This window comes from Henckelia pumila, chromosome 2 (assembly GCF_033568475.1).
Source record: "Henckelia pumila isolate YLH828 chromosome 2, ASM3356847v2, whole genome shotgun sequence".
NCBI lineage: Eukaryota > Viridiplantae > Streptophyta > Magnoliopsida > Lamiales > Gesneriaceae > Henckelia > Henckelia pumila.
The window spans coordinates 108,480,942-108,610,270 of record NC_133121.1 but is presented as its reverse complement, the minus strand read 5'-3'; the positions used below and the strand labels follow the sequence as shown (position 1 = coordinate 108,610,270).

The following is a 129,329-nucleotide window of genomic DNA, read 5'->3' as shown; positions in this document are numbered from 1 at the left end:
AAGATTTGTGACCTTGTTGAAAATCCCTATAAATTAAAGAAACAAAAATGATGAATTGGTCTTTTTTTTTCCTATTTTTATTTCATGATTTCATATTGCAGTTACCCTCGTTAATTTTTATGGTAATTAAACATGGTATGTGTCGACATTTTTTACTTTTTATTATTTATGATATTTTTTTATTTGAATATAAATTAAAGTAATTATTAAAAAGACAATACAAACAATCAACGCGTGCACTTGTGTAATAATATATAATTTTAATATAACAACGAAGCCTCATCTTCTATCAATAAATGTTATGCATGTGCAAATGGAAAGAGACATGAAACATGCACAAAGATCGTTTTCACTGCGTTTAAATGACTCACCCAGATATTTATAATAAAATTTATTTGGCTGTTTGAACCACAATTAATTGAATAGCTAGCTTCATAAATATGTAAATTGGGTCCAGCCAACTTCTCAATTGTTGATGAGTTGGTTTCTTGTTCTATAATCCAATTAATCACATTATTTTCGTTATTTCTTCTTCTTTTTTTTCATGCCACGACATGGCGCATATAATAAACTCCTACACCAACTTATTCGTATTATTGTCATCGTTAGCTCATCAAGTTGCGCTATATATATGAAACCCGTCTCATCTTTCATAAACATTTTAAATATTCAATTTTCCTTACTTCTGTATAATTTTATAATTACGTAGTTGGGAAAATAAATGTTGGCGTACGTATTTTTTGAGCTAAAATTGGATGAACTAATTACTTTGAACTTTATAATTGGAGTTGAATATTGAGCGATATATGGTCGTTTCTAATTAATACACATCATGTTCATAGATCATTTTTAAAATAAAAATATGATAAGTTGCTACATCATAATCAAAAAGTACCCCGGAGTTGACATTTATATATAATTTAAAAACATTATAATAATTTATATATCTTTAAAAAAAAAACAGATAACATTCATTAAAAAAAAATATTTAATAGAATTATAAGATAGGCAAAGATTAAACTCAGCCGCAGCTAGGCCTAGGGGGGCTGGGAAAACGATGTTCATGCATGATCCATAATAATGAACAGTGAATATATATGGTGAGAAGTGAGTACCATTATTAAGACCTAACAATCAACCTACCTTCTTCATTCACAATCCATTATATAGATCTACCATCGGAACCCATAATTCCACCAATATTCAACTTCGGCTCGATTCGGTTCGGCTCGCTCCGCCACCTCCCGCCAGCCGATCATCGGACGGCGGCGAATTATATTCCGCTACTTTCTTTTTTTTTTTTAATTTCTAAGGGAAAAATAATGTGTTCCGATTTTTTCGTGGAGATGGATCGGGGGAGGAAAATTTCCAAGGAAAGGAGAGTGGTGACTTACGAGGAGTGCCGGAAGAATCACGCGGCGAGGATAGGCAAGTACGCCGTGGACGGCTGCTGCGAGTTCATGCCGACGGGAGGAGAAGGGAGCGGCTCCGCGGCTTTCCGGTGCGCCGCCTGCGGCTGTCACCGGAATTTTCACAAGAAGGTGGTGCACGATGTGGGGATATACTATGATTCTTGGTCCAAATCCTCCACTCCCGAATAATGGTATTCATATATGTTATTGCTGTGTCATGCGATTGTATCATGTGACCTGATTATATTTTTTGCCTTGTGATTTTTTTTTTTATGGGTGGATTTGATTGGAAATTATAAATCTAGAATTTTCATTGTATTTTACCCTTTTGTGTTATTTTATTTTTTTTCCCGAGTTATCAAAAGTTCCATTGTTGGATCGATTATATTGATCTCCATATATATATGTATGTATTTGTTTTCTAATTACTTGCGTCGTAATATCCTCGAGTATAACTGTATAATACATTACAATCATCGTGAAAGTTGTTTACAACATATTACTAAGCTACATCCAATTCGAATGTTTGTTTGTTGAAATATATATATATATATATATATATATATATATATATATATAAACTTGAACCATCAAAACAATTAACAAGCTTTATAGTTTTGATTTTACGAAATAGTTGTAAAAACTATTTGTTTTTAAATTATAAGCATGGAAATTAATTTGTGTTTGTGAATTGAAACAGTACACAATCGATGCTCATTTGAATGTTATTTGATTCAAACTTAAATGTTATTGAATTTAAACAAAAATTGAGGGAGCGAGATGAACAAGGCAAATGAAATGGTGAAAAAAATTAAACTAAATTGCATTTTTTGTTAGGGAAAAAACCTTGGTACGCATATTGTGACAGATATTTATGGGTATAAACCATATAATAAAGTATTAAAGAAGAAGAAGGAGATCTAGAATGTGAATAAGTTGAAGAACTAAGACCAATCCATTTTCTTCTTGATTCTATTGCTAGCTCCATTATTATTTTGGTTCATTAAATATTAGGTTTAATCCCGCTGTTATATAGATAAAACTTTGATCAACTAATTAATCTACTTCCGTTATTAATAATATTTTTCAAGATATATAACTCACATGATAGCGTGTAATAAGATCGTCAATGTGCTTTTAAGGCATATTTCCCAGTAAAGGACACAAAATTAACTCGAATCAAATCATAGTATATCAAACAATAATACAATTAAAAAAACCGTTTATGACTTATTATATTTCGGAAAAATAATATTTTTTTGGTCATATAAGTTGTAACGTGCAATTTTTTTTTTTTAGTGTTTGTTATTGATTAATTTACAATGTTATATATTATATATATCTCCATTAACTTGTATTTTTTTTCAATTTTAATTTAGTCCAATTTTATCATGGTACCGATGTGACAATGTTATATATTATATATATCTCCATTAACTTGTATTTTTTTTCAATTTTAATTTAGTCCAATTTTATCATGGTACCGATGTGACATCGGATATATATATATATATAGGTGGGCACTTGAAAAAAACTCTATATAATATATATATATATATATAGATTTTTTATGGTGCCTAACATTATATGCCCACTTCATGCCCACTATGTACAAGTCAACTCTTCTATTGTACCACTCAACTCATCTATTGTATATGGTGGGGATGAAGTGGGCATATAGTGTTGGGCACCATAAAAAAACTCTATATATATATATATATATATATATATATATCGGCAATGTTCGTTGTTACCGTCAACAATTTCTTGTGACATGTCGTCGATGTCCGACACCATGTCAACACTAGCTACTATTAAAAGGCACTAAAATCAAAAAACTTGCGACTTATAAGTGAACTCGGACTATAAATTGACAAATAACATGACCAAAATTCGAAAAGTCACAATTTTTAGACCAAAAGGTAATTTGCACTTATATTTTGGATTCATATTTTACATACTCAAATTTAAAGTATATGTTTAAAAATCCAGTCATTTTTTGACGCAGTTTGATACATACTTGATATTGCAGTATAGTATTATTTCACAATTAAATAAAAATTACATTCTAATATTTTCACAACATTTTTTCCCAAAAAAACTCCAGATTTCCGCCTCCAAGACTCTAATTAAACATATATAAAACCAATTATTACAATATGTACGAAATTATATTTTTATGTGTCTCTCACACATACACCTTCGACATTATATTATATATATCAAGGCACCGTTTGGTTCGAGAATATGATAAATAATACTTGGATAAGTAATATAATGTAATATAAAATAAATAGAAAATGATAGTTAATTTAGTATTTGATTCGATTGATAGATTATAGTTTTTTTGATTTTATTAATTGAATTTTATATTAAAAATATAAATTACCATTTTGTCCTTTTAAGAATAAATAAAATATGAATAATATTATTTATAAGGGTAATATAATAATTTAAATTTAATGATTTGATTGATGGAAGATAAATGATTAATGATTTAATTAATGTAAAATAAATAATTAATAGATGGATAAATAATATGACGAAAAAGAACGCGGAATTAGATTGGATAAGTTGTACAAGTATTAACCAAATAGTACCCAAAGGTACAAATTCGTTTCCTTTGCAACCTGTATATTTCAACGAGATAAAACTATTTTTTCCCCCCATTGGACTGACTTTTCATCGAGTGGTCCTCATCAGCCCACAATTATAATTTGAATTTTCCTACATTTACATTAATACTTTACCAGATATTTTGTACTTCGCGACGCTTGAAATAAAGCGCCATGTTTCTTTGTTTATTTAAACTGGTTTCTTGACAACCGAGAATCTAGGATAAACAAAGGTTTGGATTTTGGAAGCACTTCACTTGTAATATTGGGACCAAATATTAAATCAATATTAAAATTAACTACTGTTGTGAAAAAGTAAAAATTTACGGTAAAAAGTAAAAACTCAAAAACTCAAAATTCTACACTTTATAAAATTTTTCTCTCTTCACAATTGTGTTTTTCTACACAAATGGAGAGACCTATTTATAGATCTCAATTGGAGATTAGTCAAAAATTAATACATCATTAATTACATCATCACACACTAATTTTCAATATTTTGCAACTCAATTTTCAACTTTCAACCTTCAACATTCAACAATAAATAATAATATATATTTATATATATTTTCAACACTCCCCCTTGTGATGATGATCATGATAGAATGACTATCTCCATTACGTGTTGTATACTGCCTCGTTAAAAACCTTACTAGGAAAAACCCATTGGGACAAAAACCATAGTAAGGAAAAAAGAGTGCAGCCACGTAAACTCCCCCTGATGTCAACATGAATGATTCTTCACATATTTCGTAGATTGCGCATCCCAATATTATAAATGTGTTTTCTGAATATCGCCGTGGGAAGTGCCTTTGTGAAGAGATCGGATGAGTTCTCACTTGATTGAATGTAACAGATATCAATATCTTTATTCTTCTCCAGCTCTTGAGTGTATGCAAAGAATTTAGGAGGAATATGTTTAGTTCTGTCACTTTTGATGTATCCTTCTTTCATTTGGGCAACACATGCGGCATTATCTTCATACAGTGTGATTGGATTCTTGTCCACTGATAATCCGCAAGAAGTTTGGATATGCCGAATCATTGATTTAAGCCAGACACATTCACGGCTTGCTTCATGTAGTGCAATAATCTCGGCATGATTTGATGAAGTTGTAACAAGTGTTTGTTTCTGTGATCGCCAAGAGATTGCAGTGCCTCCACGAGTAAATACATATCCGGTTTGGGAACGTGCCTTATGTGGATCAGATAAGTATCCAGCATCAGCATAACCAATTATTCTCTGATTTGTATCTTTTGGATACAAAAGTCCCAAATCCGTCGTTCCTCGTAAATAACGGAATATATGTTTAATTCCGTTCCAGTGCCTCTTCGTTGGACATGAACTGAATCTTGCCAATAAATTTACTGCAAAAGATATGTCTGGTCTAGTGCAATTTGCAAGATACATAAGGGCACCAATGGCACTTAGATATGGTACTTCAGGACCAAGAACAACTTCATCATCTTCACATGGACGAAATGGATCCTTTTCTATATTCAATGATCTGACAACCATTGGAGTACTTAAAGGATTTGATTGATCCATATTGAAACGTTTAAGGACCTTCTCTGTATAATTAGACTGGTGAACAAAAATTCCATATTCTTTTTGTTCAATTTGTAAACCAAGACAATACTTGATTTTTCCAAGGTCTTTCATTTCAAATTCTTCCTTCAAGTACATCATAACTTCTTGAATTTCTTTATTCGTTCCAATGATGTTTAAATCATCAACATATACAGCAATAATTACACATCCGGATGTTGTTTTCTTGATGAAAACACAAGGGCATATTGGATCATTTACATATCCCTTTTTCATCAAGTGCTCACTTAGCCGATTATACCACATTCGGCCAGATTGCTTTAACCCATATAATGATCTTTGCAATTTTACAGAATAAAATTCTCTGGGTTTTGAACTTTGTGCTTCAGGCATCTTAAATCCTTCAGGGATTTTCATGTATATATCACTATCAAGTGATCCGTATAAGTAAGCTGTAACAACATCCATAAGACACATTTCCAAATTTTCAGACACTGCCAAACTAATCAAATATCGAAACGTAATTGCATCCATAACAGGAGAATATGTTTCTTCATAATCAATTCCAGGTCTTTGAGAAAAACCTTGTGCAACAAGTCGAGCTTTATATCTCACTATTTCATTTTTCTCATTTCTCTTTCGAATAAAAACCCATTTGTACCCAACAGGTTTAACACCTTTAGGTGTAAGGACTATAGGTCCAAAAACACTACGTTTATTTAGCGAATTTAATTCAACCTGGATGGCATCTTTCCATTTTGACCAATCCTTTCGAGTTTTGCATTCACCAAAAGATTTTGGTTCATTATCTTCATTTACGATGTCACATGCCACATTGTACGAAAATATCTCATCAATATCTTGTACATTCTTTCGGTTCCATATTTTTCCAGTATTAATATAATTGATAGAGATTTCATGATTCTCGTCAGTTTGTGGTTCTGACAAAATATTTTCATCATCGTGTGTTTCTTCTGGAACACCATTTTCTATTTTCTGATCATCATTTTTCTCTATGTATTTTCTTTTCCGAGGATTTTTATCCTTTGAACCGATTGGCCTTCCACGCTTCAGGCGTTTTATGACATCATGAATGTCTTCATTTTGTTTCTTTGGAATTTCAACTCGAGCAGGGGCATTTACAGCAGGTATATATGATTTTGTTACCCCTTTTGTGTCTGCAAATGCATCTGGCATTTGATTTGCTATTCTTTGCAAATGCACAATTTGCTGTACATCTTTATCACATTGTTTAGTTCTAGGATCCAAATGTAATAATGATGGTACATACCATGTGATTTCTTTTTCGATGTGTTTCTTTTCTCCCCCTAACATTGGGAAGTTATTTTCATCAAAATGACAATCAGCAAACCGTGCTGTAAACACATCGCCTGTCTGAGCCTCAAGATATCTAATGATTGATGGACTATCATAGCCGATATAAATACCATTCTTTCTTTGAGGTCCCATTTTTGTTCTTTGAGGTGGTGCAATAGGCACATACACCATACATCCAAAAATTCTCAAATGAGAAATATCTGGTTCTTTGCCAAATACAAGCTGCAATGGGGAGTGTTTATGATATGCACTTGGCCTGATGCGAATCAATGCAGCAGCATGTAAAATTGCATGTCCCCATATAGAAATAGGGAGTTTCGTTCTCATAATCATTGGTCTAGCAATCAACTGCAGACGTTTAATCAATGATTCAGCTAATCCATTTTGTGTATGAACATGAGCTACAGGATGTTCAACAGTAATTCCCATCGACATACAATAGTCGTTAAAAGTCTGGGAAGTAAATTCTCCAGCATTATCAAGTCTTATTTTCTTGATCGTATATTCGGGAAATTGATTCCGCAATTTTATTATTTGAGCCATCAATTTTGCAAATGCCACATTCCGAGTGGACAATAAACATACATGTGACCATCTGCTAGAGGCATCGATCAATACCATAAAGTATCGAAATGGTCCACATGGTGGATGAATTGGCCCACAAATATCACCTTGAATACGTTCAAGAAATATGGGTGATTCCTTTTGGATTTTAGCTGGTGATGGTCTTATAATAAGTTTCCCCAGAGAACATGCTTTACACTGAAACTTATTATTCTGAAAGATCTTCTGGTCTTTCAGTGGATGACCACTTGTATTTTCTATAATCCTTCGCATCATTATTGAACCAGGATGTCCCAATCGATCATGCCAATTTGTTAGTATTGAAGAATTTCCAATAACCATATTTGATTCGATTGGACTTATATGTGTATAATGCAATCCAGTAGGGAGCATTGATAATTTCTCAACTACATATTTCTTTCCTGATTTATATGTAGTAAGACACATATATTTCTCATTTCCTTCGGTTATTGTTTCCGTATCATAACCATGAGAATATATATCATTAAAACTCAACAAATTTCTTTGTGATCGTGGTGAATATAAAGCACTATTTATCAAAAATTTTGTACCATTAGGTAACAAAAATTGTGCTTTGCCACATCCTTCAATCAAGTCTACAGGACCTGATATTGTATTCACCATTGTTTTTGTTGGTTTTAATTCCAAGAAATATTTTTCATTTCTGAGGATAGTGTGCGTTGTACCACTATCTGGTATGCAAACTTCCAGTGCATTATTTCCATCTTTGATCATAGCATTTTCCATAATGATCTTCAAAAACAATATGCAATAAAATGAATTAAGAAAGATACATGCAAATTATAATATGTTACAATTTAATTTCAGAATAAAACAATACATGCAAAATATAATATGTTTTACAATATAAAAATTACATTGTTACATTCTTTTCCCACCAGTACATTTAATCAATATCTTCGAAATCATTCAAAAAGTAGGCAGCATCTAAATTCATTGAACCACTTGCATGGTCAATGTTTTCAGTAAAATTGGTCTCTTTTTCTTTCCCCTTTATTGAATCTTTATAGAGCTTACACAGATGCTCAGGGGCTCGACAAGTTCTTGACCAATGTCCTGGAGTGCCACATCTATAACAAACACTCTCAGTTCTTTTTGGATGATTTTCATTTTCACCCGTATTATCATGCTGCCTCTTTTGTGGGTGGTTCGTGACGTTCCTTTGAGATGAGTTATTGAAATAACTATCTCTTTTATTTTCAAATCCACGGCCTCGACCACGACCGCGATCATTTCTACGCCCACGTCCACGCCCACGTCCTCGTCCACGACCTCGACCAAAATCTTGTCTATATCTTTGATTTTGGTTTTCATTTTTACTTACGACATTTGCTTCAGGAAATGCCGTTGAACCAGTAGGTCTGGACTGATGATTTCTCATGAGCAATTCATTATTCTTTTCCGCCACGAGTAAACATGCGATGAGTTCTGAGTATCTTGAAAATCCACGCACTCTATATTGCTGTTGTAGAGTTATATTTGATGCGTGGAATGTGGAAAATGTCTTTTCAAGCATTTCCATCTCAGTAATATTATGCCCACAAAATTTCAGCTGTGAGACAATTCGATACATCGCAGAATTATAATCACTCACCTTTTTAAAATCTTGGAATCTTAAAGTATTCCATTCATCTCGTGCGGTCGGAAGTATAACTTCCCGTATATGCTCAAAACGTTCTTTTAACCCTTTCCACAAAATCATTGGGTCTTTTTCGGTCAAATATTCACATTTCAACCCCTCATCAAGATGTCTGCGTAAAAATATCATCGCTTTTGCTTTATCTTGTGAGGATGATATGTTATTTTCTTTGATAGTTTCGTTAAGACCCAATGACTCGAGATGCATTTCTACATCGAGGGTCCATGGCATATAATTCTTTCCGGTTATATCAAGTGCAATGAATTCGAGTTTTGCCAAGTTCGACATGGTGGTACTAGAAAATAACAATGCATTTTATTAGTTAATTTCCATAAATATGACAATACAAAATAATGGAAGAACGTAAATTACAAGTGCGTATACAAATAGAGAAAAAATATGTGTTGGAAAATCGCTGGTGAGTAAAAGACTCGTGAGCATGATGATCATAGTCGTTATGAAAAATATCCTTATAAATGTCATCATCTCCATCTTCGAAAAAACCGAGGATAAAATATTTTGAGAGAAAGAATGAATTTGGTGTGATTGAAAATGAGTTTGAGTGAACATATTTATAGGGCAAAAACTAGCCGTTTTGTTACCGTTTGTGACCGTTGGGGGTAAAGAAAAAATTGAGTATGTGTTGAATAAAAATTCGTGATAATCATGTAATGCATATAATGATAATCATAATTAAATAATTATGTATATCATATTACATTATTATAAGGTCAGTGTCGTAGACAGCCTTTTATATAATGTTGTGAAATTATGCCAATATAGTTAGTATAAAGTCAGGTATAGTATATCATATCACATTATTATAAGATCGGTGTCGTAGACAGCTTTTTATATAATGTTGTGAAATTATACCAATATAGTTAGTATAAAGTCAGGTATAGTATATCATATCACATTATTATAAGATCGGTGTCGTAGACAGCTTTTTATATAATGTTGTGAAATTATACCAATATAGTTAGTATAAAGTCAGGTATAGTATATCATATCACATTATTATAAGATCGGTGTCGTAGACAGCCTTTTATATAATAACATGAGATTATACAAATATGGTTAGTATATAAATACACAATAATATATATCATATCACGTTATTATAAGGTCAGTGTCATAGACAACCTTTTATATAATAACATGAAATTATATATTAATATAGTTAATATATATACATAATAAATATATATCACGTTATTGTTTAAAAACCTTAGAGGCTTTTATACTTGTCGTATCCTTTACCGGGAGTGTGGGATGTCGTCTTAACATCCTCCCAGGATTTATAACAAGTTTTGAAAAAAACTTATTTTTTTCATAACATGATATTATATATTAATATATACACAATAAAAATATATAAACAGTAAAATAAAAATTCTTACTTGTTGAATATTTTTGACTTCTTCTTGTATTTTGGAGCGTCGGAAAATATAGAGAACCTTCGAGCGATCGTGCTGATAACGTGTTGTGAAAAAGTAAAAATTTACGGTAAAAAGTAAAAACTCAAAAACTCAAAATTCTACACTTTATAAAATTTTTCTCTCTTCACAATTGTGTTTTTCTACACAAATGGAGAGACCTATTTATAGATCTCAATTGGAGATTAGTCAAAAATTAATACATCATTAATTACATCATCACACACTAATTTTCAATATTTTACAACTCAATTTTCAACTTTCAACCTTCAACATTCAACAATAAATAATAATATATATTTATATATATTTTCAACAACTACAAATTAAATCAAACCATCTCAATTTTAATTTGTCATATAAAATATTATAACATTGAAACGTATTAGTATTTGCGATATTTTTTCATATAGTTGATAATTGAAAATCTATTTAACATCAATATCCCAAGTTAGAGACGAGACATGGAGATTCAATCATAATGAACCCCCCAAGGTATAATTTATAAATAACTCGAGGCCTTAATTAATATCAATTCGACCCTAATTAATAATTATTAATGTAATTAAGTAAAGCAAACTCGCCGTACATCTGAAGGGTTTGGGGTTTGAATTAATTAATGGATATGCACTCCACCTGCTGTACGTTCATTAGATAATTCCACGTTGCCACAACTTGGCCTTCACCGTTCCAATAATCTCACCATTTAAGTCTATTAAAAGCTCATTTAATTTACGTATGCTGTCACATTATCTCGAAGCTTTCATTCAGATCATTCAATTTCTATGTGCAGTGCGATTGAATAGTCTGCCTATATATATGCAACTCTTGTAGTACTGTACGTATATAAGTTTTTTGGACCTAATAGAGACGGAGACAGGTTTTTTTAGGGTTCTGTAATTTTGACGCTGGGTTGTAAACTTATCATAATTTTTGTTATTATAATTAGATATATTTGATCGATTCATAGTGTTCACTGTAATTGGTTTGTCGATGTGTACCTCAACATAATTTGTGAGGCATGAGCTTGCTAGTAATCTTCGTGTCTTTCTACGAGTTCTTCTCTCTTTTTTCTCCACTCGTGTTTTATTTTAAAGTCCATGTGTTTTTTCTCTCTGATGATGATTTTGTAAAACCAGGGTCCGGGCTATTAGGGTAGTGAAATGGGCCTGACGTGGTGACCGGGCTAATAGAGATAATATATGAGTTGTCCTTCCTTAATCAAGATGATCTGCACACCAAGGAAGGGAATAAAAAGCACGTTAGTGGGGCGTCGGAGGGGTTTCTGGCGGGGCCACTTCGATGCTTAAGTTAGACTTAGAAATAGAGTGGATTTTTTAGAGAAATGAGTATAGTGCTTTGGAAGTTTAGATGAACATACCTCTACAAATATCTGTGACCAGGTATTTATAAGCCTTGGAGTGAGAGTATCACTCTGCAATTCCAGGGTAGTGGCCACGATCTGGATCGTGGGTGCGGTAGTTGCCCACGTTCGCCTGTCACATACGATGAACCCAGAAAGCTCGGGTTTATGATAATCGTGGGGATCATGCCCCTAAAACACGGGCCTTATCTAAGTCCTGCAGACTTGGTTCCCCGGGCTCCTGAGGCTCCTGGCCTGCCTTAATACGGCTCTGCCACTCCGGGGCATTCGTGGCCCTGCCCCCTGGCTTACCGGGGCATCACTACTCATCCCAAAAATAGTCGGGCTAGAGTCTTACTCGCTGTCCTGACTTACAGTCCCGCCACCCTTAATACAACCCTGTAATCCCTGACTCTTTATGTTCCTGCCCCCCAGGGCATAACTACTCATCTCAAAAATAGTCGGGCTAGAGTCTTACTCGCTGTCCTGACTTACAGCCCTGCCCCTGGCTATTCAAGGCCTTGCTACCACGGCCTTCCTGGGGTATCCCCCATTAATGTCCAAAAGTTATAGGGCTGACGTTAACCCTAGAATTTGAAAAGACGGGCAGGTGTCAGAGGACGTTACCTGTCCTTTCGACTGCCCGCGTCATCATTACGCTGCCCGGTTCAACTTCCCAAGGTCACCCTTACCCTTCGATCATCTTTTCATCTACGGCCAGAATTAAAGCTCTTCGCCTATAAATACTAAACCCCTTTCTTCACTTTTTCTTTACTTTCCCTGTTCACGTATTCCTTCCCTGCTTCTAAGATTCTCCGGCTCCGGCGACTCCGCGTAGCAAGCTTGCTTTCTTTTGTAAGTTTTCTGTCTATCTTACCTTAAATTTTCCTTGTCCCTTGAACATGTCAAATTCCAAATCTTCAACCTCCGGTGCCCACGTTTGTGGCTCCTCTAATATATCCGAGGCCTTACGCCACGATTCTCCCCCTCCTGTTACCTCCCATGTCCAATCCACAGTAGCCCCCTCCTCATCTCGTCCGAAGAAGGCTAAAATCGGACCTTCTAAGGACAAGGGTAAGGCTAAAATCTCCGACTCTGGGCCTCTCCTTCCTTTGCCCAAACCAAACCCCGAAGGTCCCTGGTACTCCCACTTTACCAGTACCCTACGCCCGGAATCCATAGAGAAACTTAGGCTTATGGGTAACATTCCTCCTGCGTACTCTATTATCATTCCGGGGCCTCTAGGCCGGGCTGACCGACCGCCCGAGGGGTTCTATACCTTCTTCAGGGAACAGCTCAAGAATGGGCTTTGTTTCCCTATTCATCCCTTTTATTACAAAATTACTTCTTTTTACAAGGTTTCCTTGAACCAATTTCATTCCAATGCCTTCAGAATGATGGCTGCCACTTACGTTCTTTTCAAAGCGAACAACTTAGCCATCACCCCTCTCATCTTTCACTACTATTATGCCTGTCGTTTCATTGAGATGGCTTTCTCTTTGAATGCCCGGCAGAATGCCCGATTTCTAGATGATACCCCTTCCTCTTGGAAGGTATGGAAAGAAAGATTCTTTTATATTCAACTCCCTGGTGCCCGAACTAGACCTACCCAATTATTGACAGCCCTTCCTCTTCAGCCCGAGCTCCCTAGAAATTATAAGTTGGAGGAACCCTGTTGGAGACGTGTTCAGATCAATTAAAAATTGATACCCGATGCAGCGGAAGTTTAAGAATTTTTATTTTTTGATATGGAACGATTCTATATCATGGGTATCAAAACTTTACGATTAAATTATGTGTAAGTAAAACAAATAATCACAATTAAATATTTTACCTTAAAATCTCGAAGCGAGATTATGGACACCAACAGAACTTAATCTGCTCTTCTTGTAAATCCCGGGAACCGATGGCGTCACGATCAATCACCAGAATTAGGTCCACGAACGAAAAAGAAACCCTCTGATTGACTGCACTAGAAATCAATCAGAAGTTTTACGTAGAGAATAAACAGATTTGATCTGTTAATTCGGATTGCAATTTTTCACAAAAATCACAGTCCGAATTTTCTCAAAAGGGACAGAGGAATTTTTGAAAAACCTCTTGAATAATATAGACTGATTTTCGAAAATTGCTAGACTGAAAAGCTTGTCTAATTTTTGAACACAGTACATATATTTATAGATAATTTCTAGACTAGATTAAGTTATAATTGTATTAGGACTCTTACTCCTTAAAGCCCACAATCCATAACTTAAGCCCAACAAGCCAAGCCTATTATTATAGAAATTAATATAAAATTCATCGTGACTCTTATTGATAAACTGATTTTACCAATGTACACAGAAACCATTTCTGCATCTTTTAAAGTCAAGATAATTTTTCTGAATCCGAATTCAGTGATTTTCAAAAATGCTCATCCCTATGTCATTTTAGAAAATTTCACTCCCTTTTAGTTAAGAAGTCCAACTTCTCTTTCATTAAATTTAACTCTTTAAATTTAACTATCTCAACGGGGTTTAGTAATCCATTACTTGTGTGACCCTCAATGGTTCAGGGATACAGCTAGCCGTGGGCTCACAACTCCTTGTGACTCGGAACAACAATTTCCGACTTGCCCAAAGAATCATGGTAAGAGCGTCTAGCAACATCGTCCCATGATTCCCTAGGTATCACTGATAGTGCCTGCAAGAACCAGTAGATTTTGGTTAGCGTACAGTACGGTTCCTTCATCCATATATCCCGATCGAATCAACAACCATTGGTACATCGAGAGTCGTTCGAGATTCGATAACTATGCAATGCATCTTGAAGATCAAATAGTGACATCGCATGTGCTACTAGGAAACCATTTCTTAAAGCACATCATGTACTCTGGCCAGAGATTTGTCACACTAATATCTCCTCAGATCGCATAGGATATTCACACTCGCAAGTATGTGGTGAATCCTTGACAACAAAGCATCGACTCCTATATGTGTCGTAACTGTACCCAATCCCGACACCTGATGACCCCAATAGAGTCGGTAAATGAGTCAAAGTACAGTACTAGCATATAGAGTCTCAATGATGTTTCAAGTAGTAAGGACTAATGGTGTACAACCAAAACCGCGGACTTATCCACTCAAATAATAATAACCACTTGGAAAGTCCGAATAGGATAGTTCGATCATTCATCATATGAATATCCATTTGCATGTTTTGAACATCTACATGTTCATTACCAATGAAACGTGGTACTTGGCATCACAAATGCTAGTCTCAATCTCGAGCGATCCTTATCCTTATTAGTGGATGACTCAATTGACTAGGAACTGTTTAGAATATACAGTGACTATAAGATGTGTTTCATAATAGTGATCTCTCTTTATTCACTATCTCATCTTACTTACACTATAGTATATTCAAGGTCTTTATCAAAACAACAATAGTATATCACAATATAACAATATGAAGAAAGATAAAGAAAATGTCATTAATGAATATAAATTATATTAAACAAAGATTGTTTATACATAGAGTCATAAAAGCCCTTTAGCCACAAGTTGGCTAACCGGGCACCCACTCTTTCAATCTCCCACTTGCCCTAAAGCCAACTAGTCATACTATGTAATCCCATTGCTTCGCAATGTTTGTCAAACAATGGTTCTGGCAAGGGCTTAGTAAGTGGATCAGCGATATTGTCTGTAGAGGCCACTCTTTCGACAGTGATGTCTCCTCTTTCCACGGTCTCCTGGATGATGTGGTATTTCCTCAGTACGTGTTTGGACTTCTAATGAGACCTTGGTTCCTTTGCCTGAGCAACGGCACCCGTGTTGTCACAGTACACCGGGACTAGACCAACAGCTTCAGGAATTACACCCAACTCTTGGATGAATTTCCTTATCCAAACCGCCTCTTTAGCCGCAGCTGATGCTGCAATGTATTCTGCCTCAGTGGTGGAATCCGCTGTGGTGTCCTGCTTGGAACTTTTCCAAGAGACAGCACCGCCATTGAGCACGAATACAAATCCAGAGGTTGACTTCGAGTCATCCACGTCACATTGGAAGCTAGAGTCAGTATAGCCTTCCAACTTCAATTCTCTCCCTCCATAAATCATGAATAAATTCTTAGTCCTTCGCAAGTACTTAAGAATATCCTTCACGGCTTTCCAATGCATTTGACCGGAATTGGCTTGATATCTGCTCGTGACGCTCAGAGCATAGGCCACATCCGTCCTGGTAGATATCATCCCATACATGATACTTAACCTATGGCTGACGCATATGGTATGTGTGTCATCTTCTCTATCTCTTCATCAGTCTTGGGACACATAGACTTGGATAGAGAAACTCCATGACATATAGGTAGATGTCCTCTCTTGGACCCATCCATTGAAAATCTTTTCAATATGGTGTCGATGTAGGTTGATTGAGTGAGTCCTATCATTATTTTAGATCTATCTCTATAGATCTGTATTCCTAGAATATAGGATGCCTCACATAAGTCCTTCATCGAGAATCTATCTGATAACCATATCTTTGTGTATCCCTCAGGCTGCATCATATAGATCTCTTTCTTAATGTTTCCATTAAGAAATGCAGTCTTTACATCCATTTACCATATCTCATAGTCATACCAAGCTGCTATGGCAATAAGGATTCTTATGGACTTGAACATTGCGACTGGTGAAAAGGTTTCATCATAGTCAACTCCTTGTCTTTGAGTATAACCTTTTGCCACCAATCGTGCCTTGTAGGTCAATACCTTACCGTCAGGCCCAATTTTTCTCTTGTAGATCCATTTACACCCAGTTGGAACAATTCCATCGGGAGGATCTACTAAAGACCAAACTTGGTTTGTATGCATCGAGTCTATTTCTGACTGCATAGCTTCAAGCCATAAATTAGAATCCGCATCAGAAATTGCTTCCTTGAAGTTTCTTGGATCACATCCAATGTCGGGTTCACTTTGATCCCCTTCAAGAAGAAGACCATATCGAATAGGAGGTCTAGAAGTCCTCTCGGATCTCCTAGATATAGGCGTGTCCGTTGAAGGTTCTTGAGGTGTGTGGTCGTTATTTTGTATCTCGGGTTCTTCTCGAATTTCTTCGAGTTCCATCATCTTGCCTTTCTTATCTAATAAGAACTTCTTCTCCATGAAGGTGGCATTCCTCGAAACAAACACTTTTGTCTCATAAGGATGATAGAAATAATATCCTATTGAATTCTTCGGATATCCTACAAAATAATATAAGGTGGATCGACTATCCAACTTATCTCCCACTGTCTACTTCACGTAAGCAGAACATCCCCAAATCCTTAAGTACGAATACTTAGGAGCTTTGCCATTCCATAACTCGTATGGAGTTTTATCTACTGCTTTAGTGTGGACATTGTTCAACAACAATACCGCTGTTTCAAGCGCATAGCCCCAAAACGAAGGTGGGAGCTCAGTGAAGCTCATATAGATCGAACCATGTTCAACAAAGTTCGATTGCGACGCTCCGAGACACCATTCAGCTGAGGTGTCATAGGAGGAGTCCACTGAGAGAGAATCCCATTCTCTTTTAGATAGTTCAAAAACTCGGTACTTAAGTATTCTCCACCTCGATCCGATCGAAGTGCTTTAATACTTCTACCTTGTTTGTTTTCTACTTCAGCCTTGAATTCTTTGAACCTTTCAAATGATTCAGACTTATATTTCATTAAATATAAATACACATACCTCGAATAATCATCATTAAAGGTAATGAAGTAGGTGTGACCAAATTTAGTACCGATACTAAATGGTCCGCAAACATCTGTATGGATCAAATCCAACAGATTTTGACTACGCTCAGGCTTCCCTTTGAAAGGAGATTTAGTCATTTTTCCTTTTAGGCAGGACTCACAAGTAGGTAGAGAGTTAATATCAGACATATCAAACATGCCCTCTCCCACTAGCTTGTTCATCCTCCTTGAGAAAATATGACCTAGCCTAGCATGCCAAAGGTTTGCCGGGTTTTGACTATCATTTTTCTTTTTATTTGTTGTTACCGGTTTATCAACATAATTCATTGGAACGTCTTTTAATTTTAAGTTATATAGATCGTTTTCAAGTTGTCCATTTCCAATCAAACATTCATTCTTGTAAATATTGCAAATCCCATTCACAAAATTACAAGAAAAACCATCACTATCAAGCATAGAAATAGAAATAATGTTTTAATGAAATCTTGGCACAAATAAAAACATCTCTCTCAAAATATAGCTTAAAATTGTTTTGCAAAATTAAACAAATGTTTCTCATAGCTTTGGATTTAACTCTGGAACCAATCCCGAGCCTTAACTGGGTCTCACCCATCCTAAGCTTATTACTTCTTGTCATCATGTGCAACTCATTGCAAATGTGAGATCTACATCTGGTATCCAATACCCAAGAAGTAGTATTAAGTAAAATATTTATTTCAATGTAAAACATATCCTTTGCAGTTACGTTTCCAATGACCGGGTTTCTTGCAGTAATGACAAACTTGTTTAGACTTGTCCATCTTTGCATGTAACATTTGGCCTTGAGATCATGGTCCTACCATTTCTCTAGTTCGGCCAAACTTTCCGAAGTTACATCAGCCGGGGCTGTTTTCGGATGAGCCTTTTCTAACACTTAGAAAATCTTTTCCGAGCTCAGGACAATCTTAATTTATGGAACCATTTCGTATAGTTTGCGCCAGAAAGTTTGTTTTGTTCGAGAATTAAAACATGTGGATTACGAAGATTCATCATAATGATATACTGAGATGAAACAGACAATAATCGATGATTGTTTAATTAATTTACTAAGACATAAAATATGGCGAAATTTAATTTTATGAATTTCACTCCCACTATTTTAACGATTTCACTACCCTCTAGTGAAAACGGGAATCTCCTTTCCTTAATGGGAACATGGAGTCCAATTGACAAATCATAGTCCCGAATAATATCAGCCAACCATAATTTTCAAAAGGTAGAGCCCAATTACTTCCAAAGTAACCCTCATGTTTTTACCTCATGTCCAATAAGGGCCCAATAATATGACGCCGTTTATTGTGACATGTCAAGATAACCCATCAATATTAAGTTGTGATGGACGGTCGCCATGTGGATCCCCCAATAATATGAGCCAATCCCATGGGAGTTCCACCCAACTTACAACATGTGTCGATCCAATGTACAGCTTTCCGACGAACGGGCCCCCCCCAATAATATGAGCCGAACCATATCCGCAGGTAGCATCTCATACATTGATCGTGATGGAAGGTAGGAACATTTAAACAATATTTAAATTCCCTTTTATAAATCTTGATATCAATTTTAAATCATATTTAAAATGAGAGATTTAATTTTTGAAAATTTGTCTCATCATGCAATTTATGTATGTTTGCGGGATTCATACAATTTAGTCTAAACATGCATACATCAATAATATCATATATTATTTAAGGATGATCGATCCCATTATCTAATCGACCCATGGTTGCCAATCACGAGTCTAAGTCCAATCCTAGGTGATATGCAAGTATGCAATGCAATCCTATTATATTGAGCTTTCAATTTACATTTCTTCGGTCTTCATTGTCTGCTGGGCCCACCATTTCTTCAAATATTTGTCTCCCACTAAGTCTAATAATTTACAATAAATTTCGATGACAAATATGGGATACATTTTAGGGGTGGGAACGGGCCATAAACCAGACCCACTTTTATTATATATGACAATCATATTGGGCTATAAACCAAGCCCATTAATAAAATCCAACAACAATAAGACAAATGTAAATTACCTAACATACACCTAAAACATTGGTCATGGCAATCGATCATTCTTTATCCAATAATTAATTAAATAATTAAATAATTGGATAAACATGCAAAGGCATCATATTTTAAAAGATAAAATCATATTTTACCTTATCCATCCATAAGATCATATCTTATCATCACTTGTACCAAAATAATTAATTTTATAAAATTTAATTTAACGGATAAAATTTATAAATTTTCCAAAAATTCAAATTTATCCAAAAATTAATTTTAAAATTTTCGGACTCGAACAATTCGATCCGATGCCTCGTGAACCAATCAAAAACAATTTTCGATCGGATCAAAAACTATAAAATTCAATTTTAAAATTCAATTTTAAAATTCAATTTTAAAATTTCAAAAAACCGAGGCTTAAAAATTTTGTACAATCGATTAATTTAATCGTTTGATCTGAGCAACCTGGCTCTGATACCATTGTTGGAAAACGTGTTCAGATCAATTAAGAATTGATACCCGGTGCAGCGGAAGTTTAAAAATTTTTATTTTTCGATATGGAACGATTCCATATCATGGGTATCAAAACTTTACGATTAAATTATGTGTAAGTAAAACAAATAATCACAATTAAATATTTTACCTTAAAATCTCGAAGTGAGATTATGGACACCAACAGAACTTAATCTGCTCTTCTTGTAAATCCCAGGAACCGATGGCGTCACGATCAATCACCGAAATTAGGTCCACGAACGAAAAACAGAAACCCTCTGATTGACTGCACTAGAAATCAATCAGAAGTTTTACGTAGAGAATAAACAGATTTGATCTGTTAATTCGGATTGCAATTTTTCACAAAAATCACAGTCCGAATTTTCTCAAAAGGGACAGAGAAATTTTCGAAAAACCTCTTGAATAATATAGACTGATTTTCGAAAATTGCTAGACTGAAAAGCTTGTCTAATTTTTTAACACAGTACATATATTTATAGATAATTTCTAGACTAGATTAAATTATAATTGTATTAGGACTCTAACTCCTTAAAGCCCACAATCCATAACTTAAGCCCAACAAGCCAAGCCTGTTATTATAAAAATTAATATAAAATTCATCGTGACTCTTATTGATAAACTGATTTTACCAATGTACACAGAAACCATTTCTGTATCTTTTAAAGTCAAGATAATTTTTCTGAATCCGAATTCAGTGATTTTCAAAAATGCCCATCCCTATGTCATTTTAGGAAATTCCACTCCCTTTTAGTTAAGAAGTCCAACTTCTCTTTCATTAAATTTAACTCTTTAAATTTAACTATCTCAACGGGGTTTAGTAATCCATTACTTGTGTGACCCTCAATAGTTTAGGGATACAGCTAGCCGTGGGCTCACAACTCCTTGTGACTCGGAACAACAATTTCTGACTTGCCCAACAAATCATGGTAAGAGCGTCTAGCAACATCGCCCCATGATTCCCTAGGTATCACTGATAGTGCCTGCAAGAACCAGTAGATTTTAGTTAGCGTACAGTACGGTCCCTTCATCCATATATCCCGATCGAATCAACAACCATTGGTACATCGAGAGTCGTTCGAGATTCGATAACTATGCAATGCATCTTGAAGATCAAATAGTGACATCGCATGTGCTACTAGGAAACCATTTCTTAAAGCACATCATGTACTCTGGCCAGAGATTTGTCACACTAATATCTCCTCAGATCGCATAGGATATCCACACTCGCAAGTATGTGGTGAATCTTTGACAACAAAGCATCGACTCCTATATGTGTCGTAACTATACCCAATCCCGACACCTGATGACCCCAATAGAGTCGGTAAACGAGTCAAAGTACAGTACTATCATATAGAGTCTCAATGATGTTTCAAGTAGTAAGGACTAATGGTGTACAACCAAAACCACGGACTTATCCACTCAAATAATAATAACCATTTGGAAAGTCCGAATAGGGTAGTTCGATCATTCATCATATGAATATCCATTTGCATGCTTTGAACATCTCCATGTTCATTACCAATGAAACATGGTACTTGACATCACAAATGTTAGTCTCAATCTCGAGCGATCCTTATCCTTATTAGCGGACGACTCAATTGACTAGGAACTGTATAGAATATACAGTGACTATAAGATGTGTTTCATAATAGTGATCTCTCTTTATTCACTATCTCATCTTACTTACACTATAGTATATTCAAGGTCTTTATCAAAACAGCAATAGTATATCACAATATAAAAATATGAAAAAAGATAAAGAAAATGCCATTAATGAATATAAATTATATTAAACAAAGATTGTTTATACATAGAGTCATAAAAGACCTTTAGCCACAAGTTGGCTAACCGGGCACCCACTCTTTCAAACCCTACCTCCGATCCCAAGAGCTAGTGGAAAACCAGAAGTTTCCTTTATCCCCTCTCCTGGAGGAAAAAAGTTTGAATGACTACGGGCTGGGTGCCCGGGTAACGGATCTGGTTTACCGGATTATTGATGAATATGATGACTCGGCCCCAGTCTCTGGTATGCTTTACTGTTACCATGTATTTGCTTCTCTTACATGTTGTTTCTAATGTACCGATTTCTATCATTTTTGCGCAGCATCCCCAGCCCCGCCTAAGAAGAAAAAATCTCGACTGATGAAGCAGGCCTTTGCTCAAAAACGGGCAGCCAAGAAGGCAGCTGTCCGGGAAAAAGAAGAAGCCAGGGCTGCATAGGCAGCTAGAAAGACCCGAGTCCTTCAACTAGCGGAGGAACGCAGGGCACAACAAGCCCTAGGTCAGGAGGCTGCCACTGCCGTTGTCACCCCTGAGGTCTCCGCTCCTTCACCTTCTGTTGTTCCCTTGCCAGTTCCATCTGTGGAGGCAGGGGTGAAAAATGATCAGGCTCCTTCTGCTGCCGGTCCCTCCTCTCCTTTGACGCGGAAGGGGAAGGCCATAGAGGAGCCATAAATGGTCAACTTAGTGACCCAGAAGAGGTGGCTCCTTCCTCTCCCTCTTTCCCCCCCTTGGCCCCCTTCTACCAGGCTTCCCAGGGATCTAGTCCCTTTGGTGCGAGGGAAAATATATTCCAAGCCGGGGCCTCTGGCCGGGGAGTACGGATGCTGAAGGACCTCTTGACTTCTGCGGAGCAGCTCCACCTCTACAACCAAAACCCGAACTTGAAGTATTTCGAGGGCACCAACCGGGTTATATCCGTAAGTTTACTTCTCCTAGCCTCAAACGTGTTCTGTTTTCTATTTCTAATACCTCTGCTTTCAGGGACTGCAAATGCTGGTGGACAGCTATGAAGACGCAACCAGATTTGGTCGGATTGAGACTGATCGGGCACACGTAGAGGCTGAGAAGTCTCGGGCTGCCGCGGAGTTGATCAAAAAATTGGAACAGGACTTGATGATGGCACAACAAAGTCATGATCAAGCGGCGTCTAGCCTCCGTTCAGCCCTGGAGGCAGTCGAGCAAGGTCTTCACTCTGCTCAGCTAGACCGTGACCGCTCTGAAGCTGATCTAGGGCAGGCTCGAGATGCTCTAACCACCACTACGACTGAGTTGAGGGCGGCTGAGAACCGAGCTGCAGAGGCTGAAGCTGAAGCAGCCAGTGCGAGGGATAAAGCGGAGAAAGCAGTGTCAGCTCTGGAAGATGGGTGCCGGGGCTTATATAATGCCAAGGGCTTATATATGCCTTGGGCTTAAGATGGGTGCCGGGGCCTGGAATCTCCCGGGCTTATATAATGTCAAGGGCTTATATATTCCTTGGGCTTAGGATGGGTGCCGGGGCCTGAAACCTCCCGGGCTTATATAATGCCAAGGGCTTATATATGCCTTGGGCTTATGATGGGTGCCGGGGCCTGGTACCTCCCGGGCTTATATAATACCAAGGGCTTATATATGTCTTGGGCTTAAGATGGGTGCCGGGGCCTGGTACCTCCCGGGCTTATATAATGGAAATCCTTCTTTCATGATAAAACTCCTTCATTAATAAAACATTGAATACACAACATTACACAAAATACTTCTTCAAATGTAAAGCATTCCATGGTCGCTTGAGGGGGCGTCCCTGGCCGTCTTGTAGGTACCAAGTATTAGCACCGACTTTTCTGATAAGCTTATATGGTCCCTCCCATCGGGCATCTAGCTTCCCTACTTCCCCTGTTGGATTAACTCTTTTCAACATAAATTCTCCTTCCTGGAATTCCCGAGGCCTGACCTTCTGATTATAGGCTCTCATCACCCGAGCTCTGTAGGCCTCCATTCTACGAGCCGCCTTCTCCCTTCGCTCTTCAATGAGATCCAATTCTTGTGCCCGGGATCCTTCGTCTGTGTCCTCATATGCTTTAATCCGAGCTGAAGGCTGTCCGATCTCTACTGGTAAAATAGCCTCCGAACCATATACAAGGCTAAAAAGTGATTCTTGTGTTGCAGTATGTGGAGTGATGCGATAGGCCCATAACACACTCGGGATCTCTTCAACCCAGTCTTTCCCCATTCCATGCAATCGCGCCTGTAAAGATCGAACAATAGTACGATTGGTTACCTCTGTTTGGCCGTTACTTTGAGGATATACGACCGAGGTGAAAACCTGCTTAATGCCCATCTCGGCACACCAGTCTGCCAATTTTTGCCCCTGAAATTGCCTGTCATTATCCGAGACCAGCTTTCTCGGTAGCCCAAATCGACATACTATGCTTTTCCATAAAAACTTCATCACCTCGGCCTCTGTTATTTTCGCCAAAGGCTCTGCCTCCACCCACTTGGAAAAATAATCAACAGCTACCAACAAGAACTTCTTCTGTGCCCGGGCTAGTGGAAAAGGTCCCACTATGTCCAGACCCCATTGATCAAAGGGGCAGGATGCCCATATCGGATTCAAGTTGCTTGCCGGGCTATGCTGTATATTGCCGAACCTCTGGCATCCTTCACAAGACCGGGAAATCTTGGATGCGTCTGCCTGCAAAGTGGGCCACCAGTATCCTAACAGCAACACCCTTCGGACCAGACTCATAGACCCTCCATGGTTTCCACAACATCCCTCGTGCACTTTCTGCAATACATATTCGGTTTCCCCTTCCCCCAAACATTTGAGCAAAGGGCCCTGGTAGGAACGCCTATACAGGCTTCCTCCCAAGATAGAAACCTGGCTGCCTGTCTTCGTATGATCCGGGCTCGTCCTTTGTCCTCCGGGAGATTCCCCTGAGTTAGGTACTTGACAATCGGAGCCTTCCATGTGTTTTCTTGGAGGACCGGCTCCCAGGCTTCTATGGCAGCCACCGTTTCCCTTTGCATAAGGGATTCTCTACTATCACCTTCCCCAGCGGCCGCTCTTTTAGCCAAGGCATCTGCTTCCATATTTTCTTCCTGGGGTATCTGCTCTATACTCCAAGTGTTGAAACTGGCCCCGAGCTCTTCAATCATCTTACAATATTTTATCAATTTCTCCTCTCGGGTACAGAAGGTTTTGTTTACTTGCTGAACAACCAACTGAGAGTCAGAATAAATTATGATATGACTTACCCCGAATTCCCGAGCTCGTTGCATCCCAGCTATCACAGCCTCGTATTCAGCTTCGTTGTTGGAGGCCTGGAATTCTAGCTTCACGGCTATCTCAATCTTCTCTTGGGCAGGTGAGATCAGGATGATCCCCACACCACTACCTCCAACACCACTTGCTCCATCTACAAAAACCCTCCATACTTCCTCTTGGCCAAAAGTGGCCACCTCTGTCAAAAAATCAGATAAAGCCTGGGCTTTGATGGCCTTACGCGGCTGGTACTCAATATCATACTCTCCCAATTCCACCGACCATTTCACGAGCCTCCCCGAGGCATCTGGGTGAGTCATAATGCGCCCCAGGAGGCTATTAGTAAGAACAGTTACCGGGTGAGACAAGAAATAAGGTCTCAATTTCCGGGTCGTTATTACTAGAGCCAAGACCATCTTCTCAATCTCCGTATATCTAACTTCCGCCCCCTTCAAAGCATGGCTGACGTAGTACACAGGCCTCTGATCTCCCTTTTCCTCTTTTATCAAGACAGTGCTGACCGCCTTTTCTGTATGGACAGATATATCCACAATCGTTCCCCTAGTTCCGGCTTAACCAAGATAGGCAAGCTAGCCAGATGCTCCTTCAACTCCTGAAAGGCCTGCTCGCATTGCTCAGTCCAGCCAAACCTCTGGGCTTTACGCAACACTTGGAAAAAATGATAGCTGCGATGAGCTGATCGAGCTATAAACCGAGCCAGGGCTGTAATCCGGCCGGTTAATCGTTGTACCTCCTTAATAGATGTTGGTGAAGGCATTTCCCGCAACAGCTTCACTTTTTCAGGGTTGACTTCTATCCCACGTTCAGTTACCATGAACCCCAGAAACTTGCCACTTTTCACCTCAAACATACACTTGGTCGGGTTCAATTTGATCCCATACCGCCGAACTATCGCAAAGGTTTCCTTCAAGTTGGGTAAGAAACTATCCCGGGTCCTGTACTTCACCAATATATCATCCACATATACCTCCACATTTCGACCCATCTGTTCCCGGAACACTCTGTCCATCATCCGCTGATACGTAGCTCCTGCATTTTTCAAACCAAATGGCATCACTACGTAGCAGAAAGTACCTCCCGAGGTGACAAAGTTGACTTTGTCTTGATCTTACAGGGCTAAAGGAATTTGATGATAGCCCTGATATGCATCCATGAATCTCAGCAACTCACACCCGAATGTGGAGTCCACCAACTGGTCAATTTGGGGTAAAGGATAGCAATCCTTGGGACAGGCTTTATTTAAATCCCGGAAATCCACACACATTCTCCACTTTCCAGTAGCCTTTGGTACTAGCACTACATTGGACAACCAAGTAGGAAATTGTATTTCCTTGATGTGCCCGGCCCGCAATAGCTCTTGAACCTGCTCCGCTATTACTTTATCCTTCTCGGCCCCAAAATGCCTCTTCTTTTGTAAGACAGGTCGGGAACCCGGGCTGATGTTTAGTTTGTGTTCTGCTACCTGAGATGAAACTCCCACCAAATCATCCTGAGCCCAGGCGAACACATCCTTATTCTGAATGAGGCAGCCTCTCAATGCTTCAATCAACCATGCATCTAAATCCCGGGCTATTTTAACAGACTTCCCTGTTTGCCCGAGCTCTATCTCTACCTCTTCATACTCGCTTTTAGATTCCTCCACAGAACAGACTTCTCTTCCCCCCAGGGCTTCTTCCTTTCCATTATGTCTTGCCCTCTTGTAATCTATCTTCACTGTCTCGGCATAGCATTTTCGAGAGGAAGGCTGATCTCCTCGGACTTCTCCGACCTTATCTCCCACTGGGAATTTGATCTTTTGATGGTAAGCTGAGGCTACGGCTTTGAAAGAGTTCATAATCGGCCTACCCAAGATGACATTATAGGAAGAAGGTGCTTCCACTAATGTGAATCTTGTCATGACCGTCCTCTTCTCATCTCCTGATACCAAGGTGATGGGCAGCAACATTTCCCCTTGGGGTTGGACGGTGTGCCCGGCAAAATCATACAAGGCGGTTTTTACCGGGCTCAACTCATAACCCTGAAAATCCATCTGCTAGAATGCTTTTTGAAAAAGGACATTTACTGAGCTTCCCGAGTCAACGAACACCCTTCGAACATCATAATTGACGATCTGAGCTTGTATAAGCAAGGCGTCATTATGTGGTAAGTTTACTCCCTCCAGGTCTTGGGGTCCAAATGTGATGATTGGCCCCGCATCCTGCCTTCCTTCCTCCACCCCTAAACTTTCCATTTGACTCCAGGCCTTCCTAGCCCGGTTGGAATCTCCGTCCGTAGATCCTTCCGATATCATGTTAATGATACCTTTGGTTGGCCCGTCTCCAGATGTTTTGTCTTTTTTTGCATGATCCATTTCTTATTTCCCTTTTTCCCGAGAGCTGGTGGCATTCCGGGGAGGAATCGATGTCTGTGACCCCCGAAGCCAAGGCACGCTTCGGGGCTTTTTTGGGACCGGCCTACCATCTCTAACATAAGGCAGTTGGTGTCTTTGCTGCAGAGTTCGGCACTCACTGGTGTCATGAGTGCACTCTTGATGAAGTGCACAGTACTTCCAGAGCTTCTCCTCAGAAACAGGGGCCTGCGTGTCCACCCTTTCTTCACACATATGAACAGCCTTATCTCGGGTCCCTCGGTGCGGAGCATACCGGGACAATCGCCCCATGTGATCATGGTTCTCTCTACTTCTTCCTTGTTCCCGGCCTCCCTCCCGCCGGGCCACCTCCTTTTTCTGCCTCTGAGCTTCCTCCATGTTAATGTATTTTTCAGCCCGAGCCAGCAAATCTTCGAAGGTCCGGGGTGCTTTTTTCACTAGTGATTTGAAAAATTTCCCTTCCCGAAGACCTTGAGTGAAAGCCGTGATCTTGGTCTCCTGGGCACAAGTCGAGACCTTCAAAGCAATTTTGTTAAACCTTTTGATATAGGTTAGTAGAGACTCCTCTCCTGAATGCTTTGCTTCAAAGAGGCTATAGGCAGTTTTCCTATACCTCTTGCTACTGCCGAAGTGCTGCAAAAACACTTGCTTGAATTCTGCAAAGGATTGAACACTCTGGGGCTCCAACTTCTCAAACCATCTTTGGGCAGAATCCACCAAAGTGGTTAGGAAGACTTTGCATTTGATCTTATCTCCATAGAAATGTAACATGGCTACATTTTCAAACCGAGCCAGGTGCTCCTCTGGGTCTGTGCTCCCATCGTACTCCCGGATTTTTGCCGACTTGTAATTCAGTGGCAAGGGTTCCTCTATCACCTCCTGTGAAAAAGGGCAACCCGGAATTTTGATAGGGCAAGCCATTTTGTAACCCCCCCCCCTCCTCCAACTTCTGTACCTTCCTCCTGAGTTCATGAAACTCATCCGCCATGGATGGGTGTATTGAGTGCATCCAAGAGCTTTCTTCTTCTTCTCCTTCTCGAACCTGGGCAGTAGGGTTTGATTACCCTGATTCCCTTCTTCCTCCACTGTTATGTCCTTTGATTGTGGCTGCTTTGCAGCTATCAACGACTTCCGTATCACATCTTGAACATATGATTCGAACTGCTCCACGGGAATGGTAATATTCCATCCTGGCTGGTGGTCTCCAGGTGATGTTTGATCATGAGAAGCCATATCTACGTCTATAGAACAAGCTTTCTCATAAACGGCACCAATGATGATGGTTTTGTAAAACCAGGGCCCGGACTATCAGGGTAGTGAAGTGGGCCTGACGTGGTGACCGGGCTAATGGAGGTAATATATGAGTTGTCCTTCCTTAATCAATATGATCTGCACACCAAGGAAGGGAATAAAAAGCACGTTAGTGGAGCGCCAGAGGGGTTTCCGGCGGGGCCACTCCGATGCTTAAGTTAGACTTAAAAATAGAGTGGGCTTTTTAGAGAAATGAGTATAGTGCTTTGGAAGTTTAGATGAACATACCTCTACAAATATCTGTGACCATGTATTTATAGGCCTTGGAGTGAGAGTATCACTCCGCAATTCCAGGATAGTGGCCACGATCTGAATCGTGGGTGCGGTAGTTGCCCACGTTCGCCTGTCACGTACGATGAACCCGGAAAGCTCGGGTTTATGATAATCGTGGGGATCATGCCCCTAAAACACGGGCCTTATCTAAGTCCTGCATACCTGGTTCCCCGGGCTCTTGAGGCTCCTCGCCTGCCTTAATACGGCCCTGCCACTCCGGGGCATTCGTGGCCCTGCCCCCCTGGCTTACCGGGACATCACTCTCTTATACAATTTTTTCTAAAAAGATTTATTTATTTATTCAAATAATTAAATTTTGTGAGCACGTGAAAACTACTTGCGATAATACTAACATATGTGTGTGTAGAGTCTATAGCATACACACAACGGAACTAGAAATTTTATTTAGGGAAACACAAATGCACAATTCATATAAAATCACAAAATTATGGATTATATCATCTTATTAACAAACAAAAACGTTAAATCATCATCATCAATTTATAATAATTCATGGTAGAATCATTTGATAATTTTAAGCTTTTTTTTCAATATTTACCCCTGGTATGAGTGTGTAACTTGTAATTGACATTTATATAAGCTATGTCATTTTATTAAATAAATATTAAATGTATTATAATAATTTGATATTTAAAAAAATAACAATTGAAAAGGCCTTGCTAGGGATGTAAATGAGACGAACAGTTCGGGTCTCGACTCGTTAAAAGCTCGTTCGAGCTCGTTTAATGAGGCTCGTTAAGGCAAACGAACCAAGCTCGAGCTTTACAATATTCGGCTCGTTAGCTCTTGAACATGCTCGTTAACAAGCTCGTAAGTCATCTCTTAGACGAAAAAATAATAGTATTGATATTTAATTTATAAATTTACACTTTACTTATGAAAAATATTGAAAAATCTATAAAAATTAATTTATTAGAAAATTACAAATTTTAATAATAATATTATAATTTTTCAAATATATAATTTAAATTTTAATTAATTTAATGAATATTTAAATTTATAGTTTAAATATATTAAGCCCGTTTAGGCTCGATAAAAGCTTGAATAAGCTCCTGAGCCATGAATATATTCGTTAAATAAGCTCAGGCTCGGCTCGTTTATAAATGAACCGAGCTTAAACATTCAAAAGCTCGGGCTCGGCTCAGCTCGAGTCGGCTCGTTTACATCCCCTAGTCCTTGCTCCAGAGTCCCGACCCTTCCACTCCTACACGGGCTACATATATATATACATATATATTGGATATATTATTTTGGTTCTCTTGGAGACAAATAACTTTGTCAATGTTGTCATAACTCATATATCATGACCTAACACAATGATTTTGCTTTTCTGTACTAACCGTATACTGTATACATTTAAATTTTTATTCAAATTTAATTTCGCACTTTTTCGCAAATTTCATGATTTTTCCTTTTAAATATTCAAATTTAATTACACATTCAGTGTATTTAGTTTTTTAAAAAAATAATCATATAATCTAAAAATTTATATTTTTTTACTTTATATTTATTCATTTGTACACCAAGAGTACCTTTATATTTATATATATAAATACACGTTTTCTTTTTCTTTTTAAAACAAACCAGTTGAAAATACACATAACACATGCATACAGAGCAAGTGTATTTGTTAAAATAAATAACACATCGAACATGCGGTATTTGAAATTTAATAATTATGAGTGAAGATAAACTGAATAAAAACTTTATAGAAGACACAATACATCCAATTATCGTTATTATTTTATTTTATTTGTGATGCTTTGGTATCGTGAACTTAAAGTTTACGTTTAGTTGTTTTGATATAATTGTGTGGATAAATAACATACTAAATTATTAAAATATTTCAATACGACGTGTAATAAAATAAAATAGATAATTATAGACTAAATTTGGGATAACTTAATAAGTTATTATTTTATCTTTTTTAATGATAATGAAAATAGATAAAAGAAAGGTATCATCGATACTATTGTATTAATTTTGTTTCGATTATTAGATTGATGTGACAAATAATCAATTATTTAATTGATGTATGATGATGATAAACAATTTAGGATTCAAAAAATCTTAAATACTAACGTACTTAACATAGATTAGGATTAAGCCTTCGTGTCATATATAATATTTTGTTTGAATTTCACGGCTCACATGTTTTACCATTTCAGTTTGTTGACCTTTTTGGTAGAAAATAGGTTCATTTAATTGAAATTGTACATAAATGTTTTACTAGTAAACTTTTGATTTCGTATATCAAAACAAGAAATACAGGCGCGCGAATCATTAATTGAAGCTAGTAGAAAGATGCACACGCAAATGTGTGTGCAAAAACAATGATCAAATCAAATAATTTTTATGAAAGAAAATGGCGTGAAAAAGAGAGATAATTTGTTTGTTCAATTTTGATTTTTGAATTTTAAATTTTAAGTTAAACGTGATTACGTTAAAGGATGTGTATTATTATGACCATTTTTGCCTAGAGATAATATGAAGTGGAGTGTGATTTTTTAAGGTATACTGGTCATTTGATTTTGGTGTAAGCAAGTCGGACAAAATCGGTTTTTATGTGGGACTGAAGTTTTATAAGATAATAAATATTATAGTAAAATGTACAAATTTAAAGTACCAACCTAACCAAATTAGGTGTGTAACTATAATTCTCCGGTACAAACCATTAAAATTAAGTATGAGTCGATACAGAATTACGGATATATGTAATTGAAATTATGGTACAAATACGCATTTCATGTACCGAATGACTCAACACATTGATAATTTTTGGGGTACAAAATCTAGTGACAATTTTTTATATTGAAAAAATATATATTTTTGTGGTAATATATAGAATTACAAACGTGGGTATATATACAACATTCAGATCAAATCACAAATTTACCAATTAATAGTATCAATGGACTCACATTGGGTATATGATCAACTATGGTTTCCGAACCTTTGAGCTTAGGGAGTTAAAATCAAAGACCGGAGAGTTTAAACTATATTTTTATGATATGGAGATTGAATTTTATTTTTGTTCATAGACAGAGAATGAAGCGTACAATTAATTCAGCAATCAATACATAATTAAAATATTGTTTGTAAACTTTGAAAATAAACGATTATGAAATTTTTCTTAACTAAAAGAATTCAATCCATGCACCAAAATACAAACACATATATGATGTGTTGTCGACTGTATAAGATCAAATAAAAAATGAGATAAACGATAGATTCAAAGCATTGTTTTGAACTTAAATAATGTTTTAATATGTTGTATATCGATTTGTATTGCGCAGAGGTGACATACTGTCACGCCCCGAGTTCTATGGCATGAACATTGGCAGTGTTCTTGTAATATACAATTTAACTAAATTTTCAAAGAACACTAAGCCTGAAAATAAACGAGATTTATTTTCCAAAACAAAACAGAATGTCTGACAATTTCTTAACAAATGATTTCAGCAACTAATTTATTTCAAACCATTTAAAAGAACGATTATTTAGAAATTTAAATAAAATGTTTCAAACTAAACAACAAGAAGAAAAACAGCAACTATGCACTCCAAGTCATTCACCAACCCCAAAATTCAGCAGACTCTTGATCCTTAATTGTATCCTCGTCTGAAAGAGATATACATATGAGTGATACTGCTTAAAACATTCACAATAATTACGAGTTCAAAATTTCACACATATTATCTGGCTTAACTCCCCAGATTGGATCATAATGTCTGGCTTAACTCCTCAGACTGGATCATGAGTATCTGGCTTAACTCCCCAGATTGGATCATAAATATCTGGCTTAACTCCCCAGATTGGATCATAATTTCTGGCTTAACTTCCCAGACTGGATCATAAGTTTATAACATCAAAATTAAGATCATAAAGATATCAATAGAATACTTGACTACTTACGATTTTCTACTTGGTGACGAAGTTTACTTGACTGCAAGAGGGCTCGGCCGGAATCCTCCCAAGTGAGACTTCACGATCATACTAATAAAGAGATAGAACGATAGAGAAAAGTTTTTCAGCTAATTATTTTTCTTACGTTCTCGTTAATCACAATGCTGGAAGAAAATAGTTTTAAATACCTAATAAGGTATTGGACCGGGGTGACATTTGGGCCTGAGGATGTGGGCCTCACATCCCTCTCTCCTTAAAAGAAGTTTCGTCCTCGAAACTTGGCTTCGTGAAATCCTGAAAGAGATATGGGTAATGTTGATGCATCTTCTCTTCTAGCTCCCACGTGGCTTCTCGAGCAGTATGGTTCGACCATTGAACTTTGACGTACGGAATTATTCTTGTTCTTAGTACTTGATCCTTGGTGTCCACAATTCGAATTGGGACTTCTTCGTAAACTAGATTTTCCTTTAGGTGCCCTTCGCTTACTAAGGTTTCCGCCTCCAGTATATGATGTGGATCCGGCACATAATTTCTTAATTGTGATACGTGGAAAACATTATGAACCCTTGAGAGATTGGAAGGTAAAGACAATCGATATGCAAGTGTACCGACCTTGTTTAGTATTTCAAAAGGGCCCACGTATCTCGGACTCAACTTTTCGGTCTTGTCAAATCTTGAGACTCCTCTCATTGGTGAAACCTTTAGGTATGATTTTTCGCCAACTTGAAAATCCATGGGTCGTCTCTTCATGTCAGCCCAACTCTTTTGTCGATCCTGGGCTATTTTAAGACGTTCTTTGATAATTGTAACTTTTTCTATGGTGGCTTGGATCAATTCAGGCCCAGTCATCGCTTTTTCTCCAACCTCATCCCAGTAAAGAGGTGACCGACACCTTCGTCCATACAAAGCCTTATAAGGTGCCATGCAAATGCTACTGTGATAGCTATTATTATAGGCGAATTCAATAAGGGGTAGGTTCCGGCTCCAGTTAACATTGAAATCTAGTGCACACGCTCTCAACATATCTTTCAATGTCTGAATGGTCCTTTCAGTCTGTCCGTCCGTCTGAGGATGGTAGGAAGTGCTCAGCTCTTCCAAAATTTTGCTGCGAACCTTGGATCTCTATCAGATAAGATGCTAACTGGGACGCCATGAAATCTAACAATATTGTCTAGGTAAATTGATGCTAGCTTTTCAAGATTGTAATTCATGCGTACGGGTAGGAAGTGGGCAGATTTTGTCAATCTATCCACCACTACCCATATGGCATCATGCCCCTAATTGACCTTAGGTAATCCTACCACAAAATCCATGAATATATGTTCCCATTTCCATTGTGGGATTGTTAGAGGTTGTAGGAGTCCTCCTGGTCTCTGATGTTCTGCTTTGACCTGCTGACATACCAAACATCGTGCAACAAATTCTGCGACATCTTTCTTCATACCATTCCACCAAAAGTTTTGCTTCAAGTCCTTGTACATCTTAGTACTTCCAGGGTGTACTGAAAATTTGGACTTGTGTGCAATTGACATTACTTCTCGTCGAAGGCCCTCTTTATCTGGTACACATAACCTTCCTTTCATCCATACTATCCCATCATCATCTACACAAAAGTCAGGACTCTTCCCGATCTTTACCTGTTCCTTCAATTTGATCAGATTTGGGTCAGTGCTTTGACTTACTTTGATGGTTTCTCTTAAACAGGGTGTCACCATTATGGATGTGAGGATTAATTTTTCTGCGTTCTTTCTACTCAAAGCATCTGCTACTTTGTTGACCTTCCTCGGATGATAGTTGATTGTTAGATCATAATCTTTTAGCAGTTCCATCCATCTTCTTTGTCTCATGTTGAGCTCTTTCTGGGTGAACAAATACTTTAAGCTCTGATGGTCTGTGAAAACGTCGCACTTTGCTCCATAAAGGTAGTGTCTCCAAATTTTAAGGGCAAAGACCACTTCTGCCAATTCTAGATCATGAGTAGTGTAATTTTGCTCATAAGTCTTCAGTTGTCTTGATGTGTACGCTATTACTCTCCCATCTTGCATGAGTACACACCCGAGTCCCTGTTTGGACGCATCGTTGTATACAGTGAAACCTTTATTTCTTGAGGGTAAAACCAAAACTGAGGCTGATGCCAGCCGTTGCTTCAATGACTCAATGTCCGTTCACATGCTTCATTTCATTCGAATTTGGAATTCTTCTGTGTAAGTTTAGTAAGAGGTACAGCAATAGAAGAAAATCCTTCAACGAATTTTCGATAGTAACCTGCCAATCCCAAGAAGTTTCGGATTTCGGTTACTGTCGTCGGCCTTGGCCACTCCAGCATAGCCTCAAATTTCTTTGGGTCTACAGTCACGCCGCCTTCAGAAACAATGTGGCCCAAGAAAGCGACACTCTTCAACCAAAATTCACATTTTTTAAATTTAGCATAGCGTTCTTTCTCTCTCAGGGATTGGAGTATGGTCTGAAGGTGTATTTCATGTTCTTGTGTGCTAGGAGAGTATACTAGTATATCATCAATGAATATGACCACGAATTTATCCAAGAAAGGTCTGAACACCCGATTCATGAGGTCCATAAAGGTTGTCGGGGCATTTGTCAACCCAAATGACATCACTAAGAATTCGTAATGACCGTACCTAGTTCGAAATGCTGTTTTTGAAACATCTTCTGCCTTTACTTTTAATTGATGGTAGCCCGACCTTAGATCTAGTTTGGAGAATACCTTGGCTCCCTTCAGTTGGTCAAACAAGTCATCTATTCTGGGCAATGGATACTTGTTCTTACTCGTGATTTTGTTCAATTCTCGGTAATCGATGCATAACCTCAGACTACCATCCTTTTTCTTCACAAATAAGACGGGAGCCCCCCATGGTGAAGAACTAGGTCGGATCTGTTTCTTGTCAAGCAATTCCTGGAGTTGTTCCTTGAGTTCTTTCATTTCTACTGGGGCCATGCGATAGGGTGCCTTGGATATATGAGCGGCGTCAGGAACGAGATTTATCTCAAATTTGATTTCTCGATCGGGCATTGAGCCTGGCAACTCCTCAGGGAAAACATCAGGAAATTCTCGCACTATCGGAATGTCATCAAGTTTTACCTCCTTATCCTCTTTAACTTCAGTGATGAAGGCTAGGAAAGTTTCATTCCCTTCCCTCATCATCTTCCATGCCCTTGAAGCAGAGAGAATAACTTTCTCTTTGGATTTCTGTTTACGTATGTTTCCTTGATACATGACTTCGGTATGATTTGACAGCTTCATTGTCACATTCTTACCCCTACAGTCTACCATGGCGTGGTTCTTTGCTAGCCAATCCATCCCCAATATGGCATCAAATCCCGTCATATTGAGCTGAATCAGATTGGCGCTGAGTTTGCATCATTTTAGGTCAATCTCACACTCTCGATAGAGAGTGTAGGACACCAAAGTTTTTCCTCCCGGGGTTGAAACTTTGTAAGGTTCAGACAATAACTCACTTTTCAATCTTAGATTCTTAGCAAAATGCTTTGATATGAATGAATGGGTAGCACCACAATCAAATAATACATAGCAGGTAAGTGTTTAATAAGAATGGTACCTGCCACCACATCATTTGAAATGTCAGCCTCCTCTTCTGTCATCGCAAATACTTGGGCATTGGTGCCAGCCTTATTCTCCTTATTGCCAAAAGAGGTTGGAGTGTTATCCTTTACTTCTGGGTTGGGGCACTGGTTCATGCGATGTCCAAACTATCCACACCGAAAACATGCCCCCACCGGGTATCGGCACTCTCCATCATGTTTCTTCTTGCACTTTGGGCAATCTTTGGCTTCTAACTTGTACTGAAGTGGTGCTTGCCCACGATACTGGCTACTTGAAGTTGGCTTCTTGAAATTTTGATTTTGATTGAAGTTATACAAAGGTCGTTTGAGCTTATTCTCTTCATCTCTCCTTTTTTTGCCTGCCTCCGCACGGATAGCTGCTCCTATTAAGTCTTCAAAATTGTTTGGCTCAAAGACGGCTAGTGCAGACTGAATACGGTTAGACAGACCTTTGGTGAAACGGTGTATTTTTAGCGTCTCATCAGCCATAACAGTAGGTAAATATGTTCCCAATGAGTGAAATTTGGACACATAATCCACCACCGTCATTTCAGGCGTCTGCTTCAAGTTCTTGAACTCTAATAGCCTTTGCATTTCACTGAGTTGGGAAGTAGTGTTTCAGGAAAGCTCCCCGAAACCTTGGCCAGGTTATGGGTCCCATCTGTGCCATCGGAGGCGAGACTCCTTCCCACCATTTGGCAGATTCACCAGTAAGGAAAGGAGTGGATACTTCAACGCTAATATCATGGGGAACTTCCATTAGTCGTAAATTGGTCTCCATTTCCTTCATCCACTTCTGTGCGGTTTCGGGATCGGAACCTCCTTCGAAATTTGGGACTCGTGCCTTTTTAAGTGCTTCATAATGATACTTAGTCCCTTGAGGTGGTGGAGGTGGCGGCTGATTTGATCCAGGTGCGTTTCTCAAGCCGTGTAAGGTCGTTGATACTACTGTTGCTATTGCCATGAGATCCTCACGACTAAGTCTCCCAGGGTGATGATTGCGCTGGTCCTCGCCTTCCTCCTCACTATCGCGAGGATTGGCATAGCAAGGGTTGCAGTTGTTACGGGGTGGTCTGCCCGCCATGTCCTGCCAGGAGTACAATTAGCTAAGATTGATTATAAAAATTCAGGAGTAGGTTTAGTTATTAACATGTAATAAAGCCATACAAATGAGAATTAGATCATGAAATAACGAATAAAAGTTTTACTAAGAAGCAAGATAACAATACTGAAAACCATTGTTTTGACATCACCAATCCTAAAATATAAAAAAAAAAAATTCAACCACCACTCCTAATAAAATACTAAAACTCCAAATAGATAATATTAGTAATTGTACGGTTGCCACTAGTTCTCATCACTTTTATTTCCTGGGTCCTCAGTTGGTGCCTCTTCTTGGTCCTCTTCAGCTGGAGACTCGTAATCTGGGTCTTCTTCTGGTTCCTCTTCTTCCTCCAAATCAATTGGTTGTTGTGGTAACTCTTGCTCGTCTAGTCGGTGTTGCAGGGCGGCTATCTGGCGCGTGAGTACTGCAATGGTATTACGGTGATCTGTTAAAATCCTATCGGCGTCTCTTCAATAGCGATCATACTCGCCTTGCATCAAGGCGGTCTGCCTTCTCTCCTCGTCGCACCTGACAACTAACTCCTGATGGGTAGCTCAAACTTCTCGGCTAGGTAGTGTGCAAAGCGCCCCACGTCTCGTCGATGATGGTCGATTTCGTCCATGTTTACGTCGGGCTTGCTCCAGGTTTTCTTGAAAAGTACGATTCTCCCTCATCCAAATTCGTAGAGCTTGCTCGAGGGCGAGGATATGGGACTGGGAACGAGTAGTTGGCATTTCCTATTTTAACAAGATACATCAGAGGACGAAATTAAAGTTAGTAAGGTGCATGGAGTTTGAACTAAAAGCCCGACCAGGATGTTTGTAAAATTTTATTTATTTACGTGAATTTTTTTATTAATATATATAAATAATTAATTAAATAGTTTTAAATAATTAAATACTTAATTTAATTATTGGTTTATTCCATTCACTTCAAAGTATTTCTTGAATAATACAAAATTGATTAATTAACATGATTAGTTACTTACGAAAGAAAGATAAGAAAAGGAAAAGAAAAGAAAGACAGACGAAAAAAATCCTTCTGTTCAAGCTCATAATTTATTTATTATTATTATTATTATTATTATTATTATTATTATTATTAACATTAATATTATTATTATATATTATTTTTTAAAAAACTAAATCAGTAAAGATAAATTCGATTAATTCATTATCCATTCAATGGTTAATCGATATAGATTTTATTTTATTTAATCTGCAAAGATTTGGTTAGTTTGAACAGCACATCCCTATCCTGATCTTCTAAACTTCCATATCTAAACAACCACTACGCAATCTTATCCCCAAAATCACGAAAATAATATTAATTGATTATGCATTAAGTTACCATTACGTTTGTTATAACAAAAAAAATAATAATAATGAAACTCTACAAAATCAAATCTTAACAGCTCACAACTTATCCAAGATTCTTTTTCCCATCAAGATCGTGAACTTATGCTTTGATACCACTAAAATGTCATACCCCGAGTTGTATGGCATGAACATTGGCAGTGTTCTTGTGATATACAATTTAACTAAATTTTCAAAGAACACTAAGCCTAAAAATAAACGATATTTATTTCCAAAAACAAAACAGAATGTCTGACAATTTCTTAACAAATGATTTTAGCAACTAACTTATTTCAAACCATTTAAAAGAACGATTATTTAAAAATTTAAATAAAATGTTTCAAACTAAACAAGAAGAAGAAAAACAGCAACTATGCACTCCAAGTCATTCACCAACCCCAAAATTCAGCAGACTCTTGATCCTCAATTGTATCCTCATCTGAAAGAAATATACATATGAGTGATACTGCTTAAAACATTCACAATAATTACGAGTTCAAAATTTCACACATATTGTCTGGCTGAACTCCCCAGATTAGATCATAATGTCTGGCTTAACTCCCTAGACTGGATCATGAGTATCTGGCTTAACTTTCCAGATTGGATCATAAATATTTGGCTTAACTACCCAGATTGGATCATAATGTCTGGCTTAACTCTCCAGACTGGATCATAAGTTTATAACATCAAAATTAAGATCATAAAGATATCAATAGAATACTCGACTACTTACGATTTTCTACTTGGTGACGAAGTTTACTTGACTGCAAGAGGGCTCGGCCGGAATCCTCCCAAGTGAGACTTCACGATCGTACTAATAAAGAGATAGAACGATAGAGAAAAGTTTTTCAGCTAAATTTTTCTTACGTTCTCTTTAATCACAATGCTGAAAGAAAATAGTTTTAAATACCTAATAAGGTATTGGACCGTGGTGACATTTGGGCCTGAGGACGTGGGCCTCACACATATTGTACTGTATCTAGAGCTGGCATACCGTACTGAAATACCGAATTTTGGCATATCGTACCGAAATTTTTTCGATATACAGACATTTTTTTGGTATCTATACGATATCAATATAGATTTTTTTCGTACCAAAGTTTTGGAATTTTATTATCGGTATAACTTTTTTCATACCAATATTTGTAGTAAGGTATACCAAAAAACCACCCCTAACTATATCATACCGAAAAACGTACTGTACCAAAAATTACGGTATAAGAAAATTTATATCGATACCATACTGAAATTTTCGGTACATATAATTAGTATCTATACTGAAATTTTATGGAATATCCAGATTTCGATACGGTATCGTTAATTATATATCATTTTATACTGGAAAATTCTTATATTTATTAAAATTTACAAATTTATTGTTTAAAAAGATTATATATTTTTTAAAAGATTAAAATCTATTTTGATACACGAACTATTAGTAAAATTTCAAATAAGTACATGAATTACTGAAAATGATTTAATTGGTACATAATCAACTTATAAAGTCAATTTTACTCTTTACCTACATTATTTTAAATTCTAATATTTTTGTTAAATTAAAATAGATACACATTTTATCTTTTAAAATTATTTTATTAAAAAATTATAATCATAAATTTATATTTATTTAAATTTTATATTATAAACAAAGGATCGTACTTATTGTACGAAATATTGTAAATTTTAATTAATACAAACATGCACATACACACTTATATAACAATTGATAAATTATATATTCAAAAATAATATATATTAAAAATATATAATAAAAGATATTTTTTGTTTATTTATGTTTTAACATTATTATTTATATTAACCAAAATAAAAATGATATATATATATATATATATATATATATGTAGTGACCCTGCATGGAATTACCTGCTAACTAACAACTAATAGCATGCATTAAACTTAATACAGCAAAATACTTAACAGAGTAAAACGTGCGAAAACATAACCATAAATTACATATCAGCTTAGTATAAAGTGTCAAGCTTATTCATCAGTAGTGATACAACCATATCGAAATACTTAAAAGTAAACATTATACAGCTATATCAAATCCTGCTGTATAATTAACTTCTCAAGGCCTGCTCCCTAATCCTGCCTTGAACCACCAGCTCCGTCCATCCTGCGACCTGCCCCATGGAATAGGGTGTCCAAGTTAACAACTAGAACGTGAGCGCTAACGCCCAGTACATAAACATGAGTACACGTATAAATATGATGCATGCAACATGATGACTGGTAAAGGGTCATCTGAAAAGTCATGCTCAGTACCGGCGCCACATGAGTGCTGCCACCGCACGGATCAACCTCTGGGTGCAACCACACTCGTCAAGTACACCAGAGTAGTCAGACATAAATGTTCCCGCCGTCGCGGTACTCTCAGTGACAGACTATCGAGTATAGAGCTGAGCGACTTTATAATTAGGTATATCAAGGTATAGGCCCAACGTGTATATGCACATGACATATGAATATAGAAATCGGTAAATCATATATCATGCCATATAATAATGCCAAATAAATGCAACATATAAACATGTATACTCGCTGGCAATCTCAGTCAATGTGTACGTACTTCTAGGCTAGTTCAAGTATAGTAAGATCCTAGGTTCCAAGCCTATATTCAAAAGTTCACCGTATCACTACATAAATTCTATAAGTCTTAACTAAGCTAATAAGTACTCCCAAAACTTAAATAGATTTCCGGACCATACCTTCGTCCGTAGATAGCCCTTTGGAGTCGCTAGTCCCGGATGACTATAACCACAACTTGGTTATTCCAAAACTCTTATTATAACCGATAGGGCCCTCAAGTGTATATCTCACACTATATAACTGAAGAAGGAACCTCGGGAATTCGTATTTCAAAATGAAATTGAATGAGCCCTATTTATAGGAAAAGTTTCGGACGAGTTCGGGCCCTCCGAACCTGAGTTCGGATCGTCCGATCCAACTCACTGTCTGCATGCGAGACACGTCGAGTTCGGATCGTCCGATCTCTACTTCGGGTCATCCGAAGTGCTCTAAGTCCGACACTTGTCAAAATTCATTACTGAGTAATCCTGCCTACTTGGCAAAAACAAGTTCGGGCCGTCCGAACTTGAGTTCGGATCGTCCGAACCAGCCTTAACTCCGAAGTCAACAAGCTCACCTTCGGAGCCCCCGGTGGTCAAGTTCGGGCCGTCCGAAGTCCTCTTCGGATTGTCCGAACTGGTTTAGACAATGAAATTTCATTTCTTGCTTCTGAAGTCCGATTAAATCCCAAAATTGGTTAATTACTAATTCTTAATCATGTTTAACATATTATTATCTTAAAATGAGTTCTGGGTTACTACATTCTCCTCACCTTTAGATATTTCGTCCGCAAAATAACATCTAAAGACAAATCAAGATAACAATATGAAATATCAAACCACGTTTTATTACAACAACTGTAATTACAACTACATGGTAATCAAAAATACAAAGCAAAAAACTCAGGATATTCTGCTTGCATACGACTCTCAGTTTCCCAAGTTGCTTCTTCAACGCCTCGGCGCTGCCACTGTACCATCACAAGTGGTATAGTCTTGTTTCGAATAACCTTTTCCTTTCTGTCTAAGATACGGATTGGTCGTTCAACAAAAGACAGATCTGGCTCTAGCTGAATATCAGTAGACTGAATCACATGAGATTCTTCAGCTATATACTGTCGAAGTAACGACACATGAAAAATATTATGTATACTGGAAAGATTTGGCGGTAACGCCAAACGATATGCAACATCTCCGATCTTTTCAATTATCTGGAAAAAAAATGAAACGAGGAGACAACTTGCCTTTCACGTCGAATCTCATCACCTTCCTGAAAGGTGATACTCGTAGAAACACATATTCACAGGCTCAAACTGAAGTGTCCTGCGACGAATATTAGCATAACTGGCTTGTCTATCTTGAGAAACTTTGATCCTATGCTTGATCAAATATACCTTGTCTACAATCTGCTGCACCAATTCAGCACTCTCGACTTGTCGTTCCCCGACTTCATCCCAGAATAACGGAGTACGACACCGTCGATCGTACAATGCTTCGAAAGGTGCCATATCAATACTACAATGATAACTGTTATTTTAGGCAAATTCGATCAAAGGTAACTGTTCCTGCCAAGATAAGCCAAAGTCCATGACAGAAGAACGTAGCATATCCTCCAATGTACGAATCGTCCGCTCTGACTGTCCGTCAATCTCCAGATGATATGCAGTGCTCAAACTCAGAGTGGTACCCAACGCCTCCTGAAAACTACCCCAAAAACGTGAGGTAAATCGTGGGTCTCTATCACTGACTATGCTCACTGGAATCCCATGCAATCGCACTATCTCCTAGATGTATAAACGTGTCATGCGATCATAAGAATACTCCCGGTTATAAGGAATAAAGTGTGTTGATTTTGTCAAATGGTCAACAACGACCCAGACAACATCACATTGATGTGAATTCATAGGTAAGTGGGTAACAAAATCCATAGTTACGTGCTCCCACTTCCATTCGGGAATCTCAAGATTCTGCAATAATCCACCTGGTCGCCGGTGTTCAGCCTTGACCTGTTGACAAACCAAACATCTTGAAACAAATTGATACACACTCCGCTTCATCCCTTTCCACCAGAATCTAGTTCGCAAGTCTTTATACATTTTCATGCTTCCAGGATGAACTGATAATCGACTCCTGTGAGCTTGAGATAGAATATCGTTCCTGAGTTCCGCAACATTAGGTACAACCACTCGATTAGATAAGCACAATAAACCATCTGCCTGAAAATGAAATCCAGATGTATTAACTCCATTGGCTAAACGTGCCAAACGCTGAGTCGTAACATCAGATATCTGAGCATCTCTGATCCGAAAATACAATGCTGGCTCAGACAAAATAGTATACAATCGAATCCCATTTCTCCCTTTCTTATGCTTGAGCGTAAAACTCAATGAACAACACTCTTGAATCATATGAGATACTTCACTAGTCTGAAGTGCAGAAAGTCTCACCTGTCGACTCAAGGCATCAGCAGTAAGATTAACAGAACCCGGATGATATTTGATTTCACAATCATAATCCTTCAGAAGATCCATCCAGCGTCTCTGTCGCATATTCAACTCCGCCTGAGTGAATAAATACTTCAAACTCTTGTGATCCGTGAATATCTCAAATTTCTCGCCATAAAGATAATGCCTCCAGATCTTGAGTGCAAATACAATAGCGACTAAATCGAGATCATATACTGGATAATTACTCTCATGCATCTTCAACATGTCGAAAAGCATAGGCAATAACATGTCCATGATGTGTCAGAACACATCCTAACCCCTGACCAGAGGCATCAGTATAGACAACATAACCTCCTGATCCAGAAGTTAGAGCTAGCACAGGTGCAGTAGTAAGACGTCCACGCAGCTCGTGAAATGACTCCTCACAATCCGAGGACCATATGAAGGCAACATCTTTCCGTGTAAGCTGTGTCAAAGGTCTGGCCAACTGTGCAAAATTCTCGATGAACCGACGGTAATAACCCGTTAGACCCAAGAAACTTCGAATCTCAGCAACTGTCGTCGGACGAGACCAGTTCAGCACTGCCTCTATCTTACTAGGATCAACAGATATCCCTTCATTAGAAATCACATGACCGAGAACACTACTCGATCAAGCCAGAATTCACACTTGCTCAATTTCGCATACAGCTTCTTATCTCGTAGCGTCTGTAAAACAATCCTCAAATGCTGTGCATGCTCATCCTTGTCATGAGAATAGACAAGAATATCAACAATGAAGACGATGACAAATCTATCCAGATATTCTCGAAATACCTGATTCATCAGATTCATAAAGACTGCCGGTGCATTCATCAAACCAAATGGCATAACCAGAAATTTATAATGCCTGTATCTGGTCCTAAAAGCAGTCGTAGAAATATCTGAGTCTCGTACCCGCATCTGGTGGTATCCAGATCTCATATCTATCTTGGAGTAAACAAAAGTACCCTGTAGTTGATCGAATAGATCATCAATACGCGGCAAAGGATACTTATTCTTGATGTTGACACGATTCAACTGCTTGTAATCAATACACAATCGCATCGATCCATCTTTCTTCTTGACGAACAAAACAGGTGCTCCCCACGGAAAAACACTCGGACGAATATATCCCTTATCAAAAAGATCCTGTAACTGCTGTTTCAATTCCCTCATCTCTGATGGTGCCAGACGATAAGGTGCTCGGGATATAGGCGTCGTTCCTGGTACTAGATCAATACCAAATTCAACCTCTCGAACCGGAGGAAAACCAGGAATCTCATCAGGGAATACATCAGGAAACTCACTGACTACCGGTAGCTGATCAATACCTGTACTACTCATGGACATATCAACTGCATAGATAAGGTAGCCCTCCCCACCTGACTCCAAGACATGACATGCCTTCAGAGCCAAAACAAGTGGCATCGGAGGTCGCGCACCCTCACCATAAAAATACCAGCTATCACCCTTAGCATGATGAAACTGTACCAAACGTTGATAACAATCCACAGTAGCGTGATACAAAGTCAGTATATCTATTCCCAAAATACAATCAAAATCTGCCATCGCTAATATCATCCAATTAGCCGATAACGTATTACCCTCAAACTCTAGAAGGCAACCCATCACTAGACGCTTAGTTATTATCTCCTGCTCCAGCGGAGTAGATACAACTAAATTTATATCTAATGATACATAAGGTAATCTATGTCTCTTAACAAACCGACTAGAAATAAAGGAATGCGATACTCCAGTATCAATTAAGACAAGTGCAGGAATACCACATAACAAAAAGGTACATGCCAACATGTGATCGCTTCCCTCAGTAGCCTGTTCTTGAGACAAAGCAAATACCTGTCCTTGAGACTGGGGACGGTAACCAGAAGAACTTTGTGGTGCTGGCTGCTGTCGTGGAAAAGTAGAAGCCTGAGATCCAACCTGTGATCCCGATCCACTAGTAGAACCCATGCGCTGAGGACAATCTGTCCACAGATGTCCCTGCTGACCGCAAATATAACAAGCACCAGTAGCTCTCCGACATGAAGCTGCAGGATGCTTCCCTCCACAGTGACTACAAAACTCCTCCTTCTTCTTCTTCTTTACAAAATGGAACATACCTCTTGAACCACGAGATCCAGATGAAGTAGTAGGAGTAGAAAAAGACGTAGGTCCAGTTTGCACAACAGATTGAGCTCTAGGCTCAAATGATCCACTAAGCTGTGCTGGCATCAACAACTGTGCACGCCTATTGCTGGTATCCACAAGACGGCAACAGTTCACCAAAGTCTCATAAGATACTGGGTCATCACAGACAACAACCTGTGAGTAGATATTTTGGTTCAGGCCTTGTAGAAAGAGATCATACTTCGATGCATCACTCTCATTAATATGAGAACTGAAAGGTAGCAGATCAAGAAATCGTTGCTGATATTGATCAATAGTCATTGATCCTTGCCTCAGAGTAAGCAACTCCATCGATCGTGCTTGGCGAACAGCTGGAGAAAAATACAGTTTCTGGAACTGCTGACAAAAATCTCCCCAAGTCACCTGTCCTCTCTCAGTACGTGCCTGAGCAGCTTTGGCATCCCACCAAAAACGTGCTCGATCCTCTAGAACAAATTCTAGAACTTCCAATTTCTGATCCTCAGTACAATCGAAAGCACGAAAAGTACTCTCGAGTTTAGACATCCAACTTCTTGCTTGTTTAAGATTCTCGCCTCCCACCAAAGGTTTTGGTCCTACTTGCATGAATTTATTGATAGAGTAGCGACGCCTACCCTCATGATGACGATGTTGATCATCATGATGGCGGTGATGATGATGATGATGACCACCTCCCTGGCCAACACTACCGTGACTCTCGTCAGCCATATCCTGAAAAGAATTGCACATTAAAATCCCAAATGCGCAAGAATTACTCAAGACTAAACTAAATCCCAAGTACTAATTCCAAAATCTAAGCATGCTCTGATACCAAAAATGTAATGACCCTGCATGGAATCACCTACTAACTGGCAACTAATAGCATGCATTAAACTTAATACAGCAAAATACTTAACAGAGTAAAACGTGCGAAAACATAACCATAAATTACATATCAGCTTAGTATAAAGTGTCAAGCTTATTCATCAGTAGTGATACAACAATATCGAAATACTTAAAACTAAATATTATACAGCTATATCGAATCCTGCCCTCAAGGCCTGCTCCCTAATCCTGCCTTGAACCACCAGCTCCGTCCATCCTGCGACCTGCCCCATGGAATAGGGTGTCCAAGATAACAACTAGGATGTGAGCGCTAACGCCTAGTACATAAACATGAGTACAAGTATAAATATGATGCATGCAACATGATGACTAGTAAAGGGTTATCTGAAAAGTTATGCTCAGTACCGGCGCCACATGAGTGCTGCCACCGCACGGATCAACCTCTGGGTGCAACCACACTCGTCAAGTACACCAGAGTAGTCAGACATAAATGTCCCCGCCGTCGCGGTACTCTCAGTGACAGACTATCGAGTATAGAGCTGAGCGGCTCTATAATCAGGTATATCAAGGTATAGGCTCAACGTGTATATGCACATGACATATGAATATAGAAAGCGGTAAATCATATATCATGCCATATAATAATGCCAAATAAATGCAACATATAAACATGTATACTCGCTGGCAATCTCAGTCAATGTATACGTACCTCTAAGCTAGTTCAAGTATAGTAGGATCCTAGGTTCCAAGCCTATATTCAAAAGTTCACCGTATCACTACATAAATTCTATAAGTCTTAACTAAGCTAATAAGTACTCCCAAAACTTAAATAGATTCTCAAACCATACCTTCGTCCGTAGATAGCCTTTTGGAGTCGCTAGTCCCGGATGACTATAATCACAGCTTGGTTATTCCAGAACTCTTATTATAATCGATAGGGCCCTCAAGTGTATATCTCACACTATATAACTGAAGAAGGAACCTCGGAAATTTGTATTTCAAAATGAAATCGAATGAGCCCTATTTATAGGAAAAGTTTCGGACGAGTTCGGGCCCTCCAAACCTGAGTTCGGATCGTCCGATCCAACTCACTGTCTGCGTGCGAGACACGTCGAGTTTGGATCGTCCGATCTCTACTTCGGCTCGTCCAAAGTGCTCTAAGTCCGACACTTGTCAAAATTCATTGCTGAGTAATCCTGCCTACTTGGCACAAACAAGTCCGGCCGTCCGAACTTGAGTTCGGATCGTCCGAACCAGCCTTAACTCCGAAGTCAACAAGCTCACCTTCGGAGCCCCCGGTGGTCAAGTTCGGGCCGTCCGAAGTCCTCTTCGGATCGTCCGAACTGGCTCACACAATGAAATTTCATTTCTTGCTTCTGAAGTCCGATTAAATCTCGGAATTGATTAATTACTAACCCTTAATCATGTTTAACATATTATTATCTTAAAATAAGTTTTGAGTTACTACAATATATGTGTGTGTGTGTGTGTGTTTTCTCATTTATGATCTATAAATTTTATGTTGAATACTTTTTCGTAGACATGATATATAATCTTCTTTTTACAGTATAGTAATTAGTAAATATGAATATATATTTAAAATTATAATTAATATAATAATTTAAAAGACAAAAATATGTATATAGTTCAATTAATCAATTTAATAACAATATTCAACTTAAAAGCAATTTAAATAAAGAGCAAAATTGACTTTTGAGTTTAATCATATATCAATTAAATCATTTTCAATAGTTCATGTATCAATTTGACATTTTATCAATAGTTCATGTACCAAAATAATTTTTACTATTTTTAAAAATTTATATTTAGTTTCGATATATCAATATGTCGGTATGTACCTAAATTTTTAAATTTCATATCGTCACCGTATCGAAAAGTTCGGTATCATTATCATACCGAAATTTTTGGTATACCAAAAATTCGATATTTGTTCGATACGATAACCTCGATATACTGAAAATTCGGTATCCCTAATTGTGCATAAAAAAAACACTTTGCACACAATGAATATAAGCGTCGAGTAAAAGAAAGGAACACAATGAGATGAACAATAACGATACATAATCTATTTCCCTTTTAAATATGTGAATAAATCTTGAACTTTGTAATTGTGAAATTACGACTACACCCTCATATTATAAAACAACAATTAGTAGCAGTGTTTCAAATTGATCACTATTCCTAACAAATTGAAACAAGACGGTGGGAAATTATTCAAATGAATTGATCAACAGCCACACCCCCAAGAGTCAAGCGGTTAGCCCTCATTAAACTCAATGTCTCCGTCATAATGCACAGATTCCATTACATCCATTAATGTGCAACGTGCCAAACTTCCATCTACAAAGATTTATTTATGCAACACTTGATTTTATTTGCAGTGAACTACGTACCTTGATTCGGAACTACAAATGAGACAAGGAGAGGAAACAAATTATTAAGACCAAGCCAGTCGGACCCGAATATCGAGATTCATGTATGTAAGCCAGGTGACCCACCAGGAAACTAATGATACAAAGTCGTATGTGCAATCTATTTGTATACTTGGCATGCATTTGCTAACAATGGTGTGGTTGGTTCTTGGCTTGCGAAGTACATATCGAGACACAACTTTTATTGCGACTCATTATGATGGATCGTAAAACTCTTCCAGATACTAGCAAGAATAGTAGGCCGTATTGGGGTTTTGTGGAGATGGTCACCACTAAAATTAATTGAAGACCTTAAGTCTGCTCTGCAAAGAGATTGATCATTAATAAATTATTGCACTCAACAATCAAATGAAACACAGTAAATTACGTGTACGATCCTACAATTCACTCATCACAAATTCGTCATAAGTTGAACACCTTCCATTTCCTCATCGAAAAGGTAAGCATCCAATATTATACAGAAAGCACGCATTTACACTTTTTATTCTTCCGGGTTCATATTATAATTTATATTTACACGTATTGTTGCTTCAACGTATTTAATATTTGCACTCAAATATGTCAATTTTTATTATTGTCGTGCTTTTGATATGCAGTAATGCTCTACAATTTCTCTATTAATAGGTTATTATTTGAAGGTAGTAGTTCTAAGAATTTGGATATCACGTGCTCAAATTATACATCCCAAGATATATTTTTACAAGATATTATGAATCTCACGTATCGCAATATAATTAATTACCCTGTTTATTTGGTTTACATTGTCAATTGAATTACTATTAAAAGCATTTGCAAAAAGTGCCTCGGAAGGAAAAACACGACTGAATGATGCATCTGAGTCAAGGAAGAAAAGAAAAGAACGAGATTTCAAATCAAGCAGGTTTTTTAAATTTTTATATTATTATAAATCAATATGATGCCCAATTCTCTTGATACTCAAGGCTCATATCCATTTTGATCCGTGGATTACCAGTTCATTTTAAACTTCTTGTTCTTCTCATATGCTCAAATATATGCAAAGCATATAACTCATTTTCCTTCATTTATTTTTATCTATAAAAGGTTATTATTCGAAAATGGTATTTCTACACTTGTCGTGAGATTTTGCTATTGCATCGTGAGATTTTATAACAAATGCCTCACAAAATGCCCACACAATAATAAATAATCTGAATTTAAGTTCTAACAAAAAAAAATTAACTATTTAGCGAGCTTTTCGGTTTCTGAAGTGATCTTGTTTCAAACTGGGCTATTTTGATTGCCGATATATCTACATGCGGATTTAATTTTGATCTTTCTGCTATTAAAATTTTATGCCTTCCAATTCTTTGTCGGTTCATTACTTCTATTAACATTACAATTGGATATAAGAATAATTGTTATTTTATTTTATGTTGAACTTTTCATGCTAGCGTTACATTTATTGTATGAATTTAATTTGAAATATTTTTTTCCAAACAATTATTTTTTACACTAACTTCTGTTAATAAATGATTGACTATTGTAATTAGTAATTACGTTTTTTCCAAAACGAGGCACCTATGATTGGAGATTATCTTAATTTTTTTGTTACTATTCTTTTAATTTTTTTGGTATTCCATAATGTTTTTTGCTCTTTGTCCAATTCCCCGACATCCCCGTTGTCCAACAATTTTCACATTTTGATTTTCATTTCCGATCTCATTGTGCATCTGTGTTGGTATTTATGTACGTGTGTATTGTTTATTAGTATAAATGTAAGGTATCGTTTGATAGATATGATGAGATAAATAATAAATGATAAGTAACATAATACAATAAAAATAAATAAGAAATGATAATGAATATAATATTTAATTTTATTGATGTATTATAGTTTATTTAATTTGATTGATTAAATTTTATATTAAAATGATAAATTAATATTTTAATATAGTAATTTAAATTCAATTATTTGATTTATGTAAGATACATAATTAATGATTTGATTGATATAAAATAAGTAATTACTAGATGAATAAATAATACGATGAAAAAGACGTGTAATTGAATAAGATGAATAATATATAGATTAATATTGCATACTACCAAACGGAGCCTTAGTATTTTATTCATCAGGGGTACAAGATGTCAACAAAACATGGCACAAAAGTCTGGATCAAAATTAATCTTAATTATGTATTATATAATGATTTTCCCTATGTTTTTCAACCAATGAAAATTGAGCTTGAAATGTCACAGTCAATGTTTTCATAACCGGACTGGTGATTAAACCGGTCTACCTTAAAAAAATGGTCCAACCGGTTCAATCGTTTTAACCGGACGGTCGGATTGGAAAACCGTTTATATAATATAATATAATTAATAATATCTTTTAAATTTTATAAATCTAAAAGATGCATATAAATAAACAAAAATATATTTATCATATTTTAAAAAATAAATAACTATATAAATATGTTCAAAATATTAATTATAGTTATATATACTATATTTTTATAAATAAATAAATTAATTAAAAAATATAATAATAGAAAAATAATATTTTTAACGAAGTACAAATTTCAAATAATCATGTGTATATATAATAAAATATTAAATTAAGATTTTAAAATTAAAAAAAACAATTTTTAAAAAAAATTAAAAAAAATTCGAAAACCGGTTCAACCGGTTTTTTGGCCGGTTCTTGGGACCGGTTCTTGGCCGGTTCGACCGGTTTTGACCGGTTGTTGATCGGTTCTGAGCGGTTGAACCGTTAAAACGGTTTTTAGGGGTATTCCGGATCGGACCAGTGACCGGTTCCCGGTCGAACCGGCCGGTTCGATCCGGTTTTTAAAACACTGGTCACAGTTATATATGCCATGGGAAATTTCTCAAAATATTGCAACATGTAAGCCTTTTTGCGATAATATTATTTGCTGGAAATTATTTCACAATTATATATATAAATATTCAATACAAAAATTCCATTTATAAAATCTTATGATAAATTCAATAAAAATCTCATGATACAATAGCAAAATCTCACGATATAATTATTTTAATTAAATATCGATATACGATATATATTTGTTGTACATTTAGCATTATCAATACACACATATATAGGCGTTGTTTTGGATTTTTGAAGCTCAATTCTTATCACATATATCTTGCTGCAAATTACTTTTTATGCCAATAAATTATTCCGTTTTGGTGAGTTAGAATTATCATTCAGACGATCAATCAAATTTCTTATTTAACACCTAAATATTCAACAAAAAATTTAAAAAATGATATAATTTTACGATTTATTAAAAATAAATAAGAAAAAAACTGGGCGAAGTACTCAGTATGTTGAAAAAATATAACTAAGTAGTGGTGGTGATAATGAAGTGGCGGCGACGATGACTCTGGTAGGAATAATAGTGATAGCTATGTTGTCAAGGGACAATCAAAAGCTTTTTTGATATGTTGTCAACTATCGTGTCTACCTTTGTGAGCATCGTTGAGGTGGATATGGTGGATGAGTAGCATATCAAAATTGTTTATGCATAATTAGATGTATTTTACCGAGTATATATTCCTTTGTTTAATTTTTTGTTTTATATTTGAAAATTTTCACATGAGATAAAAGTTATGGTACAAAACTCTCTTTACTGGATTATACAAGAAGAAGAGGGATAAAAAAAGTTAAGAGTTGTTAACAATAAGTTAATAGGGAACAAAAAATTAAATATATTACTTGAATGATTATTTTTCAATGAGCATGAGGTAATATGACATGAATCGATATTGAAAAATCAAAAATTCTTCCTCCGATGTGAACAAATCTTTATAAATATAAAATTTCATAAATCTATAAAAATCTATCCCGTGATTATATTCATATTTACAAAAATTTTCACCATTAATTTGGTTTATAGGAAACTATAGTTTGTCAAACACGAGATGTAATAAAGAAAGAAATAGGGTATGTTTTATTTCTTGTGTGATATCGAACTAAATATCACGCTTTTTAATAATATGAATTAGATAGTTATGTCAATGAATGTTCAAAATTCACAACACATTTTTTTAACATATAAAGAGAATACATCACTATTTAAAAGCAATTATAAGTAAAGTAGAGAGTAGAAAGAATAATGTGATATAAACACATTAATTATTAATTCAGTTACTGAAAAGAAGATTCAACACATTAATACCTAAAAAAAATAAAAACTTGGAGATCATTATGGTGATTAACACATCATAGACATTGAGCTTGAAGGTAATAAAAATATAGATATGTCAGCAACATGACCAAGAAAAAACGGACAAATAAACAATAATAAAGATCAAGAATTATAAGTCATGAATATTTTTTTAAAAAAATAATGAATTTATGGATATTGTTAGCCATATTTTTCTTACTATTATTCCGTTTCAAAATATTTCACATAAACATCATTTTGTATTCAATTAAATAGTTAATATGACACAGGCAAAGTGCTTCCATGTGCGAAGCACGTGTTCCTTATTAGTGATAAAAAAAATGCAATACAAAATATACGTTGATAGTAAGAGATTCATAAAAAGTTGTATGCTGTAAAAATAATATATTACTATTTCAAAATAAGATGAATATATAAAAGATGTAATTTTTGCTCAAATTACAATTTTTCAAAATATTTAACTTTATGTACTATAACTCAAATACATAGATGACTCTATACAACGAGAGATGCCAACAAATCGACGCAAATACGAAGAGGTTTTTATGGCTCAAATTTGGCTTATATTAGTGACGTTTTGAGCTTGAATTATATTCGAACATCGAAAAATTTAATATTATTATCTCAAATTCGATATACATTAAAGCTTGAATTCAAATCGATTTGAAATAATCGAATATGTTCATGAGTTACTTGAACATAATGATTACATATACTATATAATTATATTTTACTAATAAGTTTGCGAGCTGCTTCCAAACTATCGAAAAAAACAATCTGAATTCGAATTCAGTTCGAATTTTTTTTGTATTTATCTATACAACAATTCTAAATATAAATCAAATATTTATCAAGCTTACCAAAAAGTTTGTAATTGGGATGGTTTATTTACGATAAATTAGATGATGTCTATACAAATATTGCGTCAAAAAACATTTAAAGACAGAGATTTTTCGATACAAGCTATGCACTTTACAAAATAGTTTGAAAATCGAACAAATTAAATTAAGGGAAAACTGTAAATTTCATCCTTTATGTTTGTCACTTTGCGATTTCGATCATCTATATTTTTATATTTTAGTTTTAGTCCTACATATTTTGATTTTTGACAATTTCAGTCTTTTTTATTCGAAAAAGCTTATTGACGCAGTGACACAATACACGTCAGCTCCATATTAACATTACATTTGTACCACATCAGAAAAAGAACTAAAATTGCCAAAAAAATAAAGATAACGGACTAAAATTGACATCTGAAAATATATAAGATCAAAATCGCAAAGTGACAAATATATCAAACTAAAAAAAACAATTTTTCCTTAAATTAAATTAAAGTACACAAGGAAAATGTAAAGAAACGTTTTGTTTTCCAATTACGAGTGAAAAATTTCTCATTGCATTTCTTAGTTTGAAAAGTTCCCCGCTACCGAGCTGCACCCCTCTCGCGCCGTCAACTCCTCCGCTATCACATCTCAACTTCATCTCCACCGACTCGATATTTTAGAGTGAACTGTACGTTCTTTATTTAACTAATCATTTCCTGCAATTTTATGCGTCTAATTTTACACGGTCACTCAATTTTCCTTTTAGGCCATGTCATTGCTAGGGTTTTGTACAATCACTGTATTTTTAGTTGCTTTGGATGAATGATCGTGTTTTATCAGCTGTTTGAAAGTCGGCGAAGTTTTTGTTTTTTGTTTTTAATCTCGTTCACTGTTACTTTTAGGTAATTTATCTTGGCAATAGTAGGCTTCAGCCAGGGAAACTCTGGTAACGCGGAATGACTGAATCTTCGAGGTGAAACATGAAAAGAAGCACCGTGCATAATTACATATGTTTGTTTGTTTTTTTTTACCGTTTCTGAAGTAGTGTGTTTCATAATTTAGAAATTAATCAAGTGTTCTAATCTAAAAAGCAAGATAAATAATAATTTTTTAAAGTGAATTTCAGGGAAGACAAGAGTGACATGCTTCGGATACTAGTAGCCACTGATTGCCATCTTGGTTATATGGAGAAGGATGAAATCCGGAGGCATGATTCCTTTCAGGCATTTGAGGAAATTTGCTCAATTGCCGAGCAAAAAGAGGTTTATCACCTTTTCCTATACAGCTAGTACTGAAGCATATTAATCAAACTTTATAGGAGGCATTCCCTTGTGCCCAGATGGTTCTGCAACTATGCTTGATACTTATGTTGATATTATTTGTCAGTTCTTCAAATGTTCTTTTTCGAAATCTATCATGCAAGAGTTTTCAATCCTGAAAGCCATTATTAGCTTTTCCTTTTTTGGTTTTGTTTTCCATCCTTTTTCTTCTTCTCGTTCTCTACAAACTTTTATATTTACATATGCATGAATTGAGATTTCTTATTTATTTTTTTAAGGTAGATTTCATACTTCTTGGCGGCGATCTTTTTCATGAGAATAAGCCTTCACGGTCTACCTTAGTGAAAGCCATCGAAATCCTCCGTCGTCGCTGTCTCAATGATCGTCCAGTTCAGTTTCAAGTCGTCAGTGACCAGACAGTGAATTTCGCAAATTCGTAATCTTCTACATGTTTTATTCAATTTTCCACTAGCCAAAGTTTTGAATTTTCTTTTTTCCACTTTTTTTGACCAAGATTGATGCCATTCATTTTAAGATTCAAGACTTCAGTGGACCATTATTTGCATCTCTTTGTCTATAAAGCTCAATCTATATTGAGCAACCTTGCAAAAATCAAAATTGATAGAAATACTTGTAGACACGGGTCACACCAGTTTTGAAAGTATCTGTGAATTAAGAATCTTGTAGACTTTGTTCATACTATTATATATCAGACATGTTACTTTCATTGTTCTAGGTGATGTCATCACTCAATTTGTAATTTTGCTCTGTTCTCTATACGCAGCTTTGGCCACGTAAACTATGAAGATCCTCATTTTAATGTTGGATTGCCTGTGTTCAGCATTCATGGAAATCATGATGATCCTGCTGGAGTGGTATGGATTCTATGGTAAATCCAGTGCATGTTTCTATCTTGAAAATCATGTTTTATGGATGTGTAGTATAGCAAATTTCTTGATTAAGTTCTTTTGGTCCTGAATCTTTACCTCTCAGTCAGAACAAATATTCTAACTGGGACAGAAAAGTTTCAGTTGAATTAATGATATTCTTGGACCTTTTCACACGTCAACAAGGAAATATTATCCGATATTGTTTCTTTTCCTTAAGACAGTTCTATCAGATGCTATCCACATCTATCATTCTCTGAATTTCTTTCTTTACTTTATTGTGACCATATTGATTATTGATGTGCTGTAATTTTTGCATCTGAACTCGGATGACAATATTGGTGAAATTTTTCTGATCCACATGAGTTTATTTTCCTTCTCTCTCTTTTGTACACCTGTTATGCGGCAATATGGAAAAATTATGCTATATCTCAGACAATTTTTTCTGGGCATCCTTGTCTGCTATTGTCTCCAGGACAATCTTTCTGCTGTTGATATTCTTTCGGCATGTAATCTTGTGAACTATTTTGGAAAAATGGTTCTCGAAGGTTCTGGTGTTGGGCAGATCACTCTTTGTCCTATTCTTATGAGAAAGGTATGTGCCACAGTACCCTGTGTGAAAAATGGTTCGGTTGCATTTGCATCTATTAAATTTCTGTCCCATGGCATCTATGTCATGAATTTTAGGGTTCAACATCTGTAGCTCTTTATGGCCTAGGGAATATCAGAGATGAACGACTTAATCGAATGTTTCAGGTATCTTTCCTTTGATTCTATGTACTTTCAGTTAATGTCTCAACTGGAAACTAGGTTCTGTAATTATGATTCTTTTATTTGCATTAGACACCTCATGCTGTGCAATGGATGAGACCTGAAGCTCAAGAAGGTTGTCAGGTTTCGGACTGGTTCAACATGCTAGTACTTCATCAAAATAGGTACTTGTGGATATTTATGTTTTAGTGGAATTGTACTATCATGGAATAGAATTGAATTGACTCAAATATGTAATTGGGCTATAACAACTTTAGTTTAATATTTCAATAGTTTGTTTAAGTAATAACTTTTGTTTTTGCTTCTCAGAGTGAAAGCAAATCCTAAAAATGCTATAAACGAGCACTTTCTGCCTCGATTTTTGGACTTTATTGTATGGGGACATGAGCATGAATGCCTCGTTGATCCTCAGGTTCTGAACTCCGAAGGCATTTTCATTGGTTTTACCTGTTGGTTTGAGAATTTGATTGAATGTTTGTTTCGATGACAGGAAGTCCCGGGCATGGGTTTCCATATTACTCAACCTGGTTCATCTGTAGCAACTTCGCTCATTGATGGTGAATCAAAGCCAAAGCATGTCCTGCTTCTAGAGGTTAAGGTAGTTATTGAGCCGAATTTTTTCTTCTCATTAAACATTTTTGCATGTGCTTACTTTTATATTCCCCACTTTTGTTTTTTCGTTTGTTTGTCTGTTTTGTTTGTTTTGTTTATTTTTTGTTTATTTTTTCTGTCTTTGTTTTTGTTTATTTTTTCAGTTTTCAATGTTTTGTAAATTTGATTTCTTTACCAGGGGAATCAATATCGACCAACCAAGATACCTCTCAACTCAGTGAGGCCTTTTGAATATACAGAGGTAGAGACATTTCTATGTGTTCTGTACTTCTGTTCCACAAGTGGATGAATTTCCATTGAAGTACTCAATTATTATCATACAGGTAGTATTAAAGGATGAACCTGATATTGATGCGAATGATCAGAATTCTATCCTAGAATATTTGGATAACGTGGTAAGGACTTCACATTTGTCCATGTTCTTTTTGTCCTATCAGATAAACAAAGTCAGATAAGTTACGTCTCTTCTGCATTCATGGCATTGTTTGTTTGTCGATACCATACTACCTTTTTCTTTTTGTTCTTTTGAGATTGTTCTGTTTCTGCAGGTCAGAAATCTGATCGATAAATCTAGTCAAAAGGCTAACAACAAAGCGGAGCTCAAGCTTCCCTTAGTTAGAGTAAAGGTGAATATTATATTCTCTTTGGATTGTTTTGCCTTCTCCACCAGGTCCATCCTTCCCTAATCATTGGTCTGGACATTTTTATTTTTACAAACATTTCTACTGATTGTGTAGGTAGACTACTCTGGGTTCATGACGATAAACCCACAAAGATTTGGGCAAAAATATGTGGGGAAGGTTTGCATAACATTTAGCCACCCCACCCCACCCCCAAAATGTTCCATGGATGATGAATTGTGTGGCTTTTCTATGACATATAGGTTGCAAATCCTCAAGATATCCTTATATTTTCCAAAGCATCAAGAAGAGGTCGAGCTGAAGGTAATGATATGTCTCATTAAACTCTTGGCTGTTGACATTTTTATTCAACTACAAGGCTGTTTTCGAGTTTGCTCTTGGAAACCGAATGAAAATCATAGTCGAATTTTCTCAAAGCTCTTTGCTCCACCCCACCAAACCTGAATTGAGCATGATAAGATTGCAAACATTCATTGCTTTGACTATTGCCCTGCGAGAAGTGTCACTACACGTATTAAGCATGTTTATCAATATGTTATACTCAAATATTTCTATCAAATTCAATTATTAAGGTGAAAAGTAGATTCCGATTGTTCATCCTCTCCCACAACACAAAAAACCACCAATGATAACCCCTTCCAACTATTCCTTCGATTCAGTCAATGCTGCTTGTGTATACCAAAAATCGGCTGTTGAAGCTAACACATAATTCTCGATTGATGTTCCGTCAAAGACAAGACTGGGTTTGGTGATTTATGACATGATTGATTGGTTGGAAGGGCTTTGGTGAGGAAGGGAGAGAAGAGAAATTAAACGAATAAAGAGATTCTGAAAAAAATTTCAGTGAATAGACAAGAGCTCTGATATCATGTAGAGTGTTCAAAATCTGATACTTCATTTAATTGTGTTTGAAAAATTTAAACACATCAATGATCAGTTATATGGACATTTGTCATCTCAAAAGAGTAGGAAAATATCCTACCAGGAATATAAACCAAACATACAACTCAACCTGGTTTCCCAGTTTAAATTATATTTTGACAAGAACACTGGAAAAAATTTATTTATTTTTCTTTTGATTTATACCCACCTTTTTCTTGTTAACTATTTTGATACTACGTAATGCTGTTGCCTAGATAAAATTGATGTTTCTGAACGGCTTCGACCAGAAGAGCTGAATCAACAAAACATTGAAGCCTTAGTTGCCGAGAGTAATCTGGTAACAGATTGAATCTTATCCTTTTTTTTTTTTACTTTCGAACCAAATCCTCACTTGGATCCAGAGCATTGAAACCAAAATTGATCCAATGGTTAGTGTCAAAAGTTTTTATACTTGAAAAAGGGTGTTTTAAAATTAAGAATATGGCTCGGCTCCACTACCACTTATGTGGTTGATTTTCATTTGTTGCCATTTAATACAATGACAGTAAAGATAGTATTCTTGTCGTTTATGTTATGTGCTTTTTTGTGGCCTTTTATTTGGACCCACTTTCACCATATAAATTTTCAGAAAATGGAGATACTCCCTGTCAGTGACTTGGACGTTGCGTTGCACAATTTTGTCAACAAAGATGACAAAATGGCCTTCTATTCCTGTTTGCAATATAACCTCGAAGAAACTCGCGTAAGCGCTGTATCTTTTTTCTCGATTGGATTGTGATATTCCTGCTCGTTGTGTAGTAGTACGATTATTATCATTTCATCGATTTTGGTTTGGTTAGTAGTTTTAACCGCAACAATTAACTGATGATGTAAAATTTTGCCTTTGTCAGAATAGAATCGCCCAGGATTCGGATATTCAAAAGTTTGAAGAGGAAGACATAATTGTCAAAGTTGGAGAATGTTTAGAGGCGAGAATTTGATTTACTTATCCCCTTACATTTTTGTTGTCAGCACTTGTTTCCAGCAATTCTTATCACTATGTCCTTGATTTGTCTCCCTTTGTGAAAATGTGTACAAGCACGTGTGTAATATAATCAAAGCCCACATGATAGAGCATTAGGCTGGTAAACTCTTGTTTCGAGTATTATAGAGGTTCTTCTATTCATCTACACTCTACTCCTCTCCTTCCTTTGTGATATTACAAATATTATGACACTTTCGAATTTTATAACAATTATGCTCTAGTTGAATTGGGTCCTTCTCATTTGGACATAATTATTTGCAGGAACGTGTGAAAGAAAGAGCCACAAAAACAACAGGTCCACAACAGTTCACACTTAGCGGCCAGTCGTCTCAGGTATGCTTATATCCTCTGGCCTAGTGCGATAGAAGATTCTTATAAAATATAGGCTTGCTATCTATTTATTTTGTTACTTGGTTGATTCCATCAGAACATTACAAACACAAAGAGTAATGTAGGAACTGAAGCTTCCTTCAGCGATGATGAGGACGCCACTCTATTTGCTGGCACAAAGTCTACCAGGAAAGGAAAGAAAGATCCCTCACAAACTTTTAGGACCTCTCGCGACTCATCAGAAACTGGTAAAACTACTGCCAGAGGAAGGGGAAGAGGTAGAGGCAGGGCTTCCAGTACAATAAAGCAAACAACATTAGATGCAGCCCTTAGTTTACGTCCTTCACGAAGGTTAGTTTTGTGCTCTAGAGGCTGCCTTTTGATTTGTTCTGTTTTAATCATGCAAATGCTTTTAACTTCTCATTTTTATGAGGAATTTCTACATGATTTTTATTTCCCTAGATCTGCATCAGTTGCTGCATCAGCTTCAGTTCAGAGTTTGGCTGATGATGAGGAAATCGTGGACTCAGATTCAAATGACGAAACTGAGAAATTCGACGTAAAAGATATTGACGGTAGTTCGGTATGGACGAACTTTGAGTTATTTCTCTAACTCTCAGTTTTTTTGCTTTATTTTGTTTTATTCGGTGTCATGATTTGTATATATGAAGGATGATGCTCTACCTCTCCAAGGCAAAGGAAGAAAAAGAGCTGCTTCAAGAGGAAGGGGTAGAGGATCTACCTCGGCCTCTAAGAGGGGAAGGAAATCAGATAACTCTTCTCCTTCTCTTCAAAGATTGCTTACCAGTAAAGAAGAAGACGACGACGACGACGACGACATAGTGAAGAAACTTAGCACACCTCAACCTCGGGTAATTGATACACTACTCTGAATGGAACAGTCTTTTTCCTCGATTTCTTCACTCATGTTTCGTTGCTATGATTTTACAAGTTGAAAATGTTTCTTTCCTCTGGTTTGACAAGGTGAAAAAATAGTTCCAAGTATGTCATGCACAATATTGTTATATGTATTTCTTATAGATCTCACTAGCACAATGAATCTCTGGGTCTTAATTTACTTATTTTTGGTCGACAAATACCAGACACCCAAGGAGCAGCGTACCTCTCCTCAACAAGCTCAAACAAAAAAGTGTAGTGTAGTCAACTTTGATTGTCAATGACCGAATGTCGTGCTTGAATTGATGAATTTTATTATGGAGATATTTGATTTAGGGAAAGATTTGGTTGATATTGAGTGAATTTAAGTTTTGTTCATCCAAGCAAGATAGGAAATTTGAAATCTATCATTTCAACTGCACCCCGAAATGGAATCCCACGAGTACTTTCTTGGAGTTTAACCCCATTGTGGCTGGGTGTGTACTTGAAATTTTTTCATCGTGTATCATTTAAGTCTCCGGAGTTCATATTATTACTACTTGTACAATAGTAATAATAATAATAATAATTTTTTGTAGGTGACAAGAAACTATGGCGCTTTAAGAAGGTAAGCAGTAAGCTATCTTCCCTCAGATGTGAATATGGACGCAACGACATGAATCCTTGCGAGTCACATAATCATCATTACAATGAGCGGGTGTAACTTTATTGCAACAATGACTATTTAGTGTTATTACTTTGGGAAAAAAAGTTTGGAGGTTTATTGCTACTCTTTTTTGTATTATGATCAAAGCATAACTCGCACTTGTTGATTCTGTTTCGCGATTACTTGCATACTTTTATTTATATACGTAAAATGTGAGGATTGAGACCGTTTTTGCGTGCGTTTGAGAGTGTGTGAAAAAAATTATATTTTTGTAGAAATGATTAAATTTATAAGTTATAAAAAAAGTGAAAATAAATCAAAAGTTAGTAGTGTTTGGAAACAAAAATGAAAAGTTAAAATTGAAGTTGTGTAGTATTTGATAAATAAATGATTAGTTATTTTAACATCTATTATTTTTATTAGAATCATTTTTGTAAAATCATAATCATCTTTTAGATTTTAATTAAGTTAAACATAAGTTGACACATATTTCAGGTTTAAGAAACACATAATAATGTTTTTTAAAGTCAAAAGTCTAACAATCAGTTTTTAATGATTGCATACATTTCTTATTGCTACTTCTCGTGGAGGAATTGGCTTTCGTGTTTTAGATTTAAAAGTAAAGTTGAAGGATCCCATATTAAATAAAATTTTTATTTTTCATATCCAAAAATTTATGAGATAAAAAACTTAAGTTTCATTTGGACCAATAGTTATAAAATGTTTGTATAAAAGTGGTTTTTACAATTTTTTTATAAAATGTTTACATAATTATTTTAATAAAAAATATGTTTAGACAGCTATCTTATAAATTTTTTTTTACCGATAAAAAATACTATATTTTGTTTCGCATTGTCTTCGTTTATATAAACCATAAAAAAACAACTGTCAACATTTTAATGGATTCATGTATTGCCGACACATGTAAGATCGAAGAAAACCTAATACACAGGTGATACCCCAATTGTCTAAAATCATTCTTTTTTAGAAATAAAAGAAATATTACTTTCGAGTTTATATACTCTAATTTACCCTTAAAGTTACAAAGAACTTGCCATTGAAAATGTTTATAGGGTATACATGGAGAAAGTTTGAAATTCAAAAGTCCATTTCGCCAAATTTTCGTATAAAAAAAATTCTATCTATCAAAATATAAAAAAAATTCCCCTAACTACCCTCTAGCAATCTGCTAAAAGATAACAAGTTTCGACTGAAATATTTTAACTATTTTAAAAATCATCAATCAATTTCAAAATAAAGATATTGCGAAAGCATTTTCATAGAAAATTAATAAACCTAATGAAATATTAGTAAAATCTGCGTCATAAATTTGTCCAAATAATAATTTAATACCAGCGATCGACGCACACACATTACGTGTGTAATATAATTCATGGATAAGTATATTACATAATTTTATATCTTTTCCGAATCGAAAGCTCAACAAAATAAGACTATTCCTTGCCTCCAGAAATAGAATACATAAAAATTCGAAAGTCTAAACCAGATCAGATATTAACAACCAACAAAAACCAGAGAGATTGAGAGGAAGATTTTCGAGACCTTACCTTGTGTCAAAATTTTGGAATGGAGAATGAAGTACATTTGGAGAAGTATGCGAGGATAAAAACGTGAAGCAGTTTATGACAACGTGGAATGAGAAGTGAGAGGTTAAAAAATTAATTAAAAGATTAATTAAAAATTAATTAAAAACTGATTAAACATGAAGCTGTTTTAATGAGTCATTCAAAAAGTGATAAATCAAAAGATTATTATATAGAAAGGGCAAAAAAAGAAAAAAAAGTTGGTGTCCTCAAAAACAATTTTTATAAGTCCCTCAACTATTATAAAATAGTAGAGAGAGTAGATATAAAAAGAATATTGAATTTAGTAATCTAAATTGTCATGTTTTTTTTTAGTCCTCTAACTTGTCAAAATTAGGTTTAATTCTTTAATTTTGTGCTTTGTTTGTTTTTAGTCCTATTTTACCGAAGTGTTGTCGTGGCGTCGAACACACCATCAATTTTTTTTTTTAAATGTCACATTAGAATTTTCTAGTGCTACATCAAAAAAAATTCAATGTTGCATTAACACTCTTGTGAAATAGGATTAAAAATCAAAATAACGCAAAGTTACATGTCTAAGACGTAACTTTGACGCGAATTCCCATATCATTAAAAAAAACAGAAAAACAAAACATAACAATTAGGGTCCGTTTGAAGTTGTAGATAAGATAAATAATATAGAGATAAATAATATATTATAATAAAAAAATAAATAAGAAATGATAGTTAATATAAGATTTAATTTGATTGATAGATTATAATTTGTTTGATTTGATTGATTAAGTGTTATATGAAAATAGTAAATTATTACTTTAACCTTTTAATAATTAATAAAAATATGAATAATATTATTTATAAAAAGCAATGTAGTAATTTAAATTCAATGATTTGGTGATTGATGTAAGATAAATAATTTATGATTTGATTAATGTGAAATAAATAATTGAAAAATGGATAAATAATATAAAAAAAAACATGAAATATATAACATAATTTATTGGTAGATTAGGAATCTATCACTTCAAACACACAAAAAACGGGCCAAATAGGATCCAAATTGAACCCGCAGATATTAACCGGCACTGCAGGCCTCTTGTTCAGGTCTCTTGAATCGCGGCGGTCGCTGGAGGCTAACGGTGGAATAGCTCAATATTAGGTATACCTCGTCGGCTTCAATCAGTAAAGTTTAAATTTTTTAGTAGAATCATGAGGTTGGAGGTTGATGCAGCGTTTAAATTGCTGTTTTTCATTGTATTTCAATAAGGAATTAGGGGATTTTTTATTTGGGGGAAAAAGAGGTTTTTAGGGTTGAATTGAGTATGAACAAGTTTTATTCAGATTTTAGAAAATGTAAACATGTGTAAATTGTAAAGTCCCAAATAGCAGCCAGTCGTCCAACCCTAGAATTTCATGAAAGAAGTTTCGTATTTCGTGTGTAATTTCCCTGAACGAAAAGTGGTTCTCAAGTACGTCTGTGTGCGAACATGGATATTTAACCATGTAGTACTTCAAATTCATTCCTTAAACATAATTTTTGATTCTTTTGTTAATGGTTCTGGCATAGGAAATCATGCCGAAGGTTAAGACGAACAGGGTGAAGTACCCAGAGGGTTGGGAGTTGATCGAACCTACTCTACGCGAACTGCAGGCGAAAATGAGAGAAGGTTTTGGCTCTTTTTATACCAATCTTGCTCGAGTTTTCCCCTTCCCCTTACAAGATTCTTTCTTTCCAAATTTTGTGTGTTTTGCATGTCGCGGGTCGTTTTTTCCCTGGAAGCAATGCTTTTGTGCATACTCATAATGCTTTTATTTCCTTTCCGTGTCATCTTTTCTTCTTCAGCTGAGAATGATCCACATGATGGTAAAAGAAAATGTGAAGGCTTGTGGCCTATATTTAAAATTGCCCATCAGAAGAGTCGATACATATTTGATCTTTATATCAGGAGGAAAGAAATTTCCAAGGAATTGTACGAGTTCTGCTTGGATCAGGGATATGCTGATCGTAATCTGATTGCAAAATGGAAAAAGGTTAGCTGATCAAGTCTGAATTTTTGTAGTCTTCATTTCATCAAGTTTATACATGTCTTGGCCTCGCCATGTGCTCAAACGACTCTGTAGATATATTTTTGCACACCGAATTGTATAATGATCCCAAACACCACATTTGTAGGCATGGAACCTGCTCTCATCTAGATTGACACAGTTGAATAATCAGTTTAAATTCTTGACATAAAGGCGCAACTCTTATGCTTTTGTTAATAGCCCTTGAATGAACTATATCTGCTTTGCAAATACTGCATCACTCATTATTGTTGTGTGAATTGCAGCCTGGCTATGAAAGGCTTTGCTGTTTGAAGTGTATCCAACCCCGTGATCACAACTTTCAAACGACGTGTGTCTGCCGAGTCCCAAAGCATTTACGAGAGGAGAAGGTTATAGAATGCGTGCATTGCGGCTGTAGGGGTTGTGCAAGTGGAGATTAAAGCTTTGCACGTGGACGCAATGTGTAAAATCAAGCATTCATACGTGTAATGCTGGTGAGCTAAATGTAAGAGAGTTGGGACAGTTTCACTCTGGTATTTATGTTGTGTACTCTGTCATGCGAGCATGATAATTAAAAACTTTTAAGTTTCAAGACCTAAATTGACTTGCCTACATTGCTATTGCACTTTGATCAACGCGGCATTCACTTCGAGAGAGCCACGGCAGTTCCACCAACTTCCTTGTTGGAAAAATCGCTATCAACAAAAACAGTATAGTAAAAATTATGTCATTGTTTTCAAAAAAAAAAGTGGCTTCGGTTTAATCAGGTAACAACCGGGAGACTGGTATACATTTTAATCTTCATTTTCGTAATTGATAAGAAAAGTTATCAGGCACTCGGTTTTGCTGTTGTATATGGAGAAATCATCGTCAAAGACGCAGCAGAAAACCAATGCAAACCATGCAACACTACCTCCAGCTTGCCAGTGTATCTACTAGTCAATTTTTTTGGGGGAAGCCCATGGCCTCGCTAACTAATTCTTGTTGAATTCATGTTAAATATGTAATAAATCCTTGGCGTATTTCGGAACATCGATTGTCGGAGGATCGTTATGTCTACTTGCTTCTACTTCAACTACCATCCTTTCGATTGTCCCAAAAATTACAACGTACGAGATACTTTGAACTATGACGGAAATAAATAAAAATCTTAAAAACTCTTTATTTTTCTTGTTCCTTATCTTATGAAATCAAATGACTGTAAAATCTAAAGAATAAACATTGCGCGCGGGTTTAAATGAGTATAAAATTAATCACTTTTTGAATCCTCTGAACTTGAGTCATCACCCTCCGCATGGGCAGAACCGTTTGCCGTGGCTCCTTTCAAATCTTTACCTTTAATATCTTCGTCATCTTCACTGTATTCACTCTCATAATCGTCATCGTATTCATCGTCCCCTTCATCTTCTTCCTCTTCAACTCCATCCTCTAAAGATGGCAACTCATCTCCAGCAGCAATGCCCCTTGTCCCTGCCCGGCTTCTTTTCAAAATCTTCAACCTGATATTACACTTGGCATCACAACCAATCCATGAGTCACACAAACAGTAGGATGTAAGATTGTAATTTCCCTCGGGAGGGGCTTGGAACTTGCCCATTACGAGCCTTGAACCAGATTTCACTCTGTCAATTGCTTCTTTCACAGCTGTTTTTATTTCTCGTGTGTTAGCGCCAGAGCCCTCCTTTAACTCCTGTATTGCTTTTGATGCAGCTATTATTGCTGTTGCCTCGTCCATAAAATTAACCTTCTGTGACATCCACACATCATTCATGGAATCTGCAAGAAGTAACCAGAAGCTCTCTTCTTTCTCGTATGGGAAATGGGGAGCATGTGGAAGGGCGCCAATCAAGCCATTTCCACGATGGAGAGTAATCCATGCTTGCATTGTTACAATATCACCCTCTTGTATCCCTTCTTCACCTTCTGTCTCGCATGTTAAGTCGACTGAAATGGAAGGCATCATATCGAGAACCATTTCTACATCTTGAGATTCCTCAGCAGAAAAGTCAGCAGTCTGAGCCAACAGCTCTGCACGTTCTTGTTGTTTCATGTCACGGAAATCTTGGAATGTGCGTACTTTCTGTTAAGAACAAACGACTGTAAATCGTTAAAAACTCAAAGATGGTCCAAAGGTAAGTAAAGCTTAACAGAAAATCAATACACAGAATAACCAAGCCTGGGACATCAACTAGACCAAAGTGATAGGTGGCAAAATTACCAAATTTTCTTCAGAATAATGAAGCTAATCAGTAGCATTGTGTGAGTATACAGCAGTCGACATGCAAAGTAAACTGAATTATATACAACTAAATAGAAAGAGAATCGGATCAATCTACCGAAAACAATACTTGAGACCCAGTCCTATTTATCAAATATCTCTATATTGAGCTGAACAGCAGCTTGGACACAGGAGACACATTTCTCCTGTACACACACACAGATACTAATATGTGTGTGTGTGTGTGTGTGTATTGGATGGATGAATGGATGGAGGAGGGACCTTTCTGGCAATCTTTTTGACGACACCCTCACTGAAGTGAGGTAGCTGGAGAAACGGACCATATCCTTCGCTTGACGCCCCGGAGGATTTTCTGGCACTGAGGGGTACAGCCTGAATCAAGAATGGCAAATTCAATTTATCGGGCACAACAGTGCAATTCATCTTTCTAAAAATATTCAGCACAAGATACTGGCTGAATATGAGTGGACAAGTTATTAGATCATATGACTCGTAGCTTAATTTGAAACTGAAATGTTGGGACTTTGAAGAATACCTGAATTATACTCTGGGACAGTTCGACCACTCCAATTGCAGGTCTAAGCCATCCATGCCCCTGTTGTGTGCGTGGTATAATTGCCATCTGCACAAAATTGTAAACATCTTACGATTTAGTCATCTACAAAATGTGCAAGTTGGACAAACCTTGGCCAAATGAAATCAGAGGTGAGAATGAAATAACATTGAGGACCACAGTGCAGAGAATTGCAAGTGTAGTTAAAATAGGGAAATTAACTAGATTAGCCTTTAAAAGAAACGTCACTCTACTTGAATAAAATGATTATTGACATTATTCAATGTGGGTAAAAAACAAAATAGAACTTACTAATAATACATAAAGATGCGACTTCATTGGGAAATGAGTAAAACAGATCTCAGGTCTAACTGACTAACAATACCTTCATTAGTTCTTCCAGAAGACGAGGTGCAAGGGAAAGCATTTTTTTAAGATCATGATGCAAAGATGGAGATAATGCTGCTGTTTCGCGAGTCAAATGAGCTTGCATCAACAGTTCAGACTGCAACCAAAAAACTGATAAATTTAAGAATAAAAACTCTGGCAACGAGCTGAAACTAGTCAGCAGTTAGCAAGCCACCTTAACTAAAGCAGGGTGTTGCTTCCAAAATTTAGCTTGTTCCTGCCGTATATTTCTAAGGTCCAGATTCAACTCACTCCGGACCAACAAAAATAGTTTCTGAAGTGATTCATCATCGGTTCGACGAACTGGTATTTCCATGTATTCAGCAGCATGTATGAAAGCATCGATGACCTTGCTGTTAGATAAAAGAATAACAATTAGTGAAAGGTACAGAGATTATATTATATGGGAAAAAAACAGTGCTTATACATTGTCCAGTACAAAAAGTAGCGAGGAAAAGTGCTTACACATTGTACGGTACAAAAATCTAGGTGACAAGGTACTATTATGATTATAATTATAAAAGGAAAAAAGAAAAGAACGGAAATTTAAGACCACAATAAATTGTAAGAACTATACCTAAAGAGTGTGCACGTGACATTCTTACACATCCAAACAATATGATAAAGTACCAGAATAAAAACACGCTTGGGCTGAAATACAAATAGACATCCAAAATGTCATTGTTCCAAACTTTTGTATAGTTTATGGTCTTAACTTGCACAAGATTTCAAGATTCTGTACAATACCAAGTCTAATACAAAGTTATATGTACCTCGGAGCTAATGAAGGCTTCATGAGATGGAAATATGCATACATTGTGTGATGCATAACATAATTCCCAGTGTACTTTGATGATCTGGACAGGTATATAACAGTAACTGCCAAGGGTAAAATAATGCAAACTCCCACAATTCCAAGCAATAAAATTCCACCAGATGCTCCATCAATGTTCAGGAGAAACTGAGGAAGAGCAATCCCCATTTGAAGCCCCTACATGGAAGAGAATAACGATACTTATACATCCACTTTCTCAAATGCACTATTACCTGTCAGAAAAGTAAGGAAGCAAACAGACACTATCTGCATCCCTGTTAAGGACATGTCTACCTGCCGACCATCAGGATGGCCATATTTCTCAAAGTTTTCCCGTGATACTGGATCTGTTAGAGCCTGATAAGCCTTTGAGATGAAGTCTATGAAATATTTGTGAGCCTCTACATAAAAGAAATTTACAGATCAATAAGTTCCACGAACACTTGTGGATTTCAATCTTGATTTCAAAGGAAAAATTTGTAACTGTCAACCTGGGTCTGGATTTTTATCAGGGTGGTATAAAATGGATAGCCTCCTATATGCTTTTTTTATTTCTGCATCTGAAGCTCCGGATTCCAATCCAAGTATACTGAATGGCTCAAAAATTTGAACCTGAGAAAAAATCATACCATTCAGATAACTTAAACAATTAAAATTATTGGATAAACCAAAATGTTAATTGTTGAGTGTTTCGCTTGCTTCAATAGCTAACACTCTAATCAGGTCATATATTATAGCACTTCTGTATATATTCTGTCTCCAAATGGCAACAATAACATATAATATTTCCCAAGTGATAGATGTATCAAACAGAAGCAGAGATCATGAATCATGTCAACAAGCTAATTGGATAAATGAAATTAATATGATCACACAATAATTGCACAGAGATATGAACATAAGGAAGCCAAAAACATATAACATTCAGAGTATATAGCACACTAGCTAACAGCCAAATATGAAAGACTCAGAATCGGCAAAGTACCTCGGTGTTGATCTGATTGATGTAGAATACCAAGATTGCCATCAGGATCCATAGCAACACTATAGTCAAGTTACTATAAGTTGAGAAGTTAGAAATCTGAAAAAGCAACCAAAAACAGAGATACATTACAACTGTCTAAAAGTTACAAAATAAAAGAGCAAAGCCACATCAAGTCATGATTCTCACGTAATGTTAAGAAATAACTCACACGTCTAAGCAAGGATTTCCGATACTTTCCGGAGCGGAAGCAAACTGAACAGCGGCAAGTAATATCTTTGGCCTTCTTTGTGAATGTGTGATACAAGTTAAATACGGTGTAGGGAACAAGAGGCAGAGCTATCATAGTCAATACAAAAATGGGAAATAGTGCACTGTTCTCCTCCTTTGCAGCCATGAGAAACTTCTGGCTTCTCTTAGCTGGATTATAAGTGTTGGGGGATGAAGGAGATCGCCAGTTAATCTTTCTATTTAACTGCAACAAGACAAAAGATTAGAAAAATAACAACCAGAACAACCCACGCACACACATGATCAATTTTGTTTCTTCACCTCTCTTCCCTCATATCCATCATTTCCACGATGCAGCAGGCTCAAAATTCAGTAACTCGTAAAGACTTGACGAAAAATCGCGAAAATTTAAGCTTGAACCTCAATTTCCAATTTAGATGTGCAACAAAAAAGCTAAAACTAACAATAAATCGAACAGATGACGATCATATATTAGACACTTCATAAGATAAATCTAAGTGAAACCTTGCCAGAATTCGCTGTCTTCTTCACGGAAAATTACCGAGCCGAGCTCCGTGATCGGAAGGAGAACTGCGGGAAAGCTTAATTCCACATTCCTCTGTACAATACTGTGCCCTAGATTTTGCTTAGCTTCGAAGACGATGAATCTGAGACAACGGACTACGGACTAGATAGCAGATCGCTCGCCGATTGGCAGTGCTGGAACTTTAATAACTGGACTCAAAACAAGAATTGGCCCGTTATCGAAAACGAAGCTCGTATGATGGGCTTTGTTACTGCGGCACTTCTATGTTGGGAAAAGGGCCTGCGGCTGTTTTGTAATATAATGAAAAATTGGGTGAATTTTATGGGAAAGGGCTTGCAACTGGGTGACTTGACTTCAACACATGCGACCCAATGCTAACTCGGCTGTACTCAAGGGCTTTCAAACTTCGGATAAAACAAAAAAACATAAATTTAAACCAAAAAAATCAAACATCGAAATGAACCGAATTGAAAATCAAAATTTGAAATTTATTTGGTTCAGTTTCGGATTATATATCTCAAAACCGAACCGACTGATAATTTTATTTATATAATTTTTTATATTATATATTTTATGAGATGATATCTAGTGAATAAAAAATTGTTTTTAATAATTTTTAGTTGATTTTTGTTTATTTAAGTCATTTAGACTTTGAATTTTAAAGGTTTTTAAAAAGAAATTATTTAAAAGATAACATATTATATTTTAAAATATATTAACCGAACTGATCTAGTAGAAAATCAAACCGAAAAAATTTGGTTTGGGTATTGGATTATATATTTTTAAAATTTAAAACGAAAAAAATCGAAATAAAAACAAAAAACGAACCAAATCGTCCGATGAACACTCTGCCTGCACATAGGTTGGCCAGATTTGCTTCTTGTGTATCTCAATCCTTTGAATGGATCAACTTTATATTTCTTTCTTGGTTACAAAAAGTTGTAATTTCCGATCTTTAATGAATTGTACTTTCATGTTAAAAAAAAACAAATTTTCTTTTCTTTTTATTTTGTGAAAGGAAAAATGGAAAATGATATAGTTTATTTTGTCACCATAGACAATTAGAGACTAGAGATTAGAATATTTTGTTACCATAATTAGTTTTGTACGATTTTTTTTTTTTTTTTGCACGGAGTTTTGTACGATTTTAATCAAGTGAATTATTGTTATTATTTGAAATGAAACTTCAAGTGAATTAAATCTGAAAGTGAAATAAATTACACTATGCTATAGGCTATTTTATTACCATAAATAATTAGAAGATTAGAATATTTTGTTACCATAAGTGGAATATACGCAACGGTACAACTCGAGAGAGAAAAGGAAGGTGGAAGAAGAATCGGAAGCCACAAATATAAAAAGCTAATCTTTTATCATTTTCAACCGAGGGAGACCCACAAAGTCTCGAGAAATTCAAGATTCTTTCCAATTTTTTTCCCCCTTCCCGAATTGACGATGCGGGGAATTACAGTAGACCCCACTGAATCCGAGCCTCCATGCATTGACACGACTCCCATATTAACACGTAACGTCTTCTCCTTGGACTTATCTACTGACTGATTACCCTTTTCACGGATTTCTTGGCACCTAAACCTCAGCGCTTATTACTTTTTTGACAGTGGGTTTTTCCGTATTTCTTGATTTTTTTTTTTTTGTTTTGAAGAAAAGGGGAAATTAAGGTGAATTCTGGGGGAGATGGTGTTCACGCTGTATGGAGTGTGGTTGCCTACTGCGCTATCAGTGCCGAAGGTCGGCGGTAATGGATCGATGCTGTGTGCCATTCGGAGAAATGCCCATGTCAATTTTGTCTTTAAAAGCCACTCTCATTCATGTAACTTCACGTCTTTAGTTCTTTTTTTTTTTTGGCCTTATCTGATTGAGTTTCTCGTCGTGTTTTACGTCTGAGTATGGGCGATCGATGGTGAATGGGTTGTATGGCGATAAATCTGTAGAAAAACGAAGGTGGTGTTGTTTTGGACGCGATTCTTGGTCTTTTTCTTGATTTGGGTGACGAAGATTTTCTTTTTTTATACACGAATTGTGGGTTATGGCGAAAATTGTCGGTTGAGTAGATGGCAGCTCCGTTATATAAATCGTTAACAACATATGTTTTTTTTCCCTCAATTTTGTGCCACTGCATTATCGCCGCAGAGATCCAATGTATTTCCACACAGGTTTATTCGAGTAAACTAGATCACATGTTTTAGAATTCCCTCCTCACGTTAAATATTATTGTCTTAGATAATACAAATACCTAGTCAAGTAAATTCTACAGGATGAGACTAACTTGATGATTGGTCGCAGGGAAAATTTTTGCTGGAAAGTCTTCTGATTCCTTATTCCAATCCTCTGCAGCTACTGCATCAGATAAGGTCCTCGTTCCAGGCATTGAGAATGAAGAAACCTTATTGCCAACAGATGAATCAGAGATTGCTGAGATAGCTTCAGATGATTCTCAGGCATGTCAACTCGTCCTTACTTCTGCAAACCACAGACCCTTCCCCTCCATCCAGCTGCCAAATTTCAAAAGAGAGACATAGTGAAAAAGTTTAAAGTTTATTAAAAAGCAATAAAACACAATATAGTGGCAAAGTAGAAAGAGTTGCTGGAAGTTCTCTTTTTTTGCGGTTAATATTTGGCAACTTTAGCGGCAAAACCGTATTTTTACTGATGTACCCTGGAAATAAACATTTAGGTCACAAAAGCTTATTCTTGGTCATAGGGGGATTATAATGATTGATTAATAAATACTTCTGAGTATAAATGAGTAACTATTGTTTTCTGCAATGTAAATTCTCTTAAAATTGTTGCTGCTGCATCTTCTAGAAGAACTTGTAATCTTTTTATCTGCTTGGATTATATTAGGTTATTTTATGTGTATCCCTGCCATCATATTTAGATCTCGTCCTTTCATATTCAAAACCTAAGCTTGAATTCTTTTTTCTTAAAGTTTCTCATATGCTGTCGATTCACCTCTTTAGTCCTTGATCTTGACTATGTGTGAGAAGCCTAATACATCAAGCAGATGTATTATTCAGTACCCTTGATTTCCCTTTCCTTGTGCTCTTTTTCGTAGATGTCCGGTGATGTAGAAAGTTCAGAAATGGGACATGGTACCAAGTTTGATGCTCGAGATAATTTTATTTTTGAGAAAAATGGTAGTGAAGCTATTGCTGTGGAAGTTTCTGCATCTGATGTGGAAATGACCTCAAGTGCATCATATGAATCAGTAAGTGGTGGAGATTTAGAAAGTTCAGAACTGGATGGATTGAATGTTGATCCTTCAGACCGTGCTTTTGATCAAAACCATGGTGAAGCCATCATAGGGAATGATTCTACGCCTGTGGCGCTTCTTGATGGAGACGCTCCTCAGGTAGAAGTTGAAAAACTCTCAGCTGTATTATATGAAACGATAGGTGATGAATCCGAAAGGGTCAGAAATCAGGGTGTTCCTCCACCTGGGACTGGTCAGAATATTTACGAGATAGATTCGACATTGAGTAATTACCGTGGACATCTTGACTATCGGTGAGATTGTATTCTATGTCCTCGAAGTTAGATGTTGATGTGTGAAATCTTATAATTTGATGCCTAAATGTTGATGTTTTATTGATCTGGCATGAATTAGGATTCTTTTTTTTTTATCTGCCAAAACAGAGTGTCGCCAAAGAGTAGATCTCGGAATTGCTTTTGAAAGTTGATGTATTTATATTGCATAATATATCTTTACAGATATGAGCAGTATAAAAGAACACGGGAAGAAATTGACAAGTATGAGGGTGGGTTGGAACAGTTTTCACGTGGTTATGAGAAGTTTGGTTTTACTCGCAGGTATATCAACCCCTTGAACATCATAGATGTTATCTGCTTAAAGAATCCCCAGATGAGAAATTTTCTCATCGTGATTGAGTTATTTCAATGTTAATTTCCCCTGTATATTTTTGTATGGCCAGTGAGACTGGTATCACTTACAGGGAGTGGGCACCTGGAGCTAAGGTTAGTTATTTTATACATCTATGTCTGATCTGACCTTATTTCTGTCACCACCTGCTAACAAATATGAAATATATTATAAAAACTTTGTTTTACCTAAAGCCCACCAATACTTTTAAATGGATTCTTTAAGCTGTGCATTCCTCCTCTTTTGTGGTTAATCAAAATTAATGAATCTAAAGTGACATTACTGTCATTTGACCAAAGAATTCTGTTTGTTAACCAAATTTTCATTGATAAGCATCAAAATCAGATAATTTTTATGAATAACTGGGAAATGATTCCTTTCATGAGTAGCATGGTTTAGTTTTATTATATCAAACCTCTCCTCTCCTATTGCTTTTTAAATTACACCAATGTGATGTATTACATTTCTGTGCTTCATGAACATGTATGATACAAGTGTGCGGAAAGTATTGTAACTATAATTAGCTTTTTGTGACCTGAATGCTATGGAACATCAATCAATATGAAATAAAACACACACTATTTAATTTTCATTGCCATGAGATGGAAATCACATCAGAGATTAGGAATACTTGAATCATCACTGCATCTTTGAAAATTGAGATTATATCTTGTGAGCCTAGTTTTCTTTGTACCCTTCTTACTGCGTGCAGTCTACTACATTAATTGGAGACTTCAACAACTGGAATCCAGAAGCTACTGTTATGTCTTGTGTGAGTATTGTTTTCCTTAGCAAAAATCATTTTATTGTCTTTGCTATCATATTTTCGTCAGCTTCTGTAAATGGTGAAGGTGATTCCAAAACTGCAATAAAATGTTCAAGGCCCTGAATTTTGTATAAAATACTGACACAGACCCGAAGATTCACTTCCATATAAAACTGCAAAGAGGTTAATATCAATGACTCAAGAACAAAATGGAAAATTTTTGGTCTATCAAATCTATAATCGATACATGAATGACCAAATTCCCACAAGAGAGTATAGCCCCAGAAGCTGGAAAGATATCCTACTACAATATTTTTTTCGCTCCTTCCCTAGGTGCTAGCTACATCGCTCAACAAAATTGTGTTTCTATCCCAACAATGTTATTCCCTCTCACTGCTATCGATATATATTCTCTCCCTTTTTTCTAGCCCTTCTAGTGTAAACCTTTAATATTGGGAGTTTTGAACTACTTGGGCTGTCTTGTATTCTCCATCTTGGCCAACCAACTAGAAATCCCTAAGCCCAAGCTCGTGACAGATATCTTCCTTGATTCATTCTGTGTTTTTGGTATCTCTTGAATTATGTGGTAGTTCAAGAGCAGCTTACCTATTTTCTTAATATATGCTATCCTTTTACCAGAATGAATTCGGCATCTGGGAGATCTTTTTGCCCAATGGTGCAGATGGTTCTCCAGCTATACCTCATGGTTCTCGAGTGAAGGTAATGACACTTGATACTAAAATAGTGATCTGTGATAATCACATAAAGTAGACCTATTTTCTAGTTTGTGTGTATGAACCATCCCATGGTGAGATGATATATAAACCACTGCTACTAGAAAATTTTTAGCTCATCATGACATCGCTTTCTGAATGGAACTCTGAAAGGCCAAAGGATGTCATTTTACTGTTATTGTGCCTTGGTTCTTCATGATAGCAGTAATTAGACTGGGTGTTTTGGGCCTGCAAAAGGCCTTCGTGGTGTTTCTTCGTATGTTACCGTTGCCAAAGATGGTCTCTATCAGAAATGAGCCCTTTTTTACTGCTTATTCTGATTACTGCTTAAATATATATGACCGTATGAGCCTCTTCAGTTAATCGATCAGCTGCAAAGTCAAAAATATTATAGTGTTGTTCCACACTTCATTGTAGCTTTATGGATGTAATCTTGTAAGCTTCTGTGATTCGTTTGATTCTCTTATTTTCAGTTTAATTTTTCCATATGTTGTTTCACTGTTAGTGTTTCCTCCAATCACAAATTCTGTTCCTTTTTCATGTAGTTGTTTTAGATGTATCTCAAAATTGCATCATACTCCTTTTGGTGAATCTGTACTTAATTGGCTATGCTGTTTCAGATGTATCTCAAAATTACATCATATTCCTTTTGATGACTCTGTACTTTATTGACTATGCACCGCGTCATGTCTTAGGTAAACATATCAAGACCAATAAATGAAGCTAATTTTTTCCTCATCCTGAATGACTATTGTTGGTAGATATGGAACCCACTTCTAACAAAAAGGCAGCGCATATTCTGACTGTGTTATGGAGACTTTTCTGGTTGCTGATGTGTTCAGTCATCCGCGTTACTTTTTACATGCAAGAGTTGGCTTATAAAATTGTTGGTATGCTTACAAGTCACTTAAGTTTCTCTGTATGTATGTGTTTGAAATCCAGATTCGTATGGAAACTCCATCTGGCATTAAGGACTCTATTCCAGCTTGGATCAAGTTCTCAATTCAGGCTCCTAGAGAAATCCCTTATAATGGAATATATTATGATCCTCCCGAAGAGGTATTTTAAGTTTCCTCGAATGTTTTTTTCCATCTACGTTACTGAAGTTAGGAATCGTGAATAATAGTGGATGATCATGCAATTGGGTAGAAAATTGCGGGATGGATCTGTGTCCAAGAGCTTTGATAAATACTGTTCTAGATATGGAATAGATGTCATGTTATACATTGGAAGCTTCCTATTCTTCCTTTCGGCAATGGGCTCATGGTACCATGGCAGTACTAGGTGATCATTTCTTGTGAAATTTCGATTTTTATGGGTTACAGGAAACTATTCCTCTTGTTTCAGGGGGGAAAAACTATTCCTCTTGCAAAGTCTCGTCTTGGCCCTATCAAGTCCCAGTAGTTGTTTACCTAACTATTGATGATTTTCTGCTCTCCTTAGGCTAATGATACTCATCTTCACGACTTTGCAGGAAAAGTTTGTTTTCACTCATCCTCGACCGAAGAAGCCCAAATCCCTCAGAATATATGAGTCTCATATTGGGATGAGTAGTAAGGTGTGCATCTCTCCTCTTCCTAAAGATAAGTTTAATTTTGTTATTTTAATTTCAGTTAAGTTCATTGTACCAAGGACAAGGCTCTTAGAGCATGGTGAATGCACATATTTTAATGGAAATTGTTTGGATGGAATTAATATATAATTGATGTTAAAAGTTGTTTGCTTATGTAGCATTACTGATTAAATATAACACATTAAAAATACCAGCTCTGGGCAGTGTTAGGCATCTTCTCTAAACAAAGGTAAGACGGGCATCAAATAAGACCAGAAATGGTGTAGAATGCATCCACAAATCGTTTCATGACTTCCTATCATTGTCTGACTTTGATGTGGAACCTAGGAATAAACTAATTTAAGGTGATATTATATAATGTAGAACTCATCCGGTAATGTGCTCCAGTTTCCTCATTGGCATGACATCATGATTTAATGTTTACAAAAAATTTGTCATAATTTTTCCATTAATTGGACACCTCAACGAGTGCTCATATATTTATTCAACATATACATATCCTGATACAGTAATGCATATTTCCAAAAATTTGTGAGTGTTATTGATCACATTATGCCTAAAGCAAGAAAATGCTATGTTCAGGCCATTTTAGGTTTATGGGATGGCCAAATCAAAACACGCACATCGATATTAATAGTCATCATAGCTCTATTGTAACTGGTGTAGCTTCCAAAGTTCAATGCCTCTTCAAACTCGACTCCACATCTCGCCTTCTACGGCGTAGAACCTTCCTCCTCTGACTTCTTACCTGGAAATCAATTAATACAGCTACAGCTATCTTGGACCATTTAGGTTCTCGCAATATTGCGACAAGACTTTATATTCAAATTTCCTTTCTGTAAATTTAATTCTAAAAATGCTGAAGAAACACCTCAGCATTGTATGTTCAATTCATAGCTAGACTTCATAATTCATGGTCGGATGGATGGGACGGTGAAGCAGGCATCTCATCAGTTGGGCCTAACTCCCTGCCTAACGTCTTTTCAATGTTTTTTATTTTCGATCCATGTCTACCCTTTTTCACATCATTAAAAAAACATACCAAGCATTTCGAAATACATCCATCATAGTACAATAATAACGGAAAACATTCTCAGATTTGCTCTTTTTTTCTTCTTTTTTTTCGGGATTACAGAATAAAGAGTTATTATGGCTATGCTGTTCCTACCATTGTGTGATCATTACCTTTCAGCACGGGAAATCAACTAACATTATTAGCTCAAACAGAATGTGCTTGTGTTGGTGAAGTGACTCTCCATCTAGTTAACCATAGTCAAGGTTCTAAGATTTTATCGTTTTGGTGTTGACCAATTGTTAGCCTTCCGTCTTAATTGAATGGAGAATCGATAAGTGGATATATGTGCGGCAAAAGGTACCATTAATTCTAAATGAGCAAGGGGGGAAAATCTGCATAACCCAACCTAAGAAGTAGCAACAAGTAGTGTAAAGGTTCACATTCTATTTCTAAACCAATCTAATTTCTAGGCAGGACATCCTGGTCTTTGACCTGTAAAAATTGAGGAACTTTAATTTATGAATCTCTTCATTTCACATTTTCCACAAAAGTAACCACCAAAACAATGCAAAGCTCTCAATGATCAATGATGGGTGACCTTTTCTCAGCAATGCTACTTTATTTCTGTGCTGTTGGTCAGATTTTTAGCAGTTGACCAATCATCGACTTCAGGTAAGTCTCATTATACTCTTGACCTTTAATGCAGGAGCCTGTTACCAATACCTATGCCAACTTTAGAGATGAAGTGCTTCCTCGAATCAAAAGACTTGGTTATAATGCTGTTCAGATAATGGCAATTCAAGAGCACTCATATTATGCCAGCTTTGGGTAATCCATTTCACCTTTGTTATTAAGTTAAGCTAACGCATTAAAACAAATCAGTTTTTTACTTGCAAAATTTTGTACCTTCCTTTCTAGTTCATGATTCCTTATTTCTCTCCTTTAAGCTTTTGAAGAAATGACGTATTTCATTGATTTGCATCAGTTACCACGTCACAAATTTCTTTGCACCAAGCAGCCGTTTTGGCACTCCGGAGGATCTCAAATCATTAATAGATAAAGCTCATGAGTTAGGTCTCCTAGTTCTCATGGACATTGTACACAGGTATTGTTCAATTTTTATTTCAAAGTTTACTTATACGACCTCTGTTAGGTATGCATTCAAAACTTGTGCAGCGTTTTATTTGTCTGAGAGTTATGCTTAACATGGAACTTATTTCATGAAAAATTCGTTGGATATGGTTATAAATTTCAGTAGTCCAGATATCTCTTACTTTTGTGTGCATGCTAATGTGTATCTGAACCATGCTACTTTTTTAGGCTACCTTAGTCAAATTATAATTATGTCTTACTATCTTTTCTTCTCCTTTTCATCCTTTGCTTCTTTTGTCTTTCTTTTTTTGATCCGAAGTCCTCTATTTAAAAAAATATATTGTGATTGAGAAGAATTATGTAGCTAAAGGGCATATCCACTATGGATACAGCTATCTTGTGATTCATAAATCAATTAAGTGAAGCCTTTTTTTGTTGTCCAGTTGGTACTGGGGAACGATCGCTGTTAATTTTGTCTGAGATTGCATTCTCATATCAGATATATGGAATCTTCTGAGTGTTGTTTTTGGATCTTGAATAGCTTATTTATGAAAATGGCATTGCACTGCATGCTACTATGGGAAGATACCGAGGTATGAAGTACTTATTCATTTGAGATAATGGCCAAATACTGTAAGTAAGAACAAATTTACTATGGTCTACATCTGGACAGGGAGCGTGTAAGCTATTGCCTAAGTTTATCTATTGGTAAAAAAGCATGTAAGCAAGATAGCAGTTGATATGCAGCCTAAGCATCATTTTAATATTTTTTGTAAAATTGCTTGAGATCTGTAACATTGTCTAATCATCTCCCAAGTGCCAACAATGTTTATCGATTCTCTATTGTAGCTGAAAAATGCTCTCTCTTAGTTTTATTTCATCTTTATTGGTCCAAACTAAAATAGGAGTACTGTCCTCAAATCATTTAACATTTAGGAGAGAGTGACTATAATTAATCTGGAAATGAGTTGATTTATCTGGATCGAGCAGTCTGCAGGTCATCTGGGTTTATGAATAAAGCTTTCTGATTGTTGATGGACGTTTTGTTTGGGTTAATAGTTTTATGCTAATTTTACAGCTGTTGTCACTTTTTGATTACTGAAAGAAATAAAAGCTCTGTTATGCGGGTGTAGCTATCGACATTGCTATGTGCCTACCTATTGTGTAAATTTGTAATGTAGATAGAAATCACACTTTGATATCAATTAAATAACCAGTTAACTTCAAATATCCTATTATTGCAGCCATGCATCAAATAACACTTTGGATGGCCTAAACATGTTTGATGGTACTGATACCTGTTATTTCCACTCTGGAGCAAGAGGTTATCATTGGATGTGGGATTCTCGACTTTTTAATTATGGACACTGGGAGGTAAGTAGTTTCTCGAATATTGATTTTATCTTTTCGATTTTTAGTTTGTCCTTTTTGTTGTATCAACTATTCCTATTTTTTGGTGGTAGGTGCTGAGGTTTCTTCTTTCCAATGCAAGATGGTGGTTGGATGAGTACAAGTTCGATGGTTTCAGATTTGATGGTGTAACCTCGATGATGTATACTCACCATGGCTTGCAGGTACTATCTTGGCTAGGGTCAACCGAAGGTTTATGCTAATTGGTTGATCCATGTAGTAGGTGATAGTCTATACACTTTTAAAATGTGCAAAAGATGTGTTACGTTTGTGCCTTGGATCAGGCGTGATACTTGTCTTCACATTTGTGAGAAACTGGCTGCACCTTGGGTTTCTTTTTTAAAGGTGAGGGACTCTACGAAGGGGTGCCTCCCATGATGGTAGCATATACAGTTTTTTTAAAGGGAAAAATGTGGTTGTGATGAAGAAACTCCTGTCATGCATCTTCTCGTGATCCATTTCAGGTTCTAGAGGTCTATGCCGCAATGTCTGTCATTTTTTCTCCCATCTCGTCCTTTTCCCTTCTGTGTCATTGTTTGTCTTTGCTGTTTTATTCCCTTCTTCCCTCCATTGTTGCTTTTCCTTGTTAGCCAGACTCACCACTAGGCTACATGGATTATCTTTCACCTCTGGTTTATCTTCTTGTGATGAATGTGTTATTTTTAAAAATTTACTATCAGCATATTGCCATAAATTTCGAGTTCCATATTCTTATGTGATACATTGTAACTCTGTTTTTGGTTTGAATTTTAGCATTAAATTTTTATTTGGCAGGGGGAGTTGGCTTTTTAGTGTTTAATTTACTGGAAATCCAACTTATATTTTTACTTTATTTGAATAAATTAAATAATCTGTTGTTTTATACATTTATCAATAAGAATAGTCCACATCAAAATGTACTGGAACATGCGTACGCATTTATTTGAATTCGTAAAAAGATTGGTGCCTCACCTTCCACATTAGTTCCCAGATACCCGTGCACGGTGCACCTCGAGCCTTTAGTAAATATATGAATTATGATGGATGATAAGTACATGGGGCAGTTTTTTTGCTTCCCAAAATATTCAATTTCAATCCTTCTAAAGTAAAATTCTTGGTACTGATTGGGAATGAGACAACCAAGTTCACAGCAACTGTGATTCCACTCTTTTAATGATTGATTCCTGCCCTTGGTTCGTTTGGATCCGGTCCAATTCGTTCTGAATTAAATTTTGTCCTTTCACAGGATATATCAGGTATCCTCATCCACTTACAAATGTATTTCTTTGCTAATAGGTTGCATTCACTGGAAACTACAATGAATACTTTGGCTTTTCAACTGATGTTGATGCAATGGTTTATTTGATGCTGGTTAATGATCTCATTCATGCACTATTCCCTGAAGCTATAACCATTGGTGAAGATGTAAGTATGTTTGCACCAACTAAAAATTGATCACTAGGTATGAAAATTGCAGGTGGACCTTAGATCTTGAAATATATAGAAAAAGTAAAGTGCTAAAGGAGGAGGGAGGGCACTACATTCATTGTAGTTTGCCTACAGTAAGACTATGTTCCCTGCCCTGGTTCTCAGCTCAGTTAGGAGATGACACCCATCAATTTTGAGATTTGCATGAACCATTGCTTTATGCTTAGAGATCTTCCATTTTAATTTGAATATAGGAAAAATGGAAGTATAATTTTCCAAACCATCTTTAAAGAAAATATTATGGGTTTCAGGTCAGTGGCATGCCAACTTTCTGTATTCCTGTTCAAGGTGGCGGTGTTGGATTTGATTATCGTCTTCACATGGCAGTTGCAGATAAATGGATTGACATTCTCAAGTATGTGACCATTGATCTACAGCTATATAGTATCTAAAGTATAGAATTGGCTGAAGCTTTTGAGAAATAGTGTTTGTCTTTGAAAAGACTAGATGTCCACTAGCATGCGCTTTTGTATCTTTTTATTTGATCCAACCAAGAGAGAATTGAGTTAGTGGGTGATGTGGAGGGATTCTCAACTTTGCTTACCAAGTAAGTCAAGATAATTTTTTAGATCTGATACGATAATGTTTTAGCATTAAGTTGAGAAAAATTTCAATATTATTAAAAGTTCCTATGAAAATGTCTGTAGAAGCATAGGAAACTAGAAGCTAAATCATGCTAGCTTCCGTTTTCTTCTAAATTTGGCCCGAGTTTATTTCAATTTCATCTTTGTGTGATGTATAATTTTATATGCTTAGGCGAATGCATCTTATGTCCTTATTAAATAACAGTTGATCTTGAAACTTCTTATGTGTTGGTCATCATGTTCATAATTTATTAAATTACCTCTCGTGATGCGATGCAGGAAAAGGGACGAGGATTGGCAAATGGGTGATATAGTGTACAGTCTCACTAATCGGAGATGGAAAGAAAAGTGTGTTGTCTATGCAGAAAGTCATGACCAAGCTCTGGTCGGTGATAAAACTATAGCCTTCTGGTTGATGGATAAGGTAATAAGCTCCTATTACTTGTTCTCCTGCCACCAAAGAGGCAGACTCGATGTGTAAAATGTGGAAAATAGTCAATTTTAACTAGTTAGAACATCTAGACAACTTTTTATGCAATTTGTTTATAGGCTGAGCTATAGGAGAATCCACTGGAATCTGATGTTAGTTTAGCTTCATAAATTTCTTGTGTTTTATGTTTGCAGCTTGCCACCCATAAAACCGTTAACTTTGTACTTTATAATATAATCAATTCTTTAGTTTCATAAACTAAAATACAGGTTCTCTAGGTTATTATGAGCACGAAATAAAAATGTTTATTAAAACAATTCAGGTGTACAAAGTTTCATTGGAGCGTGGTTTTCCTTTCAATCAGATGCTAGCTATCAGTGCACCCAATGTTGCGTGAAAATATTTGTATATATAAATAATATTTTTTATTGTAAATTTTTTTTATCATATATAGTTAATTTAAATTTAAATAGAATCAGAGGGAAATAACATAATTATAGAACTATCTATAACTATGTTGAGTATTAAATAAGTTGTTATTTGGTTTGTTGATTAAAAAATTAGAGAGGAAGAAGAGGTTGAAGAGGGAGAATTATGGAAAGTGAAAGTGGTGGCCTTTACATTTAATAGCATAGATATAATGATATAAGTAAAACTTATCTTTGGCCTAGGGATGACCTCAAAAACCTATAAGGCAGCCTCTCCTTCACCCTCAATAATTCTTTATTAGTAAAAATGCTACAGAAAAAGGTGATTGATTGGTCATCCCTTTCGTATTTGCGGAAATTCCATCTTTTCCACTTGTGTGAGAGCAGCTCTGATGAGATTATGCTGCTTCCTTGTCAATTTTGAGTAGAAGAATATCACTAGGAAATAATACAAAAAAAACTTTATAGAGAGTAAATATCACCCGAGGGCTACGAGTAATCATGCTTTTCCTTCGTATTTACACCCAAGAAAAATGAAAGAAAACCTTTTTCATTTCTCAAATTTATGATAAAAATGAGAATACAGACTATATAGTCAATATTATGCAAGTCATTGGAATATTTACTTTAAGCTTATAATTATTTTTTGCATCCACATCTCAGGATATGTATGACTTCATGGCTTTGGATAGACCATCCACTCCTTTGATCGATCGTGGACTAGCATTACACAAGATGATCAGATTAGTCACGATGGGATTGGGTGGAGAAGGATACCTGAATTTCATGGGGAATGAATTTGGACATCCGGGTATATTTATGTGATTTTTTGTAGTTAGAGAAGTGTGATGTCATTTCAAAATTTCGCTATTTAACATAATCACACCTGTAAATAACACTCAAGCATTGCCATCATGCTTTTCTTTTCTCCTTTTATCAGAGTGGATAGATTTTCCAAGAGGAGAACAAATCCTTCCTGATGGCCGAATAATTCCTGGAAATAATTATAGTTACGACAAGTGTCGTCGTAGATTTGATCTGGTAAGTTTTTCCTTCGGCTTATGATTTTTTACTTTGGGCATGGATATCCTGATGCACCGGCCCTCCTTTCATTTGTTCCTTTATGATTAGCAGATGTCACCAGCTGGTTTCAGAGAAAAATATTAAAGCAGAATTTATAGACCTTTAGAAATAGAATCAGGGCTGAAATATACTGTATCAATGGAATTTTCCGAGATAAATTCTCTGGTAACTTTCCCAAGCTAGTGCTAGTGCAACTACGAAGAAAATATTTCAGAATAATTAACTCCTCTCCTCTCTTTCCTGTAATATTCCTTTTGCCCCCCTTGCGTGTGATCTCCTATTGGGCCTAGGCCTTCTAGTGTATACAAATTTAATATTGGGACTGGATTTATCATCAAGGTAGGGTCCCTAACAACAGGTGTTTGAGGGAATGACATTCTGCTGAATGCTAACTAATGTAAAGTTATTTGATCTATCATTTGAGGTGATGAATAATGCTGCGGTAGTATTTTGGAAGATGGAAATTATTCTTTACCGTCTTAACTGCTTACCTCCGGTCGGCTAGATAACGCTGGAGACATTTTGTTGCTTAAATTTTAATTTTTTTGTTTTAAATAAAGGGTTGGAACTCAGGATAATTGCCGAGTGTAGGTTGGAAATTAGAACAATGTGAACTACTATTCAATGAAATAAAGAAGAATTGTTAAAGCCTAAACTGTATTATTTCTAACTTTTGCCACATTCTTCATGCAGTGGATACTAGATAATTTAGAATGATGACTCCGAAAATCATATCAAGTTATCTTTTAAATGGTGTGATATATCTCATCTCCAAAATGCATGTCTAGGGTGATGCTGATTACTTGAGATATCATGGACTACAAGAATTTGACCAGGCAATGCAGCATGTTGAAGAAAAATATGGAGTATGTATTGTATTCGTCTATCTTCTGTCTTATTTTGATCTGAGTAAAAATAATGCTTAATATATTGCATGAAAAATGTTGGTGAGAGGGGGGATTTATGATTTAGGTCTTGGGATATTGCAGTACTAAACTATATGTCATAGTTTTCCTATACATGTGTTAGCAAGCCTCAAATACATAAGTTCTGTTTGTCTTTGTCCTCCACTATTTCATTGCTTTTGTTCTCCTAGTTGAAGCCTGAATTTTACATGCATACATCATCTAATTGAACGAAACTATCGAGTCATTGACATATTTGGACAATTGAAAAGAACTTGTGGCTCATCTTAAGCATTGAGCACTCTGCGTTTGTGTAGATAATAATTTATTTCTATATAAAGTGAATTAAAACTGTTATATGATTCTGCAGTTCATGACTTGAGAGCATCGATATATTTCACGAATAGAAAATTTATTTCTATATAATTGCAGTGAAATTAAAATTGTTATATCATTCTGCAGTTCATGACTTCAGAGCATCAGTATATTTCACGGAAGGACGAAGGAGATAAAATAATTGTGTTTGAAAGGGGGGACTTGGTCTTTGTTTTTAACTTCCATTGGAATAGCAGCTATTCTGACTATCGGGTTGGCTGCTTAAAGGAAGGGAAATATAAGGTACGATAGCGTAATTTTTTTTTCCTTTGATGCTGGGGGAAAATTGCCTTGATAAAGTAGTAATGTTGTTTGCAATTAATCTATAGCATGCTGCATATGCCCCCACAAAAACAAGACAAGTAAAACCAGACTTTTAAATGAGTGATAAATCTGTAATGTTCAGCTTATACAAAATGGTATGGTCTTTTTTTCTACGGAACTCACATTTAGGAAGGTCTATTTGGCTTCTCAATTTGGTCTTTGTCAAAAATACTGGGGTCTTCTTGGAACCGATCATTTTGACTATAGTTCATTTCCTCATTTACAAAAGAAATATTTAAGAATTGACCCGTGAAAGAGTTGTATTCTGTGTATTATGCTATGACCTCTTAATATATGTATAAACATTTGATTTTTAGTTGATGTTCTGGTCTTTGAATGTTGTCTTTACGCATCTTTCTGTACCTTTTTGCTTGAAATAGCCACATCTAGTTTATAAAAACCAATTCGACCATTTTGCAGGTAGTTTTGGATACCGACGATCCACTTTATGGAGGCTACAGCAGAATTAGTCATGAGGCCGAGCATTTTACCTCCGTAAGTTCATAAATTTAAGATATACCTTCTAGGCACGTATCAGTATTTTTAAGTGTATCTTCTTCAGTGGCTTCATCTCACTCGTCGGAGTTGGCTACATTGTTTTTCATCGTCCACTGTGCTCCGGATACCCACTTGAATCAAGCTTAAATAACTTTGCATAAAACCCCACGTTCCACAATGAAAGGAATAATTTACTTGTTTGCTGATATAACAGGAAGGATTGTATGACGGACGTCCACATTCATTTTTGGTGTATGCACCTTGTAGAACCGCAGTGGTTTATGCACTAGTTGATGGTGAGATGGAAACATGCGTTACGTCGGATGTAGTATCAGTTAAATAAATCTCCATGAACAAAAGGTCTGAAAGTTTGACGATTTTGGTCATATCGGAGTCGTCCGGATGCGGCCTCTTCATGGTTCAGCACCTTTTTTCCCAGAGTGAGTTAACCCAAAAAGGGGAATGTCAATGAATAAGTAAAGATGCAATGGACACCTGGACAGGTGGTAAGATGCCGTAGAGTCGGTATCAATTTATTTTCTTTATGTTTGGTTGCATAGGACGGCAGAAGGGTAGATTCTTGTGTCTTCTTCTTTTTTCTTTTTTTCTTTTTTTTTTTCCTATTTACATTCTCAATGATGCTTTGGCTGAAACATTGAGTAGCAATCTGTATCTGTACAGAACTCAATCTATGCGAATCAATTATGAATATAGCCAGCGCTGTATGCAAAAATCATAATGGACTTGAGACTTTAAATCCCATGAGTAAGCACTTCTTTTCCTTGTGTAAGTTTTGTTCTTTTTTTCCATTTAATAATGAAATTTCCGAGTTTTATAATTTGGTTTGTGGATAGTAAATGATTGTTTGTTGCAAAGGTTTCTTGGGTAAAAATAAAAAATAAAACATAAAAAAAGAAATAGTTACCCAAAGTTCACTTATGCACGTTTTGTGTCGGTTGGTTTGAGAGAATTGATCAATGCACAAATCCCCTTGTTTTAGATCTTATAAATATAAAGAATTGATCAATGCACTTTATAAAGAATGTTGCCAATCTTGAATTATTTTGAAGTGTTTCGTTTTTTTTTAATGCTAATTTCTTTGTTTAAAGATGCTTTTTCTTGGATGATTTCTAAATCCAAAGACGTTCATGGTACGAAGTATTGAGATCACCTTAATGTAGAAGGTAGAGCCCGGTTAATTTATTATTATATAAAATCTATACTATCTTATAAAAGTAAAAGATTATTTTTCTTTTTTTAAGAAAAATTAAAATATTCTATATTAACTATTTTCGGTCTTCCTATGAAATCATATATTTTATTTTCACGAATTCCCATTCTCCATAAAAAAAAATTGTTTTTAGCAGAGAAAAAAATTTACCCCACAGAAAAAAAAAATAAAAATTAAACGTGAATAAAAATTCACTTTACCATAATTGCAATTCACTCAATAAAAAAATATGAAAATATATATAAAATGATATTTCATTATTAAAATTTGATCCATGTGCTGTATCATCAGTCAAAGACCTAGTTGCAATTAGCATGTTATAATATCCAGATTGGGCAACCTGGCTAAGGTCATGCTAGGACCAGGTAATTAAAAGACAGATAATTAAAGCATCGAATCCAAATCGAAGATTAATAATCCTCTTTTATTTGTTTTTTTGTCAAACAGTTCAGCTTTTTAGCATATTAATTAATTAATTTGAATTTATATTAACGTAGTCTGCATATATTTTGGTCAATTTCTCGAATCCCCATTTCTTATAATTTGGGTTTTTGAAGGCTTTTCACATTTCTTTATTTGCAACTTTATATCCACCTTTCAATTACTTTATGGAGGATAGGGATTAGGAAAATCGATTTCTCTAACATCTCCTAATAAGGAGGAATAAATGTGGACAAATTAAGAAAATAATAAATATGTACTAAAGCAATTTTAAGTTAGGATTTAGTTTTTTTTATGAACTCTATACAGTAAAAATATCATTATTTATCAAATTAAAATAAATAAAAACATTTCTCATTCCTAGTCCACACACACACATAAGGTTATGCCTCGATCAGTCGATTGTGTCGGCAGTCTTGTTCACACACATATCTACAATCTACATTTATACCATTAATTAAATCCTTGTATATATATATGTATATCGGTTTACCCATACACCGGAGAATGAAGTTAGCAGCTACGGTTTTTACTTTTTTTTTTTTTTTTTTTCTAATTTGTTTCTCAAGATTTAGTCATATGTGGACAATGAACATAACATTTATATTTTTCATGTTTTGTATTACCATTGATGTTTGTCAAGATTTACTCATATTCCATAAAGTAAAAAATGAAGTTAATCTACAGATTCTCACGTCATAACAGAAAAATTCTAACTTGTAACTTGTAATTTCATTGCATAATTGCATTCACCTAATAGAGTTTTAAAAAATGAAAAAAAAAAGATTATGTGTAATTATTTTGCATGAGCAGATAGAAACAAAGGGGGATCCCCGAAATCATAATCCCGTAAGCGAAAGCAGAAGAGAGAGAAAAAGGGAAGGCCACCTAGAAAATCAAGCAAAAAGAGGAAATAAAGAGGAGAAATCAAGAAAGAAGAAGGGTTTTCAGTGCAAGAAAGTTATAGAACAAAGATGCAGACTCCAAGAACGCTAGAAAACCAGCTGTCTGTGACCCAGTCAGGGCCGAACTCGGGGAACCTGAGCTTCAGCGGCTCTTCCGCGAGAGACGACGAGGAAATGTCGATTTCTGCTCTCTCTACTTTCAGGGCCAAAGAGGAAGAGATTGAGAAGAGGAAGATGGAAGTTAAGGAGAAAGTCCAGGCGCAGCTTGGCCGTATTGAAGAAGAAACAAGGCGTCTGGCTACGATTCGGGAGGTATGTTTCTTGATCCTTTATGAGGTCTGTAGTAGGCTTTTAAGTATTGGGTTCGAGTTTTTTTCAGCAAGAAAATTGGGGTTTGATCTGGGTATCTGTAATTTTTTTTCCCTTTTCACGGGTGGGAGCATTTCTATTTGTGGAATTTAAGGTTGTCGATCTTCTAAGCGGAAGCCAATTTTTCATAACGTTTTATCCCATTTTCACGGGTTTCTGTCTCCTTGGGGTGAAAAGGTCGTTGTTTGGTGTCATCCAATATTAGGACTAGGGTTTTGTGGAATTCAGTGACCTAGTTAATTTTTTTTTTTTCGTTATAATCTTGTCTCTGGAATTGATCGAGTTCGGGGCTTGGATAAAAAATTAATCATGGGAAAGCTTGAATTCTGCTATATTTTTCTTGATTTTGTGCAAATTTGTGTAAAGTAATGTGATTATAATTATGAATTGAATCAGGTTAATCATTATTATTTTTTAGTAAACATTCCCTGTTTTATCTCCTCTTGCATTCTTCTTCTTTCCCTTCCATCCTACCTCCATGCTCCTGTTTTCTTTTTCCCCAACCAACAATTAATAGAAGTAACAGTTTTGATTTCTAATACCAGAGACCATTATGTTTGGTATCAGATAGGTGTTCTGTGATGTCTATGCGACACTGACTTTGGTCGAATTACGGTCGAATTACGGTTGATCGCCATATTTTTAATCCCAAATTAGTTGGTCAGCTAACCTGTAAAGATGTTGATAATACTAAATCACCATTGCCCCCAACCCCTGAATATTGAAGGTGGCCTCAAGAATTTGGTAGTAGGTACTAGGTGATGAAGGAAATTTGGGATATTGGCTGGAAGTGCAGAGAGGGGCAGTTGATATGTTGATGTGGTGCGATTTTATATATTCACCTAAAGATTTAATTGCTGCCAGATATTTCCTATTCATATACAAATCCAACTAAGTGTTGACAATAAAGAGCTCAAGTGTGTGAACTAGGCTTTTAATTCATTTTATTCCTGGTAGAATGGAAGATCCAAATGTGCACCTTCTATGTATTGCAGCTCAAGTGCTGATTCTTACATGATAATTGGCTGTAGAAGTTCTTTTATGAGGGTTCAGAAGATGCAACATTGCACAAGTACTTCAGTAGTCAGATAATTTTTAATTTTTCTCATTTATAAACATGCGACACCAACACGCTGAAGCTGATCACGAACGCCGACTTCACGAATTTGCTCATATTCATGTCTTTTCTCCCTTTCTTTTGATCTGTATTATACTATACTTTTCTCTCTTTCCCTTCTAGTATTCTGCATTTTTCTATATTTTTTGATTAATTACTCAAGTGTATCATGGGAATTTCCATTCCCAATACTTCGAGCCTTCACCACAATTGCTAATTCACATGGCCGTGTCTTTTGAATTCTAGTTCTGGAATTTGTACAGTTTATTCTTGTTTCACATCAGCTAGAGTTGCATAAATATAGGGCAACATCAAAAAATTGATTGTTAGGAACATTCCTGTGCCATGCATAGTAGAATCGAAAGTTGAATATGCATGAATGTTCCATCTCATTCTGAACCAACGTGCATGGATTGTCAGGAGTTAGATGGACTGGCTGATCCAATGAGGAAGGAAATCTCACTTGTTCGCAAGAAAATCGATGCAATCAACAAGGAGCTAAAACCACTTGGACAGACTTGCCAAAAGAAGGTGAAAGCAATATCGATGTTTTATCCAATTCAAGAATACTACTTGGCGAAATTGATATATGAGAACTTATCTAGCATTCTAAAAACAAAGAGGGGTTACCATTTTTTTACAGGAGAAAGAGTACAAAGATGCTCTTGAAGTTGTCAATGAAAAGAACAAAGAAAAAGTACAGCTCATTACAAGATTGATGGAGGTAAGAACAAGCTGAATTTGAGAACTGAAGATTTTTCATCATTTTGGTTTTAACTTAACATTTAATTGAGAATGTGTTATTCATATAAACTTTTTTCAATGATAACACAGTTGGTAGGCGAAAGTGAGAAGTTGAGGATGAAGAAATTGGAAGAGCTGAACAAGAACGTAGAAACAATGAACATAGCTTAATTTCAATGTCTGATTAGGTCACTTAGGTTGATGTCAGCGTCTTATTAGTCTCCTCTGATGTATTTAAGAATGACGTTTTCATTTACATATCAAGTTGTTTGGGGTTGGTTTGTCTGTGTTACGTGGTTTGTCATGTTTGTGAATTAGTGTTGGATGAATGGAACTTTCTGATTTAGGAAATTTCCTTAAGACGTGTTTGTATCTAGAACAAGTCTATTCTACGTTTCAAATCTTCATCTAAATTAAATAGATAATAACTCTCTATTGTTCCAAGTGTTTGTGATATGATGTGTGGCAAGCATCTGCTCGATGTAACATACGTCGAACCACCGTTGTAAGATTTGTGCTGATCAAAAGGATGGGATCTCGTAAGATTTTACCCCTTTATTCCATATTCTGTTAGTTATGCTGTCTGAATTGCTTTGCAAGGAAGGTAGCTTAGCATTGGATTCCAAGAAAGAGTGCCCTTTTTTCTTGAACTGGCATCCTAAGTTAAGTATCTGCACCTTTTGTTTTGATATCACTTTCATGTCAAATTTAAAGCTTTCTGCTTTTCTGACCTTTTATTGTGCTGCAGATTATGTTTCTTCTTCTTCTTCTTCTTCTTCTTCTTCTTTTTGCCTTTAATTATTAAATAGTTTGATTTCATTTATTGAAAAAGCAATCAAGTGAGTGCAAACAATGGAAAGAAAAATGACCATGGGCCATTTATTTGTTTAGTTAATTAATTAATTGTCATGACAGTCTATCTACCTCATTGAACTTGAAATGAAAGGTCAACCACCGCTCGTTGGTGATGTATTGTATTTGTACACCATATGAAAAATAAAATGGCATGTCGTATATATTATAGATTTTTTGGATGAATTTTTACATTTATATGTCATTGATTATTGATGGCAATTATGGCAATGTTGAAGATTTAATGTATGTACAATACCATGCATTTAACTATTATCCCCGTACATTTTTTAAGTTATTTCGTCAATGAAAATATATGTTGTTTGCATTTGATTTACCGACACATCTCGACTCTATATTTCGACTTTCTATTTTCTAAGAAATCTTGGAAGTCCAACAAAAAAATTTCCAGGCTTTATAGTATAAATAAATAAATTTTTAATTTTTAAGTAAACGACAGGAAAATTTTGAAAATATGTGTCAGCTGAAGAGTGGGTGGGTAACCAACGTATCCTAAATAAAACCCATACGTTCGTATTTCCCTTTTGAATTCATTTTGGGCCATAAAATATGGGCTTTCCAAGTTTTACTCTCGGCCATGATATATATATATATAGATAAACCCGACAAGTTTTGGATCTGGATCCACAAGTTTTCTAATGCATACGCAGTTTCTGGGACCCAACTTTGCGAGATGGATTTTTGATGCACTTCGATTAGTGAAAAATATTGTTTTTATGTTAAAATGTCATTTTATTATAAAAATATCATTTGTTGGTTATGTTGTGAAAAAATCTCATGCAATATACGTTGAAATATTACTTTTTATTGTAAGTATGGACTGGGTAGACTAATCTCAAGAATTGAGATCGGTGAGATCGTGAGTAAAAATAAAAATTATGGTATTTTAATGTTTTTAGCAAAAATTAGGCATGGATCGGAGCTACGATATTTCGTTGAATGACGCAAAATTCAGCGTCAAACTCATAAATTTCAAGAATTTTTATTTTAGAGAATGGGGTTTTTTTTTACCATTTAAATATAGTAGGAAAAGCACATGCGGTTAGCACTCTCCATCCTTTGCTGCTTTCATTCATTAAATTTTGTTACATAGACATGTATTGCTTTGTCGCTTTTCTGACAAAAATATTGGATTTGTTTTCTTCTATTTTTGTCGGTTCCTCCCACCAACATTAGCTTTTCTCAGAAATCAAATAAATATTTTTACCTTCATACGTTAAAAGTAAAAATAATAACGATAATATTAGGAATAATTGTCTTAGAGTTCCTACTACTAAATAACTATTTAGATCGTCATAAAAAATTAATAACCTACTGAGTTTTGATTAAAATCATTAGTTATGTAGAATTTCATATTTTAAAGAAAAGTGCACATATGAAGAAAATACTAGTTATAGTTTTTCGACATTGCTTTTTTAGAAAATATTTTTTTTCCAAAAAAAGAATTAAAAATCGGGTGTCAAAATAAAAAAAAATTTTAAAAAAGTTTTTATATGATTTAGTACATGACACACAATAAAACAAAATAAAATTAAGGTATCCAATGTGATGGAGGTGGTCTCTGACCTAAAATTAGTAAATAGTACCCGACCAGCTCTGAGTGTGCCCTCCCGCAATTAATAGACCTCCACACAATACAATCAATCATCTACTACAACTTTTTTTTTTAACAAAATAAACATATACACGTATGTTGATTTAGTATTAGCTAATAAAGATTAAAAGTATCAACTATGGATAGTTGGATACATCGATATTTTATTTCAAATATTTGAGCTCATAAAAAAACAAAATTTCTAAAAAAACGTGAAGGACGTCGAACCACGACGAAAAAGCTTTAAACTTTTCAAGTTTAAGTGAGTTAGTTAAAATAAGTTTAAGCGTAAAAAAATGTTTTCAATTTTTACTATAATTTAATTATTTTCAGACAAATATTAAATAAAATAACTGATTAACCATAAATATAAGTTTAATAGATATTTCAAGTTCTAACCTATATATATACATATTTATAAAACTATATTTTCATTTTTAAAAAAACAAATGAAATTTTTCGTTCTAAAAACGATCGTTTAATTAATTGAGTTTAAATGTATTAAAATTTAAGCGAGTTTTTTAGAACACTGAAAAAAACATATAATCACAAGTTTTATAATTTATTAATAGACAGTCTAAGGTCTTGTTTCGAATATCGCAAATCCTTTGATTTTGGTATTAAATACGTTCGATTTACTTGTAGGATATGATGATAAATAATGATGCGATGATTAAAAAATGAGATAAGAAATTAAATGATATTTAATTTTTAACTCTATTAATTATGATAAATTTTGAGTAAACACGAGATGAACTGATGATCATCGTTACCAAACAGGGAAAAATAAAAAGTTCCCAATTATTCGAAGTGCTACAAAATTGATTTTTTTTTTCCTTTTCTTTCCTTTTCTTTTCTTTTCTTTTTCTTTTTTTTTTTTTTTTTTTTTTTACAATTGACGACTTAGATACTTAAATCTGCATTTTACGTGCATGGATGATAATTTTTTTGTCCTGTCTTCCGATCCGACATAAATTTTAATGGGTGGTTAAAAATAATAGGAAAAGACAAAGACCATTAATATTTCAAGGCTTCACTCTATTAAATATATACAATTGGAACAATTAATTGAAAACGAACCAAATTTCGGCCCAGTCTACAACGTGTGCACCGTTGGTTCTATGAAGCTGAAAACTACAACTGGCAATAATTTAGAGTTTGTTTCATATTCTCAGGAGCATGGTACCATCACCATGGAAAAATATATATATATAAAAAATGTTCGTGATTGGTTAAAATTAGTGGGTCTCATTGCCACGCCCACCCCAAAGGCTCGTGATTGGTAAAAATTAGTGGGTCTCATTGCCACGCCCATCCCAAGGGCAGTGCCCTTAAGGTATCATAGACTTTCCCGTGATGATGAATGACATACACAATATAAAGATGATAAATTGAAAGATATGAATATATAACTATTTTTAACTCCAAAATCATAAAAATCCAAAACCAACATTATATGAAACAAAAATGTGGTAATTGAGTTCTGATTGAGCTCAACTAGCTCGAGGTTTAGCATACTAAAGTCAATCTTTCTAAGAAATATATATATATATATATATATATATATATATATATATTAATGTGTGAGATTATTTTAATCAAGTCTGAGGTATCATCACATTAACTACGCATAATTAACCAAATTTTTTTATTAAAATATTGATAACCCCATGCATCACGCTGTAAAGCTAGCTGCCAGAATAGTCCTCATGCAATTAAGTAAATAAATATACACCACATCCCCTAATTTAATCAGCTAGCAGGAAATTACTGGAAGTGGTGAAATGGTAGGTTATTATTATTTCTATAAGGGACAAGACCCACTATTTACTATCAGTGTCCGGAGATAGGCAGGGCTATGTTCCCGCTGGATTCTGTGCACAAAGCTACATGTTAGATATCTCACGTCAGTTGAATTAAGTTTTTTAGAATTGTGTATATGGATTTGAACAATCATCTTTCTTTGAACTAGCTTAAAGCCCACAATCTTCGCTAAGTTCCCGTTGGATTATGTGCACAAACGCGCATAATTAAACTTAAAGATTGAGCTCTAAGACAAAATTATATTCCAAAATACATCGAGACATGGGAGAAATCTTCTTCCTATACAGCCCCCAACCTAGGATGGGGTGGGATGCACAGGGCATGTGGATCATATCCTATCCAAAGTCAAGGATTGCATAAAAAAGAAACCCCTCGTTAAAGGGTACCAAATGACATCCTCAGAAAGCCGAGTATATTCAACTTACCCTAACTTATAATCTCCCACCACAGGTCCTTTTCTCTCCATAGGAAGGAATTGTGCCAGATTTCTGCAAACCCATCTTTACAAATGTATACCTACCTCTTGCAACCTTTTGCATCTATATATTTGTGTGCATTTCTTTAGAAACAGTTTTCATTTGAGCAAAATGGCACATTTGCATGAGCTACTGAAACAAGAGCAGGAGCCATTTCACTTGAAAACCTATCTTGCAGAGAAATGCTGCCAGCTGCAAAAACCCACCCCCAAAACCACTTTAAGACTAAGAAAGCACAGAAATCTTTGTAAAAAAGTTTGCTTTTCTTCATCTCAGGACTCCTCCCTGTATTTGAAGAAACCAGCTTTGAAGAAACCAGCTTTTCTTCAGTTTCTTTCATCGTTGAATAATTCATGTAAGTATCCAACCGATGCCGCTCCATCCCTTCACGTTCCCACCCATCTTCTGGTCGAGGGGCGGGCGAAGCCTAAATCCCAGCTTAAAAATGATCGGTTGGGGTTGTTTGGATCCATTCTCAGGAGATTCCACGACAGTGATGATAACAAGATGCGTGTGACTGCAGAGGGGAACAATTTGACTAGAAATGGACCAAAAAATGAGGCCATTTGCCAAGAAAATGTTAGAAAACCCTGTTCTTGGCAACATGTCAACGGAAGGCTGAGCAGTGTTTATTGGCTGGATAGCAATGACGAGAAATCAACGGAGTGGGAAGCTTCCACGAGTAGTTACAGGTCCAAAGAATCAGAGTCCATTGGAGATTTTACTTCTCCTGAAGGGCGCTTTTGCTCGAGCTCTTTCAGATTTACTATGGGCAAAAGCCCGCCGTCCTCCGGTGGCCAGACGCCAGATTTTTGTACTCCGGTGGCTTCTCCCAATCGCCACCCAGAAAAGGTTTTCCCTTCTCTCTACAATATGAACATTAGTTCTTATGTGTGTATTCGAATATCCGGCCATTTTGCATCACCCATTCATACGTCATCGTGAAATTATCTCTATATACTTTAATAGGAGAGAGAGAATTACGACATAAAAGTTTCGAACAAAGGAGAAAAAGAAGAAAAGGAACAATATAGTCCCCTATCAGTACTAGAGCATGACTTTGAAGACTTCGAAGATGGCCACGGAAGTGAAGACGCAGAAGAGAACTATGATTTTGAAAGTAGCTATGCAAATGTACAAAGTAAGTCAATCTTATATTTAAATGATATTATCAGTCCTTTCATATTTATTTACATTTGCAGCATCTTCGCTTCACTTGCAAAATATTGAATGTATTGATGGGGTTGTTTTTTGCAGGAGCTAGACAACAGCTTCTATACCGACTCCAAAAATTCGAAAACCTTGCAGAATTGGATCCAAACGAACTTGAGAGACAGTTGCTAGAAGAATCTGACAGTAAAAATGGTGGCAACTGCCAAGGAGAAACAGAAGATTGGTTGGATGAAACACCAGTGTCAATGTACAGAGAGAACCACAGCTCTACCAACTTGACCTGTAAACAATCTACCAAGCTTTCTACTGACACCAAGAAGCTAACTATAGAAGAAAAGAATGTAATGATACAGAATACTTGCAGTAAGTTGGAATCTTGGAAAGATACGAAGTTTGAAGTGATCTATAGGATGATTGAATCAGATTTCAACAGGGATATTGATGGATGGAAAGAATATATAAAAGAGGTAAATGAGACTGCGGCTGAAATGGAGATTGAAATCTTTGATCTGTTAATGGAACAATTGCTGGAGGAAGTTCATAAGTGCACCGAGACATCATTCAAAGTTATGCACCACGTATAAAAAGGGAAATTTTAGTGTTTCAAGGTTAGAATTTTGTGCTAGTGTTTTGGAATGAGGAATTTATTTTGTGTCCCTATTGGTGACAATGTTTAAATAAAAATTAGCTTTTAAATTCAAATAAAAAGGGCCATGCCTTGGTACCAAATTGTAAGTATCCATTCAAACGCAAGAAAAATCATGCCTCGACCGTCTTAAATGAGGAAAAAATAATAGCCTGGATAAAAAGATTAAGAGTCGAATAATTCTCAACCCACTAGCTGATAGAGATATGATACAAGAACTAATGGATTTCATCACACGTGCAAGAACTTGAATTTAATCAAGTAAAATCCCAATTAGAAACTACATATCATAACGGCTACATTGATCAAAATCATATCCAAGACGTTGAAATTTTAATCGAGCATACAAAACATGTGTTTACACCTGCACTAACCAAAAGAATACCTTCGATTTCTTGAAAGATGCCTCTAAAGGAACAAGAAGTCTATGAACACTTGAAAGGACATACCTTTGACCAAGCAGCGAGAAAGGTGGACCAAGACCCACCTCAGATCAGAGACAAATGAGAAATTTCTCACACTATATGATCAAATATCAATCATGTCATAAGAAATGTTATCTCGGGGCAACATGTGACCATCGTATGCCCTGCTGCATGTCGACATTCGGAAAGGCCTTTCTTCGATTTCTCTGCCAAATCTGGAAAGATAATTTAATCCCATGAGAAGCTCCACAATCGCTGCCTCGGTCTCTACTTGGTTAGCAAAATAAAGGGTCTGGACAAGAAGAACATTTGATCCATAAATTAACCTTCTCCGTTCAATGTTCCTCTCAGATTGCCATTTGATCATGTTGTGAGCTAGAGGAGACAACCATTCCAATATCCTTGTAAGTGCTAAGCTCCACTCTGCTGCAAAGGCGTCATCGTAGAAAGACGAAGACGAAGTTCTAGAAAAAGTCTTCAGCTTTGCCCTCAGACTGCTTTTGATAGTTGCAGGTAACATATTGTAAAGGTCCTCTCGAGCATCTAGGCTGATCAAGTGAGGAGATGAAGCTAGCTTCTCGGTTAAAATGATAACATTTGCATAATGGAGAGCCAAAGCAGCATACCCAAGGGTAGATGGAGGAGGACTTAAACCTTGATGTCTGAAATTAAAAATAGATACTCTAGTGGGTGTTATGATACTGGATAAAACGGGAACTTTCTGAGCATCATTTTCAGAAGAATTGGCACACGTGGAAGACCCTCTAAATGATGATGTATATCTCTGTGCAACCGGTGAATCAGTGACAGTCATGCAACCAGCCAAGCCAGCAGGAGCAAATCCTCTGGCTTTTACTTGATTTGGCTTCCCACCATGACTTGTTGACTGTGAACGACAATGCAATTTCTTGTTCTTATATTTACTCTTGTCATCACTCAGGTCCAAATTTGAGAGAGTCCTCCCTAAAAACCTGGACGAGTTGTTCTCGGAAGGATAAACTGACGTTTGCAGGAGAGCATGAACGGAATTACTGTGGAGAAGGCAATCAGCTGGTATGTGTCCATCATTATCTAGCCCCTCAACATGTCCACGATGATTAACACGATGAACATACTTGATCCTCTCTGCAATTGTAAACAAAGATCTCAGAAGAAGCCGGACTATATAGTCATATGTTCTAATCCAGGGAGACATCTCTCGAAGATTCTTTACTTCCTGACGTTGCCACACTACCTTCTGCTGAAACTCAAGCAATTTCACATGGCCTACATCAGCACCAGCTCTCATTCGCCTCAAAGTCTGCTCAAGCTCTGCTAACACATCGAGCTCTTGATATAACTGCTCTGTTGCCGCTATAAATCTGTCCATTTTCTTGATTTTTCTCTCGATCTTCTTGGGCCTGTATTGCCATCCATACCATTTGGGATCAATCTCATCTAGGTCATCAAAAACTTTTTCAAGATTGTGGTACTTTGGTTCCGCGCATTTCTTACCAAGTACAGCTACTGACTGTGACACACTTCTCAAATTCTCAATCATCTCAGCAAGAGCAAGATCCATAAGACTGTACTCATCCTGGGAAACAAGCTTCCGGATGCCAACTGAATTTATAATCTTCTCTCTTAATTTGACAATTTGTCCATCAGAAAGAGACCGCCATAAATTAGCAACTTTTGACATCAATCTCGAGATTTCAAATGACAAAATTCCCATCACTGGTCTCTCCGGCTCCCATGATATACTCTTGCGCGAACTCTTCCAAATATTATTGAACCACGTCTCCGTCACAGTTTCTCCAACCATCCCTTGAAATAAATGAACACTACCCACCAAAGCAAGAAGAACCTCAAGCAGTTTCACATTTCCTGTATCAACATCCAACCATATAGGACATTTTAAAGAAAAACTACCAGCGTCAAACTAGCAACAGAAGCCAACTTACTTCAAAGTTGAATCATAACTTAATTAAGCTCATCCAGCGACACAACCCATCAGAAATCTAAATCTTAATAACCATAACATCGTTTTCTTCCTTTAACTAAAATATATCACACAAAACACAAATACTAGAAGAAAGAACAAGAATAAGAACACGTGAGACAACAAATAAAGTCAATCCAAAACAAAATACATGTTACTCTTCCTCTCGTTTTGATCGTTAAGAGAACATCATGAAGCATATTCCACACTAAAGTAGAAGAAGAAATCACCACTTTGCCAAAACTGCCCCAAAAACAACGGGAAAAAAAACCATGATTTCACCAAATCGAAACCAAGAAAAATAAACAAATAATCCGCTCAAATCACAGCAAGGAATAAAATTTGAATCCTGTACCTCACTTCAGCATCCTCGGAAACCAAAATCAAAGCAGAACAATACCAATGCAGCAGCTAAATAGAGTTTAAAAAATCAACCAAAAGAAAAACTAAAGCTCACAGTATACACGAAGAACAGGGCGCGCAGTATGAGATCCAAAGCAACAATTTTTTTTTACAGCCCTGATCCGAATAATTGCACAGAAGAAGAGAAGGTGGAAAATCTTGGTTTTCTGAGTTAGTGGGATAAAGTTGAAAAGTTAGCTACAGCGGAGGATCAAATTTGTTTGGGGAAAATGGGGGCGTACGTTATGTTAGGTGCGCACCGGCAGTGTCAAATAGTAACGACCCCTTTGACCGCAGTCGGCAGAAGCAGTATCGTGCGCCAAAAATCTCGGTGTGGCCTAGGTAAAGTTATTCGTTTGTTCTTCCGCATATAATTGGCTTCTTTGGTGGGCTGTCGCTTGTCAATTTCCTATATTCGTTTCGGAATATGACCAATAATTATTATTAGAAAAAATATTGTGATATTCATGCGTTAAATTAATGTCTTTTTTTTAAAAAAAAAAATGGGAATGTGAGTAATAATTCTTCTTTTTTTTTTTGGATTTGAATCTTAAGAAAAGTTGTAAAATTTGTTTATTTCTTTAATTATGACTTTTATATCTAAGTTTGAAGTAGCTATTATATGGAAAATATTTCGATAGAAAGAACAATCGAAGTGAGAAATCATTGTGCTCTTTGGTAAGATAAGGAATATGCCTTGTTTAAACAATAAGATTAATTAAGAAAAATGAGAAGACATTGTAGTTGTTTTGTGTTGGCTCTATATGGCATTGTAAAATGAGAGGTGTGGAGGATCTAAATGGGAACCAAACAAACCATATGGCAAAAAAACAAAGACATTATCAATGCTAGTAAAAACTCGGGGTTGTGACTTTTACTTACTTATATATTTTAATTTGTGTATTTTTTCTTTCGACTTGAGAAAAACAAGAAATAGTATGGATAATCATATTCTTCATTTTTAACTAAGTTCATCAAATTTATGGAGGGGAGGAGGGCTTTTGTCTTGACTTTAAATGTCTCATTATTGCTTTGATTCGGAGAGGACACCTAATTAGACACTGAGATGGATATTCTTATTATTTTTATTTTATTGAAATGTACATTCTTGGTGACCAACTAAACAAGAAATTGATCGCAAACCACCCCATATATATGTTACTGAATTATGCATGTGGATCAACAGTACTTATACGTGATTCTTTTTATTGTCTTGCTCAAGTAATTTAAGGGCTCACCTAAACTTTATCTACTTGTAATTGGAAATTACATTTGTTTCCGACATTTTTTATTTTCAGATTTTAGCAACGAGCAGATTTAGAAAATTGACAATATATTCGTTTTAACAGTTTGATCACGAAGACATGATTCAACTTAATGTACCAAAAACTATATATTTCAAAAAATAATAATAATAATTTCTTTAGTGGGATGTTTTTTAAGTTGTTTATATATGGTTTTAAACAAACAAATAATTGATACATTTGTTTTTTTAAAAGTCTCAAAAAAATGAAGTGGAATGCGAAGGATAGCAATATAATGGTAGTCCAATCATTGAAGTCTACCAATTTCGATCCATCTGTATTCTAATTTATATGATTGAGCCTCATGCAAGACTTGATGATGGACTACATGTTCTCAATAGGTTTGGACTTTACCTAACCACTTATATACAAGAAATCAAATTGGATAATAAAATGGGTCCATTGATTTGTTGTTGATGAAACGGAGTCGGAAGACATGTAGATAAAGAATACAGATGCATTCATTAATACAATATTTCTTTTCCCCACGAAATGATTATAAAAAAAATATCATTGATATATATTATATATATAATATACTATCTAAATTATTCTAACGATATAAGCACGTAATACATGCAAAGAGGCACTAATTGATTATAATAAAAATAACTAAATATAGTTAATTAAGTCAATTTCTTAAAAATAAGAGTATATTTTTTGTGAAATGATTTCACGAATTTATATTTTAGACATGTTAATCCTTTCGATATTTTTAATGAAAAATAATACTTTTTACAGTCAATTGGAATCAAAAATATTTCTCATAAATTTAACTCGTTAGACGATCTCATGTTGATTTTTGTGTAAAAATAAACAAGGGGTGATAAGTATTCAAATTTTCATTAATGTAGATGTATGTAAATTTTGCAAGCAGAATTAAAATGAAAGGTTTAAGAAAATTGAGAAACTGTTAGGTTGTGCTTGGATGAGTAGATTTGGATTTGAGGAAAGATTTCAAATTAATGGATTTGAAAATCATTGATTTGAATCCTCTTTTTATGAAATCTCTTGCTTGGATGAACATAGAATTTCAAAGTGGATTTTAAATCCATTGATTGGAAATATGTGGCTTGGCTACAAAATATAAGAATTTCAAATCTTAAAAAAGTATATTATATTATTCTTTATTTTTTTATATATTTTAAAATTAAAACAATTATTATTTCAAAATAATCTTGTCCAATTTAAAATGATATAAATTTACATTTTCTTTACTTAAATTGTATTAAATACTAAATTTACATATATAAACTTTTAAAAAAATATTTTATATTTTTTTCTTAAAAACAATATATATTTTATTATAATTAAACTTCATAAAGTAAAATAACTAGATCCATCAAATTATAAATCAATTAAATTCGTTGACAATTATTTTTTCATCATGTTAGTGACACAATAAATATTTTTCGTACAATCATTCTATAATCAAATCAAAGTTTTAGTAACATACACCGAACAAAATTATGATAACTCATATCCAATATCCAACTCAAAATAAAGTAGAGTTAATGTATTCAACAACTAAATTCTTCGACGAGTTTGATATTCTTCATATATTTGCATCGCCAAAGTTTCTCGAAACGTTGTCCATTATCTTGTTGTTTGAACTGTCATTATTTGTTCTTCTTGATCACTCGAATCATTTTCAGTCACATCTCTTTGTCCTAATTCTCGGTCCAATTTATCTAATAATGGATCTTCTGGCATCTCATCACGGATAAAGTTATGTAAAATGCAACAAGCATTGATGATTCTAATTTGTGTTTTTAGATCATAAAAACATGCAGTGCGCAAAATTGTCCATCTTTTTTTAAGCAAACCAAAACTTCTTTCAATGGCATTTAGGGCGGAATAATGTCGAAAATTGAACAATTCTTTATAATTTCTTGGGGTGTTACCTCTCCACTCGTTGAGATGATAACGAGTTGCTCTGAAAGGTGCAAGAAAACCAGGACCATTTGTATATCCCGCATCAACAAGATAGTATTCATCTAAACAAAATTTACAAAAATATGAAATTAGAGATTCCAAACATTATAAAAAATAAAAATAAAAAACTTAGATCAATTAAAACATTTTTAACTTACTGATATTAACTTTTAATCCATTATGTCTACTCATTGCATCATGTAGTACTCGAGCATCTGAAGCGGATCCCTCCCATCCAGGTAGTACATATAGAAATTTCAAGTTAGCATCGCATGCTCCTAAGACATTAGTACACAAATCACCTTTTTTACTCCTATATCGATTCCGATCTTGAGAGGGAACTGTGAGTTTAATAAATGTTCCATCTAAAACTCCCTTTGCATTCTAAAGTTATCATTAATCATTTCAAAAAAATATGAAAAAATACATAAAACATTTGTAATTAATTTGAAATTTACCGGGAACCATTTTCACTTGTCAAGATCTCTTTCGGGACGTATTCCACTTGATTGTTGTTTAATATAAAGCTTTCCTATTTTCAAAACCGCCCGCAAAACTATATGAAATTTTCTGCTAACAGTTTCTCCAGAGCGTCCAAATACGGTTTTAATAGTATTATATTTTTTATCATGTCCTATAATATGTAAAAACGATGCCACGATTTCTTCTAATGTTACATTTTTTGTAACATTTAAATCTCTTTCACAACGTAATATATGACACAACTTATTAAATCCTCTAATGTTTATACGCAACTGGCTCATACAAGTAGGATCATGACTTAAACATTTCATCCAAATTGACCTTTGATAATCCCTTATATGATAATCACTCGTTGACAGATCTTTGATCATATATCTTTGACGATGTCAAGTTCCAATAATTACCATAAGAACATTTACCAATAAAATAATTATATTTGTCTTTTCGTCGTTTTTTTCAAATTCATCTCGTGAACGTTTTCTTCCTGTTTGTACATCTTTTTCAAGAATGTCCATTGATCCTAAATTTAAAATACAATATAAACGTTGATAATAAAATAAAATAACGTTGATGCATAAACATTATATTACTATCTCATGGAACACTCGACCACTGCCCCACCACCCCCTTTGTTTCTTCCAGATTGGTGACCCGGATAGAAGACTATCTATATAAAAAAGAACTAAACCGCGGTCTCTCTCTTTCGATGTGGTCGAAGCCGCAGCTGCTGGAATGGAAGCCAAGTCGGGAAAAGTGTACCGCCCTCGAAAAATTTCATAAAGAAAGAAAAAAGACGTAACGGTCGGAACGGGCTCCGCGTTCATTTCGTTGGCAGAGTCGTAACGCTAGTTTGTTTATTGATCGGTTTCAACGAACTGTATATAATATTGCCCTTATATTAATCAAGTTTCACATATCCATAAACATCAATGAATTCAAGAAAAAACAAGATCATGCTCAATAGATAGCACCATGTTATATATGACCCCGTCGTAAGTATGCAAAATCTAATAGGTAGCACAATTTCCAGACCAAAAACTTCAATAATAGCACTAGAGCAGTGCATCAATGTCTCTAAGAATAAAACTTAATGCATGTGTTTGTTTGAATCTTTACTTCAAAAGGTATGATGAAGCAATATTTCTTGATTGTATTTCTACTACAGTTTTTTAAATTTAATTGCACTTGGAAAGAAATGTTTGCAATCTCTTGGTGGACTCCTTCTCATATAAGATCAAAAATTTAAGTTCTACTGCTGTTAAAAATGAGTCACTCTCACACAAACACGCGATCATCAGTTTGCTACAACCTGATATATTCCATTTGAGATATAACTCTCTGATCGAATCACCAACATGGCAAACAAAACGTCACTCACCAATTAGCTCTCTGCAAATTCCAATACTTAATTGGTTTTCATAACTTCACATATAATAGATCCAATCTGCTTAACTGGTATCCATGATTCAGTCATTTCCTCAACACCACAATTTCACATTCAATTTATCGATTCATGCCTTTTTGTCGCATTGTATATATCCCCCCATTTATAGTCAATAACATATACATGCATATATTATTCAAACCCAAAAATTATTTCAAACAAATCAGCTTAACTAAGCTTGGGAAAACAGTGATCTATGACAAATATTATGGAGGAACCTGCTGTCTTTTATTTTCTACCACTAAAACTGAAAAAGCAATAATATTTTCCACCACATTTCTAAGTCATTCACCTTACTCATAATTTGCAGACACTAGGTTTCCTTAAACATATAATTCGCTTCAAGGATTAATGCTAGTGCCGAGAGCACGAGAACAGGACTTTAATTGGTTCTTCCTTCATTTTCTATATCGTCCAGAACAGGATTGATGTTGTGACTGTTCGAATCCGAAGCAAAACAAAGTATCAATCTTAAAATTTTATCCGAGTATTTAGAATAAGCTGTATAGTGCTTACTCTCTTGCAGAGGACCATAGCCCAACTTCGAAACGTTCAAAGCAAAATTTCAAGAAGTCAGTGCAGAAAGGACTCTTGAAAACTGTTTCATGAATGAAGCCACCAAATAAAAGAAAACAAATTAAGTTAAAATACAAATTTTTAAATTTGCAAGCCTGCTCAGTTCGGGCCAGCTTACCAAAAAACTTGTCGTAAACCAAATCGGGATCCCTATCGTGAACCCTGTGCACCAGAAGCCCGCCAAGACACAGCACGAGAAGCTTCTTTTTCGGCCCGAGACTCAGTTTATCCAGGGATAGGTCCATATTGGTGTACTGGATATTGGTCTGATAAAGACTTGAAACTAATGTCTGTCTCGTTGATACACATTTTCTCGAAATCCCGAAGCTCCGGGATATGGCACTGCACATCTGGGAAATTAAATTCTTCTGAGCGCAAGGGTTTGTGAATCCTCTTCCCTACAGTAACATAGATTACGAACGCAAGTTACCTTATTGCCCTTGGACATCTAACCTCATCAAAATGCTCTAGATCGTCGTTCAGATCTACATAAATACAGTAGTAATAACAAGAATCAATCAGGTTTGAAATCCCCTCTTCCCGGACAAGGAATTATAACAGAACAGAAATTAAAATTTTACCTCCTGTAAATTGCTCTTGGAAAATCATCAAAGAATCAAAGAGGGATGCAGATCATCGATGGACTAAGAACTTGAAGATTGCGATCGGAGAAATGCCACTCTGCGTCTTTGCCGTCTCGTGTTGGTGGGATGAATGGATGGCGGGTTGGGATTTCTCCCAACCAAATACCCGACCCTATTCGTCATGAGTTGTGAAATGGGCGGGTCAACCCGCTATAAATAAAAAAAGATTAAAAAATGTATATGAAATATTTTTAAAAAACCTACGTAAATAAATAATTATAAATGATATATATATATATTGAAAAAATCATTAAAAAATTAAATCATTATAAATAACATAAAATTTTAAAAATAATCAACCAAACATAAATTATCATAAATCATTTAGGCACCGTATAAGTAATATAATATAATTAAAAATAAATAAAAAATAATAGTTAATATATTATTTGATTACATGGATAAATCATAGTTTATAAGATTTGATTGATATAAAATTAATAATTAATAGATAGATAAATAATTTGACGAGAATAACACGAGATTGATTGAAATAAATTATACATAAATTAATAATACTTCAAACCAAACAATGCTTAAGTAGTGTTTGCAACCTCTAAAAATAAGTGATTATGGAGATTTTTTTAACAAATTTGTTAAAAAAATCTCCATAATCATTTACTTTTAGAGGTTGCAAACACTACCTTAGAGTTTATAATCATTTATAAAATATTTTAAACAATATAAATTGTTTCATACTTATCAATCATACATAAAATATTAATTATAATATAATTTTTAAATTGTAAAAAAAATTGATGGGCCGACCTGCGGGCAAGCCCGCCCCACATTGCCTGGCCCGTGGCCCAAACGGGCCAGTCTGTTTCGGCTCGCCTCCTGACAGTCCGTCAAAAGCATGACCTAACCCGTCATTTTTTAATGGCGGGTCAAATCCGAATTGACATGTCTATTAGTCTATTAATAATGGTTGCTTAGTTGTGTTTATAAATTACTAGAATTATATGTGTCTTTGTTTATGTTATCAGTACTAAAACAAAAAAACAAAACAAAATGTACATGTGTTTGAATAAATAATTAAATTTGAATTTGAATATGGAAGGATTGAAAATCCATTAATTTAACTTTATTTCTATTTTTAAAAAATTTACACATACAAAAAAAATTAAATTATCTTTATATTTATTTACATTATAATTGAGTTAATTACAAACATGTAAGAATTCACCATAATTGATTTAATCATCAACCACGATCATTTCCAATTTGTGAGGTTTCACACGTACCGTGCTAATTATTTGGATAGTCAATTAAACTCCATCTCAGGTAAATGCAACCATGTCTAGTTGTTGAGGCTCTAGGTTCTGCATGCTGTCTTTTGCGAGTCAATATCTGGTCTCCAGCTGTGCCTAATTAAGAGTACTGTTACGTATCTATATATTTCCCGTAGCTCCATAGTTGCTTTCTTTATTGATACCTCGAGAAATTTCACGGTCATCTTAGAACTAGGGGGCTGGGATAGAGTAACCCTGGAAGAAGGGTGAGATAAATCGGGTACGGTGAACATCATGGAGAAAAACCCCGGAAGTTCATGGCTTCAGATTGGGGGAGCCTGGCCGGGCGGAAGAGCCCTAGGATCCGGGGCTTGAAACAGTGCGACAACTCGGAAGTTCGAGAAATAATCTACACTGAACAGGGAATTAAGTAGCTAGGAAGACCATCGATAATTGATCACGTCCACCAGCATGGGCATGACCAAAACGTGATCTACGACTCTTATATCTTGATCACTACTCGAGGCCCTATAAATACCCCAAACGGAGGTGAAAACATGGAGTTCAATTTTTATCACATACAAAACTATTCCATGCATTCTTTTTCTTGTTAGCACCTCGCTGACTTAAATATTGGAGTGGCCCTCCGGAAAATCTTTTGAAGTCCAACTAACAATTCTTGTTCGAGAGTGTGCAGATCTCAGCAAGGCAGTGCTTTGATCCACGTTTACTCATAATTGCTAACCTAAGCTATCCATTTTTCTCGGGTAATATCATTGGTGTCATATATGACAAATCAAATCTATAGACTTTATATGATTTTAGCACCAAAAACGACTCAAAATACGCACCCGAGAGAGATAATCCGGGAACGGGTAAGACTATGCTCTCCCGACATGTTTTCATGTGAGCTCCGATCCTCCTAATCCAAGGGTCATGCTTCACTAGAGTTCTGGAAGTGCAGCATAGTCTCACACCCGGGAGCTGAGCAGAGGGTCACCAAGAAGATAAGCACCAGCAAGCTGTGTATACACTCTTTCAATTAGTAAAGATTAATACTTTTGAAAAAGGGTTCGTTTTTCTACGCTAGCTAATTGAAAATTATGCTGCTAATGTATCACCCCCGATAAACCCTACCAAAATAATTGGTGAAATTCTCTTGATTATTCATTTGTTATATCATTTCTATATCAGTTTTAACATCGATAAGACATTTGACACGATTTTAGATGATTTAAAAAAATAACTTTAAACAACTGTAAATTGAGTATATTTTGATTTTTGCCGACCATAATAAATAATAATTTTAAGCGCGTACTTAGGATAAGAAAATTATAGAGAAAATTGTAATTGCTAACATATGTTTATCACTTTTTATTTTCGCTCCTCTATGATTTCATATTTCAGTTTTACTCATGCATATTTTTATTTTTTACAATTTCATTCTTTTTTCTTCGAAAATATTTACGTGATATTATACACGTCAGCTCCACGTCAGCGTTGTCTTAGTGTCACATCAGCGTCACATCAAAAAAATGACTAAAATTCTAAAAAATAAACTAAAGAAAAAAACAAGAAACTAACAAACCTACATGACAAAAAAAAAAACAATTTTCCCATAATTAAATGATATGAATATATAATGAGTTAAAAAATATGTTACGTATGAGTGAATGTATGTAATATAATTAATTATATAAATTATAAAGTTTGGTTTAAAGATTAATCGTGAGTAATATAATCGAAAATTATTTTATTATTCATATCAAGCAATAATCGAAAACAGATGTGAAGAAAGAATATCTACTAATTGATTATTAATTAACTTTATCAAAAGGGGGGAAAAGAGTAATTTACTATCTATTTTTTATGATTATATTATGGAAAAATTGAAAATTTGGTCTTGCATGTTTGTTACTTTGCGATTTTGGTCTTCTATATTTTCATATTTCAGTTTTTAGTCCTACATGTTTCGATTTTTTGCAATTTCGGTCCTTTTTATTCAGAAATGCTTAAGTGACACTATATACGTCAACTCCATATCAGCATTTAATTTGTGCCACGTCAGCGTTATATGTCGGAAAAAGGATTATAATTGCCAAAAAAATAAAGATAGCGGACTAAAACTGAAATCTAAAAATATAAAGGACTGAAATCGCAAAGTGACAAACATACATGATCAAAAAAGCAATTTTCTCTTATATTATTGAATCCCTTTTCTAATCTTCTTATAATTCGATTAATTTTTATTCTCTATCGATTGTTTTCTTCATAAGGCCCATAAGGGAACTGTTTTGATTTTGTTGGCCATAAAACCAAACTTCACAAATCACAAACCCAAACTACTTTATTCATATTCTCACACATAACATCAAAGTTTGTTCAACAAAAAAAACATCAAAGTTCTACCCATCAGTTTCTTTGGTTGGCCATAACATCAAACTTCACAAACCCAAACTTTATTCATATTCTTATATAACTTCAAAGTTCTACCCATCATCAGAACTTTCAGCATCAGCAGAAGCACTTGACCCTCTCTTACTAAAGTTATCGACTATCCTCGCATAATATTTCCAATCGGGATGCACCGACGATATCTTTGTTGTACGTCATAATAGCTCGTGACTTGAGGAAGTCCGAATGGCGAGTTGAGGAAGTTCTTAGATGGGCTTGCTGATGCGGACGATGTTCCTTCTTACGTGAAAGATCATCCGATCGGGCAGCCGGCGTTCGGCAGGTGCACACATAAATGTACATGATAAGTGTTCATCATATCAAAACTATATATTATATATATATATAATATATATAACAAGAAAGTGATTTTTGCCAGATATTTTGGCAAAGATACCATAATAAATAATAATTTTAAACGCGTACACTTTGCATTTTCGGTTCTTTATGATTTCATATTTCAGTTTTACCCCCGCAAGTTCAATTTTTTTACAATTTCATTTTTTTCGAAAATATTTACGTGACATTATATACGTCAACTCCACATCAGCATTTTCATAGTGTCATACCAGCGTCACATCGAAAAAAAACTAAAATTTCAAAAAAAAAACTAAAGAAACAAACAAAAAATACCAAAATCGCTAACAAAACTACATGAGAAAAAATAAATTCCCATAATTAAATGATATGGATATATGTTGAATCCGATATTTTGGTGATAACAAACAACAACTCATTGTATAGGAATGTGCTGCCAACCATTGTATTTCAGGAATCTACTACAACTTCTACCGGAAGCTTGTCAACCGCCTTTGCTCTCGACCGACTGAAGTCACAAGCCTATCACAAGCCTATCGACTGGCTATCAAAACCAGCAGAGGATAAATCTATCTACCGGAAGCTTGTCAACCGCCTTTATCTCTCGACCGGTTGAAGTCACAAGCTTATCGACTGGTTATTCAAACCAGCAGAGGACAAATATCTCTACCGGTAGAATGCCAACTGCCTATCTAGATATCTCGAGACAAGTACCTGTGACAAGATGTTCTTTGCAGGATCCTTTATTAAAAGCAGAACCGGCGTTTCAGAAGATTTGTTGACTCCTGCAAATCAAGACAACAGGTTGTACCAAAATGGCAAAAACACAGAATGACTGCAGATAAAGCATTCGACCGTTTATTCCAGTTTTGGACCCTGGAAGTTGTCTGCAGTGTACGATCCTCATGCAGAATCATCAATGCATTTATGAGCATTAAATGTGCATTCAATGCAGCATCAGAACGTTCAAAATAAAGACGTTGATGATTGACCTATATAAAGGGAAGAGTGCTCAAAAAGAGAACAACAACAAGAACAACAACAAGTGATACGAGACAACGAAGAGAGACAAGCAACTCAAAAAAAATTTCAATCACTTGACTAATATCAGAAGTCCTCATCTGATATACTTGAGCACACTTACAAGATCATTCATCTGCTGCTCAAATAAACCCTCGCCTACAGTTCACATATCTGATCGTCAAGGATCATCCTAGGGTTTTCAAGCCTCTCGACCGCTCTGCAGTCTGAGAAGCTCAACTCAACTATACTCAGTGTTGAAGAGACTTGAAGCTGCTCTGAAAGCTTCCACCAGTCTGATAAGAACTGAGAATCTTATCTGTGTAAATCTAGGAGTTTCGGATTAGGCATTGGATAAGTCCTAAGTCTGAAGTGGGTGTATTACAAGACGTTGTAATAACCAAAGTCTTCTAGTGAATTTCTTCCTAAGTGGAAGAAGGGGAGACGTAGAAGGATTAAGCCTTCGAACTTCCATAAAATCGTGCTTTAGCATTTACCGCCATTTATCTTACATCCTGCTCATACATTGCATTATAAACTTTGCATCACTAAAACCTCTGAACTATTTCCGCACTATTTAAGTTGTTCAAAACGTTTTAGAAGTTGAGAAAACTGATTAAGTGAACTAAACCTCACTTGATCATTTTAAAGAAGAAGAAGAAAAGTTTCAGAGTGTATTCACCCCCCCTCTATCCTCTGAACCGATCCCAACAAGTGGTATCAGAGCCAGGTTCCTTTCTCAACTGCTGATCTGAAGTTTTCAAATCATGACTTCTTTCAACAGAATTCCTATGTTTTCTAAAGAAGAGTATGATGATTGGAAAATTCGCATGCAGGCACATCTTGCAGCACAGGATGATGACATGCTATATGTCATAACAGACGGTCCTATCAAAATTATGAAGGTCAACCCAGCTCTAGCCGATGGTGCAGGACAAATGATTGAGAAACCAAGAGCTGAGTGGACCACTGAGGACAAAAAGAAGGCCAATCTTGACAATGTGGCCCGGGACATCCTATACAAAACACTGGACAAGAATATGTTCAGCAAAATCAAGTCATGTTCCACAGCAAAGGAGATTTGGGAGAAGCTCACTCAGCTGTGTGAAGGGAATGACCAGACAAAGGAAAACAAGCTCACTCTGGCCATTCAAAAATATGACAACGCCAAAATGAAGCCAGGGGAAACCATGGCTGAATTTGATGAACGGTTCAGTAGTATCATCTGTGATCTTATTGCTTTAGGTAAAACTTATACTAATCGTGAAATTGCTGTGAAGGTTATGAGAGCTCTGCCCAAAGAATGGGAGATCAAGACAGTGGCCATGAGAGAGTCAAAAGACTTGAGCAAGGTTGAACTGCATGATCTCTTTGCAGATCTCAAAGCCTATGAGTTCGAGCTCAACATGAGAACAGAAGATGAACCATCTACTTCTCAACCAACCAAGGCCTTAACCTCAACCGTGATATGTCCACCGGTCGAGGAAGCTCCAAAGAGATCAGCTGAGCAAATCAGCAATGAAGCCATGACACTCTTTGTCAAGAAATTTGGTAAATTTATGCGTAAAAACAATTCTAAATTTAAAAATTATCATAAATCGGACCATACAAACGATGGTCCTACTTGTTTTAACTGTGGAAAGCCAGGCCACTTCATTGCAGACTGCACCAAGCCTAAGAACAATGATCAGAAGCAATTCTCCGAAAGAAGAAGGGGTAAGGAGGATAAAAGGACGTTTAGAAAAGGAAGAGACCAAAGGGTTCTAGTAGCAGACGAAAGCAAAAGCAAGTGGGCTGAGTCTGACTCTGACAACTCCAATACCGGAAGCTCTTCAGATGACAGCGATGATGAAAAAGTGGAATGCCTTATGGCCGACATCGAAGAAGAAGCTGAGGAGGTATTTGACTTTGGCTCACCTGAATTTACTCACAGTGATTTAGTTACTGCTTTACACGAAATGGCTAATGAATACAAAGCATTATCCAAGGAGTTCGAGGAAGTAAAGGCAGAAAGAGCTGACCTAAAAGATAAGTCAAGCAAATCAAGCTGCATGCAGCAAAAAGAGCTTGATGGTCTTAAGGTCAAGCTAAGTCTGCTGGCTACTGAGAACGACACCTTGAAAAGAGTATTCCAAGCTACCTTGATTGAGAATAAAAAACTACTTGAAACCATTAAGGCTTGGAATAAATCTTCGGTAACCATTGACAAGATTCAAGAAATCCAGAGACCGGTACATGATAAAACCGGTCTAGGGTTTGGAACAAATGAACAGTCTATGGAATCCTGTATTCAGTCAAGCCTGGACAAAGGCAATCTTAACAAAATAAGATTTGTCAGGTCCAGCACGATATATGAAAACGATAAGTGCAGCTTTGACAAAAATCAGAAAGTATCGAACGAACGAAGCTCTAAGCATAGAGGGCTGGGATATGTGGATCCCCAGACCTCTAATCAAAGAGGAACTTGGATCAAACCAAAACCTAATGAAAGAAGAAAGGGAAACCAATCTAATTTCAAAAGGCCATGGAATGAGTCTAACTACTCTAAGAAAAGATGGTCAAAGGAGAAGCCTTACCAGTACTTTAATTGCAGGCCAGTTCAAAAGAGGTACAGGCTAACTGATGAAAATAAAAAAGGCAAGCAGCACACAGCAACCTCACAAGCACACACATTTACTGCCTATCGACCGCACAGATTTCTGGACACACACACGGGCAAACCTGTAAGGGTGTTCCAGGTGTGGGTCCCGAAAGGGCTAATCCGACCTGGACCCTACTAGATATGGGTACCAAAAGTTCTTCACTCTTTGCAGGTACTAAAAGTCCAAACGGGCGAGAAAACCACTTCTATCAAGGACACTACCTGGTATTTAGATAGCGGTTGCTCACGACACATGACAGGGAATCCAGAACTTCTAACAGAAGTGGTGTTGTGCAAAGGACCAAAGATCAGCTTTGGAGACAACTCCAAAGGTAAAACCGTGGGTAAGAGTAAGATCATCCATGGTAACATCATTATTAAAGATGTGTTACTTGTTGACAAACTATGCTATAATTTGATAAGTATTAGTCAACTATGTGACAATGATCATTCGGTCGAGTTTCACAAACACACTTGCCTCATAAAAAATGACAAAGGTGAGACTCTTATGACCGGTGTACGAGACCTAAACACCTACAAGGTAAACTGGTCTTGCTCACATATTTCTTCACCTACTTGTCTTACTGCTCATCATGATAAACATTGGTTGTGGCATAAGCGGTTAAATCATCTAAATTTTAAGTCCATTTTTAACTTGAGGAAGCATGATTTGGTTTCTGGTCTGCCCGAAGGAGATTTTATAAAAGACAAAGTTTGTCCTGCTTGTCAACTAGGAAAGCAGGTGAGAGCAACTTTTAAAAATAAAGGGTGTATGTCTTCTTCCAAATGTTTAGACTTACTTCACATGGACCTATTTGGTCCTATACCAGTAAGAAGCATAGGGGGAATGAGATATGCTCTTGTTGTTATAGATGACTTTTCTCGATTTACTTGGGTCATCTTTCTCTCTTCAAAAGATCAAACTGCACCTCACCTGATTAAGCTTTTTAAACGCTTGCAAAATGAACAATCTACTGTGATAGATAGAATCAGGAGTGATAGAGGGACTGAATTTTTAAACACCACTCTTATGACTTATCTAGATGATCAGGGAATCAAACATGAGTTGTCAGCTGCTAGATCCCCACAGCAAAATGGGGTGGCTGAAAGAAGGAACCGTACTTTAAAAGAAGCAGCCAGAACTATGATTGCTGATTCAAATGTTTCTCAAAGATTTTGGGCAGAAGCAGTTAACACAGCTTGCTATACTCAAAACAGATCTATGATTAATAAACGATTTAACAAAACTCCATATGAGATCTGGAATGGCACAAAACCTGATATTTCTTATTTCAAAATTTTTGGGTGCAAATGCTTTATCCACAACAATGGCAAAAACCACTTGACAGCCTTCGATGCCAAAGCAGACGAAGGAACTTTTATTGGTTACTCAGCCGTTAGCAGAGCTTATCGAGTGTTCAATCAAAGATCACTAACGGTCGAGGAAACCATTCATGTTGTTTTTGATGAATCTACTCTATGTACAGAACAAACTCAAGGGAGCATAAATGATCTGAGTCACAGACTGGAAAACACAAATCTACAGAAAGAGAGTGACAGTGATCTATATCCTCCAAAGAAGGATGATCCAGTTCCCTCTACCGGGTGTGATCAAACAAGGCCAGAAGTGGATCCACCGGTTGATAACAATCCTCCAGCCAATGATGATCCAGTAAACGAGGACGTTCATCAACCAATTGATGACAACCCTTTAGGGAATTATTTTAGGTGGAACAAAGATCATCCACCTGGGTTGGTCATAGGTGACCCTTCTGCTCCTCGAAAAACACGTGGTCAAATGATTAATGAATTCTTGCATGCCGCTTTCATATCTCAGGTAGAGCCCAAGAAAATAGATGAAGCTCTATCAGATGCCAGCTGGATTGAAGCTATGCAAGAAGAGTTGAATCAATTCACCCGCAACAATGTTTGGCATCTAGTTCCTCGACCGAAAAATCAAAATGTGATTGGAACTAGATGGGTGTTTCGTAACAAGCTCGATGAACATGGCACTGTTGTGCGTAACAAAGCTCGACTTGTTGCTCAAGGATTCAGACAAGAAGAAGGCATAGACTTTGAGGAATCTTTCGCGCCAGTTGCAAGACTAGAAGCAATCCGCATCTTTCTTGCTTATGCAGCCTTCAAGAATTTTAAAGTTTATCAAATGGATGTGAAGTCTGCATTCCTCAATGGTCTACTTCAAGAAGAGGTGTACGTTGAACAACCACCAGGTTTTGTCAATCCTACTCATCCTCAATATATCTATAAACTTGACAAAGCTCTCTATGGATTAAAACAAGCACCACGTGCTTGGTATGACACTTTGCTAAAATTTTTACTGGAACATGATTTCCAAATTGGAACGGTCGATAAGACCCTGTTTAAATTTGTAAAAGGTGATCATGTGTTACTAGTACAAATTTATGTTGATGACATTATATTTGGGTCAACTAACCCCAAGTTGTGCTCAAAGTTCTCTAAACTGATGAAGGAGAAGTTTGAAATGAGCATGATGGGCGAGCTAAACTTCTTTCTTGGACTTCAAGTAAAGCAACTTGAAACTGGAATATTCATCAATCAGTCCAAGTATGCCAAGGAATTGGTAAAGAAGTTTGGAATGGAACAATGCTCAACTGTATCTACCCCCATGAGTACATCAATTAAGCTTGATAAAGATGAAGGGGGAATTCCGGTCGAGGTAACCATGTATCGAGGCCTTATTGGTTCACTGCTCTATTTGACTGCCAGTCGACCGGATATCATGTATTCAGTTTGTTTATGTGCTAGATTTCAAGCCGCACCTAAGCAATCTCATTTCATTGCTACCAAACGAATACTTAAATATATTAAAGGAACTACTAATGTGGGTCTTTGGTATCCCAAAGATTCAAATCTTAATCTTATTGGCTATTCAGATGCAGATTATGCAGGTTGTAGAATTGATCGCAAAAGTACAAGTGGCACATGTCAATTCCTTGGAGATAGACTAATTTCGTGGTCAAGTAAGAAGCAGACATCAATTGCTACCTCGACCGCCGAAGCAGAATACCTTGCTGCTGGCAGCTGTTGTGCTCAAATACTCTGGATTCAACAGCAGCTTAATGATTATGGGATTCGGTCGAGTGAAGCTCCAATCTACTGTGACAATACAAGTGCCATAGCCATCACTCACAATCCAGTGATGCACTCTCGGACAAAGCACATTGATGTCAGGCATCACTTTATCCGAGATCATGTCTTAAAGAAGGAAATCAGGCTGGAATACATCTCTACCGATCAGCAAGCAGCAGACATATTCACCAAGCCTCTACCGGACGCTAAGTTTTCATATTTTTGAAATATTCTTGGCTTAGTAGATTTAAGTTAGTATGCATGTGTTTAGGGGGAATGATTGTCAATATGACATTAATAGATTAGCTGTTACGTTGCCATTAATATTGGCATATCATCCGCCTTTAACTAGTCTCTGACAGGCTTCGTACTAGCAGCTTGGTGCTTTGAACCAAATGACATTAATTGGGCGCCGTGATTATGCTCTTCAAAACTTTTTGAATTTCAAAAATACTTTTCATGACATCACCCTATGGCCCATAGGTTCCTATATATACTTCTTTACACTCGTATATCAATCTTTCACCTTTGCTAAAAACTTTCATATTGTATTAAACGCTCCATCGAATTACTCTCAAGCTTTTGCTTACTCCTTGCTCGAGTTCTTATCTACAGATATCATGTCGATCCAGAAGACTTGCCTCGCCATCAACTTTGATTCCGTTGTTAAGGCAAACAACGCAGGAATAACTGAGGTCTTCACCATGCTTGAAGCCTCTGGACTGAAGAAATTTCTGGAATGCAGCGCCATCTGCGATTTGCCTGTTTTGAAGGAGTTCTTCGCAACCGCTCAAATCGAGCATGGGACTATCAAATGCTTGATCAAGACAGAGGTCTACTCCTTCAATCAGAAGTTCTTCGCCAGCACATTTGATCTGCCCTCCAGGGGTTTGACAAAATGCACGGATCTTCCAGATGGTAACTGCTCTTATTGGTTGAAGGAGTTCTCAACTACTGATGCTCCGATCAAACTGCCGGCCCAGAAGACATCTCTCAAAGCTCCATTCAGGCTACTGACTAATATCGTGGCCAAGAATCTTCTGGCCAAGGCTGGATCTTACGACAAGGTGACGCTGGAGAAATTTCAATACATGGCTTGTATTGCCTCCAAGATCAACATAAACTGGTCAGACATTCTGTTCAATATTCTATGTGAAATGATCAGGGGCAAAGGGCAATCCGAGGGATTTGCTTTGCAAATCTGCCACATCTTGGGCGTCCTTGGAGTGGACTTTTCCAAGACTGAGCCTCTGCATCCCACCAAATGGCTCAACAAGTCTACGATTCTCAAATTCCTGAACAAGAAAGAGACTGCGGTCGACACCTTGCCCTCAACCGCAAAGGTTATTGCTATCCCTCAACCGCTTTCAACGGTTTCGGTCGTGGCCAAACCAGTCCATACCAAAAAGTCTGCCAAGCGTCAACTGATCATCGAATCTGACTCTGAAGATGAATCACGTGAGAATGTTCCACTGATTCAAGCTTTCAGCAGGTCATCCCCTTCGGTCTCCAAAGCAGCTGTGTCATCCACGCCTGCAGGCGAGAAGAAGAGGCAGCACAAGAAGCTAAAGTCTCTTTCTGGACTTGCTCCTACCCTGCCAACGGTCGAGACTACTACCGTTGTTGCTTCTACTGCTCCTCGTCCTACAAAAGGTGTGATAATCCGGGAAGGTGCCTCATCAGCTCCTGAGGTCACTCTAGCTGATCCCAAAGACAAAGGGAAAGGTGTGATGATCTACACACCCAAGGCTCAACCAGCAGCTACGATAGAACTCAATATGATCATCTCTCACGTGCTCCGTACTGTCAAGCGTCATCTACAACGTTTTGACAGATGGCATCACTCCCGCACTCACTTGACACTCGCTCAAATATTTCCTAAATGGAAATCTCTAAACGTCATTGAGCAGAAGATGCTTCTATTTGCTGATACTGAAGACATCGTGGAGGCTCTGGAAAGAAGACATCTCATAGACTTGAAGCTTCGAGGAAGCCTGCTATCACTGCTAATTAATGAGCGTGTCAAGAATTTCAAATCCAAGAGTCCTACCGCTGCCGATGACTTTGTGATTTTGACTGGACTACAGGATAGTCTACGTCAAATCACTCAACTACTTCAGCACTTCCAAGCTCTCAACAATGTCAAAACACCAGCTTCAGCAGCCTGTTTGCAAGCTTATGTGCTGGAAGCACAAGTGATGATGAAAACCTTTCTCACCCAAGATCAGGGTGAAGAAGACGTCTATGCTCTCCCTTCTTCAGATGGGATTCTGACCGATCTCATCACTGCTGACCTCTTTCAATCATATGCTCTAAGATCGAATGTAGCAGCATCTTCATCGGTCGACCCCTCCTCAACCGCAGTCCAAGCAGTTACTCAACCGGAAGCAGTTGTGATTGCTCACTCCTCTCCCGTGACGACCGCTCACACTTCTCCCGGTCATTCACAAGATGTTTTAGAAGTGGTTGCACAAGAGATACCTGTCACCTCTGTGACAGAGGCTCCTTGCAGTAGTGAAGCAACAGTGCCCCCAACGGAGATACCAAGCAATATTGTATCACCTGCATCTCCAGAACAGCAAGTGACTGATGCTGATCCAGCACTTCAACCGTCTCCATCTACTGAAAAGTTTATGGAAGATCTCATTATGGATGAACCAAGTGCTGATCCTGGTACTCCACCAACCATATTGGCTGCAGTCGAAACTATTACATCTCCAACTGTACCATTATTGGAAGGTCCATCGGGTAGCTCTCCAGCAAGTTCACCCGCACCACATCATCGTGAGTCTAGCCCGGTTTCACCAAGAAATGACTCAGAAGGGCAAATGATTCAGACTGATGATTCTTTAATTGAAGCCATGGCCGCAGCTCTAGATCATACCTTGATAAATCGGCTTCATGAGCTCATGCAAACGGTTAGGTCCTTCTCTCAAGACATAACAAACTCATCCTTATCGGTCGATAATTCACGCCAGACGATGATTCGGCATTTCGAGACCGTGTCTCGAGACCTTGCTCGTCTGTCCACAGAGATCACTAATCATCATCGCACTCAAATCAACACGCTCTCTACCGTCTCCGAACAAGTTATCCGATCCGAAAATCGCCTTCATAAGCAGTTGAATGATCGGATGGACACTATGCAAGCCACTCTACTTGCTCAAATCGATGCAAAAATAGACACTATGCAAGCCTGCCTTGGCACTCAACTCACTGAGGTCATCCTTCGGCTCAACCAAGGTGATGCCAAAAAGGGGGAAGAAGAGCAACGTAGAGCAGCAGAGGCAAGAAGACGTGAAGAAGAGTCCAGAAGAAAAGAAGAAGCCGACAGAAGAAGAAGAGAAGGCGATAGGTCAGGAGGAGCAAGTTGGTTCAAAAGATGAACAACTTATCTCTTCTTTACTTATCGCAGCCGCATCTTATTTTTTTTCTGTAGGTGTAATAAAAATGTTTATTGTACTTAATGAAATTCATTCTCTCAATGAAGTTCATTTTAATGCTTTCATATTGTTCTTGGAGCACTTAAGTTTTGTCATCACCAAAAAGGGGGAAATTGTTGAATCCGATATTTTGGTGATAACAAACAACAACTCATTGTATAGGAATGTGCTGCCAACCATTGTATTTCAGGAATCTACTACAACTTCTACCGGAAGCTTGTCAACCGCCTTTGCTCTCGACCGGCTGAAGTCACAAGCCTATCACAAGCCTATCGACTGGCTATCAAAACCAGCAGAGGATAAATCTATCTACCGGAAGCTTGTCAACCGCCTTTATCTCTCGACCGGTTGAAGTCACAAGCTTATCGACTGGTTATTCAAACCAGCAGAGGACAAATATCTCTACCGGTAGAATGCCAACTGCCTATCTAGATATCTCGAGACAAGTACCTGTGACAAGATGTTCTTTGCAGGATCCTTTATTAAAAGCAGAACCGGCGTTTCAGAAGATTTGTTGACTCCTGCAAATCAAGACAACAGGTTGTACCAAAATGGCAAAAACACAGAATGACTGCAGATAAAGCATTCGACCGTTTATTCCAGTTTTGGACCCTGGAAGTTGTCTGCAGTGTACGATCCTCATGCAGAATCATCAATGCATTTATGAGCATTAAATGTGCATTCAATGCAGCATCAGAACGTTCAAAATAAAGACGTTGATGATTGACCTATATAAAGGGAAGAGTGCTCAAAAAGAGAACAACAACAAGAACAACAACAAGTGATACGAGACAACGAAGAGAGACAAGCAACTCAAAAAAAAATTTCAATCACTTGACTAATATCAGAAGTCCTCATCTGATATACTTGAGCACACTTACAAGATCATTCATCTGCTGCTCAAATAAACCCTCGCCTACAGTTCACATATCTGATCGTCAAGGATCATCCTAGGGTTTTCAAGCCTCTCGACCGCTCTGCAGTCTGAGAAGCTCAACTCAACTATACTCAGTGTTGAAGAGACTTGAAGCTGCTCTGAAAGCTTCCACCAGTCTGATAAGAACTGAGAATCTTATCTGTGTAAATCTAGGAGTTTCGGATTAGGCATTGGATAAGTCCTAAGTCTGAAGTGGGTGTATTACAAGACGTTGTAATAACCAAAGTCTTCTAGTGAATTCCTTCCTAAGTGGAAGAAGGGGAGACGTAGAAGGATTAAGCCTTCGAACTTCCATAAAATCGTGCTTTAGCATTTACCGCCATTTATCTTACATCCTGCTCATACATTGCATTATAAACTTTGCATCACTAAAACCTCTGAACTATTTCCGCACTATTTAAGTTGTTCAAAACGTTTTAGAAGTTGAGAAAACTGATTAAGTGAACTAAACCTCACTTGATCATTTTAAAGAAGAAAAAGAAAAGTTTCAGAGTGTATTCACCCCCCCTCTACCCTCTGAACCGATCCCAACAATATATAATGAGTTTAAAATATCTATCTTATTAATAAAAGGAGAGAGCTTAATAATAACTATCTTTGGTGAAACTTTTTTAAATATTCCAAATATACCCTTAATTTGTTGTGGTTTTTGTTTTTTTAATTAAAATCGATAATTATTTTTTTATTCATATCAAGCAATAACCGAAAACAGATGTGAAGAAAGAATATCTACTAATTAACTATTAATTATTAATTAACTTTATAAAAAGGGGAGAAAAGAGTAATTTACTATCTACTTTTTATGATTATATTATTCAATCCCTTTTCTAATCTTCTTATGCTTTATCACAAAAAATTATGTATAAGAACCTTGAGTTTTTTTTATCAATCCAATTATTTATCAACCAAACATAGCCTTATGATTCGATTAATATTTCTTCTCTATCGATTGTTTTCTTCATAAGGCCCACAAGGGAACTATTTTTTTTAAAATACATATATATATATATAAATTAGAGTTTCATTTTTAAGTAAGTTTAAAGTTCTTAAAAGTTAAAACAATAGATCCAAACACATAAAAATAGGGATTATTCTATGCTAGGCAGTTTAAAATTTTGTTGGCCATAACACCAAACTTCACAAATCACAAACCCAAACTACTTTTTCATATTCTTACACATAACATCAAAGTTCTACCCATCAGTTTCTTTGGTTGTCCATAACATCAAACTTCACAAACCCAAACTTTATTGATTATTCATATTTTTAATTATATAACTTCGAAGTTCTACCCATCATCAGAACTTTCAGCATCAGTAGAAGCACTTGACCCTCTTTTACCAAAGTTATCGACTATCCTCGCATAATATTTCCAATCGGGATGTGCCGGCGATATTGCCAGCTGCCCGATCGGATGATCTTTCACGTAAGAAGGAACATCATCTGCATCAGCAAGCCCATCTAAGAACTTCCTCAACTCGCCATTCAGACCTGAATGATTATAAATTTAAAAATAAATCCAACCTTTTTTTGGTGCATGAAAGATTGGTAAACAAGTTGGCATGGAATAAGGTTCAAGATCCTCAATATTTACCTAAAACTGCATCTTTAGTGTCGTGTTTCTTGTAAGGATCAGGGAAAATAGCCGTGTTCGGCTGCAAACAAGAGTAAAATCAGGCATCGATGATCGATCGACGACTAGTACTTATGGAGAATTAAGCTTCTTACGAATTTTGATTTGAAACAATGATGGTACGTAAACAAAATACCGGATTCAGAAGACAGGTGTGAGGCTCATCATCTATGAGCAAAGTGTTTGAGGATGAATACTGTCCTTTAGTAATGTATTTCTTCTCCCACAGATTTTTGAGATTCTTCAGGAACAGAGGCTTTTCTCTTTTGTTTATGCAGTAAAATCCAGAATCAGTGCATTCTTCTTGACTCTACAAAAACAAATTAACCATTTGGAAATTTTTAACCAAGGTTCTATAATTTCTTGATCAGACTATATAAAAACTAGTAATCATTTCTTGAAAAGAAACTCACCCAAACGAACATTAATTTGCTTCTCGCACCACCAGTAATATCGTTCAGAACACCATCGATGTTGTGACTGTTCGATTCCGAAGCAAAACAAATTATCAAACCTTTTTTTTTTTTAAAAAAAAGGTACGTATATATGTAGAAATTAGAATAAGTTGTTTTGAGCTTACTCTCTTGCAGAGGACCATAGCCCAACTTGGAAACGTTCAAAGCAAAATTTCAAGAAGTCGGTGCAGAAAGGCCTCTTGAAAACTGTTTCACCACCAAATAAAAGAAAACAAAGTTTAAATACAAAATTTAAATTTGCCACCCTGCGTAGTTCGGGCCAGCTTACCAAGAAACTTGCCGTAAACCACATCGGGCCGCAACCCTCGAACGCTGGCCCTATCCCTAACGTGAACCCTGTGCACCAGAAGGCCGCCAAGACACAGCACGAGAAGCTTTTTTTTCGGGCCGAGACTCAGTTTATCCAAGGGAAGGCCGATATCAACGGAATAAGCAGATTCCTTTTCGTCATCGCTACTTTCATCGGAATTAACCAACTTCTTTATTAGTTTCGAGGATTGGGATTTTTCCTCTGCCATTTTCAGAATTTGTTCCGCAAGAAGTGGTAGAGTTTTTGTCGAGTTAAATAAGCCACAACCCACAAGACAATCGTGATTATGATACCTGGGACAAATTAAAGAAAAGACGCTCCATTTCACAAAAAGTCGGTCTATATTCTCCGTGACGTCATAAAGCTGACGCATGTACCCAAAGAGTGCGGTGATTGGTTAGCCCAAAAAAAAGAAGAGAAAAAACAACAAAATTTGGTTGTATATTAAATTAAATTAAAGAAAAGAAAAGTATATCAGTATGTTCTTCACTTCTTCTATTATCATTTTGTGCATACATGATATTCTAATTTAGTGATGTAAATTAGTCAAGTTCATATATATATATATATTGATTAGTGAGCTCGGAAACTCGTTAAAAAGCTAGCGCAATCGAAAAACTTAGCTTGAACCTTGATCGAGTCGAGCTCGAATTAAGCAGACTCGCCAACTGATGGCATGCATTTTGCATGTGGTTGTTTTGGTTATATGGCCGGGTCAATGAGATCACAATGGTTTGGTGAAGAGAGTGACAGAATAAAGCTCATATTTGTGGAAAAAGCCCTCAAGTTTGTTGGATATATGTGAAGATTTTGTTAGGATTTGATATTATTTAATTCTTTTTATGGTCATATTTTTTCTTCTAAATATTTGTTTTCAGATTATCTGCATTTATCTAAGTCTGATATGCATATATTAATTAATATATATTCATTCTTTTGATTGTGTTGGATGAGAATCAAAATATTCACAAACTCTTATGTTCTATCCTAAAAAAAAATATTAAAAAAAATACTAATCCTAATCCTAATTAATTATAATAAGTTTCGATCCTTCGGATTCTAATATTGTTTTTCAAGTCAAAATTGTTAATTGGACTGCAATGATTAATAGTGACACATTTTCCCTTCCTCAGTCTTCCCCCTGCACACCAATCACTAGAATATTTAATATTTTATTATTTATCATTCGTCTACTTAAATAATATAATATAATATAATATGATATAATGTTATAACATCCTCTAAAGGAATGAAATAATCACAAAATTCTATTTTTCTACGTCGAAAAAAGAGATAGAATTTTATAAATTTCTTACGCATAAGACCATCATTTTCATCTCGTGTAGCTTCGCGTTAAATAATTTTGGATGTCATGGAGATTAGTTAATAGGAGTTACATCACATTTTATTAATTTCAAGGGAATAAAGTGAAGGTCTTTACTTTATTCGTCAACTTACAATAAAGCCACGATATAAATTTCTTTTTATTAAAGGGAAAAGCTTGGTGGTCAAGATAATATTAATTTTATTACACAAAATTATATGGTGTTACGGATAAATTTTATGAAACGAATTTTTAATTGAGTCAATCATAAAAAAAAATATTTATTTTTTATGTCAAAAATATTACTTTTTTATTATAAATATGAACAAATTTTATACATCTCATCAATAAAGATCTGTAGAACAATTTCATAAGAGATCTACTCATATCATAATTAACTATAAAGTATGTGGTGGATTCATTGAACATTATCATTGAAATGAAATGAAATAAAATGATAATTAAATTATTGTGGAACAGAACGAGCTTATAATGAAATGACAGATATATTTCTATCCAACATTTGATGATCATTCATCAAAGTGAATGTGCTTGAGAAGAGAATACTAGATAATGTAATGAGGTACAAGATTTTTATTAATTTCGAGAATAAAAAATATTATTGTTAACAAGATTTTTACTTTATTCGTCGATATTAAAGTCACGACAATAAAATTTTATAACATACAAGTTTTTATGATATGATCTCATAGATGGATACATGGGACGAGATTTTAATTCGATCAAATTCATTAAAAAAATAAAAATTCTTTATGTCAAAAATATTACTTTAATTTTTATATCAAATAACTTATTTTTTCATTATAAATGAACCAAATTAAACCGACCTATTTATTAAATAAAGACACTCGGTGGGAAAGCAAGCCAATATTAACGATGAAGTAAAGTATGTGGGACTTCACTGCATAATCATTAGTCACCAATTATCTCCCCAAGATCATTCTTACTATTAAAAAATATTAATTTCGATCAATTATATGGGGTTTTTTTAATAGTCAATTATATGGTTAGATTATTGGATTCACTTTGATTTATAGTGTTTCCATTGTATCTAGCTCATTTTTGTCATAGGGAATTAATTATATAATAACAACGCTCGTTAATAAATTTTAAATTTAATAAGTGTTGTGAAAAGTAAAATTTATAAAACTCAAAAACTCAAAATATTCTCAGACTCCACACTTTAAATTTATTCTCTCA

General features: G+C 36.0%; 9 protein-coding genes and 2 long non-coding RNA genes across 22 annotated transcripts; 5 read left to right on the top strand and 6 right to left on the bottom strand.

Annotated features, from left to right (window-relative positions):
- Positions 1-26,373: 26,373 nt before the first annotated feature.
- LOC140878118 (uncharacterized) lies at positions 26,374-27,615 on the bottom strand. The gene is made up of 2 exons (XM_073281724.1): positions 27,328-27,615; positions 26,374-27,282 (listed from the first exon to the last, which is right to left on the bottom strand). The coding sequence occupies exons 1-2, from the start codon at positions 27,613-27,615 to the stop codon at positions 26,374-26,376; spliced, it is 1,197 nt and encodes a 398-aa protein (XP_073137825.1).
- Positions 27,616-38,453: 10,838 nt separating this feature from the next.
- On the bottom strand, positions 38,454-40,048 carry LOC140879746 (uncharacterized). Its single transcript, XR_012149500.1, has 3 exons — positions 39,920-40,048; positions 39,584-39,625; positions 38,454-38,568 (listed from the first exon to the last, which is right to left on the bottom strand). It is a non-coding gene; the product is annotated as an uncharacterized lncRNA (long non-coding RNA).
- Positions 40,049-55,242: 15,194 nt separating this feature from the next.
- On the top strand, positions 55,243-62,881 carry LOC140879885 (double-strand break repair protein MRE11). 5 transcript variants are annotated; one of them, XM_073283839.1, is made up of 23 exons: positions 55,243-55,373; positions 55,588-55,658; positions 55,812-55,947; positions 56,244-56,401; positions 56,750-56,840; positions 57,328-57,447; positions 57,540-57,608; positions 57,696-57,787; positions 57,933-58,035; positions 58,114-58,221; positions 58,414-58,476; positions 58,559-58,630; positions 58,784-58,861; positions 58,973-59,035; positions 59,119-59,179; positions 60,013-60,095; positions 60,387-60,500; positions 60,649-60,726; positions 61,044-61,115; positions 61,210-61,463; positions 61,575-61,695; positions 61,784-61,984; positions 62,588-62,881. In XM_073283839.1, the coding sequence occupies exons 2-23, from the start codon at positions 55,642-55,644 to the stop codon at positions 62,618-62,620; spliced, it is 2,187 nt and encodes a 728-aa protein (XP_073139940.1). In that variant the 5' UTR covers positions 55,243-55,373; positions 55,588-55,641; the 3' UTR covers positions 62,621-62,881. The 5 variants fall into 5 exon arrangements, with proteins under 5 accessions (XP_073139940.1, XP_073139944.1, XP_073139941.1 ...); XM_073283843.1 differs by lacking the exons at positions 61,784-61,984; positions 62,588-62,881 and having other exon boundaries at positions 61,238-61,463; XM_073283840.1 differs by lacking the exons at positions 55,243-55,373; positions 55,588-55,658; positions 56,244-56,401 and having other exon boundaries at positions 55,810-55,947.
- Positions 62,882-65,240: 2,359 nt separating this feature from the next.
- Positions 65,241-66,863, top strand: LOC140884498 (protein BUD31 homolog 2). Its single transcript, XM_073291273.1, has 4 exons — positions 65,241-65,376; positions 65,785-65,884; positions 66,061-66,248; positions 66,548-66,863. Exons 2-4 carry the CDS (start codon positions 65,791-65,793, stop codon positions 66,701-66,703), a joined length of 438 nt encoding a protein of 145 aa, XP_073147374.1. The 5' UTR covers positions 65,241-65,376; positions 65,785-65,790; the 3' UTR covers positions 66,704-66,863.
- A 517-nt stretch (positions 66,864-67,380) lies between these two features.
- LOC140880126 (dnaJ protein ERDJ2-like) lies at positions 67,381-72,237 on the bottom strand. Of its 2 annotated transcripts, none has more exons than XM_073284265.1 (11): positions 72,016-72,237; positions 71,471-71,734; positions 71,263-71,358; positions 70,769-70,889; positions 70,572-70,678; positions 70,237-70,454; positions 69,639-69,816; positions 69,441-69,560; positions 69,038-69,124; positions 68,764-68,874; positions 67,381-68,343 (listed from the first exon to the last, which is right to left on the bottom strand). In XM_073284265.1, the coding sequence occupies exons 2-11, from the start codon at positions 71,654-71,656 to the stop codon at positions 67,513-67,515; spliced, it is 2,055 nt and encodes a 684-aa protein (XP_073140366.1). In that variant the 5' UTR covers positions 71,657-71,734; positions 72,016-72,237; the 3' UTR covers positions 67,381-67,512. The 2 variants fall into 2 exon arrangements, with proteins under 2 accessions (XP_073140366.1, XP_073140367.1); XM_073284266.1 differs by lacking the exon at positions 72,016-72,237 and adding an exon at positions 71,812-72,009.
- Positions 72,238-73,406: 1,169 nt separating this feature from the next.
- LOC140883987 (1,4-alpha-glucan-branching enzyme 2-2, chloroplastic/amyloplastic-like) lies at positions 73,407-91,140 on the top strand. 4 transcript variants are annotated; one of them, XR_012150503.1, is made up of 24 exons: positions 73,609-73,868; positions 74,342-74,496; positions 75,114-75,565; positions 75,770-75,868; positions 75,991-76,033; positions 76,651-76,710; positions 77,344-77,424; positions 78,381-78,497; positions 78,913-78,996; positions 80,733-80,854; positions 81,012-81,131; positions 82,363-82,492; positions 82,582-82,692; positions 83,804-83,932; positions 84,247-84,350; positions 84,859-85,003; positions 86,101-86,248; positions 86,378-86,478; positions 87,309-87,386; positions 87,888-88,043; positions 88,545-88,619; positions 88,837-89,128; positions 89,304-89,387; positions 91,108-91,140. XR_012150503.1 is itself a non-coding variant. In XM_073290633.1 (23 exons), exons 2-23 carry the CDS (start codon positions 73,733-73,735, stop codon positions 88,963-88,965), a joined length of 2,775 nt encoding a protein of 924 aa, XP_073146734.1. In that variant the 5' UTR covers positions 73,407-73,562; positions 73,701-73,732; the 3' UTR covers positions 88,966-89,403. The 4 variants fall into 4 exon arrangements, 2 of the variants coding, with proteins under 2 accessions (XP_073146734.1, XP_073146733.1); XM_073290633.1 differs by lacking the exon at positions 91,108-91,140 and adding an exon at positions 73,407-73,562 and having other exon boundaries at positions 73,701-73,868; positions 88,837-89,403; XR_012150504.1 differs by lacking the exon at positions 91,108-91,140 and having other exon boundaries at positions 89,304-89,403.
- Positions 91,134-93,873, top strand: LOC140883988 (uncharacterized). The gene is made up of 4 exons (XM_073290635.1): positions 91,134-91,511; positions 93,106-93,216; positions 93,329-93,409; positions 93,520-93,873. The coding sequence occupies exons 1-4, from the start codon at positions 91,269-91,271 to the stop codon at positions 93,598-93,600; spliced, it is 516 nt and encodes a 171-aa protein (XP_073146736.1). The 5' UTR covers positions 91,134-91,268; the 3' UTR covers positions 93,601-93,873.
- A 4,298-nt stretch (positions 93,874-98,171) lies between these two features.
- Positions 98,172-100,007, top strand: LOC140885240 (uncharacterized). The gene is made up of 3 exons (XM_073292186.1): positions 98,172-99,048; positions 99,166-99,337; positions 99,454-100,007. Exons 1-3 carry the CDS (start codon positions 98,308-98,310, stop codon positions 99,951-99,953), a joined length of 1,413 nt encoding a protein of 470 aa, XP_073148287.1. The 5' UTR covers positions 98,172-98,307; the 3' UTR covers positions 99,954-100,007.
- Positions 100,008-100,277: 270 nt separating this feature from the next.
- Positions 100,278-103,175, bottom strand: LOC140882471 (protein PSK SIMULATOR 1-like). 4 transcript variants are annotated; one of them, XM_073288505.1, is made up of 2 exons: positions 103,066-103,175; positions 100,278-102,306 (listed from the first exon to the last, which is right to left on the bottom strand). In XM_073288505.1, exon 2 carries the CDS (start codon positions 102,242-102,244, stop codon positions 100,544-100,546), a length of 1,701 nt encoding a protein of 566 aa, XP_073144606.1. In that variant the 5' UTR covers positions 102,245-102,306; positions 103,066-103,175; the 3' UTR covers positions 100,278-100,543. The 4 variants fall into 4 exon arrangements, with proteins under 4 accessions (XP_073144606.1, XP_073144603.1, XP_073144602.1 ...); XM_073288502.1 differs by lacking the exon at positions 103,066-103,175 and adding an exon at positions 102,777-103,058; XM_073288501.1 differs by lacking the exon at positions 103,066-103,175 and adding an exon at positions 102,879-103,058.
- A 2,306-nt stretch (positions 103,176-105,481) lies between these two features.
- Positions 105,482-107,343, bottom strand: LOC140882939 (uncharacterized). Its single transcript, XR_012150301.1, has 3 exons — positions 106,521-107,343; positions 106,221-106,446; positions 105,482-106,124 (listed from the first exon to the last, which is right to left on the bottom strand). It is a non-coding gene; the product is annotated as an uncharacterized lncRNA (long non-coding RNA).
- An 18,098-nt stretch (positions 107,344-125,441) lies between these two features.
- On the bottom strand, positions 125,442-127,052 carry LOC140882938 (uncharacterized FCP1 homology domain-containing protein C1271.03c-like). Its single transcript, XM_073289202.1, has 6 exons — positions 126,743-127,052; positions 126,579-126,660; positions 126,412-126,478; positions 126,135-126,308; positions 125,960-126,020; positions 125,442-125,856 (listed from the first exon to the last, which is right to left on the bottom strand). The coding sequence occupies exons 1-6, from the start codon at positions 126,990-126,992 to the stop codon at positions 125,654-125,656; spliced, it is 837 nt and encodes a 278-aa protein (XP_073145303.1). The 5' UTR covers positions 126,993-127,052; the 3' UTR covers positions 125,442-125,653.
- Between the last annotated feature and the right edge of the window lie 2,277 nt (positions 127,053-129,329).

Coding starts and splice junctions, on each gene's coding strand:
- LOC140880126 (XM_073284265.1), bottom strand. CDS start 71,656: ATGGCTGCAAAGGAGGAGAACAGTGCACTATTTCCCATTTTTGTATTG. Junction 69,817..70,236: donor AAGCCTTCATTAGCTCCGAG/GTACATATAACT, acceptor TTTATCTAACAG/CAAGGTCATCGATGCTTTCA. Junction 68,344..68,763: donor TCAAAAAGATTGCCAGAAAG/GTCCCTCCTCCA, acceptor TGTTCTTAACAG/AAAGTACGCACATTCCAAGA.
- LOC140879885 (XM_073283839.1), top strand. Junction 57,609..57,695: donor GACTTAATCGAATGTTTCAG/GTATCTTTCCTT, acceptor TATTTGCATTAG/ACACCTCATGCTGTGCAATG. Junction 59,180..60,012: donor AAGAAGAGGTCGAGCTGAAG/GTAATGATATGT, acceptor GCTGTTGCCTAG/ATAAAATTGATGTTTCTGAA.
- LOC140883988 (XM_073290635.1), top strand. CDS start 91,269: ATGCAGACTCCAAGAACGCTAGAAAACCAGCTGTCTGTGACCCAGTCA. Junction 91,512..93,105: donor GTCTGGCTACGATTCGGGAG/GTATGTTTCTTG, acceptor ATGGATTGTCAG/GAGTTAGATGGACTGGCTGA. Junction 93,410..93,519: donor TCATTACAAGATTGATGGAG/GTAAGAACAAGC, acceptor ATGATAACACAG/TTGGTAGGCGAAAGTGAGAA.
- LOC140884498 (XM_073291273.1), top strand. CDS start 65,791: ATGCCGAAGGTTAAGACGAACAGGGTGAAGTACCCAGAGGGTTGGGAG. Junction 65,885..66,060: donor GCAGGCGAAAATGAGAGAAG/GTTTTGGCTCTT, acceptor TTTCTTCTTCAG/CTGAGAATGATCCACATGAT. Junction 66,249..66,547: donor TGATTGCAAAATGGAAAAAG/GTTAGCTGATCA, acceptor TGTGAATTGCAG/CCTGGCTATGAAAGGCTTTG.
- LOC140882471 (XM_073288505.1), bottom strand. CDS start 102,244: ATGGTTGGAGAAACTGTGACGGAGACGTGGTTCAATAATATTTGGAAG.
- LOC140878118 (XM_073281724.1), bottom strand. CDS start 27,615: ATGGATCATGCAAAAAAAGACAAAACATCTGGAGACGGGCCAACCAAA. Junction 27,283..27,327: donor TCGTTGACTCGGGAAGCTCA/GTAAATGTCCTT, acceptor ATGGATTTTCAG/GGTTATGAGTTGAGCCCGGT.
- LOC140882938 (XM_073289202.1), bottom strand. CDS start 126,992: ATGGCAGAGGAAAAATCCCAATCCTCGAAACTAATAAAGAAGTTGGTT. Junction 126,479..126,578: donor CTATGGTCCTCTGCAAGAGA/GTAAGCTCAAAA, acceptor GGAATCGAACAG/TCACAACATCGATGGTGTTC. Junction 125,857..125,959: donor CACTAAAGATGCAGTTTTAG/GTAAATATTGAG, acceptor ATAATCATTCAG/GTCTGAATGGCGAGTTGAGG.
- LOC140885240 (XM_073292186.1), top strand. CDS start 98,308: ATGGCACATTTGCATGAGCTACTGAAACAAGAGCAGGAGCCATTTCAC. Junction 99,049..99,165: donor CCAATCGCCACCCAGAAAAG/GTTTTCCCTTCT, acceptor ATACTTTAATAG/GAGAGAGAGAATTACGACAT. Junction 99,338..99,453: donor TAGCTATGCAAATGTACAAA/GTAAGTCAATCT, acceptor TGTTTTTTGCAG/GAGCTAGACAACAGCTTCTA.
- LOC140883987 (XM_073290633.1), top strand. CDS start 73,733: ATGGTGTTCACGCTGTATGGAGTGTGGTTGCCTACTGCGCTATCAGTG. Junction 75,869..75,990: donor AAGTTTGGTTTTACTCGCAG/GTATATCAACCC, acceptor TTGTATGGCCAG/TGAGACTGGTATCACTTACA. Junction 83,933..84,246: donor CTATAACCATTGGTGAAGAT/GTAAGTATGTTT, acceptor TATGGGTTTCAG/GTCAGTGGCATGCCAACTTT.